This window comes from Drosophila virilis, chromosome 5 (assembly GCF_030788295.1).
Source record: "Drosophila virilis strain 15010-1051.87 chromosome 5, Dvir_AGI_RSII-ME, whole genome shotgun sequence".
NCBI lineage: Eukaryota > Metazoa > Arthropoda > Insecta > Diptera > Drosophilidae > Drosophila > Drosophila virilis.
Genome location: NC_091547.1, coordinates 27,181,677 through 27,325,855, shown reverse-complemented (window position 1 = coordinate 27,325,855; position 144,179 = coordinate 27,181,677). Strand labels below are relative to the sequence as shown.

Here is a 144,179-nt window from a genome sequence, read left to right as displayed (position 1 = left end):
CGTCACTGACAAAATTAGCTGTGAAAAGGGGCACAGCTGGCCGGACTGGCAAATAAAACACCTCCATCGGTCGGTGATGCTATTTAGAAAATTGTATCCTTTAACTAGGCTTTTTGCATATAATTATATTGTACAATTTTGAATAATGAGGAAGACACTCGTTTTGTCGACCATTAATAAATAAATAAATAAATACAAAGGAAGCATCTCCGACCCCATAAAAAAAAAATCACAAGGAGTGGTCCAAAATAGTCCAGACCGTAAACTTCAATGGCCATCGTCCTCACTAGCCGACTGTAGCTAGAGAATCTCTGAAATGAAATGAAAAAGTTATTTGCTGCTACTAAGGCAAATTCACTCGGCATCTCTTCTTCATCTTCGTTGGATGAGTGTTTCGTGCCCGGTTCGGACTGCAGCCAGCTGCTCTCCGGCTGCCGCAAAAATGTTGGCTCGGCTAACCATCGTGACCGTTGGCTGAGGTCTACGTGGCAATGCGGCCTCGTTGCGTTTTCAGCAGTAAGTACCCATCTCCATTGAGAAACCTTTGTTGACTCCGAAATTTCTCCCACTCGATTTCCGACGAACTGCTTATATCGACGGTGGGTGCTGCCTATCCAACGCAGCACTGTTTTGGAGTCAGTCCATAGTATAGCGTCGCTGATCGCTATACTGTGCTCCTTTTTGGCAGTGTCTATAAGCCTCGCTCCTAACACGGCTGCTTGCAGTTCCAGTCGTGGAATTGACATCGTCTTCATTGGGGCACACTTCGTCTTGGCACATACGAAGCATACTCGCACGTCGTTGTTGTCCTCAAGTAAGTCACGGGTGCGAATGCTGACTGGCTAGCATCGACAGAAACGTACAGCTGTATTGCCCGCACAGGTGTTGAGCCGAAGTAATGGCGCGAGCTCCGAAATCCTTCCACGTTGTTCATATCCTGAAGACATTTGCTAAAGGCCCGGGCGATCTCATCTGGCAAGGGCTCATCCCATTGCACATTTCGTCGCCGAATCTCACGCATAAGTAATTTAATTCCAGATATCATGAGGCAGCTAAGAAATCCCAGAGGATCGAATGTTGACATGATCAAGCTCAAGAACTACCTCTTCGTAGGAATTTGCTCCAAATTTAGCACACATTGGAATACTTTGTGGTACTTCATGGTGAATTTGAAATCGTCCGTGGCTGGTTGCCAACACATGCCTAGAATCTTTTCTTCAGCTTCGCCCCATCCGATGCTTGGAAGCAGCCCCATGTTGGCCCAGCGCGTCAGCTATAGTTGGCAAACTGGAAGTAAACGGGCACAATTCAAATCCATCATTTGCTTGTATTTCTCTTATTCTTGTTGATATGGTGATGGCTTCGCCTTCACTATCAACGCTATCCATATCTTCGTCCATATAGTGGCATTCAAGAAAAACTTTAACCGCGCGAGGATTTGAATCCTGAAACTGCAGGGCATTCAAGGTCTTCACATAGTATGCGGCGCTTGGGGAACATGCTGATCCAAACGTCATTACCCTCATTTCGCCAGAGGAATCGCTGGGCGCATCTATCCTGCGATCGAATCAACACTTGATGGAACATCTCTCGGATGTCTCCAAAAACACCAACGGCACCTTCCCAAAAATTGAAGAGAACAGCCGGCAGCGACTTATAGCGGATTATCTTACCGGGCTTATTTGGATTTTCAACTCCAAAGTGCGGAGGATACCAAAGTTTGTCGCTGTTGGCTAAAACGACCTCATTCTGCTTCAATCGTCGAGCATATCCTTTATGAACATAGTCGTCCATAATTTTCATATAGGCTTGTTTAAACTGATCGTTACGCTTCATCTTTCTCTCAATATTGACCAATCTTTTGTATGCCATATCATAGCTTCGTGGAAACTCAACATTATCACGGTTCCATAATAAACCCGTCTGGTAAGGTTCTCCTATTTTTATCGTAGTGTCTTCGAGTAGCCTCTGTGCTCGTGCATCGTCGCTGGCTGCGATTGGTGGCGTAAGCTTCACTCCGAAGTTTTCGGTATCCATCTTTTGGATTGCATCCTCCTGCGACACTGCTAGGAGGCATGACTTTGATGACGTTGCCGTCGGTTGACCTCTTACCAGCCCAAAAACCACCCATCCAAGTTCGGTGGCTGCGGCATATGGTCCCTGTGGTGCAAATCTTTTTGTTTGCATTGGCAGTCCAAGATGCGCATGGTCAAGTCCAATCAGAAGTTTTGGTACCACCCTGCGATACGGTTCCATGGGAAGACGTGCACCGTTGCCCCACATTTGGACGTCACGTTGATGCAGGCTTTGCATTGGTAAGCTCAGGTTGGACGCGGCGTACACATTTCGCAACACATGACGTTTGCGACTGTCCGCTCCACTAACTTCCATGCTTACAACTGTAGTCGGCTCTTTGGTTGATCTTCCACCAAACCAGCTAAGTTCCCCTTTGATATCTAGATCGCGGAGTAGCTCGTCGTCGATCATCGTTACAGACGAGCCCTCGTCGAGGAGCGCGTACGTATCGATCCGCTTATTTGCCCCGTGCATTGTCACTGGCAATATGCGGAATAGTAGGCGTTCTCCATCCGAATCGACACAACTTAAGTTCCTTTGCTGCGTCAATTGAGGATCCGCTGGCTGCGGCATGCGTCCAGTATTCATCACTCTATCACCTGCTGGCTGCGGTGCGTTGTGACTCATGGCATCATGATCATGTAAAAGTCGATGATGTCTCTTCCAGCATCCATTAACTTTGCATTCATTGGCTCTATTGCAGACTCTTGCCATGTGGCCAACTCGTAAACACGCAAAACAAAGCCGGTGCCTTTTTACGACTGTCCACCTTTTTAGCGGAGCGGCTAACTTAAACTCGTTGGAGTCCCTGACTGTGTGTTGTCCATTACGACCTCGGTGACGCCCTTCATTATTCTGGTCAATGCCGGCATGTAGCACTCTACGCGCTTGTTCCTTACTATCGACGTCCACAATCGTAGTCCGTTAACCACGCGCTAAAATGTACGACCGTCGTGAATGGCCTAATCGTATATGGATATCTGGCCCATTCCACCCTCTTGCTTGGTGGTAATTTAGCGACCAAATCCTCCATCAGTGTAGGATTCGCTAAATGCTGTTCCCCGTTAGCCGATTGTAGAAAGGCGGCAAGGTTACTCGCGCGTATAGCATATGGAACGAGTTTAGCTATGCTGTGCTCCTGAATCGGCTGCACCTCTCGAATACTAATTAGCTGGCTGCGTATTAGCTATTCTGGTCGGCCGTATCTGAAACGCAATTATTCCATTACGTTGTTCACATTCCTGGGATGTATGAGCAACGACTTCACAGTATTACGTGCTTCATCCTTGAGTGCCTTCAACAAACGCTGGTTATTCTCCAGATTCGTGCAGTTGTACGCCTAAGGTGTTTCCGAAAACGCGCAGAAGAATATAGGCCAATCTTAAGGTTGGCCTAAAATCTCGGGTAGATCTGGTAATTTGCGTGGCAGGCATACATCGTTCCTGGGAGTCGTCCATGCAAAGTTCCCAGTTGCCTGCGTTGGCTCCAAAATTATCGCTTGTTGGTTCTCCTGTGCCGGAGTGTAGCCGAGCGTTGGCTGTGCAATGCCTGCAGAGCAATATGGCGTCGAGGGGCTTGACGTTGTATACCAGTTATCCATAATTGTAGCTCGTTCTACCATTTGCCGCTGTGATCCCGAATTTCCATTCAATGACGTAGGCAGTGCCTCACTCAAAGATGGTGATCTGCTCAAAATGGCAGTTCCACTCAAAATTGCAGTTACTCTTGAATTTGGGACTACACTCATAGTTGCAGTTTCACCTAAACTTACTCTTGAATTTGGGACTACACTCATAGTTGCAGTTTCCCTTAAACTTCCACTCTACGATGGCTTTCCGCTCAAAGCTCCTACAGTAACTGTACTCACATGTGCTTGACCAGTTTTTGACCTCTGCAATTCATGCTTTAGTGGCGTGCTTATGCTTGCGCTCCTGACAATGTGTTGGCTCGTGCACTCACTCCCGCGGTCACAGTGCCGGCAGGTTGTACACTTGTATCCACATCCACGGTGCCGGGGATTTGTGGTGCGCTAACAGCGGGAACTTACATTTGTGATACAGTGCTCACCATTCTACTTGTCCGCTTTGGCTGCGTCCCACTAGCGGTGGTAGCTATCTCCTGGCCATCGTTTCAGCGTGGGCTTTTTCTGGGTGACCGTTGTGTCATCCTACTCAGCTCGGAGATGGTTTCTACGATATTTTACGCTGGCTCTAGCCCTGCCTGTGCTGTGTCTATGTACACACGGTGTAACAACAAAGATACACCACGTCTTGTCTTCCGCGCAAGTCGCCCTTGCAGTTTCTTACAATAAGAACTGCGAATAAAAGGATCATGTCGCGTGCCAAGCGAAGGTGGAGTTGCAATTTGAACACTTCAAGCTTTACGCCTGGCCGCCGGCCATGTTACTCCGATGTTACCAGAGACAGCGTACTGCAAAACGTGCTAGTGCAAGTGTTTTATTCTAAACAGATCACATACGTTAGAACTTAGATATATATTCGCTCAGAATCTTACCGCAGACTTTCCTCCTATGGCCTTCGAACTCACGACAATAATGAGCTTAACATTTAAGTAATGGCGGCAACAAGCCAAATACAGTGTGGCCGTACATTCAGAGGGCAAAAATACATACTTTCAGAATATACTTAATTCTAAACAATCGATAACTTAATTCTTTCCGCAACAATATGGAAAATCATGTGAGACGTGTTTTACATTTTTCGCAGAATGTGCAATTCAAGGATTTTTAGTGAAGTTTTAATATTTTCCGATTCGCTTCAAAATTATTTGAAAGCTATACATAAAAACTTAATGAATACGTGTTTTAACGATTTGGAAAATTCCACCCGCAACAGTGGTAAATTGGCGGATAACGCTTATATGAAAGTTGTTTATTTACCGTCCGATCAGTTTCAAAATCATTTTCAAAACTTTTTGAGAACATTTTTTTTACGCGGCAGGGCCCGGCTATACCCGCTAGTCTAAAATATTTATATTCTTCATCATCAGCAATACCAGCATAAATTTTCTAATAGTCCGCCATTCTCGCTAAATATCATACATGGCAGTATTCTCCATACTGGTGATACTTAAAAGAGTTTTTACTCCGTTAGAGTTGAAATTATGGAGAAAATTAATGACGCAAAGTATGCTGTACTTCTACAAGGTCGCTACCTTCAAATTTTCCTTCAAGTAATCAATATGTAGGTTAAGTAAATAGCCCAGACACCATTCTTTTACTTTCTGACTCAACATGTGATAAATCTATATTCGCTAAAAAACGCACTGTGCTAACCTCTTCTTTTTATTTTTTTGATATCGTCCCCTCATAGGATTGCCAATTTAAACCCGTTGGTTTCTTTTCTCATCATAAAACATAGCCCACAACTAGGTCCTGTTACTTATTTCAAAATTGGCAGAGATTTTATTGTGTTTACCCTTTTTAACATTTACTGCAGGCACAAATACACAATCCTCCAAATAAATAATGAGAGAAAATGGCACCCAAAAATATGCAGGTCGATGTACATTATCAACAATCAGAAAACTATTAGGGTATTTACGTACAAGAAGGGAATGGTTGTCTGAACAACCAATACTGGGAAATTAAGAATATCGAAATAAAAATCGAAAGTCAATAAAATTCAAATGTGAACGTGCCGACCAAACCATACCTTTCTCTCTATGTTCACAACACCTACTATACCGGGTAGCAGCCGCGTACTACCTATTCTAGCGGACCGTAGCCTCGCGCCATCTACACCAGCGGGCCTTGGCCTCGCACCAACTACACTAGCGGACCTTGGCCTCGCACCAAGTTCACCATCGGGCATTGGCCTTGCACAAACCATACTAGCACCTTAGGTTAGCGAGAACCTCTGTTATTTCCTATGTTTACCACAAATATGACCACTCGAGAATACAAAGATAAGCATTTATTTTCATTAGTTTGATTGTATCCACTTTTTTTACTAGTTTTATTAACTATTTCCCTCTTGGATCTCCCAAACTAAGGCGCTGCCGCACTGCCTTGGACCGCTGGACACCTCACTGTTATTACTCGCGCTTCTTTTCTCAACACGTCTACTCACTCTGATCGTACTACAAAAAGTGCCAGCACGCTCGCTAGCAAGCCATGCGCTCGCCTCGGCCGCTCAACTTCGCCGCGAGCTTTTGCAACTTCGCCTCGGAGCCTTCGCTCTTCGCCGCCGAATTGAAGTTGCGCTCTCGAAAGCGGCATCGCACAATTGCTGCGGCGGCCGGCGGTTAAATTCAAACTTTATTCGAACTGGGTTCCTTGCCCTCGCTTCAATCTGTCGGCACCTTGCCTTAACTGTTCAATGCTTATTTCCTATAATATTAATAATGGATTGCGGGGTGGCCACCTTAGTGGCATAAGAAATAAGTTAGGGACCCAGATGCAGAAAATCATATTTAAAATCAGAAAGCTATACACAAGAATTTAACTACGCAATAAGTAATGAAATAACATCGGGACGATCTAAATGATGAGAAATTTAAACTTTTAAAATTACTGAAAAATTTCCGTGACATTCAATATCGAGAAGGTGAGAAGTTAACCTTTACAAGCATTGTTAAGCTAGAAATTAATACACATCATGAAAATCCAATTTACATGAAACCATACGGTTACCCTTTTGCTTTTAAGCAAGAAGTCGAAAAGCAAATCAAAGAAATGCTAACACAAATTATTTTTCGGCATAGCCAGTCGCCTTATTGTAGTCCCTTATGGATAGTACCAAAAAAGGTAAACGCATCAAGAAAAGCAAATTTAGATTATTGGTCGATTGTAGAGGATTGAACGACATTACAGTTCATGATAAATCCATTCCAAACATGGTCAAGAGATTTAGCAAAAGGTTTCCATCAGATTGAAATGGATTAGACGTAAATCAATAAACCAGAATTTTCTACGAAATACGGATACTACGAGTATACTCGGATGCCATTTGGACTTAAAAATGCACCAGCGGTCAAGTTCTTCGTACTTTAAGTAACAAGCATTGTTTTGTTTATTTGAACGACAATTTTGTCAGCTCCAAATCACATGTTGAACATTTAAATTTAATAAATAGTTTTTGAAAAATTAGGACAGGCAAATTTTAAACTCCAACTAGCTAAGTGCAAATTTTTAAAAAGGAAATATAATTTTTGGGCTACATTATTAGTCCAGAAGGCATACGGCTAAACAAACTTAAAAGAAGATCAATCCAAAAATTTCCTTAACCAAAAACATTTAATGAAAACACAAAATATTTTTGAGTTTATGTGGTTATTATCGCAAGTGCATTCCAGATATGTATTGCAAAGGTATTATAATTTTGTCGTGAAATGTGTATCGCATAGAAGGAGTCATCCCGATCCCATAAAGTATTTATATTATTGATCAGTTTTTACAGCTGAGTCTATATAGCCTTGTTTGTCTGTCCGTCTGTCTCTTTCTATGCGAACTAGTCTCTCAGTTTTAAAGCTATCTTAATGAAACTTTGCAGAAATTCCTCTTTCTGTTGCAGCACATATGTTGGAACCAGCTGGATTAGACCACTTTATCATGTAGCTGCCATAGGAACGTTCGGTCGAAAGTTAAATTTTCCTATGACTTTTTTTTTGGTTTTTCAAGATATCTTGACCGTATTCAGAATTTATTATGCAAGCTGTTGGGATATTTCTAGTATGCCTGAAATGCACATAGAGAAAACACACGTAGTGGTTTGGTTAAACATTTAGTCAAAACTTCAAACATTAGTACAAACCCGAACAAGTACTGAATTGCAGAATGAGTACTATGCTGATGCAATGTTGCCAGATTACATAGATGCTCAACAGCTTACATTTACTATTTTAACATAAGCTCCTTTCAACATCGGACTACTATATCATATGGCTGCCATAGGAAAGATCGGTCGATAATTAACGAATTGACCCCGAACCCGTTTCTAAGAACACCAAATGCAGCGAGATGAGCTTACTTGGTCATCAACGGAGTCTTCATCCTTGTCGGGTTCCTCTGGCGGTAACTGACACCATGGTTTGATTTTGGCTGAAGAATACACCGATTTATAATGTTTTTGTGTTCGCTCAGCATTCGGGATATCGGTCCTTTGGCAAAACTTTGCTGATTATAAAGGTTCCTTTGAAATGTGGCTCTAATTTGCGTGAAGTGCCCTTGCTGCATGGTTCATTTTCGACCAAAAACAATATCTCCAGATTTATTTATTGTCGGCTTGGCGTGTCTTGCGTCATATCGTCTTTTGGCTTCAGCTCGATAATCATTGACCCGATGGGCAGCGTCGCTTCTTAGTTGTTGTAATTCGGTATCTGTCATCATAGTAGGATTCTGGTTTTGGAGCAATTTCTCTAAAGTCATAACTACATAATAGCTGGAACGGAGAACAGTTAGTAGATTTGTTAACCATCGTGTTAATACTCCACTGGATGGAGTGCATCTTCTCATCCCAACGCTGCTCATTTTCGGAAATAGGCAGTAACATGTCCGATGGCTCTGGGTGTTCGAACAGCATTAAGGACGTGTTTAATATTATTATTATTACTATTATTATCTTTTAAGGTGAAAGGTGTACCTTGATCGGAGACAATCCTTTGTCACATCCCCAGATAGCTGGTTACTTTTTTGAGGATATCGATGACGTGCTTGGTTGCTGTGCTTTTAACGGCGCGCATAATCGTGAATTTGGTAGATGCATCGACACAAGCAAATATGTGCTCGTTGCGTTTCGAACTCTTTGGAAATGGTCCCAGGTGGTCGATATGAACCGTTGAAAATGGTATTGGCTTGATGTCGGCATAATGATATTGTACCTCTTTGCGACCACCTCGTTGCTAAAAAAAAATGCGCAGCCCACACAGGACTTTATATAGCCTTTGACATCATTTCGTATGCGTGGAAACCAAAATAAATATGTAATATGGCTTATTGATTTCTCAACGCTCATATGACCTGATTTATCATGACATTCATAAAGGATCTGATACCGTAGCTGCTTAGGCACAACCCACAAGAATTTGTTGTTGTATTTGCGATAGAGCCGATCTAGTTCAATGACATACTCGTCATTTTCGGTTACTTTGGCGGATTTCATATCGGCTACAAGTTTTTGGATCTTTTCATCTTCAAGTTGTATAGCAAATAACCAATCCGGTTCATCCATGATTGATTTGGATATCTTTAAGCTGGCTGTTTCCATCTCACGTGCATCCTCATATGGAGCACGGCTTAAAGCATCGTCATGTTCCATTCTAGAGCCTGATCGGTGAATTAGTTCGATATTGAACTCTTGAACCACCATCGTGCAATTCGTGGTATAAGCTCCCGTTTTTCCATTGCTGTTCTTAATGCATTACAATCAGTAATTACTCTGATCTGTTTTCCACAGACGTAATACTTAAAACGCCCCAAAGATTCGACCACTGCTAGTGCTTCATAGCTATGCAAGTGTCTTTCGCTCTTAGAAGTTGCTCGACTAAAGTAGGCTATCGGTTTTAGTTGGCCATCTTCCACCTGTAGCAGCACTCCGGCTAATCCAATAGAGTTTGCATCCGTGTGTAACTCGTGATCAGCATCCAATCGATAACTTGTAAGCACTGGTTTAGATACGAGGCATTGCTTCAATTCGTTGAATGCATCCTTCTGTTGTTGATTCCATATAAACTGCTGATTTTTATGTAGTAGCATACGTAATGTCTCAGATATTATGGAACAACCTGCTACAAATTTTCGAAAATATCCACTAAGACCCAAAAACTTTCTTACTTCATTCATTGAAACAAAGAGATGCCATTGGTCTTTATTTCACCTGGACTGATACCTTTTGGATGTATCTGATGTCCTAAAAATGTTATTGTCTGCTTATAAAACTCACATTTGTCGATATTCAATGTCAAGCCGAATTCTTTCAAAACCTGTAGGTCGTCCAATGAGTTGCTTCCAATAAGAATACCATCCATATAGTGCAGCATATCACCTTTAAGAACGCGCTTTTGAATTTCTGCCATATGTCGGTTAAACACAGCTGGCTCGTTCTTCAATCCAAATGGCATGCGTTTCAATTCAAAAAGTCCATCTGTTGTAATGAATGCTGTATACTTCCGTCTACCAGGGGCTATTTCAATCTGATAATATCCGCTATTTAAATCCAACGATGAGAAATATTTGAATTGCTTGGCTTCTTGTAAACGCTGTTCGATGTTGGGAACTGGAAAGTTTTCCTTCTTACATAGCTACGCTTATACAAACATAAGTAAAGATAGAATAGTTTAATGCGTTAACTTCACAAAGATTTGCTTATCTCTTAGGTCCTTAATAAGCGTCCGTCCTCCATCTTTTTTGGCTTGCTGCTTTTTTTCTAGTGATGCTTAACTCGATACGAAGAGTAAGCATTGTTTCATCATTAAGTCTCACTAGTTCTCTCGATTTGAAGTTGTTTGGCTAAAAGATTGCTACCTTGCAGTGCAAATTTGTTCTGGGATGGAGCTGTTCGTTTACAAAAAGACTCAGAGGATCCGTTTTACGATCGGCTAGAGTTCATGAACCAGAAATTCAATAATAGATGAGGAAATTTTCCGTATTTACGAGCTACAAGTACACGCTATAGCACCGACAAAAAGTGGAGAACTTACTTGTTAGGGAAAACGATAAAGATTACTAAAGGCAATTGCCTAGACGATGCGAAAGAAGAAGGTCCTCCTAGTGCCTGCGCAGATCGAGTTTGTTTCCTATAATCGATAACTTCCTGCGTTTACAAGCAATCGATAAAAATTGATATCGACATCCTGTTTTTTTGAGAAAATTGGTAACAATAAGATATACTGTAGAAAATTTCATAAAGATCGGTTAAGAAAAAACGAAAGTTATATGCAACAATGCAATTGGATGGGGCAGCAGCTTTAAGAATTTCTGTATACATGTACACACACACATTCATGCGCGTCTGCCTCGCATTCTAACAGCATGGCACTACCGACTTTTTTCTGTAATGCTAATTTAGTTCGTTTTTTCTCATAAGTACTTAATTATTGGTGTGGCTGCTGAGTAGTGGCATGGTAAGTGGTGCGGTCTTTCGCGAGTTCGAGCCCTACCAGGGGAAGTATTTTTTTTTGTATGCTGGTATGTCTGTTGAGTAGAACCGATAGCAAGTAATGCGGTCAGTTGCGAATTCGAACCCTGGAAAGATAACTTTTTTTTTAAATTTATTTGATGATGGAATAAGAGGGCTTAGGGTACTCCTTAGTCGGGAGCTCCCGACTAGAACCTCTTACTTGTTCATCTTATGTGCTTAAATAATATTGTAAGAAACAAAATTCATAACAATTGCTTCCACGTGGAAATCGCTAGGTCGAGCCACTGAATAATTAATCGGATTAATACACTTAATAGAATCATCTTTGCTTTACTAAATGATCTTCTGTCAGCATATCCTAGAGAAGAACAAAATATCTTTTTTGATATGCTAAATAGAATGATTTTGAGGAATAAGTATAAGAAAGAATGGAATATTTAAGTGAAAAGAACGAAAATCGTCAAATTGCTAAACACAACATAGTCTTTAAAAAATAAAAATAGTTTAAAATATTAAAAACGAAAACGACGAAATTGTGGGGGCTTTAAACGACTGCTCATGCGGTTGAGTGCGTATCACTTTGATATAGTTCGACATCTGACAACTTAAACCTAACTTAGACTAGACTTCATATTTTATATTCACTTTGTGAAGCAATGCGCGGATCTGCAATTCAACGCAATTTAAGACTATGTCCAATAGTACGCGTTGAAAACAACGTTATTCTTCGTCGATGTGCTATGTAGTCTTAAAACACACTGATGCTAATGGCGTAGAGTGGAGTAATTGGAATCTGATCACCCATTTCAGACATATGACCATAAGCTCAATCTCTGGATCTCAAGGTGCTTTCAACGAAAAAAAACGACGCTTATCAACCTCGAAGGAGTTACTGAGCTGACTGGGATCTGAATGGCACTCTTACTTTAAATCGACCTGACGACAGTATTTCAAAATTGTCTAAAGTGGCTCCCACATAACTGCATTCAACTTTACCAACATTTCTGCAATGTTTCGTGTGTTGAGGTATAATGACTCCCTTTGGCAACTCTCAAATATAGCATAAGTCTTCTCATGACTAGCCAACAAGTGTCTTTTGCAGAATCGGATTATTCGGACCATCTTTAACATGACCGACAGACAGAAGCTCAAAGAACGTCTGAGCTCTGATGAGCATGACGATCGTCTGTGGCTTATGAAAATATGGATCATGGAACTGCAGGTACTCAGGGATTTCCAACCACTCACATTGACTTATGGTCAAGCTGGTAACCCGAAACCGTCTGCAAAATCGAACCAGAACTCACTGCAATTGCCTCGCGACTTCACCACTGTATAAATCTTCATTTTTACTTAAGTATTGCATTGCACAATCCCAAGTAAGCTGATACAAGCCTCTTCTCTACGCAGTTGCAATCGTTGTGCTAGCTCGTCTGTTACAAAATTAATTTGTGGTCCAGAATAGAGTAAGGATGTACCCAAACGAACACGCCAACTCTCGTTTTAACGCTTACGACTGCGGTAGCTAAGATTACAGCATTAGACACATTCGCATGCATAGTATATGTCGATGGTTGATCCTGTGCGCTGACAAGGGGTGGTGATACCGCCCGAGTGCTAGGGACGGCAGGGTATGTATGCAACAGTGTGTTATAAAAACGACTGAATAATCTGCAATCTGTTTGCCTTACATTTGGCAACAGGAAGGAGTACACACTCCTTCCGAAGGCAATGGATGCATAAAGGAGCCGCCATGGCGAACTCAAACCGCTGCTGTACTGATAAGGCGGCATATGATGAGCAATTCAATATCGAATGGCCTTCGGGACCGTAATATAAACATTTTGGAGTCACTTCGTCATTTCTTATACTAGCCACAGAACACGAAAACGAACCTCTATTATTGTTTTTGGAAACAGCCTTTGACTCTGGCTTCGGCCCATCAGACGAAGCTTTGTCTGATTCTTTAGCAGGAAGGCGATGATATCTACAATTCAAGGCTGTTTCACAATCACTCCATAGTGGAATAATTGCATAATCGAGTTGATCCTCCTATTTTCGTCTGGCTATTGGGTCAAATTTGTTCATAACGAGGTGAATAGGACTCGCGTTGGAAGTCTTTTTGTTATCACCTATTGACAGGAGCTTGCCATGAATGGCGGAGACAATGTTAATCATTGATCTCAATGATGCCGCAGAAAGTTTTTGTTATTTTTGGCAGGCTTAAGAGAGCCGAAATAAATTCATTAAATATTAGAGATTCATTGTCGTATACTCTCTTTAGCCTGTCCAATGCTCTCAAATAATTGTCCTCGTTCACTGGAAACGCTCTAACTGTGCCTAGAGCTTCATCAGAGAGATATGAGATCAGATATGAGTTGCTTGAATTTCTCTATGCTCGGGATCGCATGTTGCTATGAACAAGTCTTATCCCTTAAGCTTAGGAAGTGCCAGATGCGGAAGCCGTGTGTGGGCATGCCTGTAGGCGTTGCAGGAATGTCTTGATAACAGTCATTAGACGAGCCTTTGTCGTTATAAAAAGTTCTTCGAGCTCCGCACGACACTCATCATCTTGGTCAAAAGTTTCTACTCGAGCCTGTTATTTTAAGGTTGTATCTATAAGTAAGGCCAGCATTTCTTATCTACATTCTTACTCTGTAGACTCTTGGCTTAATTCTTTTTTGAATCATCAAAACTTTCCTTAGTGGAGATATTTGACTCTAAACAACGGGATTTCGATATAGATATTTATCGATTACTTGAGAACGGGCAAGTTATCGAATATAGGAGACAAACCTGATCTGCGCAGACACTCGGACTTACAGCTAAAGCTTCAAGTCTTTAGCTCATATAGGACAATTCGCCAAATCTTATAAAGCTTGTAGCGTATGTCTAGATTTTTTTAAGACTAACGGAAACTTGGCATCATATGATATAGGAACATTTAGAAGTCGTCTCCCTTTTCGCAACAACGAAAAGGAGCACCAAGATCCATTATACTCATGTATAACTGGATTGAGACGCTGCAGGCCGATTGAGACGGATGGATTGAGAGGCTGCATGACCCACGCGTGTGCCCTTTCCAACCCTATCTATGTAGGAACGGCCATTGGATGGATTTCACAACCAATTGGGTTCTTTATGTTTTTATTATTTTATTTAAAGAACTTGGTGAGTAAACATAAACTTATAATTATTATATATTTACCGTCAAGTATTTTAAAGACAACGAGCAACAGTGAAAAAATCTTTTATCGACTCTTTTCGCTTAAAACTGAACTTCTACTACTTATACTACTCCTACTTCTTATCGATATTTTGATCGATATACCGTGGATTAAATATCCATAGCAGGGTTGCATGTGATAAGTGATTTAATATCAGCAAATGAGTATAATGTCTATCATTATACTAGGCTGTTTATTTTAACTGTTTATAAATTCGACCACTCCTAGTTATATTTCCTACTCCTACATCTATGTCATCTTTAAATTTAACTCATAAGATGGCTTCAAAAATTTGCTCGAAAGCTTCCGTTCTTTCGAACGCCAGAGGAATACTCTAACATTGCACTTATCGATTTTAATATATTTGAATAAAGCGAAACAGATAAGCAAACACTCTCAGCAGCCTCACATGCGATGATAGTTTCCAAGATATATGATAGTTGCTTGTCTAACAGATAACAATAGATATTTATCAATTACTTGAATACGGAGTAAGTTATCGAATAGCGGAGACAAGTTCGATCTGCGCTGGCACTAGGAGGACCTACAGATAAAGTTGAAGTCTCTAGCCCTTATAGTTTTTAAGATTCTTGCGTTCAGACGGACAGACGGACTGATGGCTAGACAGATGGACATGGCTTGATCGACTCGTCTGTTGATGCTGATCAAGAATATATATACTTTATGGGGCTGGCGATCCTTCCTTCTGCCCGTTACATACATTTGCAAAAATACATTATACCCTTTTTAACCATTTTTAATGGGTTCAAGGTATAAAAACTCAAAGCTGCTAAGCTCCACTATTAAAAAGTTATATGAATGTTTATAAATTAACAAAACTGAAACTGTTGGTGGCCTTTAAAGGTAACGATTTTTTCATGAATTCTATGCGCTTCGTGCTGATAGGTTTCGACAACTGAACTCAAAACTCTTTACGTCTAAATTCAGTTACGGTGGCGAAGCGAGGCGAATTCTACCTGGAACGAGTGAGAAAAACTTTTTGCGCTCTCGCTGCGATCAGAGCCTAACATTGGCCACCATGAAGCAATTAATGACTTTATATAACAGGCAGCCTCGTCGGGAACCACCCGCTCTCTGTTGCCAACTGTTGCTTAATAGAGGATCCAGCTCGCCATCGATTCAAGTGAAACTCTTCCGGTAATCCGGAGGGTCCAGGCCCTTAATTGGCCTGCCACCTGGGTGGCCTGGCGTTAGAGCCTCGCCGTCGCTTGGGTGTTCGCTTAGCGCTCTTAAAGGCCTGGCATTAAGCAGTTGTTTGTAACTCTACGGACGTTAGCTGCAGGCAGCCTACTTCGCATCTGCCTTCCACAAATTACTAAGGTGTGGAGCTTTTGGCGTCAAATTCGCATTCTCTTTTTGGTGCGATATCGCGAATTGCATCCGTCATTTCGGGACTGCCGACTTGCTCCGACGTAGTCCTACGCATTGTTGCAATGGTCAGTCTGTGTATGGTTGAAACCTTCGAAAAGCAATTGAAAATGTATTAGTTGATAAGTCAGATACTAGTTCGAAGAAAATCGCTTCGGAAGCGATGCAAACAAAAATTGCTATGTAACATGCGACTTATATGTAGGCTTCCCACAAATTTAAAAAGTAGTGATAAGTGGACCACAAAAATCGACGCCACAAAAAGAACTTGAGCGGAACGCTCGGAATTGATACGCTGGTAAATTTCTCATAACTTGGCATCATACGATGCGCGTTAACAACCTCTCGAACAATATCTGCTGGATTTTTTCTTTGTAAGTACATGTAAGTTAAGTCAGTAAGTTAATCATCGACATAAAATTCGTACCTTATAACTTCAGCACTATTGGGGTGAGATGACTCGCTCACTTAACTTTGTTAAATACTGTAATGCCAAAAATGAGGCAGGCGCACTGTTGTAAGGTACAATGCTTAACATGGAGGACCACAATTAGTCAGATGGGTTCTTTATGCACACTACTTTCTGCTTCATACACCATAACATCTTTTTTTTAGGTTTCCGTGCAATATGCAGAACCTAAATCGAAACAGAGTTTAATATAGCTTCTGTTGAATGGTCGGTCCAACCTAAGAAGGTCGAATGATATATTGTAGAGTACTTGGAATCTTAATATCAATTGCATACACGTTACTGTTTTTTGTCCTTTAAAGTATAAGACTTGTCTTGACAACTTAGATTATCAGCATAAGTCTTTTCACGACTTGTTGGCAGGTAACGCCTTGAGACAATCCACCCACCAAGAGACTTTTGCCGACGTGGACAATTTGGACACATAATGCTTTTAATATACCTACCGTTTTTCTTCTTTGAATCGTCAAGCTTTCTTCAGTATGGCTCTTAATTCGATATAAAAAGTATTAATTTAAATTTAAAGTCGAATATCCCATTTTTTCAATTATATCAAATTAATTTGAGACGTGCCTATGTGCCAAACCACTTCAAAAAAAGTGATATACCAGATTCATAAGGACTTTTGCTCCTACATAATCTATGACTTCGGAACGCCAATGTGAAAATGGATCCCGCTAAACCATCCATGTATATAAACAGCATACCTGCCTTCGAAATGGAATCTACTTGCGTTAACTACTCCCGACATCAAATGAATATTTTCTTAGTGACCGACCAGACGATAGAACCGAAGAAAGAAGTGACGGGATAAAATTGTAACCAAAGCGCTAAATTTATGTTATACCTAGTATATATAGCATTACGCAGTAAGGTTAACAGTGGATGCAGAGTTAGGTGGTGGTTCATAACATAATGTAATGGTACCTAAGAAGGAATGTATTTTTCCCTTTATCTGGACTATGCGGACAATAATTCGAAAAATGTACGCCGAAAAGACAAGCGGGCTTCCAGATTTTGACCACTTTGAAAGGTTAACAAGTAAGAGGTTCTAGTCGGGAGATCATTGGGTGCATACATACGGACAGATAGAAAAACGGACATGACTAGATCAACTCGGCTGTGGATACTGATCAAGAATATATATACTTCATGGGGTTGGAGGTGCTTCCTTCTGCCTGTTACATTCGTTTGCCCAAATACATTATACCCTTTTTACCCATTTTCAATGAGTTCAGGGTATACACATTATCTCCAACAACATTGGTACCAAAATAAATGTATGCACTGTTATCTTAGGTATGTTAACTTACCCAACATAGCTAATCTGTTGTTCCATGCAAGAGGGCACGCAAACTAGGTTGGTTCCAACGAATTCCTTAACTTTTTCGGATATATAAGCTGGAAGTAAATAAATAAGCCATTTTAAATAAAATTCGGAAGTTGGATACTGCTGTAAGCCGGGTGAGACAGCTTCCAAGATCTGGCCGAAAACAAAGTTAAGAAATTGTCACTTATGGATGTCTTATTGTGCCATAGAAAAATTTGCATATTCTCAAAATGACATCATACATATGTATTGTAGTTTGAACTAGTGAGCAGTTGCAACTGATTTTTATACCCTGAACCCATTGAAAATGGATAAAAAGGCTATATTGTATTTGTGTAAAATCCAAATGTATGTAACAGGCATATTGATCAGCATCAATAGCCAAGCCTGTCTGTCTGTCGTATTTATGAACGCAAGGATCTTAGAACCTATAAAAGCTAGATGTAGGTTTCTAATAATCGATAACTTAATCCGTTTCCAAGCAATCGATAAAAATCGATATTGATATCCTGTTTTTTGGGCAATTTTAGTAAATAATAAGAGCTAGAGTCACCAAACATGATTCTAGAATATTATATATATGTCAAGTATCTTTCATTTTATACCTACCGCCACCTCCCCGCTGCCACCACTCAGCTATAAATCTAGTTAATTACCCAACTTTTATTGCCAACTAATCTAAGCCACAATTTAAATGCAATTGACTTTTTCAGAATCCACAATTATTGTATTATCATCCAAATTGTTGATATATGAATGCATTTTGTGTACTGAGGTTGGCTCCGCAGAAAATATGTATTTATAAGCCAACCTCACTACACAAAATGCATTCATATATCAACAGAAATTTTGGGTATGTCGTGATCTGCGCTAAAAAACTAAGAAAATTGTTTCTTTGCCAGCCAGAGCCTTTGCCAGAGCAGTGGATAACAACACATTCAAATATGCTGTTATGTATGTACACGCACACAAACATAATTGCTTGCACGGCCCTCATAGAGCCGAAGCTGAGAGCAAATCCTATTTTTAGCTTTTTCGTTCTCTCGGCTGAAAGAGCGCAATGCTATTGATTTCGTTTTTGTTCTCAATTTTCAAAAAATCAAGCTGCATAGTAGCATTGTGTTGCATAGCGTCACTCATCTTAGTGTTTATATTGTCTTTGCTCTTACTACTTATACTCATCATATATGGGCGGAATCTTATTAAGCTGCCATAGGAACGATCGGTCCAAAACTAAGTTGTTGTATGGAAAACTTTTTCACTATTGTCCCTTCATTTTTGAAAAATCTTTTGTACTTCGGACTACTATATCATATATCTGCCATGGGAACGAACGAAAACTAGGTTTTTGATTAGAAACCTTTTTTGTTTATCAAGATATCTCGCCCAAACTGGACATTAACTATTTTCCCAGTGCTCTTTAGATACGGGCAAAGCACCATAAGCATTAAGAAAAGGTTGTGTCTGCAAGGGTATTAGATCTTCGACGTACCGAAAATAGCCTTTCTTTGTCGTTTTTTTTTTTTTTTTGTAGAACATTGTGTAAATAATAAGAGCTAGAGTCATTAAACTTGACATGTTAACTCTGGAAAAGTAAATAAATATATATACATAAAGTGCATTTCATTTTATATCTAACGCCACCTATCCATTACTACTTCACAACTATCAATCAAGTATATAAGCCAATTTATGCTGCCCATAAAAATAAGCCACATTATAAATGCAATTGTCTTTTTAAGAAACGAATTTTGAATACAGTGCAATAAGATGCAGAAAATTTCATCAAGATCGGTTAAGAACTGCAGAAGTTATTAAATAAAACATTTTTGCTGGACGTTGTTTGGGGCAGCAATCGAAAATTGCAAGCATTTCTGTACACATTCTGTCACACATTCATGCGCATTTCCTTTGAATTCTATAAACAGCATTACAAAAAACGATTGTACTGTTTTCTGTGCTGCTTATTTTAACTCGTTGTTTTCCCAGTAAGTTTTAATTTATTGCGTGGCTGTTGAATAAAGGCGGCGGCAAGTGGAGTAGTGTGTTGCGAGTTCGACTCATGGCGAAGAATCTATATTTTTATACCCTGAACCCATTAAAAATGGGTATAAGGAAATATTGTATTTGTGCAAAATCCAAATGTATGTAACAGGCAGAAGGAAGCATCTCCGACGCTATTAAGTATATATATTCTTGATCAGAACCAATAGCCGAGTCTATATAGCTATGTCCGTCTGTCCGTATGTATGAACGCAAGAATCTTAGAAACCATAAGGGTATAAGGGTATATTGTATTTGTGCAAAATCCGAATGTATGTAACAGGCAGAAGGAAGCATCTCCGACCGCATAAAGTATATATATTCTTGATCAACACCAATAGCCGAGTCAATTTAGTCATGTAGACAGAGTCACCAAATTTGATATATAGATTTTTAAATAGAATTAAAATATGTTTTTGATTTTGGAAGAAGAGGGTTCAGGGTATCCGCTAGTCGGGGGCTTTTTTGAGTGGCTGTTGATTAAAGGCGGCGGGTAGTGGAGTGGTGTGTTGCGAGTTCGACCCATGGGAAAGAATCTATATTTTTATATATACCCATTAAAAATGGGTATAGGGGAATATTGTATATTGTATATCAATATGTAACAGGCAGAAGGAAACATCTCCGACCCGATAAAGTATATATATTCTTGGTCAGCATCAATAGCCGAGTCGATCTAGCCATGTCCGTCTGTCTGTCGGTCCGTCCGTCCGTATGTATGAACGCAAGGATCTCAGAACCTATAAGAGCTAGAGACTTGAAATATATGTAGGTGCTGCTAGTGCCTGCGCAGATCGAGTGTGTTTCCAATAATCCATAACTTACTCCGTATCCAAGCAATCGATAAAAATTGATATCGATATCCTGTTTTTGGGCAATTTTGGTAAATAATAAGAGCTAGAGTCACCAAACTTGACATATAGCTTCTAAAATAGAATATATATATGCATTTGATGTTGGTAGACCGACTAGAACCTCTTACTTGTTTTTTTTTTTTTTGCGTAGTCAGCAGCAACTAATGTGGTTAGTTGCGAGAACGAACCCTGCCAAGGGAACATACCGTTGTCGAGGGTATTAAAATTTTCTCGTGAAATGTGTAACTTATAGACGGAGACATCTACGACCCCCTAAAAGTATATATATTTTTGATCAGCATCAACAGCTGAGCCGATATCGCCATGTCCATCTATCCATCTCTCTATTTCTATTCGAATAAGTCCCTCGAATTTCTATTGCACGCAGCACATATGTCAAAACCAGCTAGGTCGAACCACCATATAGCTGCCGTAGGGAAAATCGGTAAACAACTAGGTTGTTGTATGAAAAAACATTTTTGGTTTTCGAGATATCTTGACCAAACATGGCACTTATAAGTTTTACTTATATTTAGCAAAATCCTATTAAGATCCGACCACTATATCATACAGATGCCATAGGAACGATCGGTCGCAAATAAAGTTGTTGCATGAAAAATCATTTTGTTTTTCAAGATATGCAGACCAAACTCGGCATTTATTAGTTTTACTATACTAATATATATCTGCAAAATCCTATTAAGATCGGACCACTGTATCATATAGCTGCCATAGAAACGAATGGTTGAAAACTCAGTTTTTGATTAAAAATGTTTTTTGTTTATCAAGATATCTGGTCCAAACTCGGCAGTAACTATTTTCCCTCTGCTTCGTAGATACGGGCAAAGAAGTTGAAGCATTATGAATAGGTTGGGTCTGCAAGGGACTTAGTCCTTCGTACTCCTTTTGTATAGTTTTACTTAAAAATTAATTTTAGTATTATCTTGATTGTAAGAAAATCCATTGTTGTGTTATTTAAAAAAGAGTTCAGGTGAGTCAAATGGACGAAAATGTTGAGGCGATAGTTAAAATGGTTTTGACTTTAGTGAACAATTATTAAGAATATAAAACCACCCGCCAAGCCAAGCGAGAAACGGTCTTTGCCCACATAAGACCAGCACGGCATTCTGACACTTTGTTGCAATGCTAATCTAGCGCTTTAGCAGGATGCTCGTTGCGACAGTGCTCGTGCAAGACACTTTAGCTGATGCAACAGCAGTTTTCTATCAACATATAAGCAAATGATTATAGCTCAGCCTAAGGTCTAGAAATAGAAGGACATTCAGTTCATTTTTGGACATGCTAAAGAAAAGTTGTTCATTAAATTAGTTCTTATATCAAACATTAAAAAAACTTTACTATAATATTATACTGTCAATACTGGTAACTGGCGCGGCCGCTCAAAAAACATATCCACAATCCCAAGGCCAACCGCTAGGACTAGGGCACAATGACTAAGAATGAACATCATATCAAGTCAAACAAGCTAAAAACAACAAATAATAATATGCAAAAAATATATTCAAAGACACATCGCTCTAGGCGCGTAACAAACCAAACAACTTGTCCGATGCGGTCTTTTGGCCGCAGCAAAGTGTTCGGCTCATAACGTTCAAACAGCGATGTCAACCAGTTGGCGCAATACCAGCCGCATGGCTAATAGTCTTTCTCCACTGGCTTTAGAAATGTCACATTTTTAAATTTCATATATATGTAAGTGTTTCACTGATTGTCGGTAACATGTGATTGGGAAAGTACCGCTTTTTTAAATAAACAGCTGATTTCTTCCAAAAAAAACTCTTTTCGACATTTCGCCATATTTAAATGCTAACAAGTAAGAGTTTCTAGTCGGGAGCTCATGACTAGGGGATCAAATGCATACATATATTCTATTTAAGAAGCTATATATAAAGTTCGGTGACTCTAGCACTTATTATTTACCAAAATTTCCAAAAAACAGAATATCGATATCGATTTTTATCGATTGCTTGGAAACGGAGTAAGTTATCGATTATCGGAAATAAACTCGATCAGCGCGGGAACTAGGAGGACCTACATCTAATTCCAAGTCTCTAGCTCTTATAGGTTCTGAGATCCTTGCGTTCATACATACGGACGGACGGACAGACAGACGGACATGGCTAGATCGACTCGTCTATTGATGCTGATCAAGAATATATATACTTAATGGGGCCGGAGATGCTTCCTTCTGCATGTTACATACATTTGGATTTCGCACATATACAATATACCCTTATACCCAATTTTAATGGGTTCAGGGTATAAAAACTGTGTGACTAGTAAAATCTTAAATTGCTTATTAAAAGTTACCGCTTCCCTTCGTTGATATATGTATCTGTAGGTGTAGGGAAAGTTCCAGAAGAGCAAGTAGCCGAACGACGATAACAATAGAGAGACCGACGGTTACAAGATAGAGCAAACGGTCAGAGCGTTTGCTCTGAGAGAAAACCCGATCAGAGAGTTAATCGATGTCGAAATCTCTTAGGGTACGCACGCATAGGTGACTCGTTAAAGTCTAATAAAATTACCCATAAATTAGCTACATTGTGAGGCGGCTTATGTGACCAGCCACCCCACAGTTTCCACGGCAAGGAGCCGTCATCCCTTTGGCCAAATTACGGCAAGGAGCTGCTGGCGGGACAACGTATTAATTTTCTTTAGTTATAAGTATTAATTATATTAGGTTAAGATCTTAGTGAAATAAGAGGCAAGGAGCCATCAGTAATATAATCAGTTCGATTAGTAGCAAAGAGGCAAGGAGCCGCGAATATTATAATTGATTTAAATAGGGAGCTTGAATTTAACCGCCGGCCGCCGCTGCAACCGTGCGTTGTCGATCGGTTGCTCAACACCGAGCGCAACTTCCATTCGGCGGCGAAGAGCGACAGCTCCGAGGCGAAGTTGCGAAAGCTCGCGGCGAAGTTGAGCAGCCGAAGCGAGCGCATGGCTTGCCGGCGAGCGTGCCGGCACTTGTGATTGAACGTTAAGGGTGATTAGAAGTGCTGCGCGAGATAAACGAAATCATAGATGGTATAGTGGAGCGCTAGGGCTCCAGAAAACAGTGCGGCAGGGTTTAGCTTAGGATTTACGATAAGGTCGGAATGAATAATAGTGAATAAAGTGCCAACGTTGTAATTATCTAGAAAGTATTGGATTATTCCCTGTTTCCTGGTAGCCCGGCTTACCTTAACATCGGAACTAACCGGTGTTCGACCTAACCTCGAACGAGGGGCATGCGATACGAGATTGTGACTCCGGGGTGGGCATTGCCGTTTGGTGTCTAGGTAGTGGAGTTGGTGCGAGGCCACGGCCCGCTAGTGTAGTTGGTGCGAGGCCACGGCCCGCTAGCATAGTGGTACGAGGCCACGGCCCGGCAGAAAGATAGAGCGATTAGGTAGTGTAGCTGGTGTGAGGCCACGGCCCGCTAGTGTAGTTGGTGCGAGGCCACGGCCCGCTAGCATAGTGGTACGAGGCCACGGCCCGGCAGAGAGATAGGGTGTTTAGGTAGTGGAGTTGGTGCGAGGCCACGGCCCGCTAGTGTGGTTGGAGCGAGGCAGCACCATATGTGCGCTGGGACGCGTGGCAGAAGCCATGAAACTGCACCTTTGCCTTTTGCTGAAAATCGAGCCATCTTGGGATACGGATCTCCTCGAGAGCCGGATAGTCGGTTAGAAAGTCATGCCAACGTTAAACGAGATCTTCCGGCAGGGAATCATCCCACCCCAGTTGTTGGAGCCAGATCTCTTGCATGAAAATCTTTCCTCGAACTATCCTAGGTGCTAGCCATCCAACAGGATCGAACAATTTCGCAATCTGCGATAGTACTTCAGGCTTAGTGAGCGGAGGCTGAGATACTATTTTGGACGGAGCAAAGCAAAACTGGTCTATTGTGGCTTGCCATCGAATGCCTAGCGTTTTAGCGACGCTGGGCTCTTTGATTTCTAAGAAATCCGCACACAGTAAGTGGTCCCTTGGTATTCCTTTTAACACTTCCTTTGTGTTGGTTATCCACTTTCTCTGAGGGAACCCGGCTCTGTCGAGTGCCATGCGGATTTCTGCAATAGCTGAAATCGCTTGTTGCTTCGTGTGTGCCCCTTCATCTGCGTAGAGATGCGGCGGCCTTCAAGCTGAGCGAACAGCAGTAGCAGGCACACATAATCTAACCATGAGGTTGGCTTCGTTTACATTTAAATGCACATGTGAAACGAGAGAGTAAGCCAAAGATTTCACCAAGCTCTGCGCGATGCAGTTCATCCAGCTTTGTGGCATCTACGGTAAACAATGGACAATCGAAGCTTTCACTCTAGCCGGAACAGGACAGAAATGTGTCTGTTAAGGGGTTAAATCACACACACACACACTCACACTCATATCCAAACACACACATTTAGCACAGACAGGAGTCTGTACAGAATAACATTTTTGCGCAACGCGCTGTCAAATTGCAATAAGGAGCGAAGGCGCATTTAACAAAAACGAAAAACTAAAATCACAAGCAAAATTTATACATCGTGTACAGTAAAATCAAGAACTTTAAAAAAAAAACAAACAAAAAATCAATTTTGCCTGATTTCGATTGTACAATTTTAGTTATTTTATTTAATTTTCGCTCCTAAATGCACGCTTCATGCTCTTTACTCTTGCGGACGGACAGACGGACGGACTTCGCTAGATCGACTCGTCTATTGATGCTGATCAAGAATATATATACTTTATGGGGTCGGAGATGCTTCCTTCTGCATGTTACATACATTTGGATTTCGCACAAATACAATATACCCTTATACTCATTTTTAATGGGTTCAAGGTATATAAACTGTGTGATTAGTAAAATCTTAAATTGCTTATTTAAAGTTACTGCTTCCCTTCGTTGATATATGTACCTGTAGGAGTAGGGAAAGTTCCAGAAGAGCAAGTAGCCGAACGACGATAACAATAGAGAGACCGACGGTTACAAGATAGAGCAAACGGTCAGAGCGTTCGCTCTGATAGAAAACCCGATCAGAGAGTTAGTCGATGTCGAAATCTCTTAGGGTACGCACGCATAGGTGACTCGTTAAAGTCTAATAAAATTACCCATAAATAACATATGCATTGTATTAATAGCTACATACATAGCATGTACATAGCATTATGAGCTATAATTATCAAAATAATATAAATAAACATTAGAATAATACAACGTCGTCTCAAAGTTATTCACCACGGAAAAAATGGAGACCACGTTTTTGGGGGCTTAACCGAGATTTTTGAATTGGTTAAATCTACATATGTATATGATAAAATTGTGTAAGTTGTGCGGTGCTGTAGTAGACTTGCTCTGCTGTGAACTTTTGCGATTTTCAAAGCTGAAAAGTAAAACAGAAAGAGATTAAAGCTTGGTGAAATTCTAGGAATTAAAAGTTGCCTAGAATTCCCAAATTCAGCAGAAGCAGAACAACATCAAGAGGCACGATAAATCGATTCAAAAGGCTAGAAAGAAAACGATCAAAGTAAGGCGAATCTTGTTAACGAAAGAGTCACGACGACTTGTGGGTATACAAACAATGTAAGCAAGAGGCTGGTGCGCTCGTGCTGTAGAGCAAGGAAAGGCGTGTATCGAAGACGAAAGAAGAGCGTTCGCTGGTGTTGTGCTAAGAATCAGAAGAAGAAACGACGAGAGCAGAAACTAAAAGTTATTCGTGGCTGCAAAATGAACGAGTGAATTCAACACAAGCAGCTGTCGTCAATATCTGATGGGTCAAGTAAGAAAAGAAGAGCGGAATTTTGTACTGGATTTCGTAAGTAGAAATAAAAGAAAAACGAATACCAAAAGCAAAACGAAAATAATTCGTGAGTTTCGCGATATCGGCGAGACAAAGTTAAGGAGACAACCGAAAATTAATTTTGTATTTGCTATTGACTTACTGTAAGTAACATTTGTATTTTATGTTGAGGATATTTTTAAATTTACCAGCAATAAGTTTTGAACAAAGGCTTAAACGCATTTAATTTAATTCTCATATACTTATTTTCAATTCATTTTTAACGATAAATAATATAGTTGTAAAATGAGTAGAGACGCGATTTTGTTAGAAAAGTGGAATTGCAATGTAGGCTGCTTCCTCAATATGGATTTCCAGTTAATTATGATCAAGAAAACTGTGCTGATGGAGATGAGGGTTCATTTTTAACGGTAAGCAATATATATCGCGCAGGGTAGAAATCCTTGTGATGTAGGTCAGAACCGGCTAGGTCATGGTTTACGTTGAAGGATGTCGAGGGTAGTGTGACACAATTCTCTGGGTCGAACAACCAAGACATAAATCAGTGGATTAAAGAACTTGAGGAACGTGCACTTGAGGTAGACTGGAGCCAGTTGCAGTTGTTCATTTATGCAGAGCAGTTACTCGTTGGTGTGGCGAAATTATTTATACCCAGCCAACGAGATATTCTCGATTGGTGTACGTTGAAAGTTGCATTGTACGATGAGTAGGCTTAGCAGGCGTCAGCAGAAGAAGGGCGAAACACTGCATGAATATTTTCATCCGCAGATGGAGATAGCGAAGCCGATAGATTTGGAAGATGAAAGCTTAATTGAATATTTCATAGATGGTATACCGGATACCAGAGTAACTAGAGCTTTAGTGTATTAAGCTAGAAATATGAGGCAGTTGAAGATTGAAGGGTACCAAGAGATGCGAGGGCCGTTAAAGCTAGATGATAAAAATAACTCGCAGGTCGGCAACTGTCGCAGGAAAAACATCGGAACCAGTAAAGAAATCTTTCAAGTGTGGTGATCTATCAATTTACGCAAACTGAATTCAAGTGTTTTCGTTGCACTCAACCAGTGCATAGAGCCGCTCAGTACAAAATGGACGGGCATCTAAAGCAAGATAAAGGAACAAATCTTGTTCAGGATGAGAGAAAAATAAAGCCAGCAAGTTTTTTTACCCCTTACCAACCAGTGCATAGAGCAGCTTATTTTTTTAAAGGACTTGTGGATACAGGAGCAGATTTGTGTTTGCTGCGCCGAAATATTTTAGCAAAGGAGTTGGCAAGTTATCGTGTCGTAAGAATTTTTGACAGGCATTGGCGAAAGTCATGTAGTACCATTTGGAAATTTGTAAATCCCAGTGCAGATAGATAAAATCGATATGTATTTCGAGTTTCATGACATTTCCGATGAAGGCATGGCATTTGACGATCTTTTGAGCAGAACGATTCTGGAAACTATCGATATGAAAGTGACCAAGCATGGAACAGAGTTTGTACGCAGATTGGTCAGCAAAAGTGAATACAGGAATTAAAGCTATGGTAATCAGAAAGCTCAGGGCTTAAGCGCCAATTTAAATAATGCATTCAAAATCCAATGTATGCTGAGCTCAAAGCAAAGTGAGGCAGGTGAGGAGGTTTTCCTGTCAGGTTTAGCACAGACACAGTCAAATAGAGTGAGAAGGATGATAATTGGGTATAGTCTGAAGAAAAGTGTCACTTGTCCCGTAGAAATGAAGATAGTTTTAACGGAATGAGATACCAGTTCACCAGCATCCGAGGCGCTTAGCGCTCAGTAAGCAGAAAGATGCATACGATTAAGATCAATAGTGGCTTGCGGATAAGTTTATAAAACCCAGAACATCCGAATATGCTTAACCCATTTTTCTGGTAGCAAAAAAAAAACGTTAAAAGCGGCAATGTTGTCATTCTCGCAGGTTGAATGAAAAGATAGTGCGCGATAGCTTTTCGATTAGGCAAATGGACAGTGTTATTGACAAGTTGCAGGGAGCACTGATTTTTACTACATTGGATTTGACGAATGGATACTTTCAACTACCAATCGAGGCACAGTCACAGAAATATACATCTTTTGTAATGCAGAAAGTGCAGTATGCGTTTTTTGTACCATTTGGTATCTCAAACTTATCTGGAGTGTGAACTTACGATAATGGTAATGCAGTCGTATACATGGATGATATTGTCATTTCAAGCATTATTGTTGAGGAAGGCTTACAAAAGTTGCAGAGAGTTTTTGATGTGGCAGCGAGAAACGGCTTGCGTATAAATTGGAGCCAGTGTCAGGTTTTACAGAAGAAGGTACATTTTGGAAAACGGTACTATTAAACCAAGTGAGGGGAAAACGCAGGCGGTATCACATTTCCCAATACCCGTCGATAAAAAAGGTGTTCAACGTTTTCTTGGCATGACACATGTGCCAGAGAGTATCCATCCAAACTTAGAATTTGGAGCCATCGGCAGACCGCCTTGGCTCGGGAGGATATTTGGTAGGATGATGTCTGGGTATACGTCGGCGCCGAGTACCAAAGGTACTGGAGATGGGCAGAAAGATTCGTTGTCCGCCAAAACGACATGGCTGAACGGGTGCTTCATGTCGCTCTGATAACTCGGCCTGGAGTTATGCAATTGAGTTGCGGGTCAGCCATCAAGACCACCTCTCGAGACATCTGAGTTGTCTTGGTGCGTAGCACGGCTGTGCACACTCCTTCTGCGCCAATGCATGTGACGGAAAGGCCATAGGCTTTTGCCACGGTTGTATTAATGCGGCTTACTGAACAACATTGATCGATTAGGGCCCGAGTCTCAAGTGTCTTTTTTCCGGTGTCGAGGAGCACTATGGCGGTGGGCAGTATACTGACCCCCTTGTGCTGGAGATGGGTTGTAAGCGACGGTCGTAAGAACGTCTCGAGCTTGGGGGTGATGTGCCGCTGGTGGGCGAGAAGCCAGAAGCTCTTCTTGTGGGCCTGTTGGCTTACCGAGAGGGTTGAGCGCTACGAGAATCGCGCATGTGGAGTAAGGTGTGGCGATCCTTTTTGCAAATTTTGCAGTTGGCTCCACTGCGAAATGACTCCTCTGAGTGCTGATGAGACAGTCAGTTAGAACTGCGCTGGCACTTGCGTAGCGCATGGATGCCTCTACACACCCGGCATCTAAAGGAGTCTGTTCCTTGGCGTTGGTTGGATCCCTTCGTTGACGGTGCCATGCTGGTTCTCTACAGAGGAGTGAACTGGAGAATAAGATGTAGGAGAGGTTTTATTATGTGATGGTTTATTTTTTGAAAGAGGGATTAGTGTCTTTAAGGATTAGTCGGTGGTGTTATTATGCTCAGCAGGAAGAAGGACCAATTTGGCTATTGGCCTTCAGAGACCCCACGAGCGGTAAGCATGTTCATTACGCGGGCCTTGTCATCTGTGCCTGGGCAAACCAGCTGAACTCGGCCAAGGTGCCATTCTTTTATTGGTAGGTTATCTTCCTTCATAATCACCATATCACCGACTTGGAGGCCCCTTGTAGGGGACTGCCATTTGTTTCGCTTATTGAGCTCTCTTAAATACTCATGATTCTACCGAAAGCAGAATTGCTGGTGGAGTGCTTTGAGTCCGTGCCAGCGGTTAGTTATGGGAATAGCGTCTTCTTTGATTACTGGCTCGTTAATTGAGAGAAGAGGGCCGCCAACTAGGAGGTGCCCTGGACTTAGAGCCAATAAATCAGTCGGATCTTCCGACAGTGGAGAGATTGGCCTGGAGTTAAGACTTCAATTTTGGAGAGGAGAGTCGCGAACTCCTCAAATGTATATTTTGAGGATGAGGTGGATTTGTAGAAGTGGGTCTTAAAGCTTTTGACACCCGCTGCCCTCAATCCGCCCATGTGAGGAGCGCCAGGAGGATTGAAATGCCAACACTAGTTTTGATAGCTGTGCTTGGATAAGATGAGCTCCTTGGTCGCTTGCAAGAAATCTCTCGAAGGAAGCGATGAGGCTCCCACAAATGTTTTCCCATTATCTGAGGACATCTGTTGGGGAAGCCGACGTCTCGCGAAAATGCGGCCAGGAATCTCTCTGTCGTAAGACCTGTGGTGGCTTTTAAATGGATTGCTTCCGTGCTGAAGCAAACGAAGAACAGACATAACCCTTGGTAATTTTGCATGCTCGACCAATGTTAATATCGAAAGGTCCGGCAAAGTCTACACCCGTGTGTGTGAAGGGTCGGAAAAAGGTTGATCTCGCCCCTGAGAGCTCGCCCATAAGTTGGGTCTGGAGTGGTCGACGGTGTATTACACAGACCTTGAGTTTACGGTAGATTTTACCAGGACCTTAAGCCTTGGGATCCAGTCTCTCATTGGGATACAGTCTCTTATGAGGCGCATTACAAACTGATTGCCTCCGTGAAAACAAATGAGGTGGGTAAATTGGACCAGGAGGCGTGGAAAATCACAATTGGCCGGAATGATTATGGGGTGTCGCTCATCATAGTCTAACGAGGTTGACGCTCTCACCCGTCCACAGGATCGCAGAATACCCCTTTGATCGATGAAAGGGTTGAAACCGCGAGTGCTGCGTGATCCTTGAATTCGCGTCTTATCGAGCAAATAGCTAAGCTAAGGATAAGCTTGGCGTTGGGTATACTCGATGAGTAGGAACTGAACTCTCGTAAGTTCTTCATTACGAAGCTCGGCGGGGAGGTGGACTGCTGGATTTCTACAGCGATGGATAAAGCGACAAACATATGCGATAACTCGCAATGCCTTGTCGAATCTGGAGAATCGTTCCAGAAGGTTATAGGAGGGTTGCTGTGAGACATTGCACTTCGCTGCGCGTTGTTCAATATCTGTGTCAAGCACCGTAACAGGAACTGGCCATTGGTTTTGGTAGTAGTAGTAGTTGTAACCATTCCGGTCCATGCCATCACAAAGTGCTGCCCAAAAGGTCCCGAGGAGAACCCCCCGAACATGGGGCCATTTGCCATTGGTTGATGTTATCTTGGCTACCCGGTTGGCTACAAAGGTACACCATTTGCATGGAGGCTTATCTTACCAGGCAAACAATAGTGGATTGTGTCCAATTGAAATTTTCTCTACTCTGGATGGAGAGCTGAGGAATAAAAGCCGTGGTGAGCTCGGAAAGAAGAACGGCGCCACACAGCTTTAAGCGTGGTAGTAATACCGTCTTAACTGGCGCGACTCTCATTTTTTCTGCATTGAGATGAGTGGAGATGTATCCGTTTATCTCTACGCGCAAATAAAGTGAAGCACCATATGTGCGCTGGGACGCGTGGCAGAAGCCATGAAACTGCACCTTTGCCTTTTGCTGAAAATCGACCCATCTTGGGATACGGATCTCCTCGAGAGCCGGATAGTCGGTTAGAAAGTCATGCCAACGTTAAACGAGATCTTCCGGCAGGGAATCATCCCACCCCAGTTGTTGGAGCCAGATCTCTTGCATGAAAATCTTTCCTCGAACTATCCTAGGTGCTAGCCATCCAACAGGATCGAACAATTTCGCAATCTGCAATAGTACTTCAGGCTTAGTGAGCGGAGGCTGAGATACTATTTTGGACGGAGCAAAGCAAAACTGGTCTATTGTGGCTTGCCATCGAATGCCTAGCGTTTTAGCGACGCTGGGCTCTTTGATTTCTAAGAAATCCGCACACAGTAAGTGGTCCCTTGGTATTCCTTTTAACACTTCCTTTGTGTTGGTTATCCACTTTCTCTGAGGGAACCCGGCTCTGTCGAGTGCCATGCGGATTTCTGCAATAGCTGAAATCGCTTGTTGCTTCGTGTGTGCCCCTTCATCTGCGTAGAGATGCGGCGGCCTTCAAGCTGAGCGAACAGCAGTAGCAGGCACACATAATCTAACCATGAGGTTGGCTTCGTTTACATTTAAATGCACATGTGAAACGAGAGAGTAAGCCAAAGATTTCACCAAGCTCTGCGCGATGCAGTTCATCCAGCTTTGTGGCATCTACGGTAAACAATGGACAATCGAAGCTTTCACTCTAGCCGGAACAGGACAGAAATGTGTCTGTTAAGGGGTTAAATCACACACACACACACTCACACTCATATCCAAACACACACATTTAGCACAGACAGGAGTCTGTACAGAATAACATTTTTGCGCAACGCGCTGTCAAATTGCAATAAGGAGCGAAGGCGCATTTAACAAAAACGAAAAACTAAAATCACAAGCAAAATTTATACATCGTGTACAGTAAAATCAAGAACTTTAAAAAAAAAACAAACAAAAAATCAATTTTGCCTGATTTCGATTGTACAATTTTAGTTATTTTATTTAATTTTCGCTCCTAAATGCACGCTTCATGCTCTTTACTCTTGCGGACGGACAGACGGACGGACTTCGCTAGATCGACTCGTCTATTGATGCTGATCAAGAATATATATACTTTATGGGGTCGGAGATGCTTCCTTCTGCATGTTACATACATTTGGATTTCGCACAAATACAATATACCCTTATACTCATTTTTAATGGGTTCAAGGTATATAAACTGTGTGATTAGTAAAATCTTAAATTGCTTATTTAAAGTTACTGCTTCCCTTCGTTGATATATGTACCTGTAGGAGTAGGGAAAGTTCCAGAAGAGCAAGTAGCCGAACGACGATAACAATAGAGAGACCGACGGTTACAAGATAGAGCAAACGGTCAAAGCGTTCGCTCTGATAGAAAACCCGATCAGAGAGTTAGTCGATGTCGAAATCTCTTAGGGTACGCACGCATAGGTGACTCGTTAAAGTCTAATAAAATTACCCATAAATAACATATGTATTGTATTAATAGCTACATACATAGCATGTACATAGCATTATGAGCTCTAATTATCAAAATAATATAAATAAACATTAGAATAATACAACGTCGTCTCAAAGTTATTCACCACGGAAAAAATGGAGACCACGTTTTTGGGGGCTTAACCGAGATTTTTGAATTGGTTAAATCTACATATGTATATGATAAAATTGTGTAAGTTGTGCGGTGCTGTAGTAGACTTGCTCTGCTGTGAACTTTTGCGATTTTCAAAGCTGAAAAGTAAAACAGAAAGAGATTAAAGCTTGGTGAAATTCTAGGAATTAAAAGTTGCCTAGAATTCCCAAATTCAGCAGAAGCAGAACAACATCAAGAGGCACGATAAATCGATTCAAAAGGCTAGAAAGAAAACGATCAAAGTAAGGCGAATCTTGTTAACGAAAGAGTCACGACGACTTGTGGGTATACAAACAATGTAAGCAAGAGGCTGGTGCGCTCGTGCTGTAGAGCAAGGAAAGGCGTGTATCGAAGACGAAAGAAGAGCGTTCGCTGGTGTTGTGCTAAGAATCAGAAGAAGAAACGACGAGAGCAGAAACTAAAAGTTATTCGTGGCTGCAAAATGAACGAGTGAATTCAACACAAGCAGCTGTCGTCAATATCTGATGGGTCAAGTAAGAAAAGAAGAGCGGAATTTTGTACTGGTTTTCGTAAGTAGAAATAAAAGAAAAACGAATACCAAAAGCAAAACGAAAATAATTCGTGAGTTTCGCGATATCGGCGAGACAAAGTTAAGGAGACAACCGAAAATTAATTTTGTATTTGCTATTGACTTACTGTAAGTAACATTTGTATTTTATGTTGAGGATATTTTTAAAGTTACCAGCAATAAGTTTTGAACAAAAGCTTAAACGCATTTAATTTAATTCTCATATACTTATTTTCAATTCATTTACATTAAATAATATAGTTGTAAAATGAGTAGAGACGCGATTTTGGTAGAAAAGTGGAATTGCAATGTAGGCTGCTTCCTCAATATGGATTTCCAGTTAATTATGATCAAGAAAACTGTGCTGATGGAGATGAGGGTTCATTTATAACGGTAAGCAATATATATCGCGCAGGGTAGAAATCCTTGTGATGTAGGTCAGAACCGGCTAGGTCATGGTTCACGTTGAAGGATGTCGAGGGTAGTGTGACACAATTCTCTGGGTCGAACAACCAAGACATAAATCAGTGGATTAAAGAACTTGAGGAACGTGCACTTGAGGTAGACTGGAGCCAGTTGCAGTTGCTCATTTATGCAGAGCAGTTACTCGTTGGTGTGGCGAAATTATTTATACCCAGCCAACGAGATATTCTCGATTGTTGTACGTTGAAAGTTGCATTGTACGATGAGTAGGCTTAGCAGGCGTCAGCAGAAGAAGGGCGAAACACTGCATGAATATTTTCATCCGCAGATGGAGATAGCGAAGCCGATAGATTTGGAAGATGAAAGCTTAATTGAATATTTCATAGATGGTATACCGGATACCAGAGCAACTAGAGCTTTAGTGTATTAAGCTAGAAATATGAGGCAGTTGAAGATTGAAGGGTACCAAGAGATGCGAGGGCCGTTAAAGCTAGATGATAAAAATAACTCGCAGGTCGGCAACTGTCGCAGGAAAACATCGGAACCAGTAAAGAAATCTTTCAAGTGTGGTGATCTATCAATTTACGCAAACTGAATTCAAGTGTTTTCGTTGCACTCAACCAGTGCATAGAGCCGCTCAGTACAAAATGGACGGGCATCTAAAGCAAGATAAAGGAACAAATCTTGTTCAGGATGAGAGAAAAATAAAGCCAGCAAGTTTTTTTACCCCTTACCAACCAGTGCATAGAGCAGCTTATTTTTTTAAAGGACTTGTGGATACAGGAGCAGATTTGTGTTTGCTGCGCCGAAATATTTTAGCAAAGGAGTTGGCAAGATATCGTGTCGTAAGAATTTTTGACAGGCATTGGCGAAAGTCATGTGGTACCATTTGGAAATTTGTAAATCCCAGTGCAGATAGATAAAATCGATATGTATTTCGAGTTTCATGACATTTCCGATGAAGGCATGGCATTTGACGATCTTTTGAGCAGAAAGATTCTGGAAACTATCGATATGAAAGTGACCAAGCATGGAACAGAGTTTGTACGCAGATTGGTCAGCAAAAGTGAATACAGGAATTAAAGCTATGGTAATCAGAAAGCTCAAGGCTCAAGCGCCGATTTAAATAATGCATTCAAAATCCAATGTATGCTGAGCTCAGAGCAAAGTGAGGCAGGTGAGGAGGTTTTCCTGTCAGGTTTAGCACAGATACAGTCAAATAGAGTGAGAAGGATGATAATTGGGTATAGTCTGAAGAAAAGTGTCACTTGTCCCGTAGAAATGAAGATAGTTTTAACGGAATGAGATACCAGTTCACCAGCATCCGAGGCGCTTAGCGCTCAGTAAGCAGAAAGATGCATACGATTAAGATCAATAGTGGCTTGCGGATAAGTTTATAAAACCCAGAACATCCGAATATGCTTAACCCATTTTTCTGGTAGCAAAAAAAAATCGTTAAAAGCGGCAATTTTGTCATTCTCGCAGGTTGAATGAAAAGATAGTGCGCGATAGCTTTTCGATTAGGCAAATGGACAGTGTTATTGACAAGTTGCAGGGAGCACTGATTTTTACTACATTGGATTTGACGAATGGATACTTTCAACTACCAATCGAGGCACAGTCACAGAAATATACATCTTTTGTAATGCAGAAAGTGCAGTATGCGTTTTTTGTACCATTTGGTATCTCAAACTCATCTGGAGTGTGAACTTACGATAATGGTAATGCAGTCGTATACATGGATGATATTGTCATTTCAAGCATTATTGTTGAGGAAAGCTTACAAAAGTTGCAGAGAGTTTTTGATGTGGCAGCGAGAAACGGTTTGCGTATAAATTGGAGCCAGTTTCAGGTTTTACAGAAGAAGGTACATTTTGGAAAACGGTACTATTAAACCAAGTGAGGGGAAATCGCAGGCGGTATCGAATTTCCCAATACCCGTCGATAAAAAAGGTGTTCAACGTTTTCTTGGCATCACACATGTGCCAGAGAGTATCCATCCAAACTTAGAATTTGGAGCCATCGGCAGACCGCCTTGGCTCGGGAGGATATTTGGTAGGATGATGTCTGGGTATACGTCGGCGCCGAGTACCAAAGGTACTGGAGATGGGCAGAAAGATTCGTTGTTTAACGGGTGCTTCATGTCCGCTCTGATAGCTCGGGCTGGAGTTATGCAATTGAGTTGCGGGTCAGGCATCAAGACCACCTCTCGAGACATCTGAGTTGTCTTGGTGCGTAGCACGGCTGTGCACACTCCTTCTGCGCCAATGCATGTGACGGAAAGGCCATAGGCCTTTGCCACGGTTGCATTAATGCGGCTTACTGAACAACATTGATCGATTAGGGCCCGAGTCTCAAGTGTCTTTTTTCCGGTGTCGAGGAGCACTATGGCGGTGGGCAGTATACTGACCCCCTTGTGCTGGAGATGGGTCGTAAGCGACGTCCGTATAGTAGAACGTCTCGGGCTTGGGGGTGATGTGCCGCTAGAGGGCGAGGAGCCAGCAGCTCTTCTTGAGGGCCTATTGGCTGACCGAGAGGTTGAGGATCGCGCATGTGGAGTAAGATGTGGCGATCCCTTTTGCAAATTTTGCACTTGGCTCCACTGCGACATGACTCCTCTAAGTGCTGATGAGACAGTCAGTTGGAACTGCGTTGGCACTTGCGTAGCGCATGGATGCCTTTCCACACCCGGCTTCTACAGGAGTCTGTTCCTTGGCGTTGGTTGGATTTCTTCGTTGACGGTGCCATGCTGATTCTCTACAGAGGAGTGAACTGGAGAATAAGATGTAGGAGAGGTGTTATTATGTGATGGTTTATTTTTTGAAAGAGGGATTAGTGTCTTTAAGGATTAGTCGCTGGTGTTATTATGCTCAGTAGGAAGAAGGACCAATTTGGCTATTGGCCTTCAGAGACCCCACGAGCGCTAAGCATGTTCATTACGCGGGCCTTGTCATCTGTGCCTGGGCAAACCAGCTGAACTCGGCCAAGGTGCCATTCATTTATTGGTAGGTTATCTTCCTTCATAATCACACAAGTTTTGATGGCTGTGCTTGGATTAGATGAGCTCCTTGGTCGCTTGCAAGAAATCTCTCGAAAAAAGCGATGAGGCTCCCACAAATGTTTTCCCATTATCTGAGGACATCTGTTGGGGAAGCCCACGTCTTGCTATAAATCGCGAAAATGCGGCCAGGAATCTCTCCGTCGTAAGACCTGTGGTGGCTTTTAAATGGATTGCTTCCGTGCTGAAACAAACGAAGAACAGACATAACCCTTGGTAATTTTGCATGCTCGACCCATATTCATATCGAAAGGTCCGGCAAAGTCTACACCCGTGTGTGTGAAGGGTCGGAAAAAGGTTGATCTCGCCCCTGGGAGCTCGCCCATAAGTTGGGTCTGGAGTGGTCGACGGTGTATTACACAGACCTTGAGATTACGGTAGATTTTGCCAGGACCTTGAGGCTTGGGATCCAGTCTCTCTTTGGGATCCAGTCTCTTATGAGGCGCATTACGAACTGATTGCCTCCGTGAAAGCAAATGAGGTGGGTAATACGGACCAGGAGGCGTGAAAAATCACAATTGGCCGGAATGCTTATGGGGTGTCGCTCATCATAGCCTAACGAGGTTGACGCTCTCACCCGTCCACAGGATCGCAGAATACCCCTTTGATCGATGAAAGGGTTGAAACTGCGAGTGCTGCTTGATCCTTGAATTCGCTTCTTATCGAGCAAACAGCTAAGCTAAGGATAAGCTTGGCGTTGAGTATACCCGATAAGTAGGAACTGAACTCTCGTCAGTTCTTTATTACAGAGCTCGGCAGGGAGGTGGACTGCTGGATTTCTACAGCGATGGATAAAGCGACAAACATATGCGATAACTCGCAATGCCTTGTCGAATCTGGAGAATCGTTCCAGAAGTATATAGGAGGGTAGCTGTGAGACATTGCACTTCGCTGCGCGTTGTTCAATATCTGTCTCAAGCACCGTAACAGGAATTGGCCATTGGTTTTGGTAGTAGTAGTAGTTGTAACCATTCCATACTGAGATACTATTTTGGACGGAGCAAAGAAAAACTGGTCTGTTGTGGCTTGCCATCGAATGCCAAGCGTTTTAGCGACGGTGGCCTCATTGATTTCTAAGAAATCCGCACACAGTAAGTGGTCCCTTGGTATTCCTTTTAACAGTTCCTTTGTGTTGGTTATCCACTTCCTCTGAGCGAACCCGGCTCTGTCGAGTGCCTTGCGGAATTCGGCAATAGCTGAAATCGCTTGTTGCTTCGTGGGTGCCCCTTCATCTGAGTAGAGATGCGGCGGCCTTCAAGCTGAGCGAACAGCAGTAGCAGGCGCACATAATCTAACCATGAGGTTGGCTTCGCTTACATTTAAATGCACAGTTGAAACGAGAGAGTGAGCCAAACATTTTACCAAGCTCTGCGCGATGCAGTTCATCCAGCTTTGTGGCATCTACGGTAAACAATGGACAATCGAAGCTCTCGCTAACAGACGGAACAGGACAGAAATGTGTCTGTTAAGAGGTTAAATCACAGACACACACTCACACTCATATCCAAACACATTTTTGCGCAACGCGCTGTCAAATTGCAAAAAGGAGCGAAGGCGCATTTAACAAAAACGAAAAACTAAAATGTAATACAAAATTTATACATCGTATACAGCAAATTCAACAACTTTAAAAAAAAAAAAAACAAAAAATCAACTTTGGTTGATTTCGATTGTACAATTTCAGTTATTTTATTTAATTTTCGCTCCTGAATGCACGCTTCATGCTCTTTACTCTTGCGTTAAGTTTAGTTTCGATTAAGCGCTCGAATGTTGATGCCACTCGCAAGAAGGTGCAAAGGAAACGGTCGGAAACTCGCTTTCTTTCAATAATTTAACAAGCGTTGAGCTTCCTTTGGAGCTTCCATTGGATCTGGAGGTGGATACTGGTGACGAATCGAACGTGGACGAGGCGTTGTTGCCTACAACAGGATGAGCGCCACCACACAGGCGTTTTGCGTGCGATAGAACAGCCATTTGGGCAGCATTGGTGCAGCCTTTCCACAGCTGTTGGCCGGTCAGAGATTTGTGGATGTGACAGTAGCCTGTGAGGGGCATCAGGTGCATTGCCATCGCCTGGTGTTGGCGTGCGATGGAACAGCCATTTGGCAGCATTGGTGCAGCCTTTCCACAGCTGTTGGAGTAAGTTATCGATTATTGGAAATAAACTCGATCTGCGCGGGAACTAGGAGCACCTACATCTAAAATTTTCAGTCTCTAGCTCTTATAGGTTCTGAGATCCTTACGTTCATACATACAGATGAACGGACGGACGGACGGACAGACAGACGGACATCGCTAGATCGACTCGTCTATTGATGCTGATCAAGAATATATATACTTTATGGGGTCGGAGATGCTTCCTTCTGCATGTTACATACATTTGGATTTCGCACAAATACAATATACCCTTATACCCAATTTTAATGGGTTCAGGGTATAAAAACTGTGTGATTAGTAAAATCTTAAATTGCTTATTTAAAGTTACTGCTTCCCTTCGTTGATATATGTATCTGTAGGAGTAGGGAAAGTTCCAGAAGAGCAACTAGCCAAACGACGAACAATAGTGAGACCGACGGTTACAAGATAGAGCAAACGGTCAGAGCGTTCGCTCTGATATAAAACCCGATCAGAGAGTTAGTCAATGTCGAAATCTCTTAGGGTACGCACGCATAGGTGACTCGTTAAAGTCTAATAAAATTATCCATAAATTACATATGTATTGTTTATTTTTTTTTTTTTTTTTTTTATTTGTTTTATTTATTTATTAATGGTCGACAAACCGAGTGTCTTCCTCATTATTCAAAAGATTGTACATTATAATTATATGCTAAAAGCCTAGTTAAAGGATGCAATTTTCTAAATAGCATCACCGACCGATGGAGGTGTTTTATTTGCCAGTCCGGCCAGCTGTGCCCCTTTTCACAGCTAATTTTGTCAGTGACGCTATTAGAGCCTACATCTAAGCAGAAGGTTGTAAGTAGGAAAAAAGTGATCTCAAGTGAAATTAAAAATAAACTTAATTTGCTATATTAATAAAGAAAATACATTAAATAGGAAAAAAGAAAGTAAGAAAATTGTTAATAAAGTAAAGCAATGTAAGTTAGATAAAGAGTGTTAAGTGGATAGGACAAAGAGAAAAGTAATGGGAAATCACCGACACGGTGGGGGAAAATTTTTCAGCCTGTCCGGCTAGCTATGCCCCTGCTCATAGCAGGGAATGGTCAGCGACTTCCCGAAGGTATCCTGAAAGCAACGATTTTATTAGGGGTAGAGAAAGTTCGGTAGAGAAAACGTGATGCAAACTATTATAATTTTTACATAGCACGCGAAAAGAATTGTGCATAGCGTAATCAGTTGTACACGTAGATAGTAATAAGGGGCGATAATATCTGGTTGGTCTAGCCGGAACAGAGAATTGAAGACGCCCTAGCAGAGAAGGAGAATCTATGTCGCCAATAATCAACTTATGTAGAAGGACAACACCGAGAATTGTCCTACGGTTGATTAACGACGGAAGGTTGAGAAGAAGCAGTCTCCTGGAGTAGGACGGCAACCGAAGATTAGGGTCCCAATTTAAACCTCGTAAGGCAAAAAGCAGAAATTGCTTCTGAACAGATTTAATACGATCCTGGCTGTTGATATACTGTGGAGACCAGATGCAAGAGCAGTATTCAAGGATAGGGCGAACAAGAGAGATGTACAGAAGTTTTGTTATAAAAGGATCGTTAAACTCTTTAGACCATCGTTTAATGAATCCAAGTACACCTTTTGCCTCATTAACAATGGTATCTATATGAAGATTGAAACAGAGTTTAGAATCAAAAATAACGCCTAGATCCTTAACTGTAAGTATACGTAGTAAAGGGATATTGTCGATTGTATAACTGACAGGATAAGGTGTAGTACGATTAAAAGTCATAAACATACACTTTGAACAATTTAGATGCAATTGATTGGCCGAACACCAAAGTTGCATAGCGTTCAAATCGTCTTGTAGACGAGAATGATGTAGGAGGTTAGTGTATGATAGAAAAAGTTTGACATCGTCCGCATACATGAGTACACGGGCATGTGATATAACAGAGGGAAGATCATTTATAAAAAGTGTAAAGAGTAAAGGTCCAAGATGACTACCTTGAGGAACACCAGAAGTAACGTGAACCCTTTTAGAGGTAGTCAACCTCAGTATTACTCTTTGGGTCCTACCTTTTAAATAAGAATTAATCCAAAGTAAAAGGGACAGAGGGAAACCTATTCGGTCAAGTTTAAAAAGTAAAATGTCATGGTGCACAGAGTCAAACGCCTTACTGAAGTCAGTGTAAATGACATCAGTTTGCATTTTCGAAAGGAAAGCATCATTTACCAAGGAAGTAAACTCAAGCAGATTGGTCGTAGTTGACCGATTCTTTACGAATCCATGTTGAACAGGGGAAACAACTGATTTGCAGAAATGCTGCAAATTCGAAGTGATTATTTTTTCAAATAATTTAGGAATAGCAGACAGTTTTGCAATGCCCCTGTAATTTTGTATATCAGACTTCCCACCTTTCTTGTGAAGAGGAATGATATAAGATTCTTTCCAAAGAGATGGAAAGACAGAAGTTTCAAGGGATAGATTAAAAAGCTTAAGCAATGGATAGAAAAGGGAAGAACTACACTCCTTGAGTAGACAACTAGGAATATTGTCCGGCCCAGGAGAGTAAGAATATTTTAGAGAGTTTATAGGTAATAGGAGAGAGGAGTGCGAAATAATGGGGGGAGGTATAGAAGTAGCGGAGGAAATAGTATAAGGGTAAGAATTAGTAATAGGACAGACTGAAGAGTAAGTTGATTGGAAAAAATTAGCAAAGAGGTTAGCAGAATCAGTGTCATTGCTAGCTTTATCCATCCCAAGAAAAAAAGAAGATGGCAAACTTGAAGATTTACGCTTCAAGTTTACAAAACTGTCTCGGATTTCGGGCGAATTGCCCTTTACAACGAATTAGATAATTCTCATAGCATTGAGAATTAAGAAGAAAGAAGTTCGACTTGGCTATGGAATATTTAGCCAAGTCTGTACACGAACCAGACTTTTTAAACTTTTTAAAATATTTGGATTTTACATTTTTAAGATGTGATAATCTGGGAGTAAACCAGGGTGGTTTTGAAAAAGTAGTCGAAGGAATTGACTTAGGAATACACACATCTAAGAGGGAGTTTAGGGTGATATAAAAAGAATTAATAGCTGTATTCATATCAACTGAGTCATATAAGAAAGACCAATCGGTTGAATAAATAAGCTGATTCAGCAAGGAATAATTTCCTTTGCGAAAGCAATAGCGGGGCTTATTGGCTGATGAGCACGGAATGAAAGGATTACAATTAAGCATTGCGATCTCTAAAGTTGGATGATAGACATCCTCAGGAAGAGATAAAGGAGGGAACCTAGACACATTAGAAATAAGGTAGTCGTTAACAAATACAAGGTCAAGTGTTCTATTCATATGATTAGAAATTGAATTGATTTGAAACAACTAAAGATCAAGCATGCAGTCTAAAAAATCGTGCTGTGTTGGCACTAGATAATTTTCAGCACTGAATAATGACCAAGAGATGTTCGGCAAATTAAAATCACCCAACACCAATAATAGGTCATTATCCCGCACGTGTGAAGAATTTTCTTTAATACAAGTAATATGATTCATATAAACTTGAATATCAGAAGAAGGTGGGACATAAGAGCATGTTACATAGATATTCCGTCTAGGAAAAGACACCTTAACTGAGACAATCATCATTTCTAAACAAAATAAAGTTATTCGGTAATATCTCAAAATCAAATATGGTTGAGTTTAACCATGTTTTTGAAAATGCTATTATGTCCGAATCGAAGGAAGTGCTGGCAATAAAAAGATTTTTTAGCTTTGAAGTGAGACCTCTGACATTCTGATAATGAATAAAGATTTGGTCAGAAGATGAAGCTAGTTTTTTGGGGCAGAAATGGTACCCTGTATTAAAGGGACTGGAAGGGTGACAGGCTGGTTACGCTTTTTAGGCTTGAGCTCATGAACAATCATGTGTGGTGGCCAAAATTTGGGATCACAAATGATTGGGAACATATCATGTGAAACATTTATTTTGAATGATGATATTTCACGAGGGGTGGAGAAATTAAATTTAGTTATTGACACGCTAGCAGAAGATTTGCTAGCAATATAGGCTGCCAATGACTCAGAAGTGGTGTCCGACGAAAGTCGAGACACAAAAACTTGCCTACGAGGGGCAACTACCGTTAAAGTAGGCGCTGATGGAGCTGTAGGTAATACAGGAGTTGGAGGAGCTAACGAGGCACAATGATTGTTTTTAACAATCTGGGCAAGATTGCGCGCAGGTCTACCTTTGCGGCCAGGAGCTGACGGGGCTGAGGCAGTTTGATTAATTGGGACGGAATCAGGTACTGGGTCTAGTACAGGGCTTGAAGCCGTGGTAATTGGACAGTCGCTTGGAGAAGGCGATAAAGACAACATTGGAGATACCTCCAAGTTGCTAGGAAGAGACAAGAAGGTCGTATGTGTCTGAACAGACGTAGAGGGCAATTGCAAAAGTTGAGGCTCCAACCGGCGATTGGTTGGGGACTCAAATTTATATTTGCCTAGCAACTCGAAACTCGAGTCAAAATTACTCGAGAGCTGCTTAGCCACATTAGAGGGCAATTGCAAACGTTGAGGCTCCAACCGGCGATTGGTTGGGGACTCAAATTTATATTTGCCTAGCAACTCGAAACTCGAGTCAAAATTACTCGAGAGCTGCTTAGCCACATTATTCAATTTTAAGAATTGACCTCTCACAGAATTATACATTCTGGAGAAATCAATTTGCTTGTCGATGCATTCTGGGCACGACCAACGCAAGCCACCGCAGCCCTTCTTGGCAATAGCAGCGATCTTGTCGCAATCACGCCGAGTGAGACCTGCACATTTAGCATGCATCATATTCTCACACAGCCAGCAATTAACAAATTGCGGCAGTGCAGAATCGTCAGCCTGCTTGAACGTGCACGGTTTCTTACAGCACGACATAATTATTAAATGCGCAAGCAACTTGCGAGAGCGCAGAGCAAAACTAAACGAAAACGGTGCACAAGTAAACACTCAAAAAACAATTATTCGTACACAAACAAATTGTTTGGTGCGAAAAGCAATAGAAAGAAATTTGTGAGAGCACGATGCACAAGCAGAAAGTATGCAGCGAACACACGCACAAACAAGTGTATGCACAGGGGAGCACAACGGCAAAAGACTTAAAACAGCCAATAACAACAAACACGGAACTGACGCTGCGTTTTATAAAATGTAATAATTAACAGACACGCTGCACAACAGATAACACTTTGCACAGTTTATAAAAGCTTTTTAAATAAAGCACCGAAAAATGCAAAATTTTGAAATAAAAAGCAGGATAAAAGCGCAAAAATATATAAAAATCTTGGAGCACAAGTACAACACGTCAATCACTCTCAACTGAGAACTCTCTCTTAATAGCTACATACATAGCATGTACATAGCATTATGAGCTATAATTATCAAAATAATATAAATAAACATTAGAAGAATACAACGTCGTTTCAAAGTTATTCACCACGGAAAAAATGAAGACCACGTTTTTGGGGGCTTAACCGAGATTTTTGAATTGGTTAAATCTACATATGTATATGATAAAATTGTGTAAGTTATGCGGTGCTGTAGTAGACTTGCTCTGCTGTGAACTTTTGCGATTTTCAAAGCTGAAAAGTAAAACAGAAAGAGATTAAAGCTTGGTGAAATTCTAGGAATTAAAAGTTGCCTAGAATTCCCAAATTCAGCAGAAGTAGAACAACATCAAGAGGCACGATAAACCGATTCAAAAGGCTACAAAGAAAACGATCAAAGTAAGGCGAATCTTGTTAACGAAAGAGTCACGACGACTTGTGGGTATACAAACAATGTAAGCAAGAGGCTGGTGCGCTCGTGCTGTAGAGCAAGGAAAGGCGTGTATCGAAGACGAAAGAAGAGCGTTCGCTGGTGCTGTGCTAAGAATCAGAAGAAGAAACGACGAGAGCAGAAACTAAAAGTTATTCGTGGCTGCAAAATGAACGAGTGAATTCAACACAAGCAGCTGTCGTCAATATCTGATGGGTCAAGTAAGAAAAGAAGAGCGGATTTTTGTACTGGTTTACGTAAGTAGCAATAAAAGAAAAACGAATACCAAAAGCAAAACGAAAATAATTCGTGAGTTTCGCGATATCGGCGAGACAAAGTTAAGGAGACAACCGAAAATTAATTTTGTATTTGCTATTGACTTACTGTAAGTAACATTTGTATTTTATGTTGAGGATATTTTTAAAGTTACCAGCAATAAGTTTTGAACAAAAGCTTAAACGCATTTAATTTAATTCTCATATACTTATTTTCAATTCATTTACATTAAATAATATAGTTGTAAAATGAGTAGAGACGCGATTTTGGTAGAAAAGTGGAATTGCAATGTAGGCTGCTTCCTCAATATGGATTTCCAGTTAATTATGATCAAGAAAACTGTGCTGATGGAGATGAGGGTTCATTTATAACGGTAAGCAATATATATCGCGCAGGGAAGAAATCCTTGTGATGTAGGTCAGAACCGGCGAGGTCATGGTTCACGTTGAAGGATGTCGAGGGTAGTGTGACACAATTCTCTGGGTCGGACAACCAAGACATAAATCAGTGGATTAAAGAACTTGAGGAACGTGCACTTGAGGTAGACTGGAGCCAGTTGCAGTTGTTCATTTATGCAGAGCAGTTACTCGTTGGTGTGGCGAAATTATTTATACCCAGCCAACGAGATATTCTCGATTGGTGTACGTTGAAAGTTGCATTGTACGATGAGTAGGCTTAGCAGGCGTCAGCAGAAGAAGGGCGAAGCACTGCATGAATATTTTCATCCGCAGATGGAGATAGCGAAGCCGATAGATTTGGAAGATGAAAGCTTAATTGAATATTTCATAGATGGTATACCGGATACCAGAGCAACTAGAGCTTTAGTGTATTAAGCTAGAAATATGAGGCAGTTGAAGATTGAAGGGTACCAAGAGATGCGAGGGTCGTTAAAGCTAGATGATAAAAATAACTCGCAGGTCGGCAAAAATGAGACTGACGCAGGAAAAACATCGGAACCAGTAAGGAAATCTTTCAAGTGTGGTGATCTATCAATTTACGCAAACTGGATTCAAGTGTTTTCGTTGCAATCAACCATAGAGCCGCTCAGTGCAAAATGGACGGGCATCTAAAGCAAGATAAAGCAACAAATCTTGTTCAGGATGAGAGAAAAATAAAGCCAGCAAGCTTTTTTACCCCTTACCAACCAGTGCATAGAGCAGCTCATTTTTTGAAAGGACTTGTGGATACAAGAGCAGATTTGTGTTTGCTGCGCCGAAATGTTTTAGCAAAGGAGTTGGCAAGTTATCGTGTCGTAAGAATTTTTGACAGGCATTGGCGAAAGTCATGTGGTACCATTTGGAAATTTGTAAATCCCAGTGCAGATAGATAAAATCGATATGTATTTCGAGTTTCATGACATTTCCGATGAAGGCTTGGCATTTGACGATTTTTTGGGCAGAACGATTCTGGAAACTATCGATATGAAAGTGACCAAGCATGGAACAGAGTTTGTACGCAGATTGGTCAGCAAAAGTGAATACAGGAATTAAAGCTATGGTAATCAGAAAGCTCAAGGCTCAAGCGCCGATTTAAATAATGCATTCAAAATCCAATGTATGCTGAGCTCAGAGCAAAGTGAGGCAGGTGAGGAGGTTTTCCTGTCAGGTTTTGCACAGACACAGTCAAATAGAGTGAGAAGGATGATAATTGGGTATAGTCTGAAGAAAAGTGTCACTTGTCCCGTAGAAATGAAGATAGTTTTAACGGAATGAGATACCAGTTCACCAGCATCCGAGGCGCTTAGCGTTCAGTGAGCAGAAAGATGCATACGATTTAGATCAATAGTGGCTTGCGGATAAGTTTATAAAACCCAGAACATCCGAATATGCTTAACCCATTTTTCTGGTAACAAACAAAAAAAACGGTAAAAGCGGCAATGTTGTCATTCTCGCAGGTTGAATGAAAAGATAGTGCGCGATAGCTTTTCGATTAGGCAAATGGACAGTGTTATTGACAAGTTGCAGGGAGCACTGATTTTTACTACATTGGATTTGATGAATGGATACTTTCAACTACCAATCGAGGCACAGTCACAGAAATATACATCTTTTGTAATGCAGAAAGTGCAGTATGCGTTTTTTGTACCATTTGGTATCTCAAACTAATCTGCAGTGTGAACTTACGATAATGGTAATGCAGTCGTATACATATAATATCGATGATAGTGTCATTTCAAGCATTATTGTTGAGGAAGGCTTACAAAAGTTGCAGAGAGTTTTTGATGTGGCAGCGGGAAACGGTTTGCGTATAAATTGGAGCCAGTGTCAGGTTTTACAGAAGAAGGTACATTTTGGAAAACGGTACTATTAAACCAAGTGAGGGGAAAACGCAGGCGGTATCAAATTTCCCAATACCCGTCGATAAAAAAGGTGTTCAACGTTTTCTTGGCATGGAACATGTGCCAGAGAGTATCCATCCAAACTTAGAATTTGGAGCCATCGGCAGACCGCCTTGGCTCGGGAGGATATTTGGTAGGATGATGTCTGGGTATACGTCGGCGCCGAGTACCAAAGGTACTGGAGATGGGCGGAAAGAGTCGTTGTCCGCCAAAACGACATTGCTTGGTCTCGGGCTTGGGGGTGTTGTGCCGCTGGTGGGCGAGGAGCCAGAAGCTCTTCTTGTGGGCCTGTTGGCTTACCGAGAGGGTTGAGCGCTACGAGAATCGCGCATGTGGAGTAAGGTGTGGCGATCCTTTTTGCAAATTTTGCACTTGGCTCCACTGCGAAATGACTCCTCTAAGTGCTGATGAGACAGTCAGTTAGAACTGCGCTGGCACTTGCGTAGCGAATGGATGCCTCTACACACCCGGCATCTAAAGGAGTCTATTCCTTGTCGTTGGTTGGATCCCTTCGTTGACGGTGCCATGCTGGTTCTCTACAGAGGAGTGAACTGGAGAATAAGATGTAGGAGAGGTGTTATTATGTGATGGTTTATTTTTTGAAAGAGGGATTAGTGTCTTTAAGGATTAGTCGGTGGTGTTATTATGCTCAGTAGGAAGAAGGACCAATTTGGCTATTGGCCTTCAGAGACCCCACGAGTGGTAAGCATGTTCATTACGCGGGCCTTGTCATCTGTGCCTGGGCAAGCCAGCTGAACTCGGTCAAGGTGCCATTCATTTATTGGTAGGTTATCTTCCTTCATAAACACCATATCACCGACTTGGAGGTCCCTTGTAGGGGACTGCCCTTTGTTTCGCTTATTGAGCTCTCTTAAATACTCGTGATTCCACCGAAAGCAGAATTGCTGGTGGAGTGCTTTGAGTCCGTGCCAGCGGTTAATTATAGGAATAGCGTCTTCTTTGATTACTGGCTCGTTAATTGAGAGAAGAGGGCCGCCAACTAGGAGGTGCCCTGGACTTAGAGCCAATAAATCAGTCGGATCTTCCGACAGTGGAGAGATTGGCCTGGAGTTAAGACTTCAATTTTGGAGAGGAGAGTCGCGAACTCCTCAAATGTATATTTCGAGGATGAGGTGGATTTGTAGAAGTAGGTCTTAAAGCTTTTGACACCCGCTGCCCTCAATCCGCCCATGTGAGGAGCGCCAGGAGGATTGAAATGCCAACACAAGTTTTGATAGCTGTGCTTGGATAAGATGAGCTCCTTGGTCGCTTGCAAGAAATCTCTCGAAAGAAGCGATGAGGCTTCCACAAATGTTTTCCCATTATCTGAGGACATCTGTTGGGGAAGCCCACGTCTCGCGAAAATGCGGCCAGGAATCTCTCTGTCGTAAGACCTGTGGTGGCTTTTAAATGGATTGCTTCCGTGCTGAAGCAAACGAAGAACAGACATAACCCTTGGTAATTTTGCATGCTCGACCAATGTTAATATCGAAAGGTCCGGCAAAGTCTACACCCGTGTGTGTGAAGGGTCGGAAAAAGGTTGATCTCGCCCCTGGGAGCTCGCCCATAAGTTGGGTCTGGAGTGGTCGACGGTGTATTACACAGACCTTGAGTTTACGGTAGATTTTACCAGGACCTTGAGCCTTGGGATCCAGTCTCTCTTTGGGATACAGTCTCTTATGAGGCGCATTACGAACTGATTGCCTCCGTGAAAACAAATGAGGTGGGTAAATCGGACCAGGAGGCGTGAAAAATCACAATTGGCCGGAATGATTATGGGGTGTCGCTCATCATAGTCTAACGAGGTTGACGCTCTCACCCTTCCACAGGATCGCAGAATACCCCTTTGATCGATGAAAGGGTTGAAACTGCGAGTGCTGCGTGATCCTTGAATTCGCGTCTTATCGAGCAAATAGCTAAGCTAAGGATAAGCTTGGCGTTGGGTATACTCGATAAGTAGGAACTGAACTATCGTAAGTTCTTCATTACGAAGCTCGGCGGGGAGGTGGACTGCTGGATTTCTACAGCGCTGGATAAAGCGACAAACATATGCGATAACTCGCAATGCCTTGTCGAATCTGGAGAATCGTTCCAGAAGGTTATAGGAGGGTAGCTGTGAGACATTGCACTTCGCTGCGCGTTGTTCAATATCTGTCTCAAGCACCGTAACAGGAACTGGCCATTGGTTTTGGTAGTAGTAGTAGTTGTAACCATTCCGGTCCATGCCATCACAAAGTGCTGCCCAAAAGGTCCCGAGGAGAACCCCCCGAACATGGGACCATTTGCCATTGGTTGATGTTATCTTGGCTACCCGGTTGGCTACAAAGGTACACCATTTGCATGGAGGCTTATCTTACCAGGCAAACAATAGAGGATTCTGTCCAATTGAAATTTTCTCTACTCTGGATGGAGAGGTGAGGAATAAAAGCCGTGGTGAGCTCGGAAAGAAGGACGGCGCCACACAGCTTTAAGCGTGGTAGTAATACCGTCTTAACTGGCGCGACTCTCATTTTTTCAGCATTGAGATGAGTGCAGATGCGGTTTATCGGTTTATCTCTACGCGCAAATAAAGTGCAGCGCCATATGCGCGCTGGGACGCGTCGCGGAAGCCATGAAACTGCACTTTTGCCTTTTGCTGAAAATCGACCCATCTTGGGATACGGATCTCTTCGAGAGACGGATAGTCGGTTAGAAAGTCATGCCAACGTTAAACGAGATCTTCCGGCAGGGAATCATCCCATCCCAGTTGTTGGAGCCAGATCTCTTGCATGAAAATCTTTGCTCGAACTATCCTAGGTGCTAGCCATCCAACAGGATCGAACAATTTCGCAATCTGCGATAGTACTTCAGGCTTAGTGAGCGGAGGCTGAGATGCTATTTTGGACGGAGCAAAGAAAAACTGGTCTATTGTGGCTTGCCATCGAATGCCTAGCGTTTTAGCGACGCTGGGCTCTTTGATTTCTAAGAAATCCGCACACAGTAAGTGGTCCCTTGGTATTCCTTTTAACACTTCCTTTGTGTTGGTTATCCACTTTCTCTGAGGGAACCCGGCTCTGTCGAGGGCCATGCGGATTTCTGCAATAGCTGAAATCGCTTGTTGCTTCGTGTGTGCCCCTTCATCTGCGTAGAGATGCGGCGGCCTTCAAGCTGAGCGAGCAGCAGTAGCAGGCGCACATAATCTAACCATGAGGTTGGGTTCGCTTACATTTAAATGCACACGTGAAACGAGAGAGTGAACCAAACATTTCACCAAGCTCTGCGCGATGTAGTTCATCCAGCTTTGTGGCATCTACGGTAAACAATGGACAATCGAAGCTCTCGCTATTGGCCGGAACAGGACAGAAATGTGTCTGTTAAGAGGTTAAATCACACACAGACACTCACACTCATATCCAAACACACACAATTAGCACAGACAGGAGTCTGTACAAAATAACACTTTTGCGCTACGCGCTGTCAAATTGCAAAAAGGAGCAAAGGCGCATTTAACAAAAACGAAAAAGTAAATCACAAGCAAAATTTATACATCGTGTACAGCAAAATCAAGAACTTTAAAAAAAGAAAAGAAAAAATCAATTTTGCCTGATATCGATTGTACAATTTTAGTTATTTTATTTAATTTTCGCTCCTGAATGCACGCTTCATGCTCTTTACTCTTGCGTTAAGTTTAGTTTCGATTAAGCGCTCGCATGTTGATGCCAGTCGCAAGAAGGTGCAAAGGAAACGGTCGGAAACTCGCTTTCTTTCAATAATAAAACAAGCGTTGAGCTTCCTTTGGAAATGGGGGTGGATACTGGTGACGAATCGAACGTGTACGAGGGGTTGTTGCCTACAACAGGATGAGCGCCACCACACAGGCGTTTTGCGTGCGATGGAACAGCCATTTGGGTAGCATTGGTGCACCCTTTCCACAGCTGTTGGCCGGTCAGAGATTTGTGGATGTGACAGTAGCCTGTGAGGGGCATCAGGTGCATTGCCATCGCCTGGTGTTGGCGTGCGATGGAACAGCCATTTGGCAGCATTGGTGCAGCCTTTCCACAGCTGTTGGAGTAAGTTATCGATTATTGGAAATAAACTCGATCTGCGCGGGAACTAGGAGCACCTACATCTAAAATTTTAAGTCTCTAGCTCTTATAGGTTCTGAGATCCTTACGTTCATACATACAGATGAACGGACGGACGGACGGACAGACAGACGGACATCACTAGATCGACTCGTCTATTGATGCTGATCAAGAATATATATACTTTATGGGGCCGGAGATGCTTCCTTCTGCATGTTACATACATTTGGATTTCGCACAAATACAATATACCCTTATACCCAATTTTAATGGGTTCAGGGTATAAAAACTGTGTGATTAGTAAAATCTTAAATTGCTTATTTAAAGTTACTGCTTCCCTTCGTTGATATATGTATCTGTAGGAGTAGGGAAAGTTCCAGAAGAGCAAGTAGCCGAACGACGATAACAATAGAGAGACTGACGGTTACAAGATAGAGCAAACGGTCAGAGCGTTCGCTCTGATAGAAAACCCGATCAGAGAGTTAGTCGATGTGGAAATCTCTTAGGGTACGCAAGCATTGGTGACTCGTTAAAGTCTAATAAAATTACCCATAAATTACATATTGTATTAATAGCATTATGAGCTATAATTATCAAAATAATATAAATAAACATTAAAATAATACAACGTCGTCTCAAAGTTATTCACCACGGAAAAAATGGAGACCACGTTTTTGGGGGCTTAACCGAGATTTTTGAATTGGTTAATACCGGTGCTGTAGTAGACTTGCTCTGCTGTGAACTTTTGCGATTTTCAAAGCTGAAAAGTAAAACAGAAAGAGATTAAAGCTTGGTGAAATTCTAGGGATTAAAAGTTGCCTAGATTTCCCAAATTCAGCAGAAGCAGAACAACATCAAGAGTGTAATGGCGCTTGTTAACAAAAATTAGTTGACTATTTTTTTTGTGTGCCCAAAAGTAGGCAATGGAATTTTCGTTAATGCAGTTGTGACTAACAATTGGTTTGACACTTAATAAGTAGTAGATTTCCTTTAGTTTTAGTAGTATTTTTGTTAATTATTGTAGTTTGCCTACCTACGCAGAAAATGACAACAAAAATAAAATATATATATATAAAATAATATAATATATATAATAATATATATATATAGTTATATTTATTTAAAATGTTAGGTGAATAATAAAACTAATCGATTACACTTGGAAATTGCACACTTGTGTTCGATCTACAAGAAAAATGCGTGTCTGCGAATTTTTGTCACGGTGAGGTTAGATGACACTTCCGCAAGCCAGACTTGACCTTTCTACCAGTGATTGTCAACCAGAGCAGTCGCATTTAATAATTTTGCGTAAAGCATAGCCTAATCTGCAAGCACGTTTTTGTATTATATTTTTTTTGCTAAATTTAAAAATACAAGGCTGTAAGTTTAAATACTACGGAAAAGAAATTCATGCTTAATGGCATTGGTCCACAGAACTCCCATTGGCTTGAGTCCATGCAGGCAGCTAGCAATTGGTACATAGCTGACCGAAGTTTTAAAAAAAACAAAGCCCTCAGTCGGACGGAACAACCTTTCCATGTTTTAATTTTGGTGCCAATCCCAAAAGGGTAAATATTTCTTTCCTCTTGCGGACCAGCCGCTCATTGCTTTTGCGCTGTGTACTTTTTTTCTAATTATCATTTTCTGGTGTACACAGATTGGCACTTATACAGAAACTCCTAAGCTAAGTTTCACTCTCTGAAAAAAATCGAGCAGAAGCGGAATTACGGACACAGGGAGCATGGCAGATCATCGCCACCTGACACAGTAGTGTTCGGCATGTGTTAAACAAGCACGGATCGACGCACACAAAAAAAAAAAACGAAACGACAAAAATGTTATAAGTTAGCAAACGCAAGTGCCGCCGTTTGTAATAGTCCGAGCCATAACTTACAGTGAAAAATATTTTTGATTTACCAAGTTTGCTATGCTCGAATAATTTAATTGAATAAGTTATAATAGTTAATTACCGAGCGGCCAACCTGGCGATTAAGAAGTTATATTTTTTTTTTTGTTTTGGTTTTGATAATATTCCCTTTTATTTTTTTTATTGTATTTTTTTTTTTGCGTTGGGTATAATGTGTTAAAGCGAAAAGTTGCCGAGTTAACAATAAGTGAAAAGCAAAGTGATTTTTGTCGGCAAATGAAAATTTTAAAACTTTAATTCATCTAAAACAATGCGTCAGAAAAATAAACCCTGCCTTTAAACATATTCATAAATACCACTCGTATGGACACCGCCGAAAGTACTTTCGTCGCTGGATCTTTTTAATGGTAAGCTGGAGCACCCCATTATAATTTACAATTGTTCTGTTTACCAAGGGTATTGCTTCGCCGTTTCACCAGCCAAAATAAGTTTTGTTTTCAACAGCTAAATGTGCATGCGTACGACAATTTTAAACAGTTGTTGTTGCATTGATCAGTCGCAGTCCGGTAAATTTATTAAACAGCTAAAATGGCCTTTAGTCGCATAATATAATCTGCATGGCTTAATCCTACTTTTATTATAACGATACATATTTCTGTTTTTGACATATTTGCATATATAATATATACATATTAACCCTTACTGTTTTTAGCAACTTTTCGCTTCGGTATAGTAATAAAATAAATCAACTAGTTTTTGGCCTAGAGTAAGCAAAAGATATGTAAAATTTGGTTAGTGGTAGGGAAGCAACTTTAAAGTAAAATTATATGTTGTAATATCATTTGGAATGTTAAGGAATAAACACAACTTAAATGAAAGATCTAATTGACATAAATAAAGAAGTTACCATAAATTCTACCTAAGACCCTTTCCCATTCCGGGATTTATGAAAAGCAGACTTCAGTCAATGTAAACAATATCAAGGATGTACAAGGGATCGTCTCAAACATGTCTTGGCCTTTGGACGATCATGGTAGGGTGGGCATACGCTGCTTCCAACTACACTATACATTCATAAATAAGTGCAGACCTACTTTTCTTTTTCTTTTCTTTTCTTTGTCTATGATGTCGTTCCAACCGATTGATAGGCGACCTGTTCCCCCAAAACAACACGCGAAATTTTAATAAATAATAATTTGCAAACGAGCATTTGACATCTCGGAATTTTTTTCTGAACCCCCCCATCGCCGACGAGATTGAGCCGGAAAACTAGCGCGTGCTCCGTAAGGTGTCTATACTTCTATCAGCTCGACTCTGCAACTATCCTACGTTGTATGTTATATGAGGCACGATAAATCGATTCAAAAGGCTACGAAGCAAATTATCGAAGTGAGGCGAATATTGTTAACGAAAGAGTCACGACGACTTGTGGGTATACAAACAACGTAAGCAATAGGCTGGTGCGCTCGTGCTGTAGAGCAAGGAAAGGCGTGTATCGAAGTCGAAAGAAGAGCGTTCGCTGGTGTTGTGCTAAGATTCAGAAGAAGAAACGACGAGAGCAGAAACTAAAAGTTACTCGTGGCTGCGAAATGAACGAGTGAATTCAACACAAGCAGCTGTCGTCAATATCTATGGGTCAAGTAAGAAGAGAAGAGCGGAATTTTGTATTGGTGTTCGTGAGTAGCAATAAAAGAAAACGAATACCAAAAGCAAAACGAAAATAATTCGTGAGTTTCGCGATATCGCCGAAACAAAGTTAAGGAGACAACCGAAAATTAATTTTGTATTTGCTATTGACCTACTGTTAAGTAACATTTTTATTTTATGTTGAGGATATTTTTAAAGTTACCAGCAATAAGTTTTGAACAAAAGCTTAAACGCATTTAATTTAATTCTCATATACTTATTTTTAATTAATTTACATTAAATAATATAGTTGTAAAATGAGTAGAGACGCGATTTTGGTAGAAAAGTGGAATTGCAAAGTAGTCTGCTTGCTCACTATGGATTTCCGGTTAATTATGATCAGGATAACAGTGCTGATGGAGATGAGGGTTCATTTACAACGGTAAGCAATAATGTATCGCGCAGGGTAGAAATCCTTATGATGTGGGTCAGAACCGTCGAGGTCATGGTTCACGTTGAAGGATGTCGAGGGTAGTGTGACACAATTCTCTGGGTCGAACAACCAAGTCATAAATCAGTGGATTAAAGAACTTGAGGAACGTGCACTTGAGGTAGAGTGGAGCCAGTTGCAGTTGTTCATTTATGCAGAGCAGTTAGTCGTTGGTGTGGCGAAATTATTTGTACCCAGCCAACGAGATATTCTCGATTGGTGTACGTTGAAAGTTGCATTGTACGATGAGTAGGCTTAGCAGGCGTCAGCAGAAGAAGGGCGAAACACTGCATGAATATTTTCATGCACAGATGGAGATAGCGAAGCCAATAGATTTGGAAGATGAATGATTAATTGAATATTTCATAGATGGTATACCGGATACCAGAGCAACTAGAGCTTTAGTCTAATAAGCTAGAAATATGAGGCAGATGAAGATTGAAGGGTACCAAGAGATGCGAGGGTCGTTAAAGCTGGATGATAAAAATAACTCGCAGATCGGCAAAAATGAGACTGTCGCAGGAAAAATGTCGGAGCCAGTAAGGAAATCTTTCAAGTGTGGTAATCTATCAATTTACGCAAACTGAATTCAAGTGTTTTCGTTGCAATCAACCAGTGCATAGAGCCGCACAGTGCAAAATGGACGGGCATCTAAAGCAAGATAAAGGAATAAATATTGTTCAGGATGAGAGAAAAATAAAGCCAGCAAGCTTGTTTACACCTTACCAACCAGTGCATAGAGCAGCTCAGTGCAAAATGCAAAACGCCAGCAAGCTTGTTTACCCCTCACGGGCTAGAGCTGAAGTGTGTTGCTCATTCAAATGTAATTTTTAAAGGACTTGTGGATACAGGAGCAGATTTGTGTTTTCTGCGCCGAAATGTTTTAGCAAAGGATTTGGAATTTTTGACAGGCATTGGCGGAAGTAGTACCATTTAGAAATTTGTAAATGTCATTTCCTATGAAGGCATGGCATTTGACGATCTTTTGGGCAGAACGATTCTGGAAACTATCGATATGAAAGTGACCAAGCATGGAACAGAGTTTGTACGCAGATTGGTCAGCAAAAGTGAATACAGGAATTAAAGCTATGGTAATCAGAAAGCTCAGGGCTCATGCGCCGATTTAATTAATGCATTCAAAAGCCAATGTATGCTGAGCTAAGAGCAAAGTGAGGCAGGTGACACAGTCACAGTCAAATAGAGTGAGAAGGATGATAAATGGGTATAGTCTGAAGAAAAGTGTCACTTGTCCCGTAGAAATGAAGATAGTTTTAACGGAATGAGATACCAGTTCACCAGCATCCGAGGCGCTTAACGTTCAGTGAGCAGAAAGATGCATACGATTAAGATCAATAGTGGCTTGCGGATTGCGGATATCCAAATATGCTTAACCCATTTTTCTGGTAGCAAAAAAAAAAAAAAACGGTAAAAGCGGCAATGTTGTCATTCTCGCAGGTTGAATGAAAAGATAGTGCGCGATAGCTTTTCGATTAGGCAAATGGACAGTGTTATTGACAAGTTGCAGGGAGCACTGATTTTTACTACATTGGATTTGACGAATGGATACTTTCAACTACCAATCGAGGTACAGTCACAGAAATATACATCTTTTGTAATGCAGAAAGTGCAGTATGCGTTTTTTGTACCATTTGGTATCTCAAACTCATCTGGAGTGTGAACTTACGATAATGGTAATGAATCGTAAACATGGATGATATTGTCATTTCAAGCATTATTGTTGAGGAAGGCTTACAAAAGTTGCAGAGAGTTTTTGATGTGGCAGCGAGAAACGGTTTGCGTATAAATTGGAGCCAGTGTCAGGTTTTACAGAAGAAGGTACATTTTGGAAAACGGTACTATTAAACCAAGTGAGGGGAAATCGCAGGCGGTATCAAATTTCCCAATACCCGTCGATAAAAATGGTGTTCAACGTTTTCTTGGCATGACACATGTGCCAGAGAGTATCCATCCAAACTTAGAATTTGGAGCCATCGGCAGACCGCCTTGGCTCGGGAGGATATTTTGTAGGATGATGTCTGGGTATACGTCGGCGCCGAGTACCAAAGGTACTGGAGATGGGCGGAAAGAGTCGTTGTCCGCCAAAACGACATTGCTGAACGGGTGCTTCATGTCCGCTCTGATAGCTCGGGCTGGAGCAATTGATGCAATTGAGTTGCGGGTCATCCATCAAGACCACCTCTCGAGACATCTGAGTTGTCTTGGTGCGTAGCACGGCTGTGCACACTCCTTCTGCGCCAATGCATGTGACGGAAAGGCCATAGGCCTTTGCCACGGTTGCATTAATGCGGCTTACTGAACAACATTGATCGATTAGGGCCCGAGTCTCAAGTGTCTTTTTTCCGGTTTCGAGGAGCACTATGGCGGTGGGCAGTATCCTGACCCCCTTGTGCTGGAGATGGGTCGTAAGCGACGTCCGTATAGTAGAACGTCTCGGGCTTGGGGGTGATGTGCCGCTAGAGGGCGAGGAGCCAGAAGCTCTTCTTGAGGGCCTATTGGCTGACCGAGAGGGTTGAGGATCGCGCATGTGGAGTAAGATGTGGCGATCCCTTTTGCAAATTTTGCACTTGGCTCCACTGCGACATGACTCCTCTAAGTGCTGATGAGACAGTCGGTTGGAACTGCGCTGGCACTTGCGTAGCACATGGATGCCTTTCCACACCCAGCTTCTACAGGAGTCCGTTCCTTGGCGTTGGTTGGATTTCTTCGTCGACGGTGCCATGCTGGTTCTCTACACAGGAGTGAACTGGAGAATAAGATGTAGGAGAGGTGTTATTATGTGATGGTTTTTTTTTGGAAGAGGGATTAGTTGCTTTAAGGATTAGTCGGTGGTGTTATTATGCTCAGTAGGAAGAAGGACCAATTTGGCTATTGGCCCTCGGAGACCCCACGAGCGGTAAGCATGTCCATTACGCGGGCCTTGTCATCTGTGCCTGGGCAAGCCAGCTGAACTCGGCCAAGGCGCCATTCATTTATTGGTAGGTTATCTTCCTTCATAATCACACAAGTTTTGATGGCTGTGCTTGGATAAGATGAGCTCCTTGGTCGCTTGCAAGAAATCTCTCGAAAGAAGCCATGAGGCTCCCACAAATGTTTTCCCATTATCTGAGGACATCTGTTGGGGAAGCCCACGTCTCGCGAAAATGCGGCCAGGAATCTCTCTGGTGTAAGGCCTGTGGTGGCTTATAAATGGATTGCTTCCGTGCTGAAACAAACGAAGAACAGACATAACCCATGGTAATTTTGCATGCAAAGGTCCGGCAAAGTCTACACCCGTGTGTGTGAAGGGTCGGAAAAAGGTTGATCTCGCCCCTGGGAGCTCGCCCATAAGTTGGGTCTGGAGTGGTCGACGGTGTATTACACAGACCTTGAGTTTACGGTAGATTTTACCAGGACCTTGAGCTTTGGGATCCAGTCTCTCTTTGGGATCCAGTCTCTTATGAGGCGCATTACGAACTGATTGCCTCCGTGAAAACAAATGAGGTGGGTAAATCGGACCAGAAGGCGTGAAAAATCACAATTGGCCGGAATGATTATGGGGTATCGCTCATCATAGCCTAACGAGGTTGACGCTCTCACCCGTCCACAGGATCGCAGAATACCCCTTTGATCGATGAAAGGGTTGAAACTGCGAGTGGTGCTTGATCCTTGAATTCGCTTCTTATCGAGCAAACAGCTAAGCTAAGGATAAGCTTGGCGTTGAGTATACTCGATAAGTAGGAACTGAACTCTCGTAAGTTTTTCATTACGAAGCTCGGCGGGGAGGTGGACTGCTGGATTTCTACAGCGCTGGATAAAGCGACGAACATATGCGATAACTCGCAATGCCTTATCGAATCTAGAGAATCGTTCCAGAAGGTTATAGGAGGGTAGCTGTGAGACATTGCACTTCGCTGCGCGTTGTTCAATATCTGTGTCAAGCACCGTAACAGGAACTGGCCATTGGTTTTGGTAGTAGTAGTAGTTGTAACCATTCCGGTCCATGCCATCACAAAGTGCTGCCCAAAAGGTCCCGAGGAGAACCCCCCGAACATGGGACCATTTGCCATTGGTTGATGTTATCTTGGCTACCCGGTTGGCTACAAAGGTACACCATTTGCATGGAGGTTTATCGAACCAGAAAACAATTGTGGATTCTGTCCAATTGAAATTTTCTCTACTCTGGATGGAGAGCTGAGGAATAAGAGCAGTGGTGAGCTCGGAAAGAAGAACGGCGCCACACAGCTTTAAGCGTGGTAGTAATACCGTCTTAACTGGCGCGACTCTCATTTTTTCTGCATTGAGATGAGTGGAGATGTATCCGTTTATCTCTACGCGCAAATAAAGTGAAGCACCATATGCGCGCTGGGACGCGTCGCGGAAGCCATGAAACTGCACTTTTGCCTTTTGCTGAAAATCGACCCATCTTGGGATACGGATCTCTTCGAGAGACGGACAGTCGGTTAGAAAATCATGCCAACGTTAAACGAGATCTTCCGGCAGGGAATTATCCCACCCCAGTTGTTGGAGCCAGATCTCTTGCATGAACATCTTTGCTCGAACTATCCTAGGTGCTAGCCATCCAGCAGGATCGAACAATTTCGCAATCTGCGATAGTACTTCAGGCTTAGTGAGCGGAGGCTGAGGTACCTTTTTTGGAGCAAAGAAAAACTGGACTGTTGTGGCTTGCCATCGAATGCCTAGCGTTTTAGCGACGCTGGGCTCTTTAATTTCTAAGAAATCCGCACACAGTAAGTCCCTTGGTATTCCTTTTAACACTTCCTTTGTGTTGGTTATCCACTTTCTTTGAGGGAACCCGGCTCTGTCGAGTGCCATGCGGAGTTCTGCAATAGCTGAAATCGGTTGTTGATTCGTGTGTGCCCCTTCATCTGCGTAGAGATGCGGCGGCCTTCAAGCGAACAGCAGTAGCAGGCGCACATAATCTAACCATGAGGTTGGCTTCGCTTACATTTAAATGCACACGTGAAACGAGAGAGTGAACCAAACATTTCACCAAGCTCTGCGCGATGCAGTTCATCCAGCTTTGTGGCATCTACGGTAAACAATGGACAATCGAAGCTCTCGCTAATGGCCGAAACAGGACAGAAATGTGTCTGTTAAGAGGTTAAATCACACACAGACACTCACACTCATATCCAAACACACACAATTAGCACAGACAGGAGTCTGTACAAAATAACACTTTTGCGCAACGCGCTGTCAAATTGCAAAAAGGAGCAAAGGCGCATTTAACAAAAACGAAAAACTAAAATCACAAGCAAAATTTATACATCGTGTACAGCAAAATCAAGAACTTTAAAAAAAGAAAAGAAAAAATCAATTTTGCTTGATATCGATTGTACAATTTTAGTTATTTTATTTAATTTTCGCTCCTGAATGCACGCTTCATGCTCTTTACTCTTGCGTTAAGTTTCGTTTCGATTAAGCGCTCGAATGTTTATGGCAGTCGCAAGAAGGTGCAAAGGAAACGGCCGGAAACTCGCTTTCTTTTAATAATAAGACAAGCGTTGAGCTTCCTTTGGAGCTTCCATTGGATCTGGAGGTGGATACTGGTGACGAATCGAACGTGGACGAGGCGTTGTTGCCTACAGCAGGATGAGCGCCAACACACAGGCATTTTGCGTGCGATGGAACAGCCATTTGGGCAGCATTGGTGCAGCCTTTCCACAGCTGTTGGCCGGTCAGGGATTTGTGGATGTGACAGTAGCCTGTGAGGGGCATGAGGTGCATTGCCATCGCCTGGTGTTGGCGTGCGATGAAACAGCCATTTGGCAGCATTGGTGCAGCCTTCCCACAGCTGTTGGCCGGTCAGAGATTTGTGGATGTGACAGTGGCCTGTGAGGGGCATCAGGGGCATTGCCATCGCATGGTGCTGGCTGCCTGCGCTACATACTTTGAAGCCGTATTGGCTGAGAATCCGTGCAAGCATCCGGTCATCATATTGCCCAGCGAGGTCAAACTGTAAGAGATCCAGGCGCTGGTCGATTTTATGTACAAGGGTGATTTCAATATGACCCAGGCTGGATTAGTTCTTTTGTTGCGCTGCGCCGAACAGCTGCGCTTATGCGGCCTCTATAGCTCCGAGGCGGCCATCAAATACAAGCAGCTGCAACAGATGCGTCCGGAGGCAGCGACGCACGACTCGGCAGCTCCTTTAAAGCAGGAACAGCGGCAGCAGCAGCAGCAACAACAACAGCAACAACAACAACAACAACAACAACAGCAACAACAGAAGCCGCATCAACTGAACTGCACTGAGACGGATGACACGGCCACCAAGTCGACGATATCGACAGCAACCACAAGCACAACGGTGGTATCCGCCAAGCAGCATCACCAACAATTGCTACTGCACCAGCTGCAGCAAAAGGAGCAGCGCCAGCGTCAGCAGACAAATGGCAATAATACGCTTTAATTGCAGCTGCTGCAAACACAACAAAAACAACAGCAGTAACAACAACAGCATCAACAGCAGCAGCCGCAAACAAATGCTGGCTCCTTAGCAGCTGCTTCGAACAACTCGAATGCACCGACCGAAAATGATTCGGCTGATAATGCTAATGCAACAATTAGAATGTTTATAGCGAACACCACGAGGACTTTGCCGCGGCCAGCGACAAAAAACCGAATGTGCAGCTGGTATTGCAGCAGCAACACCAGCAGCAACAGCAACTACAATTGCAGCATCATTTGGACTACACCATTGAGGACAATTATGTGGCCGCCCAGGATGAGCACATTGACAGCAGCGGCTTTGCCGGCACTACGGGCATCTCCGGCGGCATTGTTAGCAATGTTGCTGGCCTCTTGCTCAGCATGGACGGTGATTTGGATACCTCGGCAAACACATCCGAAGCTCGAAGGACCAATGTTTGTGGTTGTGGCGTCAAATAAATACTCCCCAGGTTATGATGGAAGGAAACCAGTGGTTTTTTTGTAATATCACTTTATTAGAAAAATAATTCGGCTGCATGTAATGGACTCTGAATTTGAAGTGAGTTTTCATATTTTTGGTTGGAGTTATGGAGGTGGAAAGGAGACTATAAGGAGAGTGCTGTGCTTAGTTGGGATTGAATAAGTGAGTGAGTCTCTCTCAGTGAGTGAGTCTGTCTCACTGAGTGACTCTCTCAAACTGAGTGAGGCTCAGTATATGCTATGTTCAGACTAACAATTAATTGGCATGAGCACTTGGCTTGACTTCAGATTTCAGAAAATTTTTGCGAGGGATATCCAGTAATCGCTAAGCCCTTGTCAGACTTGCTTAGCTTAAAATAGAATCCAAATTAATTTATTTTTATCCATTGGAGCTTCTGCTCCAATCCGACCCTTATAGATTTGTTCTCTATTCATAAATAATTTTGCAATCTTTTACTTAGGTACTACTTAGCTAAGACCACGTAAACTGCGATACCAGCGACACCAGCAGCGGAGCGGCTATGTTATATACTTTTATATATGGAAATGAGAGAATGTTTATGTGCACTTATGTATTGTAGTGCGCAGCCGGCTTGCGTAGAAAACCTACACATATATATATATATATGTGATCATATTACATATGAATGCACTTGAAATGTGGGCTTCGGCTGCTGCTGCCCGAATCTTTGCGTTAAGCAGTTCAATGGCGTCCTCTACATCCAGTCCAGTGTCAATTTCAGAATTGAGGTGTATACTATCACTCGTCTTTCTCTGGAAGACACACGCGATCTCAGTGCGTGAGTTGATTAGCCTCGGTATTGCGCTGATCCCTCTGTCCCTGCTCTCCAGGGTAACTTTCAGTGACAGGTAGTGGCGAAATGTATGCAAGGCGGAGTACCTTTGCGGCCGTACGGGTTTCTTCTGGAAGACCCTCTGGCCATTACCTTCGCTTGACGATGCGCTAGCTAGTTGTTAGCTTATTGAAGGCCATGCGTATTGCTGCTATTTGTTTCTCACAGCCTGCTATAGACTGCTCCAAAGTCCACGCTACCAGCATCAGTGGAGACTTTCACAGTCGAATATTGGTAAATACTATTTGCAATGGTCAATTGCGGAAAGTGGACCAAGTTACTCCAGACGAGGACAGCGCAGCCGCCACTTACTGAGCGATTTCGAGTCCAGTGTACAGGGTAAGCCCTTAAGCCAAAGATTCAGGGAAAGAAGGACCGTTGTAGTCTCTCAGTTTTAAAGCTATCTTAATAAAACTTTGCAGAAGTCCACCTCTCTGTTGCACATATGTCAAAACCAGCTAGATCAGACCACTATATCATATAGCTGTCATTAAAACGATCGGTCGAAAATTAAGTTGTTGAATGAAAAACATTTTGTTCTTCAAGATATCTCGACCAAACTCGAAATTTATTAGTTTTACTATGCTTGTCATATATATGCAAAGTCCTAATAAGCTCGAAAATCTGTATTATATAGCTGCCATAAGAACGATCGGTCGAAAACTAAGTTCATGTATCAAGAAATAAAAACCTCTTTGTTTATCAAGATATTTTGACCAAACTCGGACAAAGCACTATAAGCATTATGAAGAGTTTGAACCCTAGCATAGCTGTCACGGGTGTGGGAGAGGCTCATGAAAATAGGAGAAACGGAGCTTTCCAAAAAAACAGCGACTGCGCGGGGCTCGGGCGAGTCTCAGTCGAAGGCCAAGCCTCTCGCCCCCGAATACGTACGCCGGCAAGATTTCTAAGCCGTGTCCGAGCTGATTTAGCTGGCTGTGGAGTACGAGACGCTGATGTATCAGAGAGCGGGATACTCGGAAAGCAGGTCAAGGAGTCAGATGGTCGCGAGTTCGTGAGGCACAGAGTGGGCAAGGATGGTACAGCCCCCGAGGGGATACTTCAATCCATTCCGATCTACTCCAATCGGAACCGGAGCGAACGTTGTGGATAGAAAATGATGAGGCAAGAGGTCCGAATCGGGTATAATCCGCGACGAGCCTGTCGTAGGTGCGCTCAGTAGGGGTAATTTTTCTAGGAAGCGTCCCAACACGTGTCTTTTTCTGTTGGGAATTTGGGAGCTGGAACAGGAGGAGACAGTATTGTTGTCGCCAAACGCAGGCGGGAAACGGGCAACGACGCCTCCCAGGCCAGGATCGGGTCGGCGCCAGTAAGCACGGGACTCGATAAAAGGGCACCTACTGAAGATGGAACGGGCCGGATCTACGCTACGGTGGAAAAGCTAAGCGAAGACTACGTACGCAAGTGGACGGTTCGGGGTGAAGCAAATGGGTCAACTCTCGAGGTATGGATGGCGGTCAGTATGTTGATACTCATCATGTCCTCCATGCTAGACCATATTATCCTAGGGATGCATTTGTTGGGTGCAATGGGCACTGTAGTACGCTGCGGCAATGCAGCATTGGTCCTAGAGACAATGACGGAACCGGTCGCGGGGCCTGAGACAAGAGGACAGCCAAAAAAGGTCTCACGCGTCAATAACCGGGCGTGCCTGCTCGGCAACTAACGAAAACAGATACGAGTGATGAGCCAAATGAAGGCCACCCAGGTTATGAAAGGGGAGCATCTGCTCGGCAACAGAAGAGAGAGGACACCAAGATGGAGCCGAAGGAAGGTCTCCCAGTTTATGAAAGCGGAGCACATACTAGGGAACAGAAGAGAGAGGACACCGAGATGGAAGCGAAGCCGGGAACGGAAGAGCTGAAAAGGCAGATCTACGCTGGTCATGGAGGCGGCACGGCAGAAAGATGCCAGATAGCGGGGGGAAAAGAAGCAATGGCTTGGGTCCACACGGACGCGATCGTCAGAGGGAAGCGATCATAGAGCTCGATTTGGAATCGGAGTGGTGTCCGGAATAGGCGAGGCGCAGGGTGACCGCAGCTTCGAAGAAGCAGAGTGGCCTGCGGATCTGGATCCGGAACTTAGGGAGTTCTTGGAGTCGGAGTACAGGACTCGGCTGAAGACGCGCAATCCATCCCAGATGCTTATCATCTCTCAGGATCAATCACATCCGTGGGCGGTCAGCCGATAGACGGGAATGTACGGCCTTCACGGTCCCTGGAAGAGGTCTTTTCCAATGGCGGGTGATGCCATTCGGCTTACACTCGGCGCGACCTTCCAGTGAGCCTTAGACACGGTCATAGGACTCTGGCCTCATGGAGCCTCATGCGTTCGCCTACCTAGACGACATCGTGGTTATAGAGGAAACGAAAGAGCAGCATGTAGAGAATTTGAGGGATGTGTTCCGCTGGTTAGGGGCGGGCAATCTCAGGCTGAATAGGAAGAAGTGCAGCTTCTTCTGAGAGAGGTTGGTCTACCTGGGACATGTAATTTGCGGTCCAGATAATGTAATGAATTGCGGCAACGCCTCGGGATGGCGTCATGGTACAGGCGGGAGCTTCATTCCCTTCGTGACTCAGGTATAGCCGCTCACAGCGCTCCTAAAGAAGGAGCGGAAATGGGCATGGGAAGAGGAGGAGGCATTGCGTCAATGGAAGGATATCTTGATGACTGCCCCTACGTTGGCTTGTCCGGACATTTCCGCCAAATTCGTCTTGCAGACTGACGCGAGTGAGTATGGCCTCGGCGCAGTGCTGACGCAGACGATTGAGGGAGAGGAGCGGGTGATATCGTACGCGAGGCGCAAGTTACTGAAAGCTGTAGTGAACTATTCCGCCAACGAGAAAGAGTGCCTGGCAATAGTATGCTCGATCCGAAAATTGCGCTGCTATCCAGAAGGGTACCAGTTTGACGTGATAACGGATCATCTGGCAATCAAGTGGCTCAACTAGATCGAGAGCTCTTTAGGAAGTATTGCGCAATTGTCATTAGAACTGCAACAGTTCCAATTTGACGCTCACTACCTACGAGGGAAGCTCAACGTCGTGGCCGACGCACTATCAAAACATCCTCTAGAGACTTGTAAGCAAGCAGTGATGGTCAAGTCACCTTGCAAATGAGTCGCCGAAGAGCCAACATGGGCATTAATATAGTAATTTGGGCCACCGGACAGACTACTAGGACTACTTTCCTGGAAGCTATGTGTGGCTAGTGGTCAGCGACGCCCGGACATCAAGGCATCACGAAAACTTTGTCGACGTTAGCCCAGAGATACTACAGGCCTGGTATGTTCCGCTACGTGAAGAGCTGCGAAATCTGCCAGGAATTCAAGAGCGAGGAACTCAAACCGGCTGGACGTTTGCTGTCAAGACAGTTAGCAAAGCCGATGGCAGTACTCTGCGCTGATTTTGTCGGACCCCTTCCACGGTCAAAACATGGCAACACAATGCTACTGGCGCTGCATGACTCCTTTTTGAAGTGGTTTGAATTGGTGCCTCTCAGGAGGGCCATGGCGGCAGCATTCCGATAGATGATTTTGAGTAGGTTCGGGGTGCCTACGAATTTCGTGTGCGTCAACAGGGCGCAGTTTACGAGTCGTAGCTTTAATTTTTTCTGGAATCCCTGGGTGTTGAGGTCCAGTAGACCGCCTCGTACTGTCCGCAAGAGAATCTTACCGAGAGGACAAACAGGACCGTGAAGACCATGATAGCGCAATTTAACGTGGGCCATGAAAATTCGTGTGACGACCTTTTGCCCGAGATATCGCTAGCGGTCAACACAAGTGTGGCGGACTCGACGGGATTTAGTCCCGCTTTTCTGATGCAGGGCAGGGAGCCGCGGTTGGTTGCTGCTTTGTACGATCAGGTGACTCCGGGGTCCGCAACTAGTGCATTCGACTCTAGGATGAAGGCGGATAGACTAAAAGAAATTTTTGATATCGTCCTCAGCAACCTACAGCGCTCATCAACCAGGACCAGGGCAGGTACTACAACCTGCGGAGACGAGAGTGGCTACATTTGTTGGACTTGATGGTCCTATTACGGCAGCACCAACTATCCAACAAATAGGCGAAACGTGAGTGCGGCACCCGTCGCCCAACGTAACCCCTGTACTAAATTTACATTAAACTTACACTAGCAGCGTAGTTAGAAGGGGTTTAATAGAATTAGAGCCGCACTGTGGTTATTAACAACTAAGTACTGGACAAGCTAACAAGTAAGTTGAATTTACAGATGGATCTAGAAATTATTACGTTCTCGCCGGTCAGATACAAAAGAGGCGTGGGTCGACGAGGTGGAAACGGCTTCACCCGCTTCACCCGTAGATGCCCCCAAGATTCCCTCCGATACTGGGCTGTGGGGGACATCGTAGAGTTGTTCGACGAAATCGACGGGTGGGACACTAGCCTGAGTCGGTACTCAGCGAGGAGAGAGGCCTGAGTTTAAGGCTACCCAGAGTTTCCACCCCACAATCAAGGGCATAATTTGAATTCCAATTTAACCGCCGGGCGCCACAGAAATCGTGTGCTGCTGATCGGTTACTCAACACGGTCATCGAGAGCTCAACTTCAATTCGGCGAAGAGCGAATGTTCCGAGGCGAAGTTGCGAAATCTCGCGGCGAAATTGAGCGGCCGAGGCAAGCGCACGGAACATTAACGAGCGTGCCGGCACCTCTTGCGGCGACTTTCAGAGTAGGTAGACGTGTCTCGGACCGGAAAAGTGAAAAAAATCCCAAAACGGGTAGTAGAGCGCTAGGACTCCAGACAGTGCGGCAAGGTTTTCTTTTAGGTAAACAGGGTAGGGTAGTGCATAACAATTACAAAGAAGGTTATGTGAATAAAGTGATACCAATAAGGAATGTCTGCCAATCCTTGTCATCTTTTATTTACACTAACCTCGGGTACCGTTGCTAACCGGTGCTCAACATAACCTTTCCCAACCTAAAGCGTAGTATTTCGAGAGACGAGGCTTCATTACGTCGCTCATAACAACTACCTCTTCCTTACCTAAATTGTAGGGTATCGAGAGAGACGAGGCATCGTCACGTCGCTCTTGGTAACCATCCCGGCAACATTTTGTGTGTGGGCTTAGACAGACTCTGGTAGGGACCGCTGAGCTATCCATCGAATGCTGAAAGTCAGCTCGGTAGTTCCGGATATGATCAGTCCTTTCCGCTAGTAGGATCGAAGGCAGAGAAGAGATATTTGTAACACTTTCCCTCTCTCAAAACCCTCCATCCCGCCCAGTAGCTTCTTTACAACTTAAATTTGTTTGTTCATTTTCAATTTCAAGTTCAATTGGGTGTTGTACAGGCTGATCAATAACATTTAGTTTCTTTATAAATATTCGTTTGGCTCTATTTTTAAACTTATATATGCTATATGCAAAATTATGATATATATGATGGATACAAATATTATAATGATTATAATATTTTTATTTCTTAAGTAATTTCGATAAAATATTTCTTTTGTTTGAATGTACAAAAGTGGTAACATTATTTCTTACATATATACCTTGTGTGTAATCTGTGTTCAAATTGGTTGAAGATATCTCGTATTAAGTATTACAATCTCGATCTGCGCGGACACTAAAAGGACCTACAGCTCAAATTTTAAGTCTCTAGCACTTATAGATATCTGATATCCTTGCGTTCATACATACGGAAGGACGGACAGAGGACGAACAGGGCTAAATCGACTCGGCCGTTGCTGCTAATCAAGAATATACATACTTTATGGGGTCGGAGATGCTTCCCTCTCCCTGTTACATAAATTTGCAACAAATACAATTTAACCTTTTCCCATTTTTAATGGGTTCACTGTTTAAAAACAAACACACATACATGTGCACTTTTCTTTCCATTTTTGGATATACAATCCAATTAATGAATATTAAAAAAAAAAATATATATATAAAAAATAATACTGTCACAACCAATTCCAGATACTAATATACACAACATGGAAGAGAAGTCAACACAGCCATAATACACCTCACATACAATAAATAAATACAATAAAGAATGTCTGCCCTTTTTAACCTAAATTGTTGGGCTTCGAGAGAGACGAGGCTTCGTCACGCCGCTCATGGTATCCATCCCGGCAGTACTTTGTGTGTGGGCTGAGACGGACTCTGGCAGGGACCGCCGCACATGTCTTGTAGGCTAGTTGAACCTGGCGAGACCGATATTTGTACCCCGGCCAGTAACTTCCTTACAACTTAAATTTGTATGTTCATTTTCAATTTCAAGTTCAATTGGGGGTTGTACAGGCTGATCTATAACATTTAGTTTCTTTATAAATATTCGTTTGGGTATATTTTTAAACTTATATGCTAGATGCAAAATAATCATTAATTTGATGGATACAAACATTATAAATATTATATTTTTATTTCTTAAGTATTTTCGATAAAATATTTCTTGTGTTTAAATGTACAAAAGTGGCTTTAATTTGATAATATTATTTCTTACATATATACCTTGTGTGTAATCTGAGTTCCAATTGGTTTTAGATATCTCGTTAAGTATTACTGAACCATTATGGATTTTTATTATGTTATTTTCCTCAATTAAGATATCATTTAGAATACGGTTTTCTTTTAATGTGTATTTGGCTACGCTCCATGTTATAGGTAATCGTTTCAATATAGTTAGTTTGTGTTATTAGATGTGGTTAAAAATGTGTAACCTGTGTTAGTTTGTTTAAGTATGCCTAATATGCATTTGCTAATAGTCCATTTTACTTACCATTGTTGCCCACATTATAAATACGTCAGTATTATTATTGTGTTTCGTCTTGTAAATTAGTTAGATCATAGTCTGGGTAGGGTTGAATTTTGTATAAGGTGGTGTTATTTATTTCTCAAGGAATGTGTGAAATAATCAAAATTGCATGTGTTTCAGATCTTAGACGAGTATAAGTTTTTATATTAAGTAGTTTTCGGAATAAACGTGTGTGAGATAAACATGTTTTAATAATTTTGGATTAAATATTACTAACAAAAGTTAGTAGCATTCCCATTTCTAAAGTGTGCCAAAACGTTGGAGGCGATATCCTGGGGGCGAGGTTGGGTGCCTAAGGTGCTGGCAACTGTACGAGCGTTCGAAGAGTTTGAACCCTAGCATAGCTGTCACGGGTGTGGGAGAGGCTCATGAAAATAGGAGAAACGGAGCTTGCAAAAAAAACAGCGACTGCGCGGGGCTCGGGCGAGTCTCAGTCGAAGGCCAAGCCTCTCGCCCCCGAATACGTACGCCGGCAAGATTTCTAAGCCGTGTCCGAGCTGACCTAGCTGGCTGTGGAGTACGAGACGCTGATGTGTCAGAGAGCGGGATACTCGGAAAGCAGGTCAAGGAGTCAGATGGTCGCGAGTGCGTGAGGCACAGAGTGGGCAAGGATGGTACAGCCCCCGAGGGGATACTTCAATCCATTCCGATCTACTCCAATCGGAACCGGAGCGAACGTTGTGGATAGAAAATGATGAGGCAAGAGGTCCGAATCGGGTATAATCCGCGACGAGCCTGTCGTAGGTGCGCTTAGTAAGGGTAATTTTTCTAGGAAGCGTCCCAACACGTGTCTTTTTCTGTTGGGAATTTGGGAGCTGGGACAGGAAGAGACAGTATTGTTGTCGCCAAACGCAGGCGGGAAACGGGCAACGACGCCTCCCAGGCCAGGATCGGGTCGGCGCCAGTAAGCACGGGACTCGATAAAAGGGCACCTACTGAAGATGGAACGGGCCGGATCTACGCTACGGTGGAGAAGCTAAGCGAAGACTGCGTAGGCAAGTGGACGGTTCGGGGTGGAGCAAATGGGTCAACTCTCGAGGTATGGATGGCGGTCAGTATGTTGATACTCATCATGTCCTCCATGCTAGACCATGTTATCCTAGGGATGCATTTGTTGGGTGCAATGGGCACTGTAGTACGCTGCGGCAATGCAGCATTGGTCCTAGAGACAATGACGGAACCGGTCGCGGGGCCTGAGACAAGAGGACATCCAAAAAAGGTCTCACGCGTCAATAACCGGGCGTGCCTGCTCGGCAACTAACGAAAACAGATACGAGTGATGAGCCAAATGAAGGCCACCCAGGTTATGAAAGGGGAGCATCTGCTCGGCAACAGAAGAGAGAGGACACCAAGATGGAGCCGAAGGAAGGTCTCCCTGTTTATGAAAGCGGAGCACATACTAGGGAACAGACGAGAGAGGACACCGAGATGGAAGCGAAGCCGGGAACGGAAGAGCTGCAAAGGCAGATCTACGCTGGTCATGGAGGCGGCACGGCAGAAAGATGCCAGATAGCGGGGGGAAAAGAAGCAATGGCTTGGGTCCACACGGACGCGATCGTCAGAGGGAAGCGATCATAGAGCTCGATCTGGAATCGGAGTGGTGTCCGGAATAGGCGAGGCGCAGGGTGACCGCAGCTTCGAAGAAGCAGAGTGGCCTGCGGATCTGGATCCGGAACTTAGGGAGTTCTTGGAGTCGGAGTACAGGACTTGGCTGAAGACGCGCAATCCATCCCAGATGCTTATCATCTCTCAGGATCAATCACATCCGTGGGCGGTCAGCCGATAGACGGGAATGTACGGCCTTCACGGTCCCCGGAAGAGGTCTTTTCCAATGGCGGGTGATGCCATTCGGCTTACACTCGGCGCGACCTTCCAGTGAGCCTTAGACACGGTCATAGGACTCTGGTCTCATGGAGCCTCATGCGTTCGCCTACCTAGACGACATCGTGGTTATAGAGGAAACGAAAGAGCAGCATGTAGAGAATTTGAGGGATGTGTTCCGCTGGTTAGGGGCGGGCAATCTCAGGCTGAATAGGAAGAACTGCAGCTTCTTCTGAGAGAGGTTGGTCTACCTGGGACATGTAATTTGCGGTCCAGATAATGTAATAAATTGCGGCAACGCCTCGGGATGGCGTCATGGTACAGGCGGGAGCTTCATTCCCTTCGTGACTCAGGTATAGCCGCTCACAGCGCTCCTAAAGAAGGAGCGGAAATGGGCATGGGAAGAGGAGGAGGCATTGCGTCAATGGAAGGATATCTTGATGACTGCCCCTACGTTGGCTTGTCCGGACTTTTCCGCCAAATTCGTCTTGCAGACTGACGCGAGTGAGTATGGCCTCGGCGCAGTGCTGACGCAGACGATTGAGGGACAGGAGCGGGTGATATCGTACGCGAGGCGCAAGTTACTGAAAGCTGTGGTGAACTATTCCGCCAACGAGAAAGAGTGCCTGGCAATAGTATGCTCGATCCGAAAATTGCGCTGCTACCCAGAAGGGTACCAGTTCGACGTGATAACGGATCATCTGGCAATCAAGTGGCTCAACTAGATCGAGAGCTCTTTAGGAAGTATTGCGCAATTGTCATTAGAACTGCAACAGTTCCAATTTGACGCTCACTACCTACGAGGGAAGCTCAACGTCGTGGCCGACGCACTATCAAAACATCCTCTAGAGACTTGTAAGCAAGCAGTGATGGTCAAGTCACCTTGCAAATGAGTCGCCGAAGAGCCAACATGGGCATTAATATAGTAATTTGGGCCACCGGACAGACTACTAGGACTACTTTCCTGGAAGCTATGTGTGGCTAGTGGTCAGCGACGCCCGGACATCAAGGCATCACGAAAACTTTGTCGACGTTAGCCCAGAGATACTACAGGCCTGGTATGTTCCGCTACGTGAAGAGCTGCGAAATCTGCCAGGAATTCAAGAGCGAGGAACTCAAACCGGCTGGACGTTTGCTGTCAAGACAGTTAGCAAAGCCGATGGCAGTACTCTGCGCTGATTTTGTCGGACCCCTTCCACGGTCAAAACATGGCAACACAATGCTACTGGCGCTGCATGACTCCTTTTTGAAGTGGTTTGAATTGGTGCCTCTCAGGAGGGCCATGGCGGCAGCATTCCGATAGATGATTTTGAGTAGGTTCGGGGTGCCTACGAATTTCGTGTGCGTCAACAGGGCGCAGTTTACGAGTCGTAGCTTTAATTTTTTCTGGAATCCCTGGGTGTTGAGGTCCAGTAGACCGCCTCGTACTGTCCGCAAGAGAATCTTACCGAGAGGACAAACAGGACCGTGAAGACCATGATAGCGCAATTTAACGTGGGCCATGAAAATTCGTGTGACGACCTTTTGCCCGAGATATCGCTAGCGGTCAACACAAGTGTGGCGGACTCGACGGGATTTAGTCCCGCTTTTCTGATGCAGGGCAGGGAGCCGCGGTTGGTTGCTGCTTTGTACGATCAGGTGACTCCGGGGTCCGCAACTAGTGCATTCGACTCTAGGATGAAGGCGGATAGACTAAAAGAAATTTTTGATATCGTCCTCAGCAACCTACAGCGCTCATCAACCAGGACCAGGGCAGGTACTACAACCTGCGGAGACGAGAGTGGCTACATTTGTTGGACTTGATGGTCCTATTACGGCAGCACCAACTATCCAACAAATAGGCGAAACGTGAGTGCGGCACCCGTCGCCCAACGTAACCCCTGTACTAAATTTACATTAAACTTACACTAGCAGCGTAGTTAGAAGGGGTTTAATAGAATTAGAGCCGCACTGTGGTTATTAACAACTAAGTACTGGACAAGCTAACAAGTAAGTTGAATTTACAGATGGATCTAGAAATTATTACGTTCTCGCCGGTCAGATACAAAAGAGGCGTGGGTCGACGAGGTGGAAACGGCTTCACCCGCTTCACCCGTAGATGCCCCCAAGATTCCCTCCGATACTGGGCTGTGGGGGACATCGTAGAGTTGTTCGACGAAATCGACGGGTGGGACACTAGCCTGAGTCGGTACTCAGCGAGGAGAGAGGCCTGAGTTTAAGGCTACCCAGAGTTTCCACCCCACAATCAAGGGCATAATTTGAATTCCAATTTAACCGCCGGGCGCCACAGAAATCGTGTGCTGCTGATCGGTTACTCAACACGGTCATCGAGAGCTCAACTTCAATTCGGCGAAGAGCGAATGTTCCGAGGCGAAGTTGCGAAATCTCGCGGCGAAATTGAGCGGCCGAGGCAAGCGCACGGAACATTAACGAGCGTGCCGGCACCTCTTGCGGCGACTATCAGAGTAGGTAGACGTGTCTCGGACCGGAAAAGTGAAAAAAAATCCCAAAACGGGTAGTAGAGCGCTAGGACTCCAGACAGTGCGGCAAGGTTTTCTTTTAGGTAAACAGGGTAGGGTAGTGCATAACAATTACAAAGAAGGTTATGTGAATAAAGTGATACCAATAAGGAATGTCTGCCAATCCTTGTCATCTTTTATTTACACTAACCTCGGGTACCGTTGCTAACCGGTGCTCAACATAACCTTTCCCAACCTAAAGCGTAGTATTTCGAGAGACGAGGCTTCATTACGTCGCTCATAACAACTACCTCTTCCTAACCTAAATTGTAGGGTATCGAGTGAGACGAGGCATCGTCACGTCGCTCTTGGTAACCATCCTGGCAATATTTTGTGTGTGGGCTGAGACAGACTCTGGTAGGGACCACTGAGCTATCCATCGAATGCTGAAAGTCAGCTCGGTAGTTCCGGATATGATCAGTCCTTTCCGCTAGTAGGATCGTTGTTGTAGATATCTCGTATTAGGTATTACTGAAAAATTATGGATTTTTATCATGTTATTTCGCTCAATTAAGATATCACTTTTAATACGGCTTAGATTTAATGTGATTTTGGGTATTTATATGGATTTTTATCATGTTATTTCGCTCAATTAAGATATCACTTTTAATACGGCTTAGATTTAATGTGATTTTGGGTTTCAATATAGTTAGTTTGTGTTCTTAGATCTGGCTGAAAATCTGTAACTTGTGTTAGTTTGTTTTAGTATGCCTAATATGTATGGTGTCTCGAGGAGATGCTGCTTTGCATCCCACTTCAGCCTTTTATTTATTTAATAATAATTCTAAACAGATAAGACCTGAGTTTTTAAGAAGACTGAAAATGGTAAAAAGTCGCTTGGATTTTCTGTAATGGGACAGAGCGGTCTTGAATTTAACATGGCAGATATTTAGCAAATAAGGGTTAATTAAATGAGAAAAGAGCATTTCCAACGACGCGGTGAAAATGATGTTTGGCTGACTTCATTGCGACCTCCCATAAGCCACCAAAATGTGTCGATCGTGGCGAAATAAAGTGCCAAGTGATTCCCAGCGCCAAGGATTCGTTGACGATCAGGCTGCGTTCAGGATCACTCATGAAAAGGTTCGGCTTGCCTCTTAGACTGACTGAATCGTTTCAACGCAGCCATAAAAGACGGAGGCCGCAAAAGTCTATTCCAGTTACGTGGAACGTAGGACTGGATTGCACGCGGTCTGCTGGTAGTGGAGCCATGGGTTGATCCAAAATTTTTGGTCGCATGCGATAGCAACGAACACATATGTTCACGACTCTAGAAACGACCTTAAGTCGATGCAGTTTGGGTAAGAGTATGGGGTGCTTGGCTTCATATTCAATGTTGGAATTCTGAAGCCGACCACGGGATGTAGAGTCTGAATACTTTTGATGAGTACGTGTGTTCCTTGCTTAATTTCATCCAGAGTAAAGAAATCGTTGGATCGAGATGAGCTCGTTTCAATTTTCGTAATAAATAGAAAAATATATGCGAAATTACGCTGGAGCATTCCAAATGAATTTTTAAATTGGCACGATGCGGCAAATCCCTTTGCATTAATAGGACCAATGTATTGTGGCGATGCTTTGGATGCTCCAGCTGATAAGCACTGTCTTCAGGTCATTCTGAGCTGCTGGAGCGCAGGAATGTCGGACCGTTGTGCCAATGCTGCGATTCTATAAGTTCCAGCGGCGTGCATCCACATGATAAGATGTCAGCAGGGTTCTGGTGCGACGACACATGGTGCCAGGCCATGCCTTTAGTGCGTTCCTGGATTTGTGTAACACTGTTAGAAATGAAAACATTGAAGTTAGAAGGCGTTTCTCGTGTCCATGCCAGTGCTATAGTTGAGTCAGTCCAACAATGATATTTGCATTTGAACGGAATATCTGCGGTGACGTTGCAGAATAACTCCGAAAGTATGAGCGCTGCTAGAAGTTCCAGCTTCGGGATTGTTAGCGTTTTGAGGGGTGCCACTCTAGATTTGGAACACAGCAGATGTGATGCGACAACTCCTTTCAACTCGGATCTTATGTGGACACAAGCGCCATATGCAGTCATGCTTGCGTCGCAAAAGCCATGTATTGCATAATTTTGCTAGCGTTGTCATAGCAAATCGAGTCTGGAGTTGTTATGCTACGCAACGATACAGGAGATGCTGCTTTGCATCCCACTTCGGCCTTTTATTTATTTATTTATTTAATATTAATTCTAAACAGATAAGACACGAGTTTTAGTTTAGTTTAGCTGACGGTTTTTAAGAAGAGTGGTGATGGTCAAGTGAGTGGATGATTGGTGATGTAAGTTTAAGAATATTTACAAGGTATTTTAAAGTGACAATGTGAGTATGATATTATATGTTAAGAGTCAGTTTTTTCTTGCGTGAGTAATATTTGTATTGTTTCGACTTGATCATAGTCTGGGTAGGGTAGAATTTCGTATAAGGTGGTGTTATTTATTTCTCTAGGAATGTGTGAAATAATCAAAATTTCATTCGATTCGGATCTTAGACAAGTATATATTATATTTTAGACAAGTATATATATATATTTTTATATTAAGTAGCTTTTCGGAATTAACGTAAACGTAGGTGCGAGCGAGATAAAAATAAACAGACTTGCTGTTCTATCGCACAAATCATATAGAAGCGAGTGCGCCAAGCACTTTCCTGTAGTGTAAGTGGTTAAAAAATAAATCATATGTATATCTTATTCCCTTCCTCGCGATTTTAGACCAGAAGCCACCGATACTTTTAGTGCCAACTTTTCACTAATGTCCAGTCTATATGTTGTTTGGTTAGTGATTGATTAGCTTTAAATTTAAATTTACAGGAGAGCACGCTCAGTTCTAAAGATAAGTCTGAGGAGCTCCAATATCACAATCGTCAAAGATGTAGACGATATTTAAGTACCAAACTCTGTTAGCAAAAAGTTCAAGTCACTGCCTCTATTCGAACCACAGACAACGAACCGGCGTATTTAAAATTATACCCGTACCCTATGAGAGTTTCAGAATTCGTAAACAAGGAAATCAAAAAATTGCTAAAAGACGGCATAATTACACCATCCAAACCGCCATACAACAGCCCTTCTTTGGTCGTCAAAAAAAAAGGTTTCGACCCCAACGGCAACAAAAACAAACGATTGGTAATCTTAATTATTGAAGCTCAATGAACGAACTATAGCCGATCGATACCCAGTGCCGAGTATTCCCATGATTTTAGCAAGTCTGGGACAGGCAAAGTTTTTCACGACCCTCGACTTAAAATTGGGCTATCACCAAATTTATTAAACAGAACATGATCGCGAAAAAAACAGTTCATGGTCAATGGGGGAAAACACGAGTTCTGCCGATTTACTTTCGGACTGAAAATTGCGGGAAGCATTTTTCAAAGGGCCATCAATGATGTCCTCAGAGACATACGTTGACGACATCATAATTTTTTCCGCGAACTAAGCTGATCATGTTCGGCACATAAACAGAAAGTTGGAATGTCTGTGCAATGCTAACATGCGTGTTGCTCAAGAAAAGACAAATTTTTCAAAGAAATCGTCGAGCTTCTGGGACTCGTATTAACAAAAAACGGGGCCAGAGCCGACCCTGAAAAGGTAAAAGCCATGCAAGAATTCCCTGAGCCAAAAAACTTGATCAGCCTGCGATCACTTTTTGGCCTAGCCAACTATTATAGAGGCTGTTTTGAGGAGATGCTAGTTTGCATCCCACTTCGGTCCCTTTTATGTTTTATAAATTTTAATAAAAATGAGCCTTTAGATTGCTTGTAATGCGTGATTTACTTCTCGAACTTTCAACAATAACTATCTATAGATTAGTGATGAGCAATTTACAATGGTATTTTATGGTGGCTTAAAAATAATAGTATGTGACTTCAATAATGGGACAGAGCGGTCTTGAATTTAACATGGCAGATATTTAGCAAATAAGGGTTAATTAAATGAGAAAAGAGCATTTCCAACGACGCGGTGAAAATGATGTTTGGCTGACTTCATTGCGACCTCCCATAAGCCACCAAAATGTGTCGATCGTGGCGAAATAAAGTGCCAAGTGATTCCCAGCGCCAAGGATTCGTTGACGATCAGGCTGCGTTCAGGATCACTCATGAAAAGGTTCGGCTTGCCTCTTAGACTGACTGAATCGTTTCAACGCAGCCATAAAAGACGGAGGCCGCAAAAGTCTATTCCAGTTACGTGGAACGTAGGACTGGATTGCACGCGGTCTGCTGGTAGTGGAGCCATGGGTTGATCCAAAATTTTTGGTCGCATGCGATAGCAACGAACACATATGTTCACGACTCTAGAAACGACCTTAAGTCGATGCAGTTTGGGTAAGAGTATGGGGTGCTTGGCTTCATATTCAATGTTGGAATTCTGAAGCCGACCACGGGATGTAGAGTCTGAATACTTTTGATGAGTACGTGTGTTCCTTGCTTAATTTCATCCAGAGTAAAGAAATCGTTGGATCGAGATGAGCTCGTTTCAATTTTCGTAATAAATAGAAAAATATATGCGAAATTACGCTGGAGCATTCCAAATGAATTTTTAAATTGGCACGATGCGGCAAATCCCTTTGCATTAATAGGACCAATGTATTGTGGCGATGCTTTGGATGCTCCAGCTGATAAGCACTGTCTTCAGGTCATTCTGAGCTGCTGGAGCGCAGGAATGTCGGACCGTTGTGCCAATGCTGCGATTCTATAAGTTCCAGCGGCGTGCATCCACATGATAAGATGTCAGCAGGGTTCTGGTGCGACGACACATGGTGCCAGGCCATGCCTTTAGTGCGTTCCTGGATTTGTGTAACACTGTTAGAAATGAAAACATTGAAGTTAGAAGGCGTTTCTCGTGTCCATGCCAGTGCTATAGTTGAGTCAGTCCAACAATGATATTTGCATTTGAACGGAATATCTGCGGTGACGTTGCAGAATAACTCCGAAAGTATGAGCGCTGCTAGAAGTTCCAGCTTCGGGATTGTTAGCGTTTTGAGGGGTGCCACTCTAGATTTGGAACACAGCAGATGTGATGCGACAACTCCTTTCAACTCGGATCTTATGTGGACACAAGCGCCATATGCAGTCATGCTTGCGTCGCAAAAGCCATGTATTGCATAATTTTGCTAGCGTTGTCATAGCAAATCGAGTCTGGAGTTGTTATGCTACGCAACGATACAGGAGATGCTGCTTTGCATCCCACTTCGGCCTTTTATTTATTTATTTATTTAATATTAATTCTAAACAGATAAGACACGAGTTTTAGTTTAGTTTAGCTGACGGTTTTTAAGAAGAGTGGTGATGGTCAAGTGAGTGGATGATTGGTGATGTAAGTTTAAGAATATTTACAAGGTATTTTAAAGTGACAATGTGAGTATGATATTATATGTTAAGAGTCAGTTTTTTCTTGCGTGAGTAATATTTGTATTGTTTCGACTTGATCATAGTCTGGGTAGGGTAGAATTTCGTATAAGGTGGTGTTATTTATTTCTCTAGGAATGTGTGAAATAATCAAAATTTCATTCGATTCGGATCTTAGACAAGTATATATTATATTTTAGACAAGTATATATATATATTTTTATATTAAGTAGCTTTTCGGAATTAACGTAAACGTAGGTGCGAGCGAGATAAAAATAAACAGACTTGCTGTTCTATCGCACAAATCATATAGAAGCGAGTGCGCCAAGCACTTTCCTGTAGTGTAAGTGGTTAAAAAATAAATCATATGTATATCTTATTCCCTTCCTCGCGATTTTAGACCAGAAGCCACCGATACTTTTAGTGCCAACTTTTCACTAATGTCCAGTCTATATGTTGTTTGGTTAGTGATTGATTAGCTTTAAATTTAAATTTACAGGAGAGCACGCTCAGTTCTAAAGATAAGTCTGAGGAGCTCCAATATCACAATCGTCAAAGATGTAGACGATATTTAAGTACCAAACTCTGTTAGCAAAAAGTTCAAGTCACTGCCTCTATTCGAACCACAGACAACGAACCGGCGTATTTAAAATTATACCCGTACCCTATGAGAGTTTCAGAATTCGTAAACAAGGAAATCAAAAAATTGCTAAAAGACGGCATAATTACACCATCCAAACCGCCATACAACAGCCCTTCTTTGGTCGTCAAAAAAAAAGGTTTCGACCCCAACGGCAACAAAAACAAACGATTGGTAATCTTAATTATTGAAGCTCAATGAACGAACTATAGCCGATCGATACCCAGTGCCGAGTATTCCCATGATTTTAGCAAGTCTGGGACAGGCAAAGTTTTTCACGACCCTCGACTTAAAATTGGGCTATCACCAAATTTATTAAACAGAACATGATCGCGAAAAAAACAGTTCATGGTCAATGGGGGAAAACACGAGTTCTGCCGATTTACTTTCGGACTGAAAATTGCGGGAAGCATTTTTCAAAGGGCCATCAATGATGTCCTCAGAGACATACGTTGACGACATCATAATTTTTTCCGCGAACTAAGCTGATCATGTTCGGCACATAAACAGAAAGTTGGAATGTCTGTGCAATGCTAACATGCGTGTTGCTCAAGAAAAGACAAATTTTTCAAAGAAATCGTCGAGCTTCTGGGACTCGTATTAACAAAAAACGGGGCCAGAGCCGACCCTGAAAAGGTAAAAGCCATGCAAGAATTCCCTGAGCCAAAAAACTTGATCAGCCTGCGATCACTTTTTGGCCTAGCCAACTATTATAGAGGCTGTTTTGAGGAGATGCTAGTTTGCATCCCACTTCGGTCCCTTTTATGTTTTATAAATTTTAATAAAAATGAGCCTTTAGATTGCTTGTAATGCGTGATTTACTTCTCGAACTTTCAACAATAACTATCTATAGATTAGTGATGAGCAATTTACAATGGTATTTTATGGTGGCTTAAAAATAATAGTATGTGACTTCAATATCGTGATTTGAGAAGCAAGGATATATTGTAATTCAGATATAATATTATTCAGAGGGCTTTCTGCTGCGAACAGAGGCTTTATCAAAGATTTTGCAGCAACAGCTTGCCCACTGACCAACATTCTCAAAGGAGAAAACGGCTCCGTGAGTAAACACATGTCCAAAAAAATCACGAACGTCGATTTTGGCAATGGCTCTCTTGACCAGACCATTTTGTGTACGAATGACTGCTACTCTCACAATGCCGTCGTCATCCGTGATGACGATGTCGACTCGACCAAGCGGCCACCTGAGTGGTGGTGCATTGTCCTCCTTGAGAAGCACGATGTTGCCGGCCTGAAGATTTTGCTTGGACATCGCCATTTCCCGCGCTCTTGGAGCAGCGACAAATACGATGTACTTCATTTCTTCCAATATGATTGCTGCATGTGACATATTCGCTGCCAATGGCTGAGCGATCTAAGCTTAGGTGAGTTATGTCTGGTTCGTCGATAGTGGCATTCGCTTTGCCCCAGATGAAGTGCCCAGGCGTGAGTATCTCCAAGTCATTCGAGTTTTCTGTAATATAGCAAAGCGGTCTTGGGTTAAGCATTGCGAATATTTGACAGATGAAAGTTCGGAATTCGTGGATGGAGAGAAGAGAATTTCCAACGACGCGGTAAAAATGATATGTTGCTGACTTGACAGCGGTCTCCCACAATCCTCCAAAATATGATTCCCAGAGCTAGGCAGTTGCGAACAATCTCATTGCGCTGGGGATCGCTTATAAACAGGTCGCGCAGTTCCTTCAGCTCATTTCGAGCACCCACGAAATTTGTTGCGTTGTCTGTCCATATTGTATGCGGTTTCCCTCGAAGGCTGATGAATCTCTTCAGGGCAGCGATAAACGATGACGTGGACAGGTCCTCTACCAACTCTAAATGCGTTGCTTTCGTTGCAAAGCATATAAAAATTGAGATGTAGCATTTCGTTGGTGAGCGATTGCTGACCTCTGATTTGACGTAGAAAGGACCGCAAAAGATGATGCCATTTACGTGAAACGTCGGACTTGGCTGCACACGCTCAGCTGGTAGCGGGGCCATGACTTGCCCCAGAAGTTTAGGTCGCATTCGAAAGCAGCGCACGCACCTGTTGATGATATTTGAGACAGTCATGAGACCTCCGATGGGCCAGTATCGCTGGCCGAATGTTGCTAAAAGGAATTGCGGACCAGCATGAAGAAATTCAAAATGATAATAAGGGATCATAGCTGCGGTGACTGGGTGGCGTTTAGGCAACAATAACGGATGCTTTGCTTCATATTCCAAGCTTGAGTTCTGAAGGCGCCCGCCGATGCGCAAGAGTCCCTCAGCGTCCAGCAATGGGCCCACTCAACGAAGTTTGCTTCTTGTTGGAAGCGGCCTTTGTAAGCTGAGTGTTTTGTACTCTTCGGCGAAGTGCGAAGTTGAATGTTTTTTATAAGTAAATGCGTTCCGCACTTGATATCATCTGGAGTGAATGGACCTTTTGATCTAGTCGAATCAGATCTTTTTAGCACTATAAATCGATACCCGTATGCGAAAGTGCGCTGTAACTTGGCAAATGTGTTGTTGAATATACAACATTCCGATAGGTCCGTCTTCGTTGATAGTACCAGCACTTTCTGGCGTCGCTTTGGAAGCTTAAGGGGATAGGCGACGTTTTGAGGCTAAGTCGAGCTAGCGGCCTGTATGAATAGGGGTCCATTATGCCATAGCTGTGAGTCCAAAAGTTCCAAAGGTGTGCATTCACGTGATAAAATGTCCGCAGGGTTCAGCTGAGAGGGTACATGATGCCAGGTCATGCCCTTGGTCCGCTCCTGTATTTGTGATACCCTATTGGATACAAAGACGTTCAACTTTGAAGGTGAATCACGAATCCATGCAACCGCTACTGTTGAGTCGGTCCAGCAATGATATCTGCATTCGAACTGAACGCACTTGGCAATGTTTCCTATGAGCTCTGATAATAAAAGTGCAGCTGCCAGCTCAAGCTTTGGGATTGTCAGCGTCTTTAATGGGGCGACCCTTGATTTAGAGCATAGCAAATGTGATAATACCCCTTGCATTTCGGATCTGGCAAATACGCAAGCACCATAAGCGGCTGTGCTGGCGTCGCAAAATCCATGCAGTTCATACGTAGCCAGTGGCATCAATACAAAACGGGAGAATTTCAAGCTGCTGACAAATGAGAGTTGCGATATGAGTTTGATCCATTCGAAGTGCAGCGACTGCGACAGGCATTCGTCCCAATTGACCCTTTCCTTCCACAGTGCTTGGAGAAATACCTTTCACATGGTAACGATGGGCGCGATCAATCCGAGCGGATCGTAAAATCATTGATAATATGGTCCGATTTGTGAGTGATCCTTCGGGTACGATCTCCGCAAAGTTGAAAAGCAGGCTATCAGAGCTATGGCTCCAAGCTAAACCAAGCGCCTTTGCAATGTTGGTGCCATCCCTGAACTCCATTGGCTTCTCACAATCGGATTCACTTTTTAATGCATCAGGCTCGATTGAGCACCACTTTCTGATTGGAAAGTGACCTTTAGCCAGTAGCAGTTTTACTTGTTGTCGGATCTGAATGGCTTCTTCTATAGAGTCCCCTCCAGAAATTAAATCGTCTACGTAGAAGTCGCGATAAACTATCTTTGCAGCTAATGGAAAGGTAGGCTCTTCGTTGTGGGCCAGCTGCTGCATCGCTCGAATTGCTGGAAACGCAGCGGGTTTGGTTCCATACGTTACTGTATCCAGGGTGTACGTCCTTATGCTTTCATTTTGGTGATCACGCCATAAGATGAACTTCAGAAATTGATCTGGATGCGTTATTCGGACACAGCGGTACATCTTACAGACGTCACCGCACAAGGCAACCTTTAAAAAACGAAAGTGAATTAGAATGTTGAATAATTTGGGTTGAATTGCTGGGCCTGTATGCAAAAGATCATTCAGAGATGCGCCTGATGTGGATTTGGCTGATCCATCAAAAACGATGCGCAATTTGGTGGTTGAGCTATCTGGCTTTTCTACGCAGTGGTGGAGTAAATAAAATTGTGGGACAAGATGCTGCTTGGAAGCCAAAGACATGTGGCCCAAGTCGATGTATTCGCACATGAATGCAGAGTAGCTCTCCTTCAGCTGGTGATTTTTGTCCAATTTGTTTTCGAGCGACTTGAAACGTCGTAGACCACGTTGATATGAGTCTCCTAGCGTGCCGAAGCTGAGCTTTGCTGGAAGCCTAACTGAATATTTCCCTGACCTTAGTCGCGTGTAGCCTTGGAGAAATAGCTGCTCACATAGAGCGTCTTTATCAGAGAGCGCTGGGGTTGTACCGCAGCAATTATCGACTTCCCAGAATCGTTTTACAATATCCGACAGTGGATCCTCCCATGGATTAGGTTCCTTGTAAAGGGCTGAAAAGGATGTGTGTTTGTTGTGTACGCGAGAGAGTCCTCCATACGCAATCCATTCGAGCGTGGTCTTTTGGAGCGTTGGTAGGTTATCCGCCATTCAAATTTGGCAGATGCAAATGAGATCGAAAAATAGTCCGGCACCAAGTAATAAATCTATTCTTTCAGATTTGAAAAACATTGATTTTGCGAGCGAGATTTTTTTGGGGATATTCCACCCAGAGATGTCTAACCCAAAGTGGGGCTGATAATCCGTTATACTGCGAGTAACGACTGCTGAAAATGATGTGCTGAAGCTCCTGTCACGTGACTGCGCCGATATGTTAGTGGACATATTAGAAGATAGGGTTGATTCGCCTATACCAGATATTGATACGGCAGCATGATGAGTTTTGAGTTGGAGCTGCTTTACTAGACGAGCAGTGATAAAGTTGAGTTGAGATCCAGAATCCAGTAATGCGCGGCAGGGTATGAATACACCTGAGTGGCTCTTGGCATATAAGATGACGGTTGGAAGCACTATATAGTCTACAGGCTGGGCATTCGTGGCTTCAGGTGCGAATTCAAGAGCAGCTCTGACGAGAGTTGAAGACGGTGGATTACTTAAAGACGATGCGTGAGGCTGGATCGTAGTTGCAGCCTGCAAGCTTGGTGTACACAGTGCAGATGATTGAGTTGTGATGAGGCTTATGTTCAGCAACGAATGATGTTTTTGTTGGCAATGCCTGCAGTGACCTGAGCGACATTGCTGCAAGCCATTTCCTTTGCGCAATCAGTTTAGGCAAATATGCAATCGCTTGGCCCCCTTGTGGCGCAAACTTGGGGACAGATTCATAAACAACGGGCATTTAACAAGAAAATTCTCTTTTGAGTCACAAAAATTACAATTTTGCTGGTAATTGTTAGATGAGGATGCAATGAATGTGTTACGCTTCAATTTTTGAACATTTCTGGTAACCTGGTGGCTAGGCGTAGGTGCTGTAGCGCCTTTCAAGTTTTCCATCATGCGGCATCTCTTCTCTAAGAACGCCAACATATCCGTCCACCTGGGTAGCTTATCCGATGCAAGCGCCTCCTGCCACTTTTCCTGGGTGTGTTGATCGAGCTTGTGCGATATTGTGTGTATGAGTAATCCGTCAGCCAGCTCCTTAGTTGTTGACATGGTGCTATGCGCCCGAAGATGCGAGTTAATTTTGTCACTCAACTCACGCAACGCCTCTGCTGATCCCTTTTCAACACCTGGCAGCCCGAATATAGCCCGCACGTGGCTCTGAAAATGTAGCAACTTATTATCAAAACGCTTTATGAGTAACTCCAACGCCTTGGCGTAATTCACGTCGACAGGCTCTAACGATTTGATTGTGTTGAGAGCAGCACCGTCCAAGCACGCACGTAAATGTTGTAATTTCTCAATCTTACTTAGGTCCTCATTGCTGCCAATGACAGTCTTGTACATGGCGTAAAAATCCGGCCAATCCTCGTAGAAGCCGCTTAACCTGAGCAGCTGCAATTCCGGTAGGCGAGACTTACGGTTGAACAAGTGACCAAATGTGTGCGTACTTTCAGCAAACCGTGGGATAGTTGTTGAATTGGCGTCAGTCATACGTCCCTTAGTGACTACATCCACTTGACGAGCGAGATGGGATATGATCTTCCAGTAAACCTTCTCGAAGTCTGAGCGAGCAAATCTAATTTTTCTAGCCTTGACTGGCTGATATCAAACTCGGCCTTCATGCTCTCCGCAGATTCTATACGCACCATCAGATCGGTCTCGTCAAAGCTGATCATCTCACCAACGCTGAAGATATCGGTCATTGCTAATAGGTGGCGTTGAACAGAACGCATTTGGCTTTGTAAAAGTCTTTTTCAATTGTCGAATTTTCCATTCTGTCGTTGGCGAGGTAATGTTTGGTTGGTACGTTTTGTTGAATGCTCACTGTACTCCGGCCTGTCACCAAAATTCACTTATGGAGAAGGGCTATGCCCTTGACCACTGCGAATGTCACAGAGTGCGCAGTGCGAGAATGCGAGTACCGTTTTATGTGTGCAGCGGCTTGTGTATGTGTATGTATCGAGATCAATTGTAGCGGCACTTGCATTCACATTCATATGTATGTATGTAAGTATGTAGGTATCTGCTCGACGGCTTCTTTTCTAAGCAAACGGTTGGGCTTGGCACTGATATGCACCAAACAGATTGGTTATAATAGCCGATCTGCTAAATAACGCGATAAGATCGTTAGAGAGAAGCGCGCAGTCGAGCCGGTGTGCGAAATACATATGTATGTACATACATATGTACATATATCTGTACTTGAGTTTAGTGCCTATGCTGCAGCAGCAAAAGAGCGATGAACAACGAAAGTAAGATTTGCGGCAAGACGAGAAGCAAGAAAGAAATTCACGCCGGGGTCACCAATGTTTTGAGGAGATGCTAGTTTGCACCCACTTCGGCCCCTTTCATGTTTTAAAAATTTTAATAAAAATCAAAGGAGCCTTTAGACTGCTAATAATGCGTGATTTACTTCTCAAACATTAACAATAACTATCGATACATTAGTGATGAACAATGGGTTTTTATGGTGGTTTAAAAATAATAGTATGTGACTTCAATATCGTGATTTGAGAAGTAAAGATATATTGAAAGTCAGATATAATATTATTCAGAGGGCGTTCTGCTTCGAACAGAGGCTTTATCAAAGATTTTGCAGCAATAGCTTGCCCACTGACCAACATTCTCAAAGGAGAAAACGGCTCCGTGAGTAAACACATATCCAAACAAAATCTCAGTTGAGTTCCATGAAACTCAACGCAATGCTTTCGAAACCTTAAGGAGTATTTTGGCATCAGAAGATGTAATCTTCATGTACCCGGACTTTAAAAATCCTTTGATTTGACCACTGACGCTTCTATGGACGACATCGATGCCGTTTTGTCTTAATATGGTGGGCCAATAACTATGATTTCCAGAACACTCAAAGATAGCGAATCTCATTACGCTAACTTGAGAGTTGCTGGCCTTAGTATGGGCTTTAGGGAGGTTACAAAATTATCTATATATGACAAGGCAAATAATATATGCACCGACCATCAGCCCCTTACTTTCGCTGTCTCTGACAGAAATACAAATACAAAAATCAAAAGATGGAAAGCATTCATTGACGAACACAATGCCAAGGTGTTCTACAAGCCGGGTAAGGAAAATTTTGTGGCCGATGCCCTATCCAGACAAAACGTGAACGCAATGCCAGGCGGGCCCTTATCGGACGCTGCAACCATGCACAGGGAGACCTTGTTAGCCTACACGATAGAGGCAATTGAGAAGCCATTAAATTGTTTAAAAAAAAAAAACAAATTGTCTTAGAAAAGGCACGTTTCCCACTACAAAGGAAATTGATAACCTTCTGCAAAAAAATTCGCCACATCATTAGCTTCGTGGACAAAACTTCACTGTTCGAGATATTAAATCCACTCATCATCATACCGTTTTATGTGTGCAGCGGCTTGTGTATGTGTATGTATCGAGAGCAATTGTAGCGGCACTTGCATTCACATTCATATGTATGTATGTAAGTATGTAGGTATCTGCTCGACGGCTTCTTTTCTAAGCAAACGGTTGGGCCTGGCACTGATATGCACCAAACAGATTGGTTATAATAGCCGATCTGCTAAATAACGCGATAAGATCGTTAGAGAGAAGCGCGCAGTCAAGCCATTGTGCGAAATACATATGTATGTACATACATATGTACATATATCTGTACTTGAGTTTAGTGCCTATGCTGCAGCAGCAAAAGAGCGATGAACAACGAAAGTAAGATTTGCGGCAAGACGAGAAGCAAGAAAGAAATTCACGCCGGGGTCACCAATGTTTTGAGGAGATGCTAGTTTGCACCCCACTTCGGCCCCTTTTATGTTTTAAAAATTTTAATAAAAATCAAAGGAGCCTTTAAACTGCTTATAATGCGTGATTTACTTCTCGAACATTAACAATAACTATCGATACATTAGTGATGAACAATGGGATTTTATGGTGGTTTAAAAATAATAGTATGTGACTTCAATATCGTGATTTGAGAAGTAAAGATATATTGAAAGTCAGATATAATATTATTCAGAGGGCGTTCTGCTGCGAACAGAGGCTTTATCAAAGATTTTGCAGCAATAGCTTGCCCACTGACCAACATTCTTAAAGGAGAAAACGGCTCCGTGAGTAAACACATATCCAAAAAAAATCTCAGTTGAGTTCCATGAAACTCAACGCAATGCTTTCGAAACCTTAAGGAGCATTTTGGCATCAGAAGATGTAATCTTCATGTACCCGGACTTTAAAAATCCTTTGATTTGACCACTGACGCTTCTATGGACGACATCGATGCCGTTTTGTCTTAATATGGTGGGCCAATATCTATGATTTCCAGAACACTCAAAGATAGCGAATCTCATTACGCTAACTTGAGAGTTGCTGGCCTTAGTATGGGCTTTAGGGAGGTTACAAAATTATCTTTATATGACAAGGCAAATAATATATGCACCGACCATCAGCCCCTTACTTTCGCTGTCTCTGACAGAAATACAAATACAAAAATCAAAAGATGGAAAGCATTCATTGACGAACACAATGCCAAGGTGTTCTACAAGCCGGGTAAGGAAAATTTTGTGGCCGATGCCCTATCCAGACAAAACGTGAACGCAATGCCAGGCGGGCCCTTATCGGACGCTGCAACCATGCACAGGGAGACCTTGTTAGCCTACACGATAGAGGCAATTGAGAAGCCATTAAATTGTTTTAAAAAAAAAACAAATTGCCTTAGAAAAGGCACGTTTCCCACTACAAAGGAAATTGATAACCTTCTGCAAAAAAATTCGCCACATCATTAGCTTCGTGGACAAAACTTCACTGTTCGAGATATTAAATCCACTCATCATCATACCGTTTTATGTGTGCAGCGGCTTGTGTATGTGTATGTATCGAGAGCAATTGTAGCGGCACTTGCATTCACATTCATATGTATGTATGTAAGTATGTAGGTATCTGCTCGACGGCTTCTTTTCTATGCAAACGGTTGGGCTTGGCACTGATATGCACCAAACAGATTGGTTATAATAGCCGATCTGCTAAATAACGCGATAAGATCGTTAGAGAGAAGCGCGCAGTCGAGCCGGTGTGCGAAATACATATGTATGTACATACATATGTACATATATCTGTACTTGAGTTTAGTGCCTATGCTGCAGCAGCAAAAGAGCGATGAACAACGAAAGTAAGATTTGCGGCAAGACGAGAAGCAAGAAAGAAATTCACGCCGGGGTCACCAATGTTTTGAGGAGATGCTAGTTTGCACCCCACTTCGGCCCCTTTTATGTTTTAAAAATTTTAATAAAAATCAAAGGAGCCTTTAAACTGCTTATAATGCGTGATTTACTTCTCGAACATTAACAATAACTATCGATACATTAGTGATGAACAATGGGATTTTATGGTGGTTTAAAAATAATAGTATGTGACTTCAATATCGTGATTTGAGAAGTAAAGATATATTGAAAGTCAGATATAATATTATTCAGAGGGCGTTCTGCTGCGAACAGAGGCTTTATCAAAGATTTTGCAGCAATAGCTTGCCCACTGACCAACATTCTTAAAGGAGAAAACGGCTCCGTGAGTAAACACATATCCAAAAAAAATCTCAGTTGAGTTCCATGAAACTCAACGCAATGCTTTCGAAACGTTGAGGAGTATTTTGGCATCAGAAGATGTAATCTTCATGTACCCGGACTTTAAAAATCCTTTGATTTGACCACTGACGCTTCTATGGACGACATCGATGCCGTTTTGTCTTAATATGGTGGGCCAATAACTATGATTTCCAGAACACTCAAAGATAGCGAATCTCATTACGCTAACTTGAGAGTTGCTGGCCATAGTATGGGCTTTAGGGAGGTTACAAAATTATCTATATATGACAAGGCAAATAATATATTCACCGACCATCAGCCCCCTTACTTTCGCTGTCTCTGACAGAAATACAAATGCAAAAATCAAAAGATGGAAAGCATTCATTGACGAACACAATGCCAAGGTGTTCTACAAGCCGGGTAAGGAAAATTTTGTGCCCGATGCCCTATCCAGACAAAACGTGAACGCAATGCAAGGCGGGCCCTTATCGGACGCTGCAACCATGCACAGGGAGACCTTGTTAGCCTACACGATAGAGGCAATTGAGAAGCCATTAAATTGTTTTAAAAAAAAAACAAATTGTCTTAGAAAAGGCACGTTTCCCACTACAAAGGAAATTGATAACCTTCTGCAAAAAAATTCGCCACATCATTAGCTTCGTGGACAAAACTTCACTGTTCGAGATATTAAATCTACTCATCATCCCAGCCAACGCAATTCACTGAGATCTTCCAACGCTCGCTAGCTTTCAACACGAACTCGTGTCAAACTTCCCAGCCACTTAGTTGTGGCATTGCAAGAACTATGTGTCAGATATTAATAACAAAAACGATCAAATGGAAATCGTTACGACAGAACATAACCGAGCGCACAGGGACGCATAGGAAAATGTTAAGCAAGTCCTTCGTGACTACTATTTTCCCAAAATGACTAATTTGGCAAGTGAAGTTGTCACAAATTGCAAACTCCATAAAAACAAAAACTTGGAGTCTCACCAATATCTTGATATGCTGGCGAAATGTTGCATGTGGACATTTTTTCCACCAATTAGAAGTTTTTCCTTACTTGTGTAGACAAATTCTCTAAATTGGCTGTCGTCCAAGTGCCCATTATTCAGCTGATCAATCTGTTCCCTAAAACAAAAATGGTATTCTACAATATCGAAGCAGCATTCAATTCTGGAATAATAGTGTCACTTCTGTAAACTAACCACGACATAGACATCGTTAACTCGCCAGCGTTACATCGCGCTTCCAATGGTCAGGTAGAAAGATTTCATATCACCTTGACGGACATAGCTCGAAGCCTAAAAATGGATAAGAAAGCCAGCGATACGGTTGAACTAATTATTATGGCGGCAGTGGAGTATAACAGGTCAATCCCCTCGGTCACGAACCAAAAACCGGTGGATATCATACAAGTTAACAACTAAGTTAAACTCAGTAGCTTTTCATGAATAATGCTGATGCGCCAAATTTGAGTTCAGCGCTCTGCGCCAAGAACGAACAACAGTGGTATGCTGACACTTCATATTCGAAGTGAAGCGCTGCGCTGTATGGAATACTGAGTCGGCTTGCCGACCATGCAGCGTGGGATCAACGCAACTTACCCAAGATAACATTGTGTTACATCGCAGGACATACATTAATTAATAATTTACATGGCATATGCCACGCTAGAAAAACTCGAAAAGGCACAGCAAGCTGCACTTGAAAGATGTAATGCAGCCAGTCAAAAGAAGGGTTTTCTAAGTGAGCGAAAAGGTTCTGGAAAAAGACGAACCGCAGATTGGGAAACAAGCTATCGCCCCTCTATATTGAAAAGAAAGTCGAGGCAGATCTGGGGAGAACGGTACTCATTGGGGGAAGAATTGTTCATAAGGACAGCCTCCGTTGACACCGTAATTTGTTTTCTTTGTTTTTTAACGTGTTCTTTTACAATCAAATTTAATTTTTTATAATCAGGTCCACATACGTTATCGGTAGTGGATAAAACGATTTTCCCCACTAGCTACCTTCTTTTTCAACTGCAAATTTAAACTTTATAGCCAACAATATAACAAGCCAATACACTTGCTTCCTTAACCGAAAGGTTTTTATAGCCTCTGGTCCTTACACACTTCTTTAGATTCTCATACAAAAATTTTCGCCCTCATTCCGTTAGAATAAGAGCTCGCAGCTAAGTTCATATTATTAACCGAGCAAACCTTAATTGGTTTTTTTTTTATAGGATTCAATCTGCAATCTTGCTAATGCTAGGTTTAGTACAGAGTCTGATCATCGACTATTCGTATTCCACATATATTTCGATAATAGACGGAAAAGTATTGGTATGGGAACAGAGGGACTACTTGAGGCATTCATACAACTTAATTTTCGATCGATCGCACCTATGCCAGCTATATCATATAGTGGTCCGATCTTAATATGATTTTGCATATATATGAGAAGTATAGTAAAACTAATAAATGCCCAGTTTGGTCAAGATATCTTGATAAAAAAAAGGTTTTTAATCAAAAACCTAGTTTTCGACCGATCGTTCCTATGGCAGATATATAATATTAGTAGTAGTCCGAGATAAATAAGATTATACAAAAATGAATCCTTTAAATGCCGTGCTTAATTAAAATACAACAACTTAATTTTCGACCGATCGTTCCTATGGCAGCTTACTGATATAGTGGTCCGATCTTTATATGATTTTGCCTACATATGAAAGGGTATAGTAAAACTAATAAATGCTGAGTTTGGTCAAGATATCTTGAAAAACTAAATATTTTTTCATACAACAACTCAATCTTGGACCGATCGTTCGTATGGCAGCTATATGATATAGTGGTCCGATCTTAACAGGATTTTGCATATATATGAGGAGCATAGTAAAAATAATAAATGCCGAGTTTTGTCAAGATATATTCATAAACAAAACGTTTTTTCATACAAAAACTTAATTTTCCACCGATCGTTCCTATTGCAGCCATATGATATAGTTAGTTAACGCATAAGAGTTACACGTAAATACAATACATAAGAATACCAAAACACTGTTTTATCCATTCGCTCCAAACGCATTCCGCTGACACAGAAGTTCAGCGCCCCGACTGTTTTGTCGGCAGCAGCAGCGTGACACTTGATTATATCGCAAGTGGCTACGTTAGCGCTTATGATGAGCGGCTTGCCGACCTTGTATATTATGAATTTTTGTAGCTTTGGATTTCTGCCTTTAGGTTTACCTATATACCTTTCTTGTATTTTTGAGTTCTGTGAAACGCGCAAACATATAAGACGCTAATAAACATTGATACGGAAATAAAGTCGTAATCATTATTTTTTATTATTACCGCCTAGTCCAAGACTAGCGAAAGGGGGTTAAGTCACCTCCGCAACATAATAACTATAACAAGTATCACCGGTGGACCAGGAGCAGACATCGCAGTCGCTACGTGGGACCGCACAACTTCGTAATTTGTATATATTACTCCATTACTCACGATTTTGGACTAGATGCCACCTATATTTTTTGTGCCAGCTTTCATCCACTGATGCCCAGTCTATATGTTGTTTGGTTAGCACTAATGCTTAACATTCCCTGTTATCTACATGGGACCTGCTGCCAGAATGACCGTTTGTACATCTGATAATACATGCTATTGATAATGTGACGTCATTATCCTACTACAACTCGGCCTGACAGTCGTATCTCCTGATCAAGATTAATTGCCAACCAATTTAAGCCACAATACAAATGCAATTGACTTTTTCAGTATACACAAATATTCTATGGTACAATAAGATATACCGGATCAAATAATCATAAAGATCGGTTAAGAAAAAACCAAAATTATATGCAACTGCGAATGGCTACTGCCCCATTTTTATACCCTTGCAGAGGGTAATATAATTTTGTCGTGAAATGTGTAACGAATAGAAGGAGACAACTCCGACCCCATAAAGTATATATATTCTTATTCAGCATCAACAGCCGAGTCGATATAGCCATGTCCGTCTGTCTGTTTCTATGCGAACTAGTCCCTCAGTTTTAAAGCTATCTTAATAAAACTTTGCAGAACTCCCTCTTTCTGTTGCACGCAGCACATATGTGAAAACCAGCTGGATCGGACCACTATATCATATAGCTGCCATAGGAACGATCGGTCGAAAATTAAGTTTTTGTATGAAAAAACATTTTGTTTTTTAAACATATATTGACCAAACTCGGCACTTATTATGCTCTTTGCACGATCGAAAATAGTCTTTTAATGAGGCAATGACTTCTTTTGCATTAGTTTGTGAATCCATCGACTTCCACGAAAAGAAATTTTTTACGTCTACCAGAATGTACTGGCCCATAATGATCTATATGTATTATGTCAAAAAGTTTGTTTCCTTTTGAAATAAAAAGCAGTAACCCCTCTCCCTTTCCAGTTTTCGGTGCATACGCTATATTTTTTAAACAAATTTCAATATGCATCGCGCATTCGTCTTATTTTTTTTGAAATCCAATAATTTATGCCAATTATGTCCACCATTTTATTCCTACCTACGCACCAAATCCTAAAGGACTGGCATTACAATGTAATTCTATTTCATTTTTATAATTATAAAGTGCTAAAATGGGGGATTCCATTAATTTGTTTTTTTTGTGTCAAGAAACAACTTAATTTTTTTTTCTTTGAACTCAAACTGCTTATCTTTTCTTAATAGATCGTATTGCGTGAATTACACATGCATAAGAACTTTAAAGTATGTATGTATGTGTTGTTATTCACCGCTCTGGCTTCAGCCAGCAAGAAATTAATTTTGTTAGTTTTCTAGCGCAGACCATGACCTATCCCAAATTTGTGTTCATAGATGAATGCATTTTGTGTACTGAGGTTGGTCCGTAGAATATATGTATTTCTAAGTCGATGCAAATATTTACATAAGTTCTTCAAATTGAATTTATATTATTTTTATTCTCCAATTAAGAAATAAAAGAGTGCTAAAAAATTCAATAACATATATATTTGAATAAATAAATATGACTTTTGATTCAATATTTAGTTAGATATTTTATTAATTCAATTTAGATTATTGCGCTTGGGATAGGGGATAGGTCTTGATCTGCGCTAAAAAACTAAGAAAATTGTTTCTTTGCCAGCCAGAGACTTTGCCAGAGCAATGGATAACAACACGCATACAAACATATTTGCTTTCACGGCCCTCATAGAGCCGAAGCTGAGAGCACATTCTATTTTGAGCTTTTTCGCTCTCGGCTGTGAGAGCGCAATGCTACAGATTTCGTTTTCATTCTCAATTTTCAAAAAATCAAGCTGCATAGTAGCATTTTGTTGTATGGCGTTACTCAACTTAGTGTTTATATTGTCTTTGGCCGAATGATGTGTACTTAATTGATTCTTTGTCTACAAAAAGTTGGAAATATCCATTCTTTAAGTTTAGTTTTGAAAAACCGCTTTTGTTTACTAAAGAGGATAATTGTCTTTATTCAGTACCTTCCTATTGTCTATGCACAGTCTCATGTCCCCCGACTTTTTCTTGACTAGCACTATTGGCGATGGACATTCGTAGGTACTATGTCGTATTACTCCCTTTTTTTTTAAATATTCATCCAACAGTTCTCGCAGCTTTTCCTTTTCTGTATATGCAACTAACAGCTAAAAGGTTTTAAAATTTCTATGCTAAGTTTAATTTAACATTTTGTATCAGGTACATCTAATCTTGTTGCGTTTATATAACTACATTCAATTAATTTTAAAAACTTGCATTTTGTCTCGTAGTTTACTGTCTTGCCATAGTTGTATTCAGCTATGATATTTTCAGTAAAATTGATATGAAACATCTCTTTATCAAAACTTTCTTTGTATAAGCAATCTTTATCCGATTTTCGTTCCTTTCCTTTAATTTTTCGTCACCATATTCATCATCGTTATCTTTTTCATTAATTTCATCATTTATATATTTCCTAACATTTCGTTGCTAATATTTTCATTCCGTTTTTGGAAAACTATTGTTTTACTAACTGTGTCATTTGTAACTGCTTATTCCTTCCCATTATTTATTTAAATTTCAACTTCTTTAACAGTCTCCATAATTTTCATAATCCCTTCATTAATATTTATGTTGTGGACAACATTTAATTTTAATAAATGCTATTTGGATACCCGAGTCTATGCGGCATGCTGAAATTAACGGTATTGTAGATCTGTGTATAAAAATTTTAACGTATTTAAAATACTTATTTACGGCTGCAGTTTTCCTCTCCGGCACTGGCCAACAAAATGACCAAATGCCCCGCACGCATAACATGATCCAGGCTCCCTTTTTGGCATACGGAATTCTTTGGCTAGGTGTCCTGTCTCACTACAATTGTGACAGCGTATTTCCTAGCTGTCGGAATGATATAATGAGTTGTTCAAATAGCTGGCCAGCTGGTTTTAAAGTACGTTTCGCATTTGCATGTAGCCAGCGCAGCGCATTGCCCATAAGCTTTGCTATTAACAGTAAACGCAAATGTGATGCGTTTAAATTGTACACTTGCGCATTATTCTGCAATTGACTAATCCAGTTGCGAGCGCATGAACTACCAACGTACTCCATGGCTACTTCTTTAATCCATGCAAACGATGTAGACGATGCTTCATTAGCTCATTACCACAGATGGGTTCACCAACAAAGTCGCTATAATTATCAGCAATGTTAACAACGATATTGCTAATATTGTTCTCGTTGTTTGGTCTGCTGCTGTTAACATTATCTGTTACGTTGCTGCTGCTGACGTTTCCGTCGCTTGCATTGTTTCCATTTCGTTGAAGTTTACGGTTCTGTCGCTTACGTTGTTTCAATTTTCGTTGCTGCCGTTACTTTGTCCAGCCCGTCTCCCCTGCACTGCGTTTTGAATGTCTGAATGAATTTGTTGAATTTAATCCTTGCTGGCTTCGATTTCTGCTTTAAGCTGTTGTCGCACAGCAAACTCAGCGGTTGCCATAAATGCTAGTAGCTTGGAAATCCAGACTCCTTGTGTCATCTGTGGTTTGTGATCAGTCTTCTCTTGTTTTTATGGCCACCAAACTGCAGTCGGGTTGTCTGACCTTGACTCGGTTTCAGTAATCGACTTCGTCGCTTGTTGTTGATGCTTACTGAAAATATCGTCGTCACTGTCGCTTTCGTCCAAGTCTGGATCATGCTGTAGTAGTTGCATATTATTGTGTAATTCGCTGCCTGACCGGTACTCTGGCGGAATGCCGCGCCTTTCTGGCGAAATCGCATTCAGCCGTGCTACCAATTCTGCTTTACAGCCTGTGGTTGGCAAACCAAGCGCAGACAGCCACTTTATTAATCGAACTATAGAAAATATATTAATTTTAACTTCGTTCATTGTGAGTAAGGACCACTTCTGAGAGGATGATGGTTAAGCCCGTTGAAGGTTATTCTTACTTTTTTATTATTTTATCTAATATGATAGACTTACAAAAAATCCTTACATGGAGTTACTTAGGGTACGCATTATTCGGACCTCGACTGTAGCTTTAATCTTTTTTGTTACAATATATGGATAAGCTGCGGCAGCACCTTTAAAACGTAAACAATAAAGATTCCGTTTAGTTTATAACTACGACTCTTATCTGTATAATACAGTTTTATGCAACAAACTTAGTACCTAAGATGAGAGCGAAAAAAAAAAAAGTAAGTGGTTCCAGTCGGAAATAAATAAATTTAAGAAAAAGTTCCCTTGACAGGGTTCGAACTCGCAACTGACAGCAGTACTTGCAGTCGACTCTACTCAACAGCCACACCAGGAAAAACAAAAAATTTCTTCCCCGGTGGGGCTCGAACTCGCGACAGACCGCACCACTTGCTATGCCTCTACTCAGCAGCCACAGCAGTAATTAAGATCTTATGATAAAAAAAAGAAACTAAAATAAGGTGCGTAACGAAATTATACGAAACTTTTTATTTCTTAACTTTTTTTTGTTTGAGTAATCTTAGAAGTATAGTAATGCTTTATTTTCGAAAATGTATATGAAAGCAACATCATATAATAACATAGGCATTTAAATGTACATAGGTTTTAAAATATTTGAAAAAATAAGAAAAATTACACTTTTCGAGTGTAACGATATTATACAAAAACTTGTTTTTTTAGCTTATAAAACCATAAATCTTTGAGATAATGGCTTAAAAAAAATTTGAACATTAAATAGGGCTTCCTTGTTCTTTTCCTACATTGAATAACCTTCTTTTCATTGAGTTTATTAAATTTGCCAAAAGGGTTTGGTCCAATTTTCCCCATTCTCTTAAAATCCTCCTTCTTAGTTCAGTAAGACTATCAAATTTCTTATTTTCGGCGTAAACACGAAGTACAAGAACTCCCCAGAGGTTTTCAATAGGGTTCAGATCAGGTGAACACGCAGGCCAGTCCAAAGTATTGACTGAGGATGACAATAGGTAGGCCATCGTGTGACGACTGGTGTGAATTCTTGCATTATCTTGCATGAAAATGAAGGGACTTTCCCTGTTATCCTGTAGGAAGGGTAGGAGAGTGTTGTCCAACACTTCCACATAATCTACGCTTGTCATTCTGGAAGTCACAAAGCCGAGTTCAAGGGTGCTACACTTGGTAAATGCACCCCATACCATAACAGAAGCACCTCCAAAATTCCGTTTTGAAAATACGAGGAGTTCCTTACGCAAATCGTGCCAATAGCCGCGAAATCCATCTAGACCATCTCATCCGAAAAAATAAAAAATAAAAAAAAAAACGTGATGTAACCCCTTGCCTTTTTGTCGATTTGGGTCAAAATTTTGAATTAAGCACTTATGAAAAAAAAAAAACTTAAATAGCATTACAGAAAAAAGTCGCAATAACCATGCTGTTAGAATGCGAAGCAGACGCGCATGAATGTGTGTGTGTACATGCATACAGAATTTCTTAAAGCTGCTGGCCCATCCCATTGCGCAGTTGCATATAACTTTGGTTTTTTCTTAGCCGATGTTTATGAAATTTTCTACAGTATATTTTATTGTACCATAGAATATTTGTGTATTCTGAAAAAGTCAATTACATTTAAATTGTGGCTTAAATTGGTTGGCAATAAGTTGGGTTATTAACTTGACTTATAGCTCTGCGGTGTTAACGGGGAGGTGGCGTAGGTATAAAATAAAATAGGTATAAAATGTAAGATACTTGATATATATTTAATATTGTAGAAGCATTATATCATGTTTGGTGGCTCTTTTTCTTATTATTTACCCAATTTGCTCAAAAAACAGGAAGACGATATCGATTGCTTGAAAACGGAGTAAGTTATTAACTATCGGAAACAAACTCGATCTGGCAGGCACTAGGAGCACCTACATCTTAAATTTCAAGTCTCTAGCTCTTATAGGTTCTGAGATCCTTGCGTTCATACATCAGGGCAGGCGGACAGACAGACAGACGGACATGGCTAGATCGACTCGGCTATTGATAATGATCAAGAATATATGTATATACCTTATGAGGTCGGAGATGATTCCTTCTACTTGTTACATTCATTTGGATTTTGTACAAATACAATATACACTTATACCCAATACAGGGTACCATTTCTGCCCCAAAAACTAACTTCATCTTCTGACCAAATCTTTATTCATTATCAGAATGTTAGAGGTCTCATTTCAAAGCTTAAACATTTTTTCATGGCCAGCATTTCATTCGATTCGGATATAATAGCATTTTTAGAAACATGGCTAAGCTCAACCATATCTGATTTTGAGGTTTTATTGAATAACTTTATTTTGAATAAATGATCTGCCGACTCGAGGTGGTGGGGTGTTAATTCCCGTTAAAGCCACTCTCCAGTCAGAACTTTTCTCAATCAATTACATCTGAATTTTTTAAAGTGTATGCTTATGACATTTAATCGTGCTACACCTTATCTTGTCAGCTATACAATCGACAATACCCCCTTGCAACGTATACTAACAGTTAAGGATTTAGGCGTTATTTTTGAATCTAAACTCTGTTTCAATCTTCACATAGATACCATCGTTAATAAGGCAAATGGTGTACTTGGATTCATTAAACGATGGTCTGAAGATTTTAACAATCCTTTCATAACGAAACTTCTCTACATCTCTCTTGTTCGCCCTATTCTTGAATACCTCTCTTGCATCTGGTCTTCACAGTATAACAATAGCCAGGATCGTATTGAATCTGTTCAGAAGCAATTTCTGCTTTTTGCCTTATCAGGTTTAAATTGGGAACCCTTCGTCGTTAACCAATCGTAGGACAATCCTCGGTGTAGTCTTTCTACATAAGTTGATTGTTGGCGATATAGATTCTACTTTTCTGGTAGAGCGTCTTTAATTCTCTGTTCCGGCTAGACCAACCAGAAATTATCGCCCCTATTTTCGTGCACAACAGACTACGCTTTGCACAATCCTTTTCGCGTGCTAACTAAAAATTACAATTCATATCGGTCGGGCTGTGATTTCCCCAGCGGGTTCCCATTAGTTTTCTCTTTGTCCTATCTACTTAACACTCTATATATCTAGCACACATTTCTTTACTTAGTAACAATTTTCTTACTTTATTTTTGCCTTTTTACTGTATTTTCTTAATTATTATAGCAAATAATATAGCAAATATTATAACAAGCTCGGCATTTATTAGTTTTACTATACTGCTCATATATATGCAAAATCTATTGAGATCGGACAACTATATCATATAGCTGACATAGGAACGATCGGTCGAAAATTAAGTTGTATGAAAAAACATTTTGTTTATCAAAAAGCCTGAAAAAACTCAATATTTATTAGTTATACTATGCTCCTCATATATATGCAAAATCCAATTAAACTCGGCATTTATTAGTTTTACTAATCTTCCCATATATATCCACAATCCTACTGAGATCGGACTACTATATCATACAGCTGCCATCGGAACGATCGGTCGAAAAATAAGTCATATGATAAAAAATTTGTTTATCAAAATATCTTGACCAAACTTTGCATTTATTAGTTTTACTATACTCCTCAACTATATGCAAAATTCTATTAAGATTGGACGACTATATAATATAGCTGCCATAGGAACAATCGGTCGAAAATTAAGTTGTTGAATCAAAAACATTTTGTTTAGGAAGATATCTTGACCAAACTGGGCATTTATTAGTTTAACAATACTCCTCATATAAAGGGGAAAATCCTATAAAGATCGGATAACTTTCTCATATTGCTGCCATTCATCGGTCGAAAATTAAGTTGTTGTATGAAAACACATTTTCATTTTCAAAATATCTTGACCAAACTCGCCATTTATAAGTTTTCTTATGCTTCCCATATTTATGCAAAATCCTATTGAGATCGGTCAAAATTAAGTTGTTGTGTGAAAAACATTTTTATACTCTGAACCCATTAAAAATGGGTATAAGGGTGTATTGTATTTGTGCAAAATCCAAATGTATGTAACAGGCCGAAGGAAGCGTCTCTGACACCATAGAGTATATATATTCTTGATCAGCATCAATAGCCGAGCCGATCAAGAAATGTCCGTCTGTCTGTCCGTCTGTCCTTCCGTATGAACGCAAGAATCTCACAACCTATAAGAGCTAGAAGAAATTTTAGATGTAGATGCTACTAGTTCCCGCGCAGATCGAGTTTGTTTCCGATATCGATCGCAATTTTGTCAAATAATGAGATCTAGAGTCACCAAACTTGACATATAGCTTCTAAAATAGAATATATATATGTATTTGATGTTGGAAGAAGAGGGTTCAGGGGTTCCCCTAGTCGGGAGCTCCCGACTAGAACCTCTTACTTGTTTTATCAAGATATCTTGAACAAACTCGGCATTTATTAGTTTTACTATAGTCTTTATGTATATGGAAAATCCTATTTAGATCGGACCACTATATAATATAGCTGCAATAGAAACGATCATTCGAAAAGTAAGTTGTTGTATGAAGAACGTTTTGTTTATGAAGATATCTTGACCAAACTCGGCATTTATTAGTTTTACAATACACCTCATATATAGACAAAATCCTATTGAGATAGGACCACTTTCTCATATAGCTGCCATGTGAACGATGGGTCGAAAATTAAGTTCTTGTATAAAAAAATTTATTTTATCAAGATGTCTTGACCAGCCTCGGCATTTATTAATTTTACTATGCTCCCCATATATATGCAACATCCATTTAGGATCGGAACACTATATCATATAGCTGCCATAGGAACTATCGATCGAAAATTAAATTGTTGTTTGAAAAAAAAGTTCTTTATCAAGATATCTTGACAAAACTCGGCACTTAATTGCCTTACCATGATGCCCAAATTTATGCAGAATCCTATTTAGATCGGACCACTATATCACATAGCTGCCATACGAACGATAGGTCGAAAATTAAGTTGTATAAAAATACAGTTTATTTTTCAAGATATCTTGACCAACCTCGGCAAATATTAGTTTTAGTCTGCACCTCAAATATATGCTAAATTCTATCTAGATCGGATCGCTATATCATATAGCTGCCATGGGAACGATGGGTCGAAAATAAAGTTGTTGTATGAAAATACCTTTTATATTTCAAGATTTCTAGACCAACGTCGGCATTTATTCGTTTTACTATGCTTCTCATATATAGGCAAAATCCTAATAAGATCGGATCACTAAATCATATAACTGCCATGGGAACGATCGGTCGAAAATTAAATTATGTGATAAAAAGATTTGTTTTACCAAACCTGGCATATATTTGTTTTACTATGCTTCTCATATATAGGCAAAATCCTATTACGATCGGACCACTATATCATATAGCTGCCATAGGAACGATCCTTCGAAAATTAAGTTGTATGAGAAAACAGTTTGTATATCAAGATATCTTGATCAAACTCGGCATTTATTAGTTTACCAATACTCCTCATATATAGGCAAAATCCTTTTAAGATCGGACCACTTTCTCATATAGCTGCCATATGAACGATTCGTCGAAAATTAAGTTGTTGTATGAAAAACATTTTGTTTATCAAGATATTTCGACCAAACTTGCCACTTATTGGTTTTATTATGCTCCTCATATTAATGCAAAATCCTATTGAGATCCACTACATCATATAGCTGCCATAGGAACGATCGGTCGAAAATTAAGTTGTTGTATGAAAAACATTTTGTTTATCAAGATATTTCGACCAAACTCGGCATTTATTAGTTTTACTATGCTCCTCATATATAGGCAAAATCCTATTACGATCAGAACACTGTATCATATAACTGCAATAGGAACGATCTTTCGAAAATTTAGTTGTTGCATGCTAAAATTTTGTTTATGAAGATATCTTGACCAAACTCTGCATTTATTAGTTTCACCATAGTCTTCATATATGCAATATCCTATTTAGATCGGACCACTATATCAAATAGCTGCTATAGGAACGATCCTTTGAAAATTAAGTTTTATGAAAAACATTTTGTTTATGAAGATATCTTGACCAAACTCGGCATTTATATATAGGCAAAATTCTGTTATATAGCATATAGCTAGAATATTACCGATCCGTCGAAAATTAAGTTGTTAAATGGAAAAACATTTTTCAAGATATCTTGACCAAACTACCCATTTATTAGTTTTATTATGCTCCTCATATATATGCCAAATCCTATCGAGATCGGACCACTATATCATATAGCTGCCATAGGAACGATGTTTCGAAAATTAAGTTGTTTTATGAAAAACATTTTGTTTATCAAGATATTTCGACCAAACTCGGCATTTATTAGTTTTACTATGCTCCTCATATATAGGCAAAATCCTATTACGATCAGAACACTATCATATAACTGCAATAGGAACGATCTTTCGAAAATTTAGTTGTTGCATGCTAAACATTTTGTTTATGAAGATATCTTGACCAAACTCTGCATTTATTAGTTTCACCATAGTCTTCATATATGCAATATCCTATTTAGATCGGACCACTATATCAAATAGCTGCTATAGGAACGATCCTTTGAAAATTAAGTTTTATGAAAAACATTTTGTTTATGAAGATATCTTGACCAAACTCGGCATTAATATATAGGCAAAATTCTGTTAAGATTGGACCACTTTCTCATATAGCTGGAATATTAACGATCCGTCGAAAATTAAGTTGTTAAATGGAAAAACATTTTTCAAGATATCTTGACCAAACTCCCCATTTATTAGTTTTATTATGCTCCTCATATATATGCAAAATCCTATCGAGATCGGACCACTATATCATATAGCTGCCATAGGAACGATCCTTCGAAAATGAAGTTGTTTTATGAAAAACATTTTGTTTATCAAGATATCTTGATCAAAATCGGCATTTATTAGTTTTACTATAGTGTTCATATATATGAATAATCATATTTAGATCGGACCACTAAATCATATAGCTGCCATATGAACGATCGGTCGAAAATTAAGTTGTTCTATGAAAAGAAATTTACTTTATCAAGATGTCTTGACCAAACTCGGCATTTATTAATTTTATTATTCTCCTCATATATATGCAAAATCCTATTGAGATCCACTACATCATATAGCTCCCATTGGAACGATCGGTCGAAAATTAAGTTGTTGTATGAAAAACATTTTGTTTATCAAGATATTTTGACCAAACTCGGCATTTATTAGTTTTACTATGCTTCTCATATGTTGGCAAAATTTAGATCGGATCTCTATATCATATAGCTGCCATAGGAACGATCGGTCGTAAATTGATTGTATGAAAAAACATTCTGTTTTTCAAGATATCTTGACCAGCGTCGGCATTAATTAGTCTTACTATACTCCTATATATAGGCAAAATCCATTAAGATCATAGTGGTCGGATAAATCGCTACCATAGGAGCGATCGGTTGAAAATTAAGTTGTTGTATGAAAAAAACATTTTGTTTTTCAAGATGTCTTGACTTAACTCTCCATTTATTAGCTTTACTATACTTCCCATATGTATCCACAATCCTATTGAGATCAGACAACTATATCATATAGCTCCCATAGGAACGATCGGTCGAAAATTAAGTTATATGATAAAATAAAATTTGATTATCAAAATATCTTGAACAAACTCCCCATTTATTAGTTTTATTATGCTCCTCATATATAGGCAAAATCCTATTGAGATCCACTACATCATATAGCTCCCATTGGAACGATCGGTCGAAAATTAAGTTGTTGTATGAAAAACATTTTGTTTATCAAGATATTTTGACCAAACTCGGCATTTATTAGTTTTACTATGCTTCTCATATGTTGGCAAAATTTAGATCGGATCTCTATATCATATAGCTGCCATAGGAACGATCGGTCGTAAATTGATTGTATGAAAAAACATTCTGTTTTTCAAGATATCTTGACCAGCGTCGGCATTAATTAGTCTTACTATACTCCTATATATAGGCAAAATCCATTAAGATCATAGTGGTCGGATAAATCGCTACCATAGGAGCGATCGGTTGAAAATTAAGTTGTTGTATGAAAAAAACATTTTGTTTTTCAAGATGTCTTGACTTAACTCTCCATTTATTAGCTTTACTATACTTCCCATATGTATCCACAATCCTATTGAGATCAGACAACTATATCATATAGCTCCCATAGGAACGATCGGTCGAAAATTAAGTTATATGATAAAATAAAATTTGATTATCAAAATATCTTGAACAAACTCCCCATTTATTAGTTTTATTATGCTCCTCATATATAGGCAAAATCCTATTACGATCGGAACACTATATCATATAACTGCAATAGGAACGATCCTTCGAAAATTAAGTTGTTGGATGCAGAACATTTTGTTTATGAAGATATCTTGACCAAACTCTGCATTTATTAGTTTTACAATACTCCTCATATATAGGTAAAATCCTATTAGGATAGGACCGCTCTCTCATATATGTGCTATATGAACTATCGGTCGAAAATTAAGTTGTTGTGTGAAAAAACATTTTGTTTTTCAAGATGTCTTGACCAAACTCGTTATTTATTAGTTTTATTATGCTACCCATATATGTGCAAAATCCTATCGAGATCGGACCACTATATCATATAGCTGCCATAGGAACGATCCTTCGAAAATTAAGTTGTTTTATGAAAAACATTTTGTTTATCAAGATATCTTGATCAAAATCGTCATTTATTAGTTTTACTATAGTGTTCATATATATGAATATTCATATTTAGATCGGACCACTTAATCATATAGCTGCCATATGAACGATCGGTCGAAAATTAAGTTGTTCTATGAAAAGAAATTTACTTTATCAAGATGTCTTGACCAAACTCGGCATTTATTAATTTTATTATTCTCCCCATATATATGCAAAATCCTATTGAGATCCACTACATCATATAGCTGACATAGGAACGATCGGTCGAAAATTAAGTTGTATGAAAAAACATTTTGTTTATCAAAAAGCCTGAAAAAACTCAATATGTATTAGTTATACTATGCTCCTCATATATATGCAAAATCCAATTAAACTCGGCATTTATTAGTTTTACTAATCTTCCCATATATATCCACAATCCAACTGAGATCGGACTACTATATCATACAGCTGCCATCGGAACGATCGGTCGAAAAATAAGTCATATGATAAAAAATTTGTTTATCAAAATATCTTGACCAAACTTTGCATTTATTAGTTTTACTATACTCCTCATCTATATGCAAAATTCTATTAAGATTGGACGACTATATAATATAGCTGCCATAGGAACAATCGGTCGAAAATTAAGTTGTTAAATCAAAAACATTTTGTTTAGGAAGATATCTTGACCAAACTGGGCATTTATTAGTTTAACAATACTCCTCATATAAAGGGGAAAATCCTATAAAGATCGGATAACTTTCTCATATTGCTGCCATTCATCGGTCGAAAATTAAGTTGTTGTATGAAAACACATTTTCATTTTCAAAATATCTTGACCAAACTCGCCATTTATAAGTTTTCTTATGCTTCCCATATTTATGCAAAATCCTATTGAGATCGGTCAAAATTAAGTTGTTGTGTGAAAAACATTTTTATACTCTGAACCCATTAAAAATGGGTATAAGGGTGTATTGTATTTGTGCAAAATCCAAATGTATGTAACAGGCCGAAGGAAGCGTCTCTGACACCATAGAGTATATATATTCTTGATCAGCATCAATAGCCGAGCCGATCAAGAAATGTCCGTCTGTCTGTCCGTCTGTCCTTCCGTATGAACGCAAGAATCTCACAACCTATAAGAGCTAGAAGAAATTTTAGATGTAGATGCTACTAGTTCCCGCGCAGATCGAGTTTGTTTCCGATATCGATCGCAATTTTGTCAAATAATGAGATCTAGAGTCACCAAACTTGACATATAGCTTCTAAAATAGAATATATATATGTATTTGATGTTGGAAGAAGAGGGTTCAGGGGTTCCCCTAGTCGGGAGCTCCCGACTAGAACCTCTTACTTGTTTTATCAAGATATCTTGAACAAACTCGGCATTTATTAGTTTTACTATAGTCTTCATGTATATGGAAAATCCTATTTAGATCGGACCACTATATAATATAGCTGCAATAGAAACGATCATTCGAAAAGTAAGTTGTTGTATGAAGAACGTTTTGTTTATGAAGATATCTTGACCAAACTCGGCATTTATTAGTTTTACAATACACCTCATATATAGACAAAATCCTATTGAGATAGGACCACTTTCTCATATAGCTGCCATGTGAACGATGGGTCGAGAATTAAGTTCTTGTATAAAAAAAATTTATTTTATCAAGATATCTTGACCAGCCTCGGCATTTATTAATTTTACTATGCTCCCCATATATATGCAACATCCATTTACGATCGGAACACTATATCATATAGCTGCCATAGGAACTATCGATCGAAAATTAAATTGTTGTTTGAAAAAAAAAGTTCTTTATCAAGATATCTTGACCAAACTCGGCACTTAATAACCTTACCATGATGCCCAAATTTATGCAGAATCCTATTTAGATCGGACCACTATATCACATAGCTGCCATACGAACGATAGGTCGAAAATTAAGTTGTATAAAAATACAGTTTATTTTTCAAGATATCTTGACCAACCTCGGCAAATATTAGTTTTACTCTGCACCTCAAATATATGCTAAATTCTATCTAGATCGGATCGCTATATCATATAGCTGCCATGGGAACGATGGGTCGAAAATAAAGTTGTTGTATGAAAATACATTTTATATTTCAAGATTTCTAGACCAACGTCGGCATTTATTCGTTTTACTATGCTTCTCATATATAGGCAAAATCCTAATTAGATCGGATCACTAAATCATATAGCTGCCATGGGAACGATCGGTCGAAAATTAAATTATGTGATAAAAAGATTTGTTTTACCAAACCTGGCATATATTTGTTTTACTATGCTTCTCATATATAGGCAAAATACTATTGCGATCGGACCACTATATCATATAGCTGCCATAGGAACGATCCTTCGAAAATTAAGTTGTATGAGAAAACAGTTTGTATATCAAGATATCTTGATCAAACTCGGCATTTATTAGTTTACCAATACTCCTCATATATAGGCAAAATCCTTTTAAGATCGGACCACTTTCTCATATAGCTGCCATATGAACGATTCGTCGAAAATTAAGTTGTTGTATGAAAAACATTTTGTTTATCAAGATATTTCGACCAAACTTGCCACTTATTGGTTTTATTATGCTCCTCATATTAATGCAAAATCCTATTGAGATCCACTACATCATATAGCTGCCATAGGAACGATCGGTCGAAAATTAAGTTGTTGTATGAAAAACATTTTGTTTATCAAGATATTTCGACCAAACTCGGCATTTATTAGTTTTACTATGCTCCTCATATATAGGCAAAATCCTATTACGATCAGAACACTGTATCATATAACTGCAATAGGAACGATCTTTCGAAAATTTAGTTGTTGCATGCTAAAATTTTGTTTATGAAGATATCTTGACCAAACTCTGCATTTATTAGTTTCACCATAGTCTTCATATATGCAATATCCTATTTAGATCGGACCACTATATCAAATAGCTGCTATAGGAACGATCCTTTGAAAATTAAGTTTTATGAAAAACATTTTGTTTATGAAGATATCTTGACCAAACTCGGCATTTATATATAGGCAGAATTCTGTTAAGATTGGACCACTTTCTCATATAGCTGGAATATTAACGATCCGTCGAAAATTAAGTTTTTAAATGGAAAAACATTTTTCAAGATATCTTGACCAAACTCCCCATTTATTAGTTTTATTATGCTCCTCATATATATGCAAAATCCTATCGAGATCGGACCACTATATCATATAGCTGCCATAGGAACGATCCTTCGAAAATTAAGTTGTTTTATGAAAAACATTTTGTTTATCAAGATATCTTGATCAAAATCGTCATTTATTAGTTTTACTATAGTGTTCATATATATGAATAATCATATTTAGATCGGACCACTAAATCATATAGCTGCCATATGAACGATCGGTCGAAAATTAAGTTGTTCTATGAAAAGAAATTTACTTTATCAAGATGTCTTGACCAAACTCGGCATTTATTAATTTTATTATTCTCCTCATATATATGCAAAATCCTATTGAGATCCACTACATCATATAGCTCCCATTGGAACGATCGGTCGAAAATTAAGTTGTTGTATGAAAAACATTTTGTTTATCAGGATATTTTGACCAAACTCGGCATTTATTAGTTTTACTATGCTTCTCATATATTGGCAAAATTTAGATCGGATCTCTATATCATATAGCTGCCATAGGAACGATCGGTCGTAAATTGATTGTATGAAAAAACATTCTGTTTTTCAAGATATCTTGACCAGCGTCGGCATTAATTAGTCTTACTATACTCCTATATATAGGCAAAATCCATTAAGATCATAGTGGTCGGATAAATCGCTACCATAGGAGCGATCGGTTGAAAATTAAGTGTTGTATGAAAAAAACATTTTGTTTTTCAAGATGTCTTGACTAAACTCTCCATTTATTAGCTTTACTATACTTCCCATATATATCCACAATCCTATTGAGATCAGACCACTATATCATATAGCTGCCATAGGAACGATCGGTCGAAAATTAAGTTATATGATAAAATAAAATTTGATTATCAAAATATCTTGACCAAACTCCCCATTTATTAGTTTTATTATGCTCCTCAGGATTTTGCCTATAATCCTATTACGATCGGAACACTATATCATATAACTGCAATAGGAACGATCCTTCGAAAATTAAGTTGTTGGATGCAGAACATTTTGTTTATGAAGATATCTTGACCAAACTCTGCATTTATTAGTTTTACAATACTCCTCATATATAGGTAAAATCCTATTAGGATAGGACCGCTCTCTCATATATGTGCTATATGAACTATCGGTCGAAAATTAAGTTGTTGTGTGAAAAAACATTTTGTTTTTCAAGATGTCTTGGCCAAACTCGTTATTTATTAGTTTTATTATGCTACCCATATATGTGCAAAATACTATCGAGATCGGACCACTAAATCAAACAGCTGCCATAGGAACGATCGGTCTCAAATTAAGTTGTTATATGAAAAACATTTTGTTTGTCAAGATATCTAGACCAATCTCGGCATCTTGTGAGGCGGCTACTGAGGTCCGCCGCCCCACAGTTTTTTTGGCCATCGTTCCAATGGCCAAATCACGGCGAGGAGCCGCTGGCGGGACAACCCAACAATGTGTTTATAAGTCTTGATGGTATAAGTTATATAAGAGGCAAGAAGCCGCCAATGTGACAAGTAGCAATTTATATAAGAGGCAAGGAGCCGACAATATTATAAGCCGCAGTGTATTAATTATACTATAATCACCAATTATAATAGAGTGAGTAAAGAGGCAAGGAGCCACGAAAGTTATAAGAGCGAATTTGAATTTAAATGCCGGCCGCCGATGCAACCGTGCGTTGCTGATCGGTTGCTCAACACCGCATTTGAGAGAGCAACTCCAATTCGGCGGCGAAGAGCGAATGCTCCGAGGCGAAGTTACGAAAACTCGCGGCGAAGAAAACAGTGCGACAGGGTTTAGCTCGTGAGGTACTATAAAGTAGCAATAAGCAAAGAGTGAATAAAGTACATATGTTATAAGCATTGAGAAGAAACCGGATAATTCTTTGTTTTCTGGTAGCCTGGCTTACCTTAACATCGGAAGCCATTCCTCCCAGCGATATTATAAATATCTTTTAACTCGCTAGACCTGGTAAGACTGAGAATTATACCCCGGCCAGTAGCATCTTTACAAGTGGCGCCCTAGAAGGGCCGAGAGGCGTTTAGGGGTGTGGCATGTCAGCGGACAAGCCCGCAAGCCTGCCCAAAAAGATATTTAAAAAAAAAAAATATTTTTTTTTTTAAACGGGGGAATTTTTAGTCGGGTATACCCTAGAGGGAGAGTACCCCAGCGGAGAATGAGAGAAAGACGATATGATATATTTGTGATATATAAAACTAGGGGATTAAGAAGTCCGGTATACACCAGCGAACATTTTTATACCCTGTGTTAGGCAGAGGCAGAAAATGAACACGTCCCGAATTTTAGTGACGAAAACGCTTGCAAAAATCAAGCACGCAAAGCAAAGAGACGAAAACATAACGGTCGGTCGTAAAAGTACAGCACGCGCGCGCCAGACGGGCGACGTCGAGATCACGCTCGAACACGGGTGCACAAGCGCGCGGCGGAGTCGACGTCGGCGTCGAAGGGGCGTTAAGGCGTCGCGGCAGCGGCAGCGGCACAGTGAAAAGTTGAATTCGTCAGTACAGTTGGCAGTAAGGATGGTCGCACTTTAAGATTGAATGCGATCGAAGTGGACAATAAGAACAGAACATGCGCCAAACGAATCAAACGAAAACGGGTTAAAGTGTCAAGAAAGTCGCGAGAATTACTTTTTTTTTATTTCGGGAAGTGGCTAAAGATAAATAAAAACAAGTGGATAAAAATAAAATTTTTTATATATAAAATTAATTAAACAAAAATAAATAATAAAGGGACCGACGGAACCCCTAAAACAGGAAGAGAGAGAAAGGTATATAATAAGGGATGGAGGCAGGTGAGTGCCAAAACCCGGGGGTAGGCGTCCGTTGGATTCACCAGCGACGCAAAGAGGAGTTAGTGGCGATCGCCCAGAAGTTTTGGCTGGAAAAAGAGGGGCGCGGCTGTCCACCTACGTGCAGGATGGCGGTCATTTGACTGAGATTTGGGCTTGGCTTGCCGAGCTTGAATCTCAGTACTCTAAAATTCTTGAGCCGCCATCATTGGGCGTCCCACCCGACGTTGGCGGGCGTCCACGTCAAAAGTCGGAGTCTGACCTCAGGAGCTCTCAACTGTACGGGCGTTGGCAGACACCCATCCCGAGCTTGTCCGTTTCGGGCGTGGAGGCGGTTCCTGCTCTCTGGGGGGATGAGGAACGCCGAGCACCTGCGGTCAACGCAGAGGTAGGACGGTCCCCTGTTGAACCGGGGGGTGATCCCTACCACACTAGACCATACCATCACCCGGAGGCGAGGCCACTTCCCAATGTCCCGGAGCAAGCTCGGAAGTGGGGTATGAGGTATGATGGACGCTCCGACCCCCTTGGGTTCTTCGAGGACCTCGAGGAGCGCGCCATCACCTATGGTATTGCCCTCGACCGCATGCCCAGGGCAATGAGCGAAGTGTTCTGCGATTGGGCTGTTCGTTGGTTTCTGAGCAGTGGGCTAAGGGATGTGCCGCGGGAGGGGTTTTCTGGAGTTTTTTTACCCCCTCGTTACTTCGAGAGGCTTGAGGACGAGATCCGATCCCGAAGGCAACGCGTAGGCGAAGAGTTCAAAGAATATTTAATAGAGCTGAGGGCTCTTATACATCACGCTAGATACGAGCCGGCAGAAGAGCTGCACCGGATCTACGAGAACGCCGCTCCGGAATACAGGCTTTATGTGCTACGGCAAGACTTCTCTACCCTATCCCAGCTAACTCAACTGGCCGTGGAATACGAGACCGTCGTGAGGCAGAGGGCGGAGTACTCAGGCAGCCAACCCGTAGCCCCAGGTGTCTCGAGTTCGAATAGTGCAGAATGGGCGAGAACGGCACAGTCCCCGGGGGAACATCTTAATCCATTCCGGTCTGTTCCCAGCGGATCCGGAACGACTGTTATGGACAATAGGGTCTCCGCCCCCTCACGCAGAGGTGGCCCATCGGATGATGAGCCAAGAGGCCGGGAACGGAAAAGATCCGCGACGCGCATGTCGTAGGTGCGCACATGCTGGGCACTTCGCCAGGGAATGTCCCAACGCCCCCGTCTTATTTTGTTGGGTATGTGGAAGCCGGGCCGAAGTAGTCAGGAGTGTTGCCGCCGCGCGGAGGCGGGAAACGGGCAACAGCGTCGCCCGGACCAGGATCGGGTCGGAGCCGATACACCCGGAACGCAGTAGTAGGACACCCGCTGAAGGTGGATGGTGGCCGGATTGTCGCTACGGTAGGGATCGGCGGACAAACGATGCCTGCCACGATCGATAAAGGAGCCACTCGTAGCTTCATGAGTGAAGACTGCGTACGCAAGTGGACGATTCGGGGAAGAGCGGAGGATATACAGGCACGCATCCGCCTTGCGGATGGGTCCACCATAGAGGTGGAGAAAGCCTTGAGAGTAGATGTCAGCTTAGGGGAAAAAACGATCAGCATGACGATGCTCATCATGCCCTCGATGTTAGACCACGTAATCCTGGGTATGGATTTCTTGGGTGCAATGGGCACTACAATACGCTGCGGCGAGGCAGAACTGGTCCTAGAAGCAGTGACGACACCGGACGTGGGGCCAGGAACGAGCGAGGAGTCGGAGAAAGGCCTCCCAGGTCATGAAAGGGGAGCCCCTGCTCGGCTACAGAGAGAGTCGGAAAAAGGCCACCCGAGTCTTGAAAGGGAAGCACCTGCTCGGCTACAGAGGGAGTCGGAGGAAGGGCTCCCAGGAAATGGAAGGGGAGCACCCGATGGAAAAGGGAAGTAAAGTCCGGGTCAAATCGAGAGCCTGAAGAACCCAAGAGGCGGCGCGTAAAGCTGCAAAGGCAGACTTATGTTGGCTACGGAAGCGGCATGGCGGGAACGTGCCAGGGAAGGGACGGAGAAGGAGCAATGGCCAGACACCACACGGACACAGGAGCAGGAGCGACTGCCAGAATCGAGCGGTCGTGGAGTTCTGTCTGGAGTCGACTTGGTGCCAGGAGGGGGCGAGTACGGCATCGAAGAGGCGGAGTGGCCAGCGGATCTGGATCCAGAACTAAGGGAGTTCCTGAAGTCAGAGCTGGCTCTCTTCGAGGGGCTGTGGGGAGTCTCACACATCGCGGAGCACAGAATCCGGCTGAGGGATGACAAGCCGTTGAAACAGAGATACTATCCCAAGAATCCGGCCATGCAGAGGGTGATCGACGAGCAAGTGGATGAGCTGATCCGGGCAAATGCCATCGAGCCGAGTTGAGCGGCCGAGGCAAGTGCATGGCTTGCCGGCGATCACACCGGGGACTTTGGAACGAACGCTAAGGGGTAGTAGACGTGCATTGTGAGACGAGGAAGGTCATAGAGTGTAAAGCGGAGCGCTAGGGCTTCAGAAAACAGTGCGGCAGGGTTTAGCTCGTGAGGTACTATAAAGTAGCAATAAGCGGGGAGTGAATAAAGTACATATGTTATAATCATCGAGAAGAAACTGGATAATTCTTTGTTTTCTGGTAACCTGGCTAACCTTAACATCGGAATTAACCGGTGTTCGACCTAACCTCGATCACAAGCATATGGTACGAGATTGTGGCCCCGGGGTGGGCATTACCGGTTGGTGTTTCGACAGAGTAACCACAACCTCCCACCGAAATTATAAATATCTTGTAGCTCGCCAGTTCGCCTGGTAAGACTGAGAGTTATACCCCGGCCAGTAGCATCTTTACAATCTATTAGTTTTACTATAATCTTCATATATATGCAAGATCATATTTAGATCGGACCACTAAATCATATAGCCGCCATATAAACGATCGGTCGAAAATTAAGTTGTATGAAAAAAAATTTACTTTATCAAGATATCTTGACAAAACATTTATTAGTTTTACTATTCTCCTCAAAATCGGACCACTATATCATAAAGCTGCCATGGGAACGATCGGTCGAAAATTAAGTTGTTGTATGAAAAATCATTTGGTTTTTCAAGATATCTTGACCAAACTCGGCATTTATTAGTTTTATTATACTCCTCATATATAGGCAAACTTCTATTAAGATCGGACCACTATATCATATACCTGCCATAGGAACGATCGATCGAAAATTAAGTTGTATGAAAAAAATTGCACTGTATCAAGATATCTTGACCAAACTCGGCATTTATTAAGTTTACTATGCTCCCCACATTTATGCAACATCCTATTTAGATTGGAACACTATATCATATAGCAGCCATAGAAACGATCGGTCGAAAGTTAAGTTGTATGAAAAATTATTTTGTTTATCAAGATATCTTGACCAAGCTTGGCATTTATTCATTTTACCATGCTCCCCATAATTATGCAACATCCTATTTAGATCGGACCACTATATCATATAGCTGCCATCGGAACGATCCTTCGAAAATTGAGTTGTTGTATGAAAAACATTTTGTTTATAAAGATATCTTGATCAAACTCGGCATTTATTAGTTTTACAATACTCCTTATATATAGGCTAAATCCTATCGAGATAGGACCACTATATCATATAGCTGCCATAGGAACGATCGGTCGAAAATTAAGTTGATTTATGAAAAACATTTTGTTTATTAAGATATCTTGACCAAACTCGGCAGTTATTAATTTTACTATGCTCCCCATAACTATGCAAAATCCTATTTAGATCGGACCACTTTATCATATAGCTGCCATAGGAACGATCCTTCAAAAATTAAGTTGTTGTATGAAAAACATTTTGTTAGCATTTATTAGTTTAACAATACACCTCATATATAGGCAAAACCCTATTAATATCTGACCACTTTCTCATATAGCTGCCACACGAACGGTCCGTCGAAAATTAAGTTGTTATATGAAAAATCATTTTTCAAGATATCTTGACCAAACTCGGCATTTATTAGTTTTATTATACTCCTCATATATAGGCAAAATTCTATTAAGATCGGACTATTATATAATATACCTGCCATAGAAACGAGCGGTCGAAAATTAACTTGTATGAAAAAAAATGCACTGTTTCAAGATATCTTGACCAAACTTGGCATTTATTCATTTTACTATGCTCCCCATAATTATGCAACATCCTATTTAGATCGGACCACTATATCATATAGCTGCCATCGGAACGATCCTTCGAAAATTAAGTTGTTGTATGAAAAGCATTTTGTTTATTAAGATATTTTGACCTAATTCGGCATATTTTAGTGTTACCATACTCCTCATATATAGGCAAAATCCTATTAAGATCGGAACACTAAATCATATAGCTGCCATAGGAACGATTGGTTGAAAATTACTTAGTTGTATGAGAAAAAAATTTACTTTATCAAGATATCTTGACCAAACTCGGCATTTATTCATTTTACTATGCTCCCCATAACTATGCAACATCCTATTTAGATCGGACCACTATATCATATAGCTGCCATAGGAACGACCCTTCAAAAATTAAGTTGTTGTATGAAAAACATTTTGTAAGCATTTATTAGTTTAACAATACTCCTCATATATAGGCCCTATTAAGATCTGACTACTTTCTCATATAGCTGCCATATAAACGGTATGTCGATTTTTTTTTTTTTCATTTGCAATTATTACATTGGCTTATTTTAATTTTTCTGTTATTGTAAGGAACAACTTAAATTAAATTTATATGAATATTTACAACTACTAATATACAAATTAACAGTGGCGACTAAAAGCGATATAAATCGATCTGGGAGATCTATTGGGTGAGACCTTCGCAGTCTCCGCGTTCAGAGTCCTCCAATTCTACGCCTATTCAGAAGACGCCTAGCCAGACGATTAGGATGATTTCTCAGTCGCGCTATATAATTTGCGGCCTGTATATTTATTACGTCCTCCACTTTGGGCACTCCTAGGTCTTTTTCCAAGTCGGAGGTTCTCATATACCAGGGGGCACCAGAGAGATATCGGAGCATTTTTGCTTGGAGCACCCTGATTTTTTTAATACGGGACTTTGCAGCAATGCCATATACCTGAATACCATAACGCCAGGCGGAAGCTATGCAGGATCTATAAATGGTCACATTGGCGCATTTATTCAGATTAATGCCAATATTCCAACGCTTAGCACACATTTCAAATTTATGAAGATATTGCTGCTGGACGTCGGTAGCTTCGTAGACACATTCATTTCTTGATAAGACGGGTGTGTCATCTGCAAAAGTGGCAATGGTAAGGATCCGCGACTTCAATTGTAGAGCCAGTGGGCATGTCGTAGGTAAAGAGGATGTAGAGCGTGGGCCCTAGTACACTCCCTTGAGGATCGCCAGCCCCGATGGCCTTCATATTCGACTCAACTCCATCGAGTACTACCGAAAATGACCGGTTTGTCAAATAACTTTGCACAATCAAATATAGTTGAGGTGGCAACAAGGGCTTGATTTTGCAGAGTAGTCCATCATGCCAGACTCTGTCGAAGGCTTGTTTTATATCTAAGTACGCTGCCACTTCGTACTCTTTAGCTTCGAAACGAGGATAAAATTCACCACCCTATTTAGTTGTTCCCGTGTGCCATGAAATTTTCGGAACCCGAACTGAAAGGGGGGAATTTTTTCTTTAATTCTATCCATAGACAGCAGTCTCGTAAGCAGACAACATTCGAAGAGTTTTCCGATCATGGGCAACAAACTAATAGGCCTGTATGAGTCTAGGGACGAGGGGCTCTTTCCAGCCTTATGGATCATGCATATCCTCGCCTTTTTCCATTGGTTTGGAACAGTCCCCAGTCTCAATACAGCATTAAAAATTAACACTAAAAATACGACTGCTCTGACCGGCAATGCTTTAAGTGTTATGTTGTCGATCCCATCTTCGCCAGGAGCTTTTTTTGTCTTAAGTACTGCTATGTGGTCTGATACTTCGTTGGCTGGAAGGCTTAGCTGGCCTGGGTTCTCCAGTGTGAGTTGAACCCTTCTGTTCATGCTTACCGAACTTGTATTAAAAGTTTTGAAGCGATCCTCCAAGTCTTCGGCGAATGCATCAGCCCGTTCCTTTGGGGATCTGGCCCAAGATCCATCAGACTTTCTGATCGGAAATTTGAGGATCACTTGCTGCTTGTACCTTCTCGTCAGTCTCCATAGGGAGTGACTTGAAGATTCATCTGGAGAAACATTTTCCAAAAAACGGTTGGTTTTCCTTTGTCTATTCAGCTGCAGCAGCTTTTTGACACTCTGCGGTAGATCCTGTCAATTGGATCTCCGGCTCGACAGTACTGCCTTCTAATCCTTCTTTTAATCAGCAGTAGTGTATGGATTGCTGGCGGAAGTCTCACTTGCGGTCGTGAGCTTTCTGATCGGCTTACTGGCGCAGAAATGAGGGCTGCCTAGTGAACCTTGTTCAGGAATAGCGCATATACATCTTGAATGTCTTCTGGCGCAAGTATTTCCAAGTTTAGGTCTAAAATTTCCTCTAGATCTCGTCGGAAACTCAGGCCTTATACTTAAGCCATCTGGGTGAAGTCCGTTATAAATAAAGAAGTCAATGGCACTCGGCATTGACGTCTCTTTATTGAACTTCTCCAGCCCAGTACGCAGAGTATCGGCGTACGAAAAATTTCCTCGCACCAAGGTTGCTGAAATGTGTTGCTGACGGTCTTTTTTGCTACTGACATGACTTTTCAATCCTAGACTTAATTTTGGTTTTCTTTCTTGCGTTCTAGCTTTGAACACATTGCATCCCTTATGCCAAGCCTCATGGTTTCCACCGCAGTTGATACAGCAAAGATTCTCAACCAAAGTTTCTTTGCATTGAGCTGTTAGATGATTTTGTTGTTGGATCTTTCGAGGACGAGGGTTGTGAATACGAAGGACACTGTGTCCATATCGCATAAATTCCTCTTTAATGCTATCTTCAGGGGTGGTGCTAGCCAAATTACGGACGATAAGCCTGAAGGCCTTGTCTTCCTTCAGTTGGTATGTAAAGTGATGTGCATTATTTTCTTTGAGAAACTGCACTAGACTACGATAAGAATTCGAGTTTATAGGAGGATATAGCTATCTGACCCAATGACTGCATCAAGCTCTGCCTCCATCTGGGTCACATTGTTTACATTTTCGATGAAGATGGGGGGTGGCTTCCTGGATCTTGGTACTCTGGCATCTTTTTCCGCATTCAGCTCTACTTCTATCTCTTCTGCCTGTGCCTCGGCATGGGCTATTTCCTCATCTGTAGGATCATCGTTTTATTCATTTTCCAGTAATGCAAATTGGTTTTTTGAGTTTATTGGGATCTCCTTTAGACGTCTGTCCGATATCTGAGATGCAATTAACCTCCCATTTTTACCGTTTGCTTTTGGAAAGCTTGAAGGCAGTTTACGTTTTATTTTGGTCGTCATCCAGCTGAGTGATTTCACTGATGACTTTCCTTGTTCATTGATATTATTTTCTGATTCGCTTGCAACTACACTTTTGTAGTTAATATTTGGGATGGTGCACACTCCTCCACTTGAAGTTGTGACAGTGTAGGTAGACGCGTATATAGAGTTTGTCGACGTCAATGTGCATGTTCCTGCTGCAAAATTGCTACTACTGCACTTAATTGCAGTATTTGAAGCACTTACAGTATTAAAGGAAATCATTTCACGAATTTCCGCAGGTGTAGCGCCAGCAATTCTCATCATTTTAGCGAATTATGGTCGCAGCTCTCTCGGTTGAGAGGGCGTGGATGTACTAACATCCATGCCCAATGTTGTTTGGTTCAATATTCTTTGTTTTTCTTTTTTTTTTTTATGAAAATTTACCTCTGCGTTTGACAAGCAGTGTTGTAAAAGTGTGGTCCGTCGAAAATTAAGTTGCTATATGAAAAATCATTTTTCAAGATATCTTGACCAAACTAACCATTTATAAGTTGTATTATGCTCCCCATATATACGCAAAATCCTATCGAGATCGGACCTCTATATCATACAGCTACCATGGGAACGATCGGTCGAAAACTAAGTTGTTGTATGAAAAACATTTTGTTTATCAAGATATCTTCACTAAACTCGCCTTTTATTAGTTTTATTATGTTCCTCATATATATGCAAAATACTATTGAGATCCACTACATCATATAGCTGCCATAGGAACAATCGGTTGAAAATTAAGTTGTTGTATGAGAAAAAAATTTACTTTTTAAGATATCTTGACCAATCTTGGCATTTATTCATTTTACTGTGGTCCCCATAATTATGCAACATCCTATTTAGATCGGCCCACTATATCATATAGCTGCCATAGGAACGATCGGTCGAAAATTAAGTTGTTTTATGAAAAACATTTTGTTTATTAAGATATCTTGACCAATCTCGGCATTTTTTAGTTTTATTATAGTCTTCACATACATGCAAGATCATATTTAGATCGCACCACTAAATCATATAGCTGCCATATAAACGATCGGTCGAAAATTAAGTTGTTGTATGAAAATAAATTTACTTCATCAAGATATCTTGACCAAACTCGGCATTTATTAATTTTACTATTCTCCTCATATATATGCAAAATCCTATTAATATTGGACCACTATATAGTATAGCTGCCATGGTAACGATCGGTCGAAAACTAAGTTGTTGCATGAAAAACATTTTGTTTATCAAGATATCTTCACTAAACTCGCCTTTTATTAGTTTTATTATGTTCCTCATATATATGCAAAATACTATTAAGATCCACTACATCATATAGCTGCCATAGGAACGATCGGTCGAAAAATAAGTTGTTGTACGAAAAACATTTTGTCTATCAAGAAATTTCGACCAAACTCGGCATTTATTAGTTTTACTATGCTTCTCATATATTGGCAAAATCCTATTTAGAGCGGATCACTTATCATATAGCTGCCATAGGAACGATCGGTAAATTAATTTGTATGAAAAAACATTCTGTTTTTCAAGATATCTTGACCAACCTCGGCATTTATTAGTCTTACTATACTCCTATATATAGGCAAAATCCATTAAGATCATAGTGGTCCGATAAATCGCTACCATAGGAACGATCGGTCGAAAATTAAGTTGTTGAATGAAAAAAACATTATGTTTTTTAAGATGTCTTGACTAGACTCGCCATTTATTAGTTTTACTATACTTCCCATATATATACACAATCCTATTGGGATCGCAGCTCCACATCATATAGCTGCCATAGGAACGATCGCTCGAAAATTAAGTTATATGATAAACAAATTTGTTTATCAAGATATCTTGACCAAATTCGGCATTTATTAGTTTTTCTATACTCCTCACTTATAGGAAAAATTCTATTAATGTCGGATCACTTAATCATACAGTTGCCATAGGAACGATCGGCTGAAAATTAAGTTGTTGTATGAAAAAATATTTTGTTTATCATGATATCTTGACCAAACTGGGCATTTATTCATTTCACCATGTTCCCCATAATTATGCAACATCCCATTTAGATCGGACCACTATATCATATAGCTGCCATCAGAACAATTCAGCCTCCCATCTCAACAAACAACATACAGCTAGCAAGAGTGAATCTGCAGACATCGGAAGGGCCCGTCGCTCTAGCATCTTTGTATCTTCCTCCCAAAGAGCCTTGTACTAAAGCGGAATTTGAATCCCTGTTTGCCATGCTAGGTAACAAATCATTGCAGGTGGTGACTACAACGCCAAGCACTCATGGTGGGGCAACTCAACAAATTGCTCCAGAGGCAAAATATTGCAGGATGTAGTGGCGAATGATCGGTACCAAATTCTTGCAACGGGTTAGCCTACATTCTACTCATCCAACTCCCTAGTGTCAACATCAGCGCTAGATTTTTTTATCAATAATGGATACGCAATGAGCAGCCTTAACGTGAAAACGTTCATGAGCTCTCTTCGGATCACACACCACTTATAGCTGATTTACACGCCACTCCGATAAGCAAGTCACAGCGCTCTTGTTTACTAGCACGCGGTGCTGATACAGAAATTTTCAGGGCCCACCTGGAGCAGCTGGTTGATCTAAATATGGAAATTCAAGACGCAGATGATATTGATAACGCAATCGATATTTTTATGAACAAGCTGAAAGATGCTGCAACAAGAGCTTCTTCGAAAATTAGTTTGTTTTATGAAAAACATTTTGTTTATCAAGATATCTCGACCAAACTTGGCATTTATTAATTTTACTATAGTCTTCATATATATGCAATATCATATTTAGATCGGACCACTAAATCATATAGCTGCCATATGAATGATCGGTCGAAAATTAAGTTGTTGTATGAAAAACATTTTGTTTATCAAGATATCTTGACGAAACTCGGCATTTATTAATTTTACTATAGTCTTCATATATATGCAATATCATATTTAGATCGGACCACTAAATCATATAGCTGCCATTGGAACGATCGGTCGAAAATTAAGTGCTCTGAAAATAACATTTTGTTTATGAAGATATCTTGACCAACCTCGGCATTTATTAGTCTTACTTACTCCTATATATAGGCAAAATCCATTAAGATCATAGTGGTCCGATAAATCGCTACCATAGGAACGATCGGTCGAAAACTAAGTTGTATGAAAATAATATTTTGTTTTTCAAGATATCTTGACTAAACTCGCCATTTATTAGTTTTACTATAGTTCCCATATATATGCACAATCCTATTGGGATCGGAGCTCTACATCATATAGCTGCCATAGGAACGATCGGTCGAAAATTAACTTATATGATAATCAAATTTGTTTATCAAAATATCTTGACCGAATTCGGCATGTATTAGTTTTATTAGGCAAAATCCTATTTAGATCAGAACACTAAATCATATGCTGCGATAGGAACGATCGGTTGAAAGTAAAGTTGTCGTAATAGAAAAAAATTTACTTTATCAAGATATCTTGACCAATCTCAGCATTTATTCATTTTACTATGCTCCCCATAATTATTCAACATCCTATTTAGATCGGACCACTATATCATATGGCTGCCATCAGAACGATCCTTCGAAAATTAAGTTGTTGTATGAAAAACATTTTGTTTATGAAGATATCTTGATCAATCTCAGCATTTATTAGTTTTATTATAGTCTTCACATACATGCAAGATCATATTTAGATCGGACCACTAAATCATATAGCTGCCATATGAACGAACGGTCGAAAATTAAGTTGTTGTATTAAAAAAAAAAATTTACTTTATCAAGATATCTTGACCAAACTCGCCATTTATAAGTTTTATTATGCTCCCCAAATATGTGCGAAATCCTATCGAGATCGGCCCACTATATCATATAGCTGCCATATAAATGATCGGTCGAAAATTAAGTTGTATGAAAAAACATTTTGTTTACCAAGATATCTTGACCAAACTCGGCATTTATTAATTTCACTATTCTCCTCATATGTATGCAAAATCCTATTAATATCGGACCACTATATCATATACCTGCCATGGGAACGATCATTCGAAAACTAAGTTGTTGTATGAAAAAACATTTTGTTTATCAAGATATCTTGACTAAACTCGCCATTTATTAGTTTTATTATGCTCCTCATATATATGCAAAATACTATTGAGATCCACTACATAATATGGCTGCCATAGGAACGATCGGTCGAAAAATAAGTTGTTGTATGAAAAACATTTTGTTTATCAAGATATCTTCACTAAACTAGGCATTTATTAGTTTTACTATGCTTCTCATATATTGGCAAAATCCTATTTAGAGCGGATCACTTATCATATAGCTGCCATAGGAACGATCGGTCATAAATTAATTTGTATGAAAAAACATTCTGTTTTTCAAGATATCTTGACCAACCTCGGCATTTATTAGTCGTACTATACTCCTATATATAGGCAAAATCCATTAAGATCATAGTGGTCCGATAAATCGCTACCATAGGAACGATCGGTCGAAAATTAAGTTGTTGTATGAAAAAAAACATTTTGTTTTTTAAGATGTCTTGACTAGACTCGCCATTTATTAGTTTTACTATACTTCCCATATATATACACAATCCTATTGGGATCGCAGCTCTACATCATACAGCTGCCATAGGAACGATCGGTCGAAAATTAAGTTGTATGATAAACAAATTTGTTTATCAAGATATTTTGACCAAATTCGGCATTTATTAGATTTTCTATACTCCTCACTTATAGTCAAAATCCTATTAAGATCGGAACACTAATTCATATAGTTGCCATAGGAACGATCGGCTGAAAATTAAGTTGTTGTATGAAAAAATACTTTGTTGATTTACTGATTTACACGCCACTCCGATAAGCAAGTCACAGCGCTCTTGTTTACTAGCACGCGGTGCTGATACAGAAATTTTCAGGGCCCACCTGGAGCAGCTGGTTGATCTAAATATGGAAATTCAAGACGCAGATGATATTGATAACGCAATCGATATTTTTATGAACAAGCTGAAAGATGCTGCAACAAGAGCTGCTCCTAGGAATCAACAACATCTGCATGGAGATAGATCGCCTCAGCTTCCTTCTATAATCGTTGAGCTCCTGCGTCTCAAGCGTAAAGTAAGAAAGGAGTATGCAAGAACAGGAGATGCCCGAATCCAACAGATTCACAACAGGCTGGCTAATTGTCTTCACAAAGTTCTGGCTCGCAGGATAAGAATTCAAATTGACAACATGTTGGCAAACTTGGGTACCGATGTTTCTACTAATTTCTCTCTGTGGAAAATTACTAAGAGATATAAGACGTTGGCAACACCGAAATCGGCTATTAGGGACCCTTCAGGGAGTTGGTGCCGCACTAGTCTTGACAAAACGGAAGTATTTGCAAACAATCTCGAGCAACGATTCAGGCCGCACTACTTTGCACCCGAGAGTCACTGCAGGATAGTTGCGGAGGCATTGGAAACACCGTTTCAAATGGCTTTGCCTTCAGATACTGTGGCACTGGACGAAGTGAAGCAGCTGGTGTCAAAGCTTAAACCCAATAAGGCCCCTGGCGAAGACTTACTCGATAACAGAACCATAAGCCTCCATCAGATCAAGCACTGTTGTTTTTGGTGCTTATTTTCAATAGCGTCCTACGTGTGGGATACTTTCCGAGAGCCTGGAAGTCGGCTAACATTATTATGATCCTCAAGCCTGGAAAGCAACCAACTGATGCGGACTCTTATAGGCCGATCAGCCTTCTTCCTTCACTGAGCAAAATAATGGAGAGGTTGATTCTAAACAGAATGCTGGATCTCGAGACTGTTACCCTTGCGATCCCTAAATTCCTATTTGGATTTCGCAAGCAGCATGGCACTCCAGAACAGCTGCATAGAGTTGTCAACTTTGCGCTAGAGGCCATAGAGAAGAAAGAGTATGCGGTCGCTGTCTTCCTGGACATACAGCAAGCTTTCGACAGGGTGTGGCACCCTGGACTTCTTTACAAAGCCAAGAGACTCTTAACCCTCCAGCTGTTCCAGGTTATAAAAAGCTTCTTAGAAGGGCGCACATTCCGAGTGGCTGACGATGGGTGCAAGTCCTCCATTAAATCAATCGAGGCTGGCGTTCCCCAGGGCAGTGTTCTAGGCCCCACACTGTATTCGATATTTTCAGCAGATATACCAAACCATATGGCAATCACCTCAGTCGACAAAAGCGATACGCTAATAGCGACCTACGCCGACGACACTGCGGTGCTCACAAAAAGCAGTTGCATACTACTAGCCAAAAGTGCACTGCAGGAGTTTTTGGAGGCATTCCAGGAATGGGCATTGAAATGGAATGTGTGCATAAACGCAGGTAAATGTGCAAACGTGACTTTCACAAATCGAGTGCAGAACTGCCCAGTCGTATCACTTAATGGAAGAGTACTGGATCATTCACTTGCGCACAGGTACTTAGGTGTCATCCTAGACAGAAGCCTTACCTTCGAAAGACATGTCACGTCAATGCAGCACTCATATAGAGCCAAATTAAACAAGATGTTCTGGTTACTCTCCGCCAAAAACAAATTGTCGCTGGAGAACAAGATCAAAATATACAAGTGCATTTTAGCTCCCAGCCTATACAGGTGTACGGTATTACTGCCAAGTCGCACCTGAATAAGATCCGTGTGCTACAAGCTATGACCTTGAGGATGATCTCTGGGTCTCCATGGTACATAAGGACACGTAACATTGAGCGCGACCTTAAGGTGCCCAAAATAGGTGACAGAATTCAAGTGATTGCCCAAAAATACACGGAGAGGCTAGGAGCTCATCCAAACAGTTTAGCTAGACGCCTAAATACTGCCTGTCACCGTACAAGAGTAGAGGAGGAGACTCAAGCTCCATCACCCTCAAGACCTCCTGAACCGGGTCTTGACATAAATATCTCGTACTAAAATTTAGACGATCTCCCCACTATCACCCCTTAAGCCTCCCCTTATAAGTTATCTTTAATTCATTGTTATGTTCTATTATAAATTATTTTGTTATTTTTAGTTTAATATTTTGATTAGTTAAAGTTGCCTTACAACGTAGCAGCACATTTATCTCGTTAAATAAATTTCATTATTACCTTTAAAAAAAAAATTAATAAAAAAAAAAAAAAAAAAAAAAATCAGAACGATTCTTCGAAAATTAGTTTGTTTTATGAAAAACATTTTGTTTATCAAGATATCTCGACCAAACTTGGCATTTATTAATTTTACTATAGTCTTCATATATATGCAATATCATATTTAGATCGGACCACTAAATCATATAGCTGCCATATGAATGATCGGTCGAAAATTAAGTTGTTGTATGAAAAACATTTTGTTTATCAAGATATCTTGACGAAACTCGGCATTTATTAATTTTACTATAGTCTTCATATATATGCAATATCATATTTAGATCGGACCACTAACTCATATAGCTGCCATTGGAACGATCGGTCGAAAATTAAGTGCTCTGAAAATAACATTTTGTTTATGAAGATATCTTGACCAACCTCGGCATTTATTAGTCTTACTTACTCCTATATATAGGCAAAATCCATTAAGATCATAGTGGTCCGATAAATCGCTACCATAGGAACGATCGGTCGAAAACTAAGTTGTATGAAAATAATATTTTGTTTTTCAAGATATCTTGACTAAACTCGCCATTTATTAGTTTTACTATAGTTCCCATATATATGCACAATCCTATTGGGATCGGAGCTCTACATCATATAGCTGCCATAGGAACGATCGGTCGAAAATTAACTTATATGATAATCAAATTTGTTTATCAAAATATCTTGACCAAATTCGGCATGTATTAGTTTTATTAGGCAAAATCCTATTTAGATCAGAACACTAAATCATATGCTGCGATAGGAACGATCGGTTGAAAGTAAAGTTGTCGTAATAGAAAAAAATTTACTTTATCAAGATATCTTGACCAATCTCAGCATTTATTCATTTTACTATGCTCCCCATAATTATTCAACATCCTATTTAGATCGGACCACTATATCATATAGCTGCCATCAGAACGATCCTTCGAAAATTAAGTTGTTGTATGAAAAACATTTTGTTTATGAAGATATCTTGATCAATCTCAGCATTTATTAGTTTTATTATAGTCTTCACATACATGCAAGATCATATTTAGATCGGACCACTAAATCATATAGCTGCCATATGAACGAACGGTCGAAAATTAAGTTGTTGTATTAAAAAAAAAAATTTACTTTATCAAGATATCTTGACCAAACTCGCCATTTATAAGTTTTATTATGCTCCCCAAATATGTGCGAAATCCTATCGAGATCGGCCCACTATATCATATAGCTGCCATATAAATGATCGGTCGAAAATTAAGTTGTATGAAAAAACATTTTGTTTACCAAGATATCTTGACCAAACTCGGCATTTATTAATTTCACTATTCTCCTCATATGTATGCAAAATCCTATTAATATCGGACCACTATATCATATACCTGCCATGGGAACGATCATTCGAAAACTAAGTTGTTGTATGAAAAAACATTTTGTTTATCAAGATATCTTGACTAAACTCGCCATTTATTAGTTTTATTATGCTCCTCATATATATGCAAAATACTATTGAGATCCACTACATCATATGGCTGCCATAGGAACGATCGGTCGAAAAATAAGTTGTTGTATGAAAAACATTTTGTTTATCAAGATATCTTCACTAAACTCGGCATTTATTAGTTTTACTATGCTTCTCATATATTGGCAAAATCCTATTTAGAGCGGATCACTTATCATATAGCTGCCATAGGAACGATCGGTCATAAATTAATTTGTATGAAAAAACATTCTGTTTTTCAAGATATCTTGACCAACCTCGGCATTTATTAGTCGTACTATACTCCTATATATAGGCAAAATCCATTAAGATCATAGTGGTCCGATAAATCGCTACCATAGGAACGATCGGTCGAAAATTAAGTTGTTGTATGAAAAAAAACATTTTGTTTTTTAAGATGTCTTGACTAGACTCGCCATTTATTAGTTTTACTATACTTCCCATATATATACACAATCCTATTGGGATCGCAGCTCTACATCATATATCTGCCATAGGAACGATCGGTCGAAAATTAAGTTGTATGATAAACAAATTTGTTTATCAAGATATTTTGACCAAATTCGGCATTTATTAGATTTTCTATACTCCTCACTTATAGTCAAAATCCTATTAAGATCGGAACACTAATTCATATAGTTGCCATAGGAACGATCGGCTGAAAATTAAGTTGTTGTATGAAAAAATACTTTGTTTATCATGATATCTTGACCAAACTTGGCAGTTATTCATTTCACCATGTTCCCCATAATTATGCAACACCCCATTTAGATCGGACCACTATATTATATAGCTGCCATCAGAACGATCCTTCGAAAATTAAGTTGTTGTATAAAAAATATTTTGTTTATACAGATATCTTGATCAAACTCGGCATTTATTGGTTTACCAATACTCCTCATATATAGGCAAAATCCTATTAAGAACGGACCACTTTCTCATATAGCTGCCATAGGAACGGTCCGTCGAAAATAAAGTTGTTATATGAGAAATCATTTTTTAAGATATCTTGACCAAACTCGCCATATATTAGTTTTATTATGCTCCCCGTATATGTGCAAAATCCTATTTAGTTCGAACTACTATATCATATAGCAGCCATAGGAACGATCGGTCGAAAATTAAGTTTTTGTATAAAAAAATATTTTGCTTATCATGATATCTTGACCAAACTTGGCATTTATTTATTTTACCATGCTCCCCATAATTTTGCAACATCCCATTTAGATCGGACCACTATATCATATAGCTGCCATCAGAACGATTCTTCGAAAATTAATTTGTTTTATGAAAAACATTTTGTTTATCAAGATATCTCGAGCAAACTTGGCATTTATTAATTTTACTATAGTCTTCATATATATGCAATATCATATTTAGATCGGACCACTAAATTATATAGCTGCCATATGAATGATCGGTCGAAAATTAAGTTGTTGTATGAAAAACATTTTGTTTATCAAGATATCTTGACTAAACTCGCAATTTATTAGTTTTATTTTGCTTCTCATATATATGCAAAATTCTATTGAGATCCACTACATCATATAGCTGCCATAGGAACGATCGGTTGAAAATTAAGTTGTTGTATGAGAAAAAATTTACTTTTCAAGATATCTGCTTCCTATAATTATGCAACATCCTATTTATCGCAACACTATATCATATAACTGTAATAGGAACGATCCTTCGAAAATTAAGTTGTTGTATGAAAAAACATTTTGTTTATCAAGATATTTTGACCAAACTCGGAATTTATTAGTTTTACAATACTCCTCATTTATATGCGAAATACTATTAAGATCGGACCAATATATCATATAGCTGCGATATGAATGATCGGTCGAAAAATAAGTTGTTCTATAAAAATACATTTTGTTTATCAATATATCTTAACCAAACTCGGCATTTATTAGTTTTACTATAGTATTCATATATATGCAAAATCCTATTTAGAGGGGACCGATGCTTCGAAAATTAAGTTGTTGTATTCAAGACATTTTGTTTATGAAGATATCTTGACCAAACTCTGTATTTATTAGTTCTACAATACTTCCCATATATAGGCAGAATCCTATTAAGATAGGACCACTCTCTCATATATCTGCTATATGAACGATCGGTCGAAAATTAAGTTGTTTTATAAAAAACATTTTGATTTTCAAGATATCTTGACCAAACTCGGCATTTATTACTTCGAGTATTCTCCCCATATATATGCAAAATCGTATTAATACCGGACCACAATATCATATAGCTGCCATAGGAACGATCGGTCGAGAATTAAGTTGTTTTATAAAAAACATTTTGTTTATAAAGATATCTTGATAAAACTCGGCATTTATTAGCCTAACAATGCTCCTCATATACATCCAAAATCCTTTTAAGATCGGACCACTTCCTCATATAGCTGCCATAGGAACGATCGGTCGAAAATTAAGTTGTTTTATGAAAAACATTTTGTTTATCAAGATATCTTGACCAATCTCGTCATTTATTAGTTTTCCTATAGTCTTCATCTATATCCAAGATCATATTTAGATCGGACCACTAAATCATATGGCTGCCAAATGAACGATCGGTTTACTTTATCAAGATATCTTGACCAAACTCGGCATTTATTACTTTTACTGTTCTCCTCATATATAGGCAAAATCCTATTAATATCGGACCACTATATCATATAGCTGTCATGGGAACGATCGGTCGAAAACTAAGTTGTTGTATAAAAAAACATTTGGTTTTTCAAAATATCTTGACCAAATTCGGCATTTTTAGTTTTGACTATACTCTTCATATATATGCAAACTCCTATTAATATTGGAACAATATATCATATAACTGCCATATGAATGATCGGTCGAAAATTAAGTTGTTGTATGAAACAACATTTCGTTTATCAAGATATCTTGACCAAACTCGGCAATTATCCTATTTAGAGCGGACCACTATATCATATAGCTGCCATAGGAACGATCGGTCGAAAATTAAGTTGTTGTATGCAAAACATTTTGTTTACGAAGATATCTTGATCAAACTCGGAATTTATCAGCTTTACTATGGTCCTCGTATATGTGCAAAATCCTATTAAGATCGGACCACCATATCATATAGCTGCCATACGAACGATCGGTCGAAAAATAAGTTATTGTATGAAAAAAAATGTACTTTATCAAGATATCTTGATCAAACTCGGTATTTATTAATTTATAATATATATGTAAATTATGAGTCTGTTGAGTGTATTGATTAAGTTACATTTATTTGTTGCCCATTTGGCAATTATGTTTTACGCTGACGACTTGGTGCCGGAGTACTGACGTGTTGAGCTAACGACGTTTATTTCAGAACGAAAACATGCGATTCAATTCTTAGGGCTGAAAGCTAACAAAATATGATTCTTTAATTATTTCTTCGTTCATAGCGCCCACGCAAATATCCTGTGTCTGCCGGCTATGCAACGACATCCGGCCCAATGCTTATTCAGCAATTGTGGTCGGAGTCATATTCTGGCCAACCGTTCGTTGACTCCCCTTAACTACTCCCCCTTTAAGACCAAGTCCGCCCTCGACCGACCCTATTTCTGCGATCACTTCTCTTAACTGTAGCGCAGACTTTCTGGCGGTGGTGATTCGCCAAAACGCAAGACCGATGCCGATGAGCAAAACGCATACCACTCCCACGATGCATATTATCTGGTAACGAGGTCCTCTTTGAATTTCTGGATATTCTCCAGGTTACTTTCACTCAGTTGGTGATATCCCGGCTGGCCGTGATATTTAGTAAGGGGTTGTTAGCAGCACCCGGGACCTTATTCTGCACGTTGTTATGGTTAATGAATAAAGTTCCGTTCACTGCAGCGCGGTGGATGAAGGTTATGAGGTGCGTGCCATGTACCCAGATTTCGGTGCCGTTGTCCACTTGCACTTTCGCTGGCCTGTCATTTACGATAAGGATTCCGTCATCTACGAAAGTGATAGCGTCTAAATTGCTTGGTTGGATTTCGCAATTCGCTATCCCGCCTGCGTGGAGCTCTTTGGCGCATGAACTCCCGGATGCTAGATGACAAAGTGTGGCCACCGGAGACGCGGTGCAATTTTGAAGAGCATGCGTTTCCCCATCGCAATCTGCCACGACGTTATTCATCATGCGTAGTATGAAATTCTCATGTGTGACCGGGAAAATCGTGACCTTTTTGAATGCAAATTTAATTTTTGGAAATTTAATAATAAAGTAAAGGATGTTAACGGACTGTAAAACTTTCACGGACGCAACGGACATAAGATCCCCTATGGGAGTGTTAGTGGGCTCCTCCAGCCAAACTGATGCCAAATCTGAATGATCGAGAATGTTTGGGCTAACAATGTTATTCTTCGCAAGAGTTATTGCCAGCATTAGATTTTGCAACTCCATCATTAACATTCGGTTACTGGCTATCAATGTCTCATATAAATGGCCAGCATCGGCTTGAGTGTCTTTAGTTGTTTTGAGAATTTGATTGACTGGAGAAGTAAGTTGATTAATTTGTACCTGGATTCTTGTGCTAATTTCTATTTGCTTATTGTTTGAATTAATTAATTGTGCCTCTATGAACCGAGTTTTTTCTAAATCGCCGGCATCCGGTGTGCCTGTCACAACCTTCAACATGGAATCTAAGAAGTCTAAGCTCCTGGCCACTCTGTGGTGCGCGCCCAACGCCTTTAGAAAATCTCGGAGGTGATCTGCATCCACGCTCAGAAGCTTTTTCATATGCGACTGTGGGAACATGTCATTCAATTTAACCGTTTCTTCCACCACACACATGTATTCTGAGAGATTCCCTGAATGTTTAACATAGGCGTATTCTTCCCACACAAGGACACGACCATCAACAATGCGGATGTATTTGGACTGAGAATAGTCCGTGATGCGTGCCGAAGTCAAGGATAGGAAGAAGAGAAGGACAAGCGACTTAAATATAAAATAAAGCGACTTAATATAAAATGTAATAAAACTTATACTAAATAAGAATTGCGCCAAGTGGTTTATAAAAGAATAAAAAATGTATGCAAGGACTCGTTTGCTGGAACTATATCAAATTATCCTTGTGGACCATCCTCCCATTAATGAGGACCGTGGTCCCCAGGTCCGCTTGTACAGTTCTTTCCTCGCACAATGGCGTGAGTTTATTCCCAGCCTTCGGTTGGACTTGACTAAAACCTTTTCACCGAACTCGGCATTTATTAGTTTTACTATAGTATTCATATATATGCAAAATCCTATTTAGAGGGGACCGATGCTTCGAAAATTAAGTTGTTGTATTCAAGACATTTTGTTTATGAAGATATCTTGACCAAACTCTGTATTTATTAGTTCTACAATACTTCCCATATATAGGCAGAATCCTATTAAGATAGGACCACTCTCTCATATATCTGCTATATGAACGATCGGTCGAAAATTAAGTTGTTTTATAAAAAACATTTTGATTTTCAAGATATCTTGACCAAACTCGGCATTTATTACTTCGAGTATTCTCCCCATATATATGCAAAATCGTATTAATACCGGACCACAATATCATATAGCTGCCATAGGAACGATCGGTCGAGAATTAAGTTGTTTTATAAAAAACATTTTGTTTATAAAGATATCTTGATAAAACTCGGCATTTATTAGCCTAACAATGCTCCTCATATACATCCAAAATCCTTTTAAGATCGGACCACTTCCTCATATAGCTGCCATAGGAACGATCGGTCGAAAATTAAGTTGTTTTATGAAAAACATTTTGTTTATCAAGATATCTTGACCAATCTCGTCATTTATTAGTTTTCCTATAGTCTTCATCTATATCCAAGATCATATTTAGATCGGACCACTAAATCATATGGCTGCCAAATGAACGATCGGTTTACTTTATCAAGATATCTTGACCAAACTCGGCATTTATTACTTTTACTGTTCTCCTCATATATAGGCAAAATCCTATTAATATCGGACCACTATATCATATAGCTGTCATGGGAACGATCGGTCGAAAACTAAGTTGTTGTATAAAAAAACATTTGGTTTTTCAAAATATCTTGACCAAATTCGGCATTTTTAGTTTTGAATATACTCTTCATATATATGCAAACTCCTATTAATATTGGAACAATATATCATATAACTGCCATATGAATGATCGGTCGAAAATTAAGTTGTTGTATGAAACAACATTTCGTTTATCAAGATATCTTGACCAAACTCGGCAATTATCCTATTTAGAGCGGACCACTATATCATATAGCTGCCATAGGAACGATCGGTCGAAAATTAAGTTGTTGTATGCAAAACATTTTGTTTACGAAGATATCTTGATCAAACTCGGAATTTATCAGCTTTACTATGGTCCTCGTATATGTGCAAAATCCTATTAAGATCGGACCACCATATCATATAGCTGCCATACGAACGATCGGTCGAAAAATAAGTTATTGTATGAAAAAAAATGTACTTTATCAAGATATCTTGATCAAACTCGGTATTTATTAATTTATAATATATATGTAAATTATGAGTCTGTTGAGTGTATTGATTAAGTTACATTTATTTGTTGCCCATTTGGCAATTATGTTTTACGCTGACGACTTGGTGCCGGAGTACTGACGTGTTGAGCTAACGACGTTTATTTCAGAACGAAAACATGCGATTCAATTCTTAGGGCTGAAAGCTAACAAAATATGATTCTTTAATTATTTCTTCGTTCATAGCGCCCACGCAAATATCCTGTGTCTGCCGGCTATGCAACGACATCCGGCCCAATGCTTATTCAGCAATTGTGGTCGGAGTCATATTCTGGCCAACCGTTCGTTGACTCCCCTTAACTACTCCCCCTTTAAGACCAAGTCCGCCCTCGACCGACCCTATTTCTGCGATCACTTCTCTTAACTGTAGCGCAGACTTTCTGGCGGTGGTGATTCGCCAAAACGCAAGACCGATGCCGATGAGCAAAACGCATACCACTCCCACGATGCATATTATCTGGTAACGAGGTCCTCTTTGAATTTCTGGATATTCTCCAGGTTACTTTCACTCAGTTGGTGATATCCCGGCTGGCCGTGATATTTAGTAAGGGGTTGTTAGCAGCACCCGGGACCTTATTCTGCACGTTGTTATGGTTAATGAATAAAGTTCCGTTCACTGCAGCGCGGTGGATGAAGGTTATGAGGTGCGTGCCATGTACCCAGATTTCGGTGCCGTTGTCCACTTGCACTTTCGCTGGCCTGTCATTTACGATAAGGATTCCGTCATCTACGAAAGTGATAGCGTCTAAATTGCTTGGTTGGATTTCGCAATTCGCTATCCCGCCTGCGTGGAGCTCTTTGGCGCATGAACTCCCGGATGCTAGATGACAAAGTGTGGCCACCGGAGACGCGGTGCAATTTTGAAGAGCATGCGTTTCCCCATCGCAATCTGCCACGACGTTATTCATCATGCGTAGTATGAAATTCTCATGTGTGACCGGGAAAATCGTGACCTTTTTGAATGCAAATTTAATTTTTGGAAATTTAATAATAAAGTAAAGGATGTTAACGGACTGTAAAACTTTCACGGACGCAACGGACATAAGATCCCCTATGGGAGTGTTAGTGGGCTCCTCCAGCCAAACTGATGCCAAATCTGAATGATCGAGAATGTTTGGGCTAACAATGTTATTCTTCGCAAGAGTTATTGCCAGCATTAGATTTTGCAACTCCATCATTAACATTCGGTTACTGGCTATCAATGTCTCATATAAATGGCCAGCATCGGCTTGAGTGTCTTTAGTTGTTTTGAGAATTTGATTGACTGGAGAAGTAAGTTGATTAATTTGTACCTGGATTCTTGTGCTAATTTCTATTTGCTTATTGTTTGAATTAATTAATTGTGCCTCTATGAACCGAGTTTTTTCTAAATCGCCGGCATCCGGTGTGCCTGTCACAACCTTCAACATGGAATCTAAGAAGTCTAAGCTCCTGGCCACTCTGTGGTGCGCGCCCAACGCCTTTAGAAAATCTCGGAGGTGATCTGCATCCACGCTCAGAAGCTTTTTCATATGCGACTGTGGGAACATGTCATTCAATTTAACCGTTTCTTCCACCACACACATGTATTCTGAGAGATTCCCTGAATGTTTAACATAGGCGTATTCTTCCCACACAAGGACACGACCATCAACAATGCGGATGTATTTGGACTGAGAATAGTCCGTGATGCGTGCCGAAGTCAAGGATAGGAAGAAGAGAAGGACAAGCGACTTAAATATAAAATAAAGCGACTTAATATAAAATGTAATAAAACTTATACTAAATAAGAATTGCGCCAAGTGGTTTATAAAAGAATAAAAAATGTATGCAAGGACTCGTTTGCTGGAACTATATCAAATTATCCTTGTGGACCATCCTCCCATTAATGAGGACCGTGGTCCCCAGGTCCGCTTGTACAGTTCTTTCCTCGCACAATGGCGTGAGTTTATTCCCAGCCTTCGGTTGGACATGACTAAAACCTTTTCACCGACCTCAAAGACTCTATTCTGCCGGTAGGCGTTCTCTTTAGTTCTGAGCGCGATCTGTGCATCTTTAATTTTGCGTTGTATTTCTTCTTATGGCTCATCCGGATGTACTTGAACAACGTCAACTGGTCTTTTATTAATGACCGAGTGGACTGACTTGCTGTACTCAGCAGTTGCCAGTAAAATTACCTCAACGGTGTCGCTTATGTTCTTGTCGATTTTTAAACAACAACGTGCTATGAAAGCGCTCTACTTGCCAATTCGACACACTATGCAAGGGTGGCGCGTTTGACATACTCACTTCAAAATTATTGTACAGCATGGTTGAAATCGTCTGTGAATTCAATGCTAGTTCATTGTCACAGTATATCGATTTCGCTTTTGGAAAAAGTTTATGAGCTGAAGCAATGCTGGCTTCAGGTCCTCAATGGTCCTTGAAGAGATAGCCTGTACGATTTTCGATGCAAGTAAGAAAAAATTTTGTCAATCGAGAAGATGTCTATGTGTAGCATCTTTCGAACATACGACGGGATTGGTGTTTTACCCAACTCTTGTTTTCTAGGGTGTCTATCGTATTTAGCGCACGTTTTGCAGTTTTGCACAATTTCGTTCGCTAGTTTGGCTATTTTCGTGAAGTAGTATTCGGAGAGAACCTGTTTTAAGTTCTCTTGAGCAGACCTGTGTGCCCTATTGTGCTCAGCTGTTAGGATTTCTCTTCTTTCCCCAACCTCGAATATGTCAACCACACGATTCTTGCAGAGTGTGCAAGTCGCAGTAAAAGGCGTTTACACCTCTTGGTATGATTATGTCAAACAGCTCATCTAATAAGGACTCCTTGCATGTAAAGCTTATCGAGTGTCGCCTCTTGTTCCCAAACAGTATAAAACTGCGCTTCAAAGGAAAGCGCACTTCCTCCAATACTTTTGAAAGCAATTCAGAGGCTTATCTGTTGTTTCAATGATGTGAGTCAAAGAAACCTCGCTGTGGATCGTTGCCGCACAAGACTCGATTTCTTTTCCTTCTACAACATTGAGTTGTTGTCTGGCAAAGCGTCTGCAACCAGGTTTTCTTTGCCAGGTTTGTAGAAAATCCGCGCATTCGACTCATCGATGCGCGCTTTCCATCGTTTAATCTTCGTATTAGGGTTTGACTCCGATACTGCGAAGGTTAACGGTTGGTGATCAGTGAAAATGTTTATGTCCTTGACCCCATACAAGTAATGTCGCAACTTGGCAAGCGCCAATATAATAGCCAACATGTCCCTTTCGTTGGTAGCATAATTGACTTCTCTGTCTTTCGATGTTCGTGAAATCCCTTATGGCTTTCGTAGACATAGCAAAATTTGCCGATCTGCTCTCGCAAGATATCATCAATGGTCCTCTGAAAGATGCTGGCTGCATTTTTCAGACCGAACGGGAGTCTTCGAAACTCATACTTCCCCCCATTTACTGAGAAGGAAGTTTTCTCAAGATCGCGTTCTGCGAGCATGATTTAATGGTAGCCAGACTTGAGGTCCAACGTCGAGGCAAATTTCGCTTTTCCTAAGTTTCCCAATATCATTGAAATATTTGGTATGGGAAATTTATCGGGTATCGTTTTCTCGTTAAGTTTGCGAAAGTCCATGACTAATCGCATGTTTCGATTATCCGCGTCATCTGTACCTTTTTTATCCACAACCCAAATTGGATTATTGTAGGGAGATATTGATTTCTGTATGATGCCATTTTTCAGCAGGTTTTGAATATCTTTATTGACGAAGTCAGCTGCCCCCAAGGATATAGGTAAAGCTTTGCATAAATGGGTTCCTCATTTATTGTTCTTATAGTGGCCACCACCGACGAATTGTATGGTAAGGCCTCATTGGGGTCTGCAATGGCCCTTTTCCTATCTTTTAGCAGTTTCAGGAATTTGTCCTTTACTATAGGAGGTGCATCTGAGCAATTTACGTTAGTGAAATTGACATTAGTGCATGCGTGAAAAGAAATTAGTTCAATTTCTGAACCCTATTTTAGCTGACCTGACGCTAAGCAATGCGATGCCCCTGCCTGTGTTAACAGGTCGAGGCCTATTATTCCATTGACAGGTCCGATAAAAGAAAAAATGTTGCCTTTATGTTGAACATTGAGACAAAACATTTTTACGTAATTTTAGTTATACCATGAGTCGAGTGGATTGTGAATGGACAATCTACTGGTCGGACCCCTTTTAACACTTCATGTGGTCTGTTAAAGTTTTTAGACGCGCCCGTGTCTATGAGGAATTTCATATCGGCCCCTGCTACTCTTCGCCCGATGACGGGTAACAGGGATCTACCCCTTAAAAATTAACAGCATCTGAATCATAGCTAGCGCTCACGTCATCCTCAATTTGCGCCTCTGCGCTAGAGGCGGCATTAGCATACGTTTGCGATCCTTGTTCTGCGTCCTGCGTTAGATGATTCACCCTCTGTTGCCTTTTTTGAAAGCCCGTGTGATCAGATGTTGCCTGTTTTCTATTCAGATACCTGTGTGGGTTGGAGTATCCTTGAAAATGAAGGATCTACCTCCATGGGTTCCTGTCCACCATTATTGTTTTGCTGCCGACCACTTCGTTGATCGGACTGACCCTGTTGTTTCTGCTGTTTGTTGAAAAGAGGGGTTTTTGCGCCATTTGTCTGTGGCTCAGGATGTCTATCTGGCTGTAGGCCCTGTGTCTTTGTATTCGGCCTACGCTCTTTTTCTTCTTGGCTTTTGGCAAAATTAGCCGCGAAAGCATATCTTTCGTGGTTTGACTCCACCTCCTGAGCATGCGCCAGTGCCAAAGGCAGATCTCTAGGCTTGGCTGCGAAGAGCACATCCGTGAGATTGCGATTAAGCCCCAATACGAAAACGCGCAACGCGTCGTCACGGTACTTCTCACAAAGACCTTTTGTCATAACGGGCTTGTTACGAGGCGAAGTGAAAATAGCTGTTGACTAAGTCCTACTGGCTCTCGCATTTTTTCTGTAAGCAGCCCTCGCTGCTTACACTGGAAGCGCACCGCTAGAATTAGTTTTTACATGATATGTCGATCGCACGCAGCTGCACAAGCTGCAGTTTTGTCGAGGTTTATTTTCGTTTTGTGCTTGCAGCTGAGCAGAAGTGAAAGAGAACAGAAGCGGAGCACGAATGTAAGTCTCATAATCTTGTAAAATATAGGTTGTTAATAATGAAAAAATAATAAAGATTTCAGCGTTCGAATTATATCACCTCGTACGAATCGAATTGAATCGAGTTGTTTCTTTCGACGCTAGAAGTCCCCGCCGAATACGCGCCCCGGCACGAGTCTCGGTGCCAACATTCTGAAATATTCTCTGCAGCAGAGAGTGTCCTAGGGATTCTCTGCTACGGCGGAGATTTCTGCGAAGCAAGCGACTTGCAAAGTCACAACCTTAGCTGCCTATAGAGAGACACGTGGTACAAGAGCTAGACTCACACTTAGCAGCCATAACCTTAAAGCGGATTGCATAGTATTGGTGTGGCGAGATGGCTGACGGTGATGAACAAGATGCAAGTGCGAGAAGGACGACAAGTAATATTCAACCCGGTGGAACTGCAACGCTTGTAACGGCATGGTCAACGGGACAGGCTAACGGATCGCCTGTTCCTGCTGGAGTACAAGATAAAGTCGCCGGTGTAGAAAAAGGTAGCGGGGCAGCAATCATAGAAACTTATGGCGGCTGTCCGTCTACGTCGTCCGCTGCTACTGGTCCAAGGGAAAGTTCAACACCAAGGCAGCAAAGAACTGAGAAAGTGGGAGCTCTTTTCGACCCTTTGGGATACCAGAACGTGATCTACAAGCAGAAACAGGTTGCGGCTAATTGGAGTGTACACCCCAGTTTGCCGTATCAAGCAAATACGGCGGTGTTTAACCAGGCTACGGAGCCCAGTACTGCCGCGTACATGGGCCACACAGGTCTGGGAGCGCTCAATAGATCGATTGAGCACGTGCCACGGCAGCAATTTGACAATGTGTATTGTAATAATTCGACGCCGTGGAATGGATCGCTGACACCTGCGCAAATCAGCGCGCGACATGTCATCAGCAAAGATTTACCAATTTTTACAGGGAAACCAGAGGAATGGTTAATCTTTATCAGCAATTATGAGCAATCCACAGAGAGATGTGGATTCAGCAACGAGGAAAATCTCATCAGGCTTCAGAAGTGCCTCAGAGGGCAAGCCCTGGATGCGGTGCGCGGAAAACTTATGATCCCAGCTACAGTGCCGTATGCTATAGGCACATTGCGAATGTTGTATGGTCGCTCTGAAATAGTACATGCTGCTCTGCAGCAAAAGCTCCGAGAGGAACCAGCAATAAAGTCGGACAACTTAAACAAGGTTATCCGACTGGCCCTAGATGTCCAAAACTACTGCGCAACGATAGCGGCCATTGGTATGCACGAATATCTTTACGATCCCGCGCTGCTGAACGAGCTTGTTGCTAAGATGCCCAGCATCGAATGTCGAATGAAGGTAGCAGTTTGGCCACCTTTGATAACTGGATGTTCAATGTGGCAATGTGCGCGACTATGGTCACGCCCCACGAGACACCACTGGCTGGTAACGAAAAGAAGAGCTCCACGAAAACCACTAGAGAGCGAATTTTTGTACACAACACTTTAGATAGCCCTGAGGGTTCTCAGCAACAACGTTCACAACAGGAACAGGAGAGGGTTTCATGTGCGAAGTGCGCCGGTAACCACCGTCTATCAGATTGCGACGACTTCAGATCAATGGGTACAAATCAGCGCTGGGAACTTGTTAAGGAAAAGAGACTCTGTTTTTGCTGCTTTCTACGTCATCGTGCACAACAGTGTAAATCAAAGAAGAAGAGTCATGTAGATGGTTGCGAGTCAACGCACCATGTGCTGCTGCATACGCCTACCATGAGTGGCAGTAAAGTCGAGCACACGGGCCAAGGTAGCAACCACCGGATTCAGGCAAGTGAGTCTGCCGTTATGTTTCACGGCAGCTCCGCAAGTAAGACACTGTTTCGATATGTTCCAATCACGCTCTATAGTAAATCAAAAAGCGTGCGCGCATATGCATTAGTGGATGAAGGAGCTGAGTGTACGTTGATAGAAAGAGCGCTTGCAGACGAGCTGGAATTAGATGGTCGTGCGACCCAGCTGTGTCTTAAATGGACAGGGGACATATTTTTTATTTATTTATTTATTTATTTATTAATGGTCGACAAAACGAGTGTCTTCCTCATTATTCAAAAGATTGTACAATATAATTATATGCTAAAAGCCTAGTTAAAGGATACAATTTTCTAAATAGCATCACCGACCGATGGAGGTGTTTTATTTGCCAGTCCGGCCAGCTGTGCCCCTTTTCACAGCTAATTTTGTCAGTGACGCTATTAGAGCCTACATCTAAGCAGAAGGTTGTAAGTAGGAAAAAAGTGATCTAAGTGAAATTAAAAATAATCTTAATTTGCTATATTAATAAAGAAAATACAATAAATAGGAAAAAAGGAAAAAAGCAATGTAAGTTAGATAAAGAGTGTTAAGTGGATAGGACAAAGAGAAAAGTAATGGGAAATCACCGACACGGTGGGGGAAATTTTTTCAGCCTGTCCGGCTAGCTATGCCCCTGCTCATAGCTGGGAATGGTCAGCGACTTCCCGAAGGTATCCTGAAAGCAACGATTTTATTAGGGGTAGAGACAGTTCGGTAAAGAAAACGTGATGCAAACTATTCTAATTTTTACATAGCACGCGAAAAGAATTGTGCATAGCGTAATCAGTTGTGCACGTAGATAGTAATAAGGGGCGATAATTTCTGGTTGGTCTAGCCGGAACAGAGAATTGAAGACGCCCTAGCAGAAAAGGAGAATCAATGTCGCCAATAATCAACTTATGTAGAAGGACAACACCGAGAATTGTCCTACGGTTGATTAACGACGGAAGGTTGAGAAGAAGCAGTCTGCTGGAGTAGGACGGCAACCGAAGATTAGGGTCCCAATTTAAACCTCGTAAGGCAAAAAGCAGAAATTGCTTCTGAACAGATTCAATACGATCCTGGCTGTTGATATACTGTGGAGACCAGATGCAAGAGCAGTATTCAAGGATAGGGCGAACAAGAGAGATGTACAGAAGTTTTGTTATAAAAGGATCGTTAAACTCTTTAGACCATCGTTTAATGAATCCAGGTACACCTTTTGCCTCATTAACAATGGTATCTATATGAAGATTGAAACAGAGTTTAGAATCAAAAATAACGCCTAGATCCTTAACTGTTAGTATACGTTGCAAAGGGATATTGTCGATTGTATAACTGACAAGATAAGGTGTAGTACGATTAAAAGTCATAAACATACACTTTGAACAATTTAGATGCAATTGATTGGCCGAACACCAAAGTTGCATAGCGTTCAAATCGTCTTGTAGACGAGAATGATGTAGGGGGTTAGTGTATGATAGAAAAAGTTTGACATCGTCCGCATACATGAGTACACGGGCATGTGATATAACAGAGGGAAGATCATTTATAAAAAATTTAAAGAGTAAAGGTCCAAGATGACTACCTTGAGGAACACCAGAAGTAACGTGAACCCTTTTAGAGGTAGTCAACCTCAGTATTACTCTTTGGGTCCTACC

The 144,179-nt window shown here is 41.0% G+C and overlaps 3 protein-coding genes, 1 long non-coding RNA gene and 1 pseudogene across 5 annotated transcripts; 2 read left to right on the top strand and 3 right to left on the bottom strand.

Moving 5' to 3' along the window:
- Positions 1-1,422: 1,422 nt before the first annotated feature.
- Positions 1,423-2,703, bottom strand: LOC138911357 (uncharacterized). The gene has a single exon (XM_070209930.1). It carries the CDS (start codon positions 2,701-2,703, stop codon positions 1,423-1,425), a length of 1,281 nt encoding a protein of 426 aa, XP_070066031.1.
- Positions 2,704-51,469: 48,766 nt separating this feature from the next.
- On the top strand, positions 51,470-62,758 carry LOC116650004 (protein bric-a-brac 1-like; annotated as a pseudogene).
- On the top strand, positions 53,081-53,723 carry LOC116650923 (uncharacterized). The gene is made up of 3 exons (XR_004303987.2): positions 53,081-53,227; positions 53,282-53,415; positions 53,505-53,723. It is a non-coding gene; the product is annotated as an uncharacterized lncRNA (long non-coding RNA).
- An 18,804-nt stretch (positions 62,759-81,562) lies between the features above and the next one.
- On the bottom strand, positions 81,563-90,809 carry LOC116650307 (uncharacterized). 2 transcript variants are annotated; one of them, XM_070209995.1, is made up of 2 exons: positions 86,528-90,809; positions 81,563-86,378 (listed from the first exon to the last, which is right to left on the bottom strand). In XM_070209995.1, the coding sequence occupies exons 1-2, from the start codon at positions 86,709-86,711 to the stop codon at positions 86,341-86,343; spliced, it is 222 nt and encodes a 73-aa protein (XP_070066096.1). In that variant the 5' UTR covers positions 86,712-90,809; the 3' UTR covers positions 81,563-86,340. The 2 variants fall into 2 exon arrangements, with proteins under 2 accessions (XP_070066096.1, XP_070066095.1); XM_070209994.1 differs by having other exon boundaries at positions 86,528-90,803.
- On the bottom strand, positions 82,156-82,763 carry LOC138911356 (uncharacterized). Its single transcript, XM_070209929.1, has 2 exons — positions 82,380-82,763; positions 82,156-82,239 (listed from the first exon to the last, which is right to left on the bottom strand). The coding sequence occupies exons 1-2, from the start codon at positions 82,761-82,763 to the stop codon at positions 82,156-82,158; spliced, it is 468 nt and encodes a 155-aa protein (XP_070066030.1).
- Positions 90,810-144,179: the final 53,370 nt, after the last annotated feature.

Coding starts and splice junctions, on each gene's coding strand:
- LOC138911357 (XM_070209930.1), bottom strand. CDS start 2,703: ATGAGTCACAACGCACCGCAGCCAGCAGGTGATAGAGTGATGAATACT.
- LOC116650307 (XM_070209994.1), bottom strand. CDS start 85,208: ATGGCGGATAACCTACCAACGCTCCAAAAGACCACGCTCGAATGGATT.
- LOC138911356 (XM_070209929.1), bottom strand. CDS start 82,763: ATGGCCCCGCTACCAGCTGAGCGTGTGCAGCCAAGTCCGACGTTTCAC. Junction 82,240..82,379: donor GAATCATATTTTGGAGGATT/GTGGGAGACCGC, acceptor GCTATATTACAG/AAAACTCGAATGACTTGGAG.